The sequence below is a fragment of the Trematomus bernacchii genome, unplaced genomic scaffold, assembly GCF_902827165.1.
Source record: "Trematomus bernacchii unplaced genomic scaffold, fTreBer1.1, whole genome shotgun sequence".
Taxonomy (NCBI): domain Eukaryota; kingdom Metazoa; phylum Chordata; class Actinopteri; order Perciformes; family Nototheniidae; genus Trematomus; species Trematomus bernacchii.
The window spans coordinates 1,743,726-1,865,621 of NW_022988007.1; the positions used below are offsets into that span (position 1 = coordinate 1,743,726).

Below are 121,896 nucleotides of genomic sequence, written 5' to 3' on the forward strand. Positions count from 1 at the left end.
TTGTCCCGTTTGGATTGTAGCAGCACCAGGGTTCCTGTTTTCCATCAACAGCAACATTGGATAACAATACAAAACGTGATACCTCCCTGAGGGACGATGTCAGATGACGGCGGCAACACTCATTGTTACACTTAATGCGTTAAACCTCCCACTCCCCCCCACTCCCAAATATCACCATTATTCACTTCTCATGGTCCAACCTTGCGTGCAATCCTGTGATAGCTCTCATTCACCCAAACTTCAACCCAGCTGACTCCCCGTGAGTGATGGGCAGGGGGGCTTTTGTCTTGAGATCAGCCAGGGAGACATAACACTTGGCTAGGTCTGCCTGGGGAGTCAACGTCAGCGTGTATTGCTCGCTGCACGCTCTCCCTGGGGTCATGCCATGTCCCCGGTCAGGCTGGAGATATCATAAATAAAGAGAGACAGTGGAGTGAGAAAGAGAACAATGAATCCCCCCTTCCCCTCTTCTTCAGCCCTGTCTCTCTTCCCCCGCCAGCCACCAGGGATGTTGTAAATCAGAGGGCAGGGGCGGGGAGAAACCTGAGCCGAGAGCAAGGCAGTAAGGCAAGGAGACATTAAAGTGGGAACCTGGCTCTCTGAGCTGGCCATTCCTGTCATCATTAGAGAGCGTGGGAGACAAAGGCAGGAAGAGATGATGATGAGGCTGGGGATGGAGGGAGAGGGGGGGGGCTAGGATGCATACACTGAACCGTTGACTAATTAAATGTTTTATGTAAAAATAAATGTTAGTGTAGCGACCGTAGGAACACACAAAGTCTCTGAGAGGCTGGTTGCCTTTGTCAAATCAAAATATATGCTGAGATCCTATAAATGAGTTGAACAAAATCTTACTTGAATGAAAATGATCAACTTAATATGTATGCACAGACAAATGATCCAGCTGTCACAAAGCAACACAAAATACAGCGACCCTCTCACCCTCTCTTCTACACACACCTCACACAGGTGATTATATAACCATGTGACCCAACTGATCCAGCCCATAATTGATCCAGAAATATTAAGTAATAATATTATAAACAAAGACCAACGCCAAAATATAAACAATTCTTATTAAATCATACAACATTAATCCCCACTCTGGCTCCTACAATTAGGTTCAATTCATATTATACTTTTCAACTAACCTAATGTATAATACACATAATGCACTAAATTAAAGTCAACGTTTCCGTTGTTTCCAGTGTACTCTCTATGGACATATTGAAAACAGCAAACACAAATACACGTGTAGCCCCTCTCCACATTCACAAGGTCATAAATCCAGGTTGGCTTTGACTGTGACAGCACTGACGCAGGGGGACAAAGGTAATCCAGCAATCATTTTCAGCGAACAAGGGATTTTGATTTCTACCCTGCCAGGAGGGAGAGAGCAGAAATCATGTGCGAAAAGGCTTTCTTTCAGTCCAGTGCTGCCTAGCCTACTGCCAAGCAATGTCCTTGCATTCAGAGGGATAAAGCCATCTCTGACAATGGTGGAAAAACAGAATGGCTGATGGAGAGGGGAGAGGCTGGAGTGAGGTAGTGATGAAAGGGATAAAGACTTATGTGAGTGTGTGAGTGTTGGCTGAATGCTTGTACCTTTGGATCTGTGTGCCTCTGTGTGCCTACTGTACTCCCAATTTCATACCGTCAACCTTTACAACAGCAAATCACAAAAAAAGTCTTTATAGGAGTACAAGCATCCCACAAATGTAATGATCTTGGCCATATTAGCCCTTTCTAGTAAAGAAAGGGGGGGGTGCTAGTGTGGGGCCTCGCAGCGGCGAAACTGTGACGCGCTGGGGGGGGTGCTAGTGTGGGGCCTCGCAGCGGCGAAACTGTGGCGCGCTTACACTGTAGGTGCGCCACGTTTGGGGGTGCGTGGTGGGGGGGTGCGAGTGCTAGTGGAGCCTCGCAGATGGGGGTGCTGCAGCCCCATTAACGATTTTGGGGTTCTTATTTTGGGGTTATGTTATGCTACTTTATACTTCTACAGTAGATAAGTACTACTTCACTAGAACTTGTAATCCACTACAATTTGGAAGCCAGTATTGTAGTTTTTACTCTACATTTATTTGACACATTTAGTTACTAATTAGTAACTGAGCTTATCAGCTTATTAGTCAAAACTAAATAAACTTTGATAAATAATTATAGGTTAAGATACCCAGCAGCAGTATATAAAGTAATTACAAATAGCTCCACCTTTACCAGCTGTGATGAACACATTAATGCATTAAAAAAAATCCACTCATTTTATATAATATTCTAAAATTGGACATTACGCACAATAACTACTTTTACTTTTAGTACATTAAGTATATTTTGATGCCAATACTTTTGTACTTTTACATAATAAAATGTTAATGCCGGTCTTAAAGGGCCCATGTCATGGCCATTTCCACTGATCATAATTACATTGTTGAGGTATACTAAAATAGATTTATACTGTGCAATTTTCCAAACTCACATTGGTTTCGCATACAGCATCTCTGTCAAGCATGTGTATTCAGCAGTATTCACTTTCTCCACTAAACGACTCGTTGGAGCTCTTGCCCCCCCCTCCCTGTGAGCCTAGTGTGCTCCGATTGGTCAGCTCGGCCACTCGTTCTGATTAGTCAACCACCAGAGAGGCTGCGCCCATGTCAGTGCTTTTCCCGGCTGCTCTCAGCGTAACATCAGTCTTATCATGGCGTCGGTACAGCGGTATATTTTATATACATATATATTTTTAACTGTTGTTATAGAAGAGTGTGACGGCCTCAGGGCCTTTGTCTTACGGTGGGGTGGAGCTGAAGAGGGTAATCAGCGCGATCACGGACACCTCCGTAGCCGGTGCTATTAATCCCAGCGGCCCGGAGTCTCTCTCCAAAGCGGCTGCAGAAGGACGAACTGAGCGACCCTCTCCCCTCGACCACCTGTCTCTGCATTTACCACAATAAATGTGCCGTGGTTTTGTAAACTCGTGTATGTCTCCTTGTCTTTCCGTTGTGGCCTACGAGCTACTCTCATAACAAAGAGTAAGTTATTTTTACCCGTTATAAACTACTACTGTTTGATGAGAAATCAAATCATGGTTTGCTATATATGAATTCAGGGAAGAAAGGATAGGCCTACTAAGTATTTCCATTAAACTTTATTTTTAGAAATGTACAAAATGAACATAAATATACATATATACACGGTATATCATCCATTCCTCCTCCTCGCATCTTGCCTGCGCACAGTCGGTGCGGTGCCTTTTAGCACCCTCAGTAGTAGTAGAATCCCTTCCCCGTCATGGATTGTCCGCCAGGATCTGGCTGGACGAAATCAAATGCAAATCACAAAATATTAGAGAAACTTAGTTGTTTTAGATTCGTTAGTAGTAGTTGTGTAATGAACAGCTTGCCTGCTAATATGCTAACCTAGCTTTGTTTACCTTGGTAGCTAACACGATATGAACGTTAGCTTGGAGGAAAGGCAACTATAATGCAGTGTAATAAAACTACTATGAACAAAAGCTAGTGGTTCATATTAGGCTAGCAATAACGTGTTTATAATTGCAATCGTATACGGGTATTCTGCTACGTTCGGTCATACAATGTAACTTGCATGAATACATTGTTTTGCGCTAGCATACAGCTAGCCTCGTTAGCTACATGCAGTATATGTACGGTCACAATGTACGGTAAATCACAGTACAGTATACTGTATGAGTATTCCGTGTGTGTGACTGCAGACATTCTCCTGCCATGACAAACATGTAAGGCCATCTGCTGACATTGTAGTTGATATATTTAAACGCTAGCAACGTAGCATCACAAAAATGTTTTTCTGACCAAAACTAGCTCTAGCTCCGTGTGTTAGATCGCTACGCCAGCTATAATGTAATTACGTTTCGCGACTGACCGGCAAATCACCCGGAGTATACTGTCAATAGGTATTTTGTGTGTGAATGCAGACATTCTCCTGCTATGAGATACATGTATGCAAGGCCATCTGCTGATATTAGAGTTGATATATGGAAACTCTAGCAACTTAGTTAGCACAGTTAGCACTGTGTCAATGGCTTAGCAGTCCAACACAGTTTACACATTTAAACAGTCTTGTTTGATAAATACACAAATAACAATGCAAACTTACAGGTTGTATACCCAGATCTTCCCCTGCTCCAAACGGTCCAAACAAGCTGTGCATATCCGGCCTCAAACTGGGCAATGTTTTGGAAGCTTTCGTCTGTGAAATGCCGGTTCTTCAAACCTCTGGAGGAGGAACACGCCGCTGCCGGTGTGGCCATAGCTCTTCGGGATTGGTCCATTTCGTTCCGGGTACCGCATGACATCAGGCGGTACCCGGAACTAAATGGAAGACTCAAATGGGCAGTGACGTATCTCCAACGAGGCGTTTTGGGGAGGTATTTTCTGTGTTAGAGTTTTACTCGCTACAGGGTGTACTTTGAGGGTTTTGACTCTGCACACCGTTTACATGCATAAAAACCTTCATAACACACAAGGGGACGGGTAATAACCGGAAAAGCATGACATGGGAGCTTTAACAGAGTATTTCTTTCACATTAACCTCCCTGATACAGCCACATTTCTACTGTTTACCGAGCCTCTTCAGGTAGGCTGACACAGATCGTGGATCACAGATCGTGGATCACTGTCCCTCTGGCCCCAGGTATCCCTCTCTCTCTCTGTCAGAGGTAACTAAGCCTTGTGGAATGTTCCGCGCCCCTCTACTCGACCTCTGCCAATGTATGGACTTGGCTCTCACCTATCATCTCACGTTTTCCCCTCGAGGTAGCGAGGCTTAACCCTGGAAACCTACAAAGAGGGCTGAGGAGGAAATCTAGTGCCACTGTTCACTGTGTTCAGATCCTTCAGGGACTTTTAGGGCGTATTCACAGTAGAGCTATAGGAGCTTCTACAGGACTGGTGTGAAACCTCATTTTATGGATGTGTTGTTTAAGAATGCACAAAGCACCAGGTTTCACAGGCTTGATTTCAGCTAACATTGTAATGTTCTCTCCTCATTACAGTGTAGATTCCTCCTGTTTTACGGTGGGAAAAGATTGTAATGCAATTGGCAAACAAATAGCTAGCTTATCTACCCCTCATTGAGAGCTTTAGATTTTTTGGTGCACAGTTTCCATGCCAGAGCTTGAGAAACATAATGTTTTTCTGAAGGCACAGAAAAACACAAGACATATCTTTCAAATCTTTGCCAAGACCAAAAGGAGCGATTGTTCACCAAGAAGATGAGAGTTAGTGTTACGCACTGTGAGGAGCTGTTTAACTACTGAGAGTAATTCTACAAAAAGCTCAGTGGGAAACACACTAGCATTGAGCTCAACAACACCAAATGTATAAGAACCTTTTCCAGGGTTGACTGCCATGCTTGAAAGAACATTTAAAGATTTTGACCAGTAGGGCTCAACAAAACTATGACTTTACTACTTAAATGTACTGCCACATTAACTCGATTTTAAAGCAGAATGAAATGTTTTGGGTGGTACTATCCCTTGTGAACAGGTTAGCGAACATGCTAGATTCTAACCGCTAGCTTTGCCTCTTCACCCTAAGAGCTGCATGGAGGCAATCCACAATTACAGATTTGCTCTAATTTCATATTAAGCTACTGTTACTACAGGAGCACAGTGTCCAAATAAATTACAGTTTAGTAAAAACAAGAGTAGGCTTAAGATCGGATATATATGCATTTCTGAATTCCCCTCCTTTTAATTCCACGATGGTCATTGTCTAGCCTGTGTTGCTGGTTTTATGTGAAGGTCAGCTTTATGATATTGCATGTGGCGTCAGTATCTCATTTTGCATTACTTTGGATCCCTTTTCAGTTCTACAAATGAGCTGGCTGTGTATATTCATAGTGTAATTACATTTCCTTTCCAATTTGCCGGAGACAACAGCTCTGTCCTGAATATAATGGGCTGTTTCTCATCCAACACAGCTAAAGTAATAACAGAATATTAGCTTACCTCTCAGCAGGAGTCAGATGGGATGGGGTCAAACTCAAGGCAGGAGACAAAAGCTGCTGGCACTTTCAGTTGGCAATCAATGTGGAAAACATAGCTTTGTCCGACTGTGTGTGTGTGTGTGTGTGTGTGTGTGTGTGTGTGTGTGTGTGTGTGTGTGTGTGTGTGTGTGTGTGTGTGTGTGTGTGTGTGTGTGTGTGTGTGTGTGTGTGTGTGTGTGTGTGCAGATCTGTTGATGGGGAAATACATTTTTCATGCTACTCTTTGAAAAATCCTAGATGATTAGACTCTAGTGAAGTTTGCAAACTGCATTTGCAATGAAATAATCACAATGCATGCTTTTTAAAATATATGCATGTTTCCCTTCCCTCTTGCCAGTGGCATTCCATATATTCTGACTGAAAGTAAAGCATCTCGGGCAGGGCAACTAAGTGCTAGGCTTGAATGGCTCCTGTCACACACCATAATAGCCTGTGTGAAAGGCCAGGGCTGCCTGTTAATGCCAGGTGAGAGCAGGAGCGGAGCCGCAGGAGCTTGTCTGTGGAGCAGAGACAATTTTGTTCTGGCTCTCCGAAGCTTTGTCACAGTGTGTGTGTGTGTGTGTGTGTGTGCGTGTGTGTGTTGGAGAGAAGGCAGTAATTGGTGCTCCCCAGAGCGCATTGGAAGAATTGGAAGAGTCATTTCATCTCTGAGGAAACGAAGGGATAGAGGCTCTGTGGGGTGTGAAAGCAAAGGAAGCTAAATGACAGAGCAGCGTGGTGTGGCAGCTGGTTGTGTTCTGACCCTCCGTCCTGACTACCTGCAGCCTGAGAGGAAGGCAGTTTAGAGAAGAAGATGCACGTCTTTTGTTAAAAAACAAATTGGGTTGACACAATAAAATGACATCTTTGAGTCCAAAACAAGAGCCATGAAATATATATTACCTTTGTGAAGACTGTATAGAAGGGTGCAGGAATGACTCCTTAAACCCGGAAATGAGTTAGGGTTTTACCACCTCCGGTTCCCACTTTTTGTAGTCAAGTTCTTTCAATCCTACGACATAAAACACATCAGTAAATACCCCACTGGTGAATGTCCGAAGCATCTATGTGTCATATAACAGCGGTTGCTAACAAAAATAGACTGAATCATCATTACGCAGAACATTAGCCTTTAGCTTAGCGATGGTGATGCACAGACATGCAACCGTATACAAAAAACCTAACGTTAGCTTTTTACTTCTGCTGGTTGCATTATGCTTCAACTCTGTCCTCACTGCACCACCCTATTGTCCATCAATGCCACAGTAACAATGGTGGTGAAACTACAACCTGTAGCTTTAAAAAAACATCTGTCACAGTCTCAACCAAAACTGCACGTTTTACAAAGAGTTATTTGTTGCATGGCAGTTGTATTAGGAATTGGATTGTACTATCATTGCACACACCTGAACTGTGTTGAGTTGATGGTGGCATTCAAATTAAGATGATCAGCGATGGTCACTGAATTGGAAATATTCAATAATCTCCCTTACACTTACCATCAGGAGACATTGCTTGTGAGGTAAACGTGAGGGTTGTTTTAATTGTAACAAACAATGCTGCTATTTTTGTTCAATATTTAGTAAGTAGTAGAGCCTTTTTCTTCTGTAGGTCGAGTAAAGATATTATAATGCAAACAAGTGTGTTTACAGATTTTTAAAGGAAGGATTTATCTTCTGATGAGAGCTGTTAGGTCTGTGATGGCATATTGACAAATCACAAAGCACCACGGGTCAACAAATTAGTAGTTTAAAAAGAAACCATTAAATCGCATGCCATCTGTGTAAAAGAAACCCAGGTGAACAATTAAGGGAGATTGTTGAGTGAAAATATTGTTGAAAGGTTTTCCAAGGTGCACAAAGTCTCCTCTGGCTTATAACCAATGAGAACTCATCCAGGGTTCCTTTGTGTCCTCATCTTGCAAACTGCAGCCAAGGCATAACATGCTAAATTGTAGTTAAACATTCAGAACAGCCATTTTCATCACTCAAATCAGGTCCCTTACATTTCCATTTCTGGCAACCCACTCCACTGCTGTCTTCAGAGAGAGACCCATGTTTAAGGCGTGCATGCTAAATGTAACCCCCACTCATTACAGATATGAAACCAGTTGAATGGTTGAAGCCGGCGCAGAGACAAGAGGTTGATGTTGCCCCTTAATAGCCCTGCTTCTCCCTTTTCTCCCCCTCTTGTTCTCTTCCTCTCTTTCCCTCTCCACCCCTCAGGGAGGCTGGGTAGCAGCCAATCTCATTGAGAGGCAGATCAATAAAAAGATATATTGTCAACTCAGAGCGCTACCCTCTTAATCAATGAATCTATAATAGAATCCATTCAGTGGAACCTCTTAAAGGGCCCGTCCTCCCATTATCAGCTATGGGTCAAAAAAGGTGGAGGCATATAGGGGTCTCATTACTAGCAATGATGGGGGGAGGTGGAGGGGGGGTTCAAATTCCCAGCATAGATACAGGTGATACACATTTAATGGCATTTCTAAGGAACAATGCTTATGTATGTTCAAGAACAGATTCAAGATTCAAGGCTTTATTGTAACGTGCACAGCAGCTACAGTGTAGCATGGCAATGAAGATCTTAAGTCCCAGGCTCCTCCAACAATGCAACATAAATATATATAAGACATAAAACAATAAAACAAAACAAAAAAACAATAAAAATAGTGCAAAAAGAAATTGAGTAGAAATGAAATAGAGCAAGACTGTGTTGCAAGACCAATGTGTAGAAGTGAACTATATACATGTCAAATCAAATACAATAAGCTAAATGTTGCAGCCAATGTTGTGACTGACAAAGTAAATGCAGGAGTCTATATACATGTCAATAAAATAAGATAGACAAGAACCGAATGTAAAATAAAATCAGAAAGTTAGAAAGTCAGAGGACATTTGTTATCATCACACTGTTGCTCATAAAGTTGGAATACAATATGTTGTACCTCTTCTCATGAAATGATTGTGACAATGTGATTGATTCTTGATGAATAAAGTGTATATCTTCTCAAAGCAAAACAACAGTGTACATTTCATTAAATTCAATGTTTCAGTTTTTTCAGTGTAATAAATACATTTGTGTGCAAACAGATGCATGCTATGGATCAGCGCACCAAAATGATAAGCAATAGTCTTTAATGAGTTATCAAGGATACATGCATCAGACTTCATGACTCCTCTAGGGGGCTCCCTGCACAGCATGTGGTTGATGCTATCTCAACACACTGTTATGTTCAGCTTTAAGCGTCGGTGGCAGCGGCTGGAACCACATCATAAAGGATGCATCATGCTCAGCCATGGAGGGATTGTAAAAGGACTTAAAAGATGAACGTGTTGAAACAGCGCTGTTTGAGGGGTACATCCGAGACATATCCCCTTCTACTTGATCAGTTCTAATAAGCATGCAAAACTACCTCTCAACAGAGCTGCCATTACTGTTTTTCATACATGTAAAAGGGCATACCCAGGAAAGAAGTGTTTCTGGTACAGGATGTTGGCCTTTTATTTTTGGGAAGGACATACAGTATATCATTTCTCATGAGGACGTACGGACAAATGATGCTTGTTCGCCTTCCTGCAGTGGACAGATAACCATTGTGTTTGAAGATTTGAGGTTCATTTATAACCACAATTCCTCTTTATACAATGAATTAGTATAATGTTGCTTTGCTGATTCATTTGAAGGGTTCTTTTCTCTCTTTACGCTATCTCTGTCACACTCAAGTGCTCATTTCATACTTTCCTATTCTATAAGGTAAATATACTTGATTTGTTATTCTATTGTGCTTTATAATGTGTACAAATGTGTTTTACTACCATAGGCAAAACCTTGACACACAATATATAAAACGTGTTCAAAGTGCAATAAATGGAGCCTTTAAAGTTGTCCTGGATGTTCAGAACTGATCCTTCAGAGAGCTGATATCAATCATCATCTTTTCACCAAATGACAGACTTTATAAAACCCATAAAGAACCAAACCAAGCTATTTGTGCTTAAATCAACACCTCCAACATTTTGTTTATGTTTACGATCTGCAGGTATTTCCCTGGACAGGAAATGTTGCTGTGCTCCGAAGTGTATGAATCATGGAGCTACAGGTTTGACATGCATAGCCCTAAAAGAAAAAGGGTAGAGAAAATATAAATATAGTTTATTTCAAAGTGAGCACATCTTTCCAGTGAATACAGCTGGAGATACACGGGAAAGGGGGCGTGGGGGTCGACATGAAGAACATGCTAGAACTCAATCTTAGCACATGGAGCACTTTGATCTCCTTGGAAATGGAATTGGATTTCTGAGAATAAAGTTCACTCTTGATATTGTTCTTTATTTTTATGAAAGCATTTCATCAACTCTAAACGATGAAGAATAATGAAATGGCTTATAGTGGCGGCACGCTCAGCCAGAAACAAAAGGCATACATCATCGTCTCAATCCTCTTAAAGTCACTATTTATTTGTGAACAGAAGCCCAGTCGCCCATTGCATTAAGCACAGAACTAAAACAATGAAGCACACATGCCTTGGTTTTTTTCTTCATTCATATTCAATTTGAGCTCTCTTAATGGTCATTAGTTGTCTCAATGTAATGCATTGTTAAAGCATTCAGTGGATTCTTCATCAGATATAGAACAACCACACGCTGCATTTATCATTTAGTCCAGCATTTGACTTCAAACATTGTCGTATAAAATGGTTGCTGAGCTAAGGATATACAAACTTGCTGAACACTCAAACCTCTCAAATGAAAGAGACGCTACAGAACATAGTGCTGCCAGGAAGGGTTTTAACGCTGGCATTTCCCGAAAGCGGATTCTAAAGGCCTTTTCAATATGTTCAAATAAATGGCAAAAATCACCTCATAAATCCCAGCCTTTGTGTATGGAGAGGGCATAATTATATGATGTATGGCTCAGCTGCAAGTGTGCAGCACAGCACGAAACAGCACTGATGGGCTGTCCTTGTAATTCACTACCTAATATGGATAATTACTCTAAATTCATGGAGTGCTTGATTCCACTGACAGCTACGCCAAATGTTTGACGAAGACACAACAGTAGCAGCATCAGTCACAGGCGAGCGGAAATGCATTTAGTGGAGGGCCTCATCATGTTTTATTCAATCACAGAGCAATGCTCAATTAATCAGTTTCTGCAATTAAATTAAACATGTACATGCATAAAACATGAAATAAATATCAGGGGTGTTTAAGCACTGCTTGGTTCTCTGGGCTGCTGCAAACATAGAGGATGTCTTGTCAGTCTTACACACCAGCCTCTGTGACTTTAGTTACGGGGAATTATTTCTTTTTTACCTCATATCAGGAGCTGCGTGTAACAGAATGTGTTAAATCTCATCTTAGTATGCGCTCCCTGATGCATACCACCATCCAATGCATTTCTATAAATGTCAAGAGCTGTGTGTTTACTAGATCTGCCTGACCCCTAATATGTATTCAGCTCAGCAGCACCCTGCCCAATCTTTCCTTATTGCTTCATCGCAGGACGAGGCTCTGGTGTGTCAGCTCTCATTGGCTGCAGTTGGCCACATCTCCTGGCACATGTAATATTGCTTTTCGCTTTCCATCAAGTGCAGGCAATGCCAGTGCTCAGATAAATAGTGACATTTTGCAGTGGTGAGGTGGTTTGTTTGTGCCTCTAGTGCCTGACTCATTTCCATTACCTGATTTGTATACATAGCACCACGTTTGGCTTGATCAAAGGTCTTTCACATGTTAGACACAAATCCATTTGGATTCAAACTACTGCCAACATAATGTATACCTCTGTGTTTATATAACAGCTTTGAGATATATGTTGACATGAATAACATATTGAATAGTTTAACTTCATTTTTTTACAAACTGATTTTTCAAGTAGAATTATAAAAGGGCCTTCACACTTTCTGAAAACCTAAATAAGCGTATATGTTATATTATTTTATGTTATGAAAGGGTTAGTATGAACATTAATTCTCGCATTTCAAATAATTAAAAGATAAACAATGCTATATATGAACTTTGATGAAGGTGATAGGTTTGTCCTTTAATCCATGTTACTGTAATATGTCCCCTCCTGAAGATGGAAAGGTGATGCAGTATTAAAGGTCACCTAGTATGCAAAATCCACTTTTTCATTTTTTTTACATTGACATGTTTTTCTACATCAACATGTGTCCCCTCTGTGTAAAGACATTCTGAAAGTTTCAGGAAAAAAGATTCTCTCACTTTTTGTCCTGATCCATTTATATAAAAACCTGTCTGAAAATGAGCTGATCAGATTTTGGCCACTTTATGATGTCATAACGATTATTTGGCTTGTGTAACCATTAGCCAATCACCAACCAAGGTAACACCTGAATCTCCTCCTAGAGCACCATTGTGTTATTTTTAACCAAATATCTCTCAGAGGGGCGTGGGGAGGGGCTCCTTATTTTCATCTAAAGTAACAGACAGAGAATCAGCACTTTTGAAACAGGGCTGAAACAGAGGGGATTGTGGGATGCTGTTTGGTGTTTCAGCCAAACACTTCAGAGACATGTTTTGTATATATCTGAGAGACCTATAATATATTGATGAAAAACTGTATAATAGGGGACCTTTAAAAAGAACATTTAATGCAATATAACAGAATCGAACTTCAATTAAACCTAAGAGGGCAGTATGTGGCCCATTTAAATTAAAGATGTCAATAAAATAATAATCTTACAAAGTGCTGAAAACGCAATAAAATACAAACCAGCAACATATTATACGACACATTTTATAACACAGTAAAACAAACAGGAAGTTGACAAACATGAATTAAATCTCTTTAAGCAATTCTAAAAAACTGTGTTTTTAAAACTGATTTAAAGGACCAGACAGAGCTAGCAGACAATACATCATTTGACTAGAAAGCGTCTTTGGCATTAAGTACTTCACATGATTTAAATGAAATTGTTGTTACCATGTTCCTGTTTATTTTAGAAAATAAAGAATACTCATTAAAAAGCCCGATCAGTTTAGGTCGGGTGCGCTGGCCCTTTAAGAAGGTAGTGATGGTAAAGTTGCACATAATCAACCACAAGCGAAGCGGAAGCCGGGTAAGAGTGCCTTCAAAATAATATTACACAATGGAAAAATCAAATGAGCATTTTAGTGTACATAAGACTACTTTTCAACAATATGTATAATCACCATATTACTTTAATTGAGTAATATAAAGCATTGCTGCCTGTGTGAAGGAAAGGCCACATTAATGATGAGGGTCTTGATATGTAAATGATAGACCTTCTAAACATTATTTACTGAACAATAAGTGGGAAAAAAAATTAAAAAAAATAAAATTGTAACCTGGGCCTGTTGGGAATTTAGAGACAACACATAATTGTAAGCTTCATACTGTGAGAATAATATGTATCTAGCAGTAGGCCTATCCATTGTTACACACCACACATGAACCCCATAAACTGACTGTTATGTGTATGAAAAGGTTGTGATAGTGACTAAATGGGGAATTACATAACAGTGTTTCAATTTACCAAATGTAGTTGATGAACTGTATTTACATCGTACAAACAGAGCGTTGCAAACACGTAGCAGCTACGTCGTAGCTAAACCCTCGTTTTATTTTGAAAGCGCAACCGGAACTTCACTATCTTACTATAGCTTGTTTCATCGCAGTGTTGTGGCTGCGGGGCCGTGCTGGTTGTGATGAGGCTGTAGTAATTCATTCCTAGCGGAGCAGAGGAGCGGACACAGCGGCTACACAGGACACATAGAGCCCTGTGTCTAACACATTGGACTGTTCCTCCCACTGCGAGGACTTCCTGCGCTTTGGGACTAACTCTCTGTCAGGTGAAGCCTTTCTGAGTGTTTCTCCTCTCTGTAACGGGAGAGAACGGGACTGAGTGACCGGGTGCTGCTGCCGCTCTCTGCCGCCTCTCCTCCCATCACCTGCGGCTCGCTTTGTAAGGACTGTCCGCTGTTTCCGTCGGAGACTTTTGGAGTGTTATCAAAAGTTACTATGTTTGAACTTCTAATTTAATTCCATCCGGCTGAGATGCTGCCTGTGGAGTGTGAAGCTGTTTGCATCCCATATACCTGACATCCTTAGCAGTGGCACGCCTGTTTGGATTTATCTCAGCTGCTGGACAGCCTGTCTGACTAACTGCTTTTCCTGGAGACTGTGACCCACCTTTTCCACCTATGAAACATCTGAGAGGATAATGGAGTACCACCACACTTTGGTTCACCTACTGGCCTTATTTGCATTTATAACTTTGGCACATGGTAAGTTTAAATTGGCCTGGCTGGCTGGTTGTTTGTGGGTTATGTTTGCACAGATGGAGTTTATATGATCCAAATCAGTGGCTCCAAACTAGGTCTGTCTCTCCAGGGCAGAAGACATTAATTCACTTGTGCATTCACTCATCCACCCCTTTCCTTACACCAATATGTGGATCCAAAATGTACTAAACCCTGTGTCTGATTTTGTGGGAAAAATGAGTAATCCTCCTGCATGATGTCATTAAAAGGCCACTTAGACCAGCAGACACAAGAGTAGCCCATGTGCAGCTTTACTGTGTGTCTTGCCCAAGGGACCTTGGATTCACACCAGCATCTGCTCCTCACAGCAATCTGACTTTACTGTGATCTAGCCTGCTCATTTATCTCTATTATCAGGCCTATTAGGGGGAGACATATCCTGGGCACAGGGCACTTGGGGAAACACAAGCAGTGTGATGCAGTTCCTGTTTACTGATGCAGTGTGCTTTAAGTGAGCATGTTAGAGTTAGGGGTGTATTTCCCCCTGTGGGAAGCAGTGCTTAAACATTTATGATTAGTTTTTTTCCTTTGACTTTAACGTGTATTGGATAAAAGCCTTCTCCAGATGCTGCATTTCCTTCTATTTCCATCCCATTGTGCTCCTGTGTTGTATTGTGTAGATGTGTGCTTCTGTAGTGACAGTGAATGCAGAGCAGATGGATACAAATGAAGTACACAGCTTAGTTTCCACTTTCCACTGAATCCATATTTGCATGTGTGCATAGCAGCATATTGGCCTTGTTGTTACATTTCTTTTTTAAATAACTCTATATTCAAAGACATGCATACAGTGCTGCTAATTGTGGTCCCCCTCACAATAAACGATGTCTAGAGAAAGCTGCAGCATCACTGACTGCACACCATGAGCCAGATCATCAGCCAGATCATGACTCTCACTGCTAGACTGAGTCATCTCCAGGTGATGTATAACCTGTAAATCACTATCACTGCCAGTGGGCTACATGCTCTTTGTCAGCATACCTCTGTCTTTGTGTTCATCACAGAAACACCACCCAATGTGATGTACAAAAGCATTTTTTCCCGTCGCTTGTAGGATGTTATGGTTTGTGACAGCGTGGTGTCTCTGGGCCGACCCACTGCTGAGGCTCCCTTTACAAGGCTGTAAACATTGGCTATGAACCTCAGAGCATACGAAGTCAGCATCTGTGAAAGTGCTCCTTCAGTGACTCCAGATGCTCCTAAGGGACTACAAAGAGCTTCTTATTTCACTTCAACAAAACTCACTGAACAAAAAGCTTAGACTGTTTTTAGCCTTGACTCTTTTTTTATTCATTGAAATGTACATTTGAAGAAGCATTCACCTCACATCCTGACTCTGAGCTTCAAGGTACACTGAACAATCTGAAACATTGACTTTAATTAAATGTATCATGTCAGCAGATTTCACACAACTGTACTAGGTGAGTTGATAGCAATACTATTACGTTTAAATAAACACATATTAGGTTGAACTATTGCTTTCAACTAACCTAATACAGTTATGTGACATGTGTTGAGATAATACACTTCATTAAAGTCCACTTATTCGTTTTTTCAGTGTGATTAGGAAAACTGTTTTTCTTGTGATATCTGAAGGGCCCCTTCACGAGGGGCCAGAGTCACATTACAGGGTTAGTCTTCTGCCTGTTTGGCCAGTAAGGAGACACAGCAGTGCACTGTGACTGTCAGTCATCTCCGTCACCATCAGTCAACACAGCATCTCCGTCAGCTCTCCCCAAAGACCATGTGTTTGCCATGCTCCGATTTAAGTCATTGGGTGTGGGGGGGGGGGGAAGACAGCTACCTTGTTGTCTCATGACTGTCCCCAAACAGACCAGTTACAGAGCAAATGGCCCGTGCCAAACCTTGATACTCACACTGTAATAACCACTTCCTTTAAGGAGGGGAGTGGTGGGGAGATTTGTCTCAAACTGCAGAGTTAACACGACGTCTCATTGTTCAAAGCGCTGTCTCCTGAAGTTGTGTGTTTTCACTTGAGACACGCTGTCGTCCTCGGAGTAGAGGGCTTGAATGGATTGGCCAAGGACAGTTTGACAGGAGTCAAAGCGTTTGTGATTAAATACTCCTACAAATAATTCCCAGCAAAGTCAGATCTGTAGTTTTTGCCCAGGTTTGGAGGAACCTGCTTCAAACTCCATTTAGTGGAGATGAATGGAATTTGGTTACAAATCTGCAGAATTGATTTCAAAGAATCAAATGGTGTGTTCCAATGCCAACAATACCCTTATATTTAGTATGCCAGATTAAGTTTATTCTAGTTTGTTTTGTGTTCGCACCTTTTATGTGATTTTATACTTATTTGTATGTTTTGTGAGCTGAGCTGTGTGATTTGATATGTTATGTCCAGCACTTTGGTCTGGAGGTTTTAAAGTGCTTTATAAATAAAGGTGGATTGGTTTAAAGGTGTGGACAGCCAGTTCTGCAAACTAAGGATTATTATTATTATTATTATTATTATTATTATTATTATTATTATTATTATTATTATTATTATTATTATTATTATTATTATTATTATTATTATTATTATTATTATTATGGGTTAATCATTCTGTTGTTATCCTTTGTATACAAAGACAGGAGGTCAAGAATCAAAAGTCTGTGGTCGTAATTCTAGATTAAGAGGCTTGAACATGGACATGTTTTGGCACTTTCAATTATGAATCAAAACCAGGACATAGAAAGAAATATATAAATCCAAACTATCTGCATAGATATCCCTATGGGTGAGAAAAGTGTCAGTCACCAATCATACTTCAGAACCCATTCCTTACACCAGTGTTTAAATACATCTTGTGATTTTTCTGCTCATCATTTAAAAGCCTTCACTGAAAAGACAGAACCAGTTTATCAGATATTAATAATGACAAAGATATTATTAATTACAAATTCAATTAGTTACGATCTGGTTTATGTTACATTCACAGTTTGCACCTGAATGCCTCAGTGAGGGGCACTAACAGTCTCAGTCTTGTAGGCATTACCATGTAGTTGATGTCGGTGACTTGCAGCAGTGTAGTGGATGAGTCATTACAGCGCAGAGAGGCGACATATGCCCCTTTCACACCAACGCAACTCCGGTTCAAGCTCCGTGCTAGAGCTTTTCTGGTTCAGAACCGGTTCTTCGGTTTAGCGCCGGCTCTTTTCACACCGCTCAGAGCCCGACTGGTGCTGCCGCTGCTGCGTCATGACGTCACAGTTTACGTCGCTGAGTTTCTCCCCAACGCCGGAGCTCACCTCACAATAACAACGGGCCGGGGACTGCGTTGCTTTTAATCATACGAAGCCAGATTAAATTAAATAACGACTTCTCCAACCTTATACTTTTCTCCAGAGTGCCGTGGTTCATTGTTTATTAATGTGTTTCAGCGGCATTTACCGACCGCTGCAGTGCTGGCCGGCTGCTCTTCCACGAGTGTATTCTCCCGTTAGCTCCGGGTTAGCTCACACGGCTCTAAAGTATTCACTGTCTGACTGTCACACAAGCAGCTGATACATATCCCCAGTTCCCCTTAAGTGAATGTGTGTCAGTCTGAATTGACGCTGTTTGGTGTCAGTCTGAATTGACGCTGTTTGGCATCACAACGCTGTTATGAAAGTTTCTCTGGTATAACATGGGTGATGTTAGCATAGCAACCGAAGCTAAACTGACTACTTGCTAAGCAGTTTTCTACAGGCACTTTTTACCGACGTATTTTTCATTATGATTCTACTTGTGATAGTCGGACATGACAACCTGTGCAGCCCATGTATTGATTCCATCCGATAGCTGCTATAATAACAAACAAAACGTCTGCCTGCTCTCCACAATGATCAATAACAGCGAACGGATGGTCAAAGTAAGGTACAAATAAACAGAATCACACGAAGCCTGGTTAGTGTTGCCTGACTTTATAAAGTGTGTTTTTTTTAACAAGTGTGTGGTTGCGTTCTAGTCACTTTGCTCAGCACTACTGCTTGTTACAACTTTTATTTGCCGTACTCGCCTTAAGTGTTAGCTCAGGTTAATCTCGCCCCCCTCCGATGTAAGCGTGACGTATGCGGTTCTTGCTTCTAGACGGACAACTTTTTGGTGCTCGAAACGAACCGGATTCCGGAGCTATGACGCTGCTCCGCTGCGGTGTGAACAGGAAAACCCGGTGCTTTTCAAGCACCAGCACCGAACCGGCCCTGAAACACCGTTGGTGTGAAAGGGGTAACACAGTCACTCTATGTTTGCTATTGGCACTTTGACAACATGTTTGTTTTTATCTGGAGAGAGAAGGAGACAGTCAGAGCCTTGTAGTCATTTTAAAAAGCTAACACACTCTCTGTACCTTCCTCCTCCCCCACCTGCCTCCCATCTGTTCCCCACATATCAATTAGCCCTTCAATAGCCCAGCAAGCACCGGTATGATGCATGACAATTGAGCCATATCTCCTGAAAATCGTTGAAGTACAATTGAATCCTAATTCACGCTCACTGAGTAATGACAGTCCAAACGCCGGCCTGGAACCAAACATCCTCTTCCTGTCATCACTGACTCCACTGCGTTAATCAAGCTCTCAAACTGCTGTTTGAAGCTTGGTTGCCTATTTCCGGCTTTTTACAAAGCTCTTTGCTTGCTAAATTTAGAAATAAGAAATAAATAATAATAAAAATAAGCAATCAAAAAGCTCGGGTTCAGCTGTATTTTTGTAAGCTCATTATGTTTACCTTTGATAATAGAATTTCATAATCCCAAATATTCATTACACAACAGTTTATTGACGTCTCAGGATGCATTGTTAACAAGTTATTTGTGCATTTGACTAGTATGTGATAACAAATGCATAATCTATTTGCAGCTATAACCGCAGGGTTAGATCACCTCTCCTAATAGTTCATATCTATCCTTCTTCAAAACGCCAAAAATAAACACACGATGGGGCAGAAGAGAAATGCAATAAACCGGGTGGAGCTCTTTAACAGTGCTGCTGACAGGATAAGTCAGCTATTCCCTCTCCCTAAAGTCTCAAGTGCCGCCGTCTATGGCCCCTGACACAAGACTGCCTGAACGGCCCACCTCGGGCTGCAGACAGATGGATGGCCCCCAGCATTAGTTCCACTGGTTTTAGGAGGGCTGCCCTCTATATTGAGGGGGTAACACTGAATCAGACATGGAGTGAGCTGCCGTCCCACTGTAATGACGTGTGGTCAGACTGAGGGCGGGGCTATTGTTGCTCTGCGTTACAGTGTCAGATAATACTGTTACTAATTTGACAATAGAGGTGTTGTTTTGTGTTGTATGCACTGAATCAAACCTGATTAGAGTGATTGAACCAAAAGTGACACGCATGAATTCATATACTGTGGCAACATGTCCTCATCAAACACAGACTGCATCAATCTGCTTACTTTATCTGCAGTCTTCAGAGCTTCTAAAGTGTCCTTTGTTTGTTTATGTACATGTGTAAGACAGAGTGTACATGTAAAATGTGTGTAATGATATGATGTCACACAAGGAGTATGACCTACACACACTATTGACATTCTACCACATAATATGAGCACTTCATGTTGGAATTCTGGTTGCATTGGCGGACAATTAAGTCAGAGGTTAACAAGAAACAAATGAAACTGTATAAAATAAATATAGCTTATAACATGAAGAAGGGCAGCATATATGTTGGCTTAGATGCGGAATCCAGGGTAAAGAAAGTCTTAAAATCGCATGTTGAATGGCATGCAAAGCCTAAATGCTGTGAGTGCACAGTTAAAACTGAAGGCAATGCATATCTTCTGGATGTTGGCAGTTAGAGGACATTATTAAAAGGCATCTTAGTGAATGAAACTGTAAAAGTGAGGAGGACAAAGACATAGGCATTCCTATCCCCAGTGGAAATGATAGCTTTGCCTGTGGTTGTTCACTTTGCAGAGTGATTTAATAAGTCTAGCTGGCACAAATGACATAATCCAATCAGCAGTCTCTTTACACAGCATCAGTAACATCCCACCCTTTGTGACTGTAGTGTCTGACCACCCGTCTAACATGAGCTCATGGTTCTCATTAAGTGTGACTGGCAGACAGCCGGTCAGACCATCGTGTCTACAACTTTGTATTGTCCTCAGACTTTTCCGGCTTCAGTTTGAAGGCGCTGAGTCAAAGGAAAGCCCACGGGTGTATCTGCAGCTGTCACCGCCACGACTTTGTCTGCGGGTCGGATATATTTGTGAGAGTCTGGCGCGTTAAAGCTCAGCGAAGGAAAGAGCCAACTCATAACAGATCATTTTCAGCATTGGAGTATCAAGGTGGTGCGGGGGGAGGGATTTTGACAGCCGCTATCATATTTAAATGACTGGCTTTACGAGTGACAGGGACAGCTCTTTTTGAAAAGTGACAGTTGCTGCCGCTGTGAGATGGGACTGTTTACACACAGAAAGTGACTCAGGGATATGAGGCAGCTAAAGGGACTCTTTCTTTCTGCAGCAGCCGTTTGATTCACGGTGTTGCATGATGTCCTGAATGGAAATTCTTATTAAAGAAATGTGACTTTGGTGATAAGGCATTTAAAGTCCTCCACTTTTTATCTTTTATGTACAACTCACCACAGAAATGGAAAGTATTTTTGCAGCATTTAGAGAAGTGAGGAAGCTGGGTGTGAATCGTTATATAAATGCGTGCAAAACGCATCAATGACAGCGACCCTCTACCCCACAAAACAACACCATTTATATAGACACCTATCATAACAGGGCACCCACAGCCAAGTAACAATTACAAATGAATTGCGTCGGCACGGCGGCCCACATTGAAAATGACTTAGGCCTACCTTTGATGATCAAATCACTGAAACACAAAGTCCATCCTCCTGTCCTTTTGGATGAAGCACTTGATGGCGGGGTCATGCAGCTGATCCTTTGCCACTCCAGTTTATCATTGTAACTCAATCTTGAAAATGACTTGGTTAATAATTTGGCAACGATGTCATCACTATCACTGACATGAGCCATCATGAACAAACTTATGCTAATCATAAATCTATCGATCATAAATCTATCGATTAGATTTATGATTCCAAAATAATAAAAGTAGGGTAGACATGTGGATATTATCCGGCTGAACAAAACGTGCATTTATCTAACAGGTTCGTTTTCCACAGACATTATTTCGAGCTATTACATCCATGGGATATCCCATTGCTTTTTTGTCCAGGGAACCCGCGCGCAGCTTACTTCCGGGTTTTAGGACGCGTCACTGCACCACTTGCATAAACCTCACAGCGGGCGGAACTTGTCATAAAGTCCGCGAAAATAAAGCCCACCCATTTAGAGGGAAGATATGATTGGTCAATTGTACTGTCACTTGACATTACTCTCTCATTGAGTTACTATAGCGGGCCCTCTGTGAATGTACAGAGGGACCAACAAGCTCTCCCGTCTTCACAGTAACTCGCAGAGACGGCATTTAACCCTTCACATTCCAACAGAAACTGAACAGGCAGATTCGAAGGATTTATTTCTTTGGAAATGTTATTTTAAATACAATTAAATCAAGTTATTTTGGTAAAACTAATGAAAAATGTAACAAAAGAAAATGTGTTTTTTTTTATGTTTTCAAATATTATTTTTTAGAATATCTTAGGCCCTCACAGAGGGCCTAGAGGGCCCTGACGGCTCGCCACTGGATGCTGCGGTAACGCCTGCCAGACCGCAGAACAGTTTGTGGCTGGGGTGATGGGGGTCTTTGATAATCCTGAGGGCCTTCTTCCTGAGCCGCTGGGTGTAGAGGTCCTCCATGGAGGGCAGCTCCATCCTGGTGATGTGCTGTGCAGTTTTCACCACCCTCTGTAGAGTCTTACGATTGACCTGTGGTGCACCTGTAGAAGGTCAGGATCCTCTCTATGGTGCACCTGTAGAAGGTCAGGATCCTCTCTATGGTGCACCTGTAGAAGGTCAGGATCCTCTCTATGGTGCACCTGTAGAAGGTCAGGATGCTCTCTATGGAGCACCTATAGAAGGTCAGGATCCTCTCTATGGAGCACCTGTAGAAGGTCAGGATCCTCTCTATGGTGCACCTGTAGAAGGTCAGGATCCTCTCTATGGTGCACCTATAGAAGGTCAGGATGCTCTCTATGGTGCACCTGTAGAAGGTCAGGATGCTCTCTATGGTGCACCTGTAGAAGGTCAGGATGCTCTCTATGGTGCACCTGTAGAAGGTCAGGATCCTCTCTATGGTGCACCTGTAGAAGGTCAGGATCCTCTCTATGGTGCACCTGTAGAAGGTCAGGATGCTCTCTATGGTGTACCTGTAGAAGGTCAGGATCCTCTCTATGGTGCACCTGTAAAAGGTCAGGATGCTCTCTATGGTGCACCTGTAGAAGGTCAGGATGCTCTCTATGGTGCACCTGTAGAAGGTCAGGATGCTCTCTATGGTGCACCTGTAGAAGGTCAGGATGCTCTCTATGGTGCACCTGTAGAAGTCAGGATGCTCTCTATGGTGCACCTGTAGAAGTCAGGATGCTCTCTATGGTGCACCTGTAGAAGGTCAGGATGCTCTCTATGGTGCACCTGTAGAATGTCAGGATGATCTCTATGGTGCACCTGTAGAATGTCAGGATGATCTCTATGGTGCACCTGTAGGTCAGGATGCTCTCTATGGTGCACCTGTAGAATGTCAGGATGATCTCTATGGTGCACCTGTAGAAGGTCAGGATGCTCTCTATGGTGCACCTGTAGAAGGTCAGGATGCTCTCTATGGTGCACCTGTAGAAGGTCAGGATGCTCTCTATGGTGCACCTGTAGAATGTCAGGATGATCTCTATGGTGCACCTGTAGGTCAGGATCCTCTCTATGGTGCACCTGTAGAAGGTCAGGATGCTCTCTATGGTGCACCTGTAGAAGGTCAGGATCCTCTCTATGGTCACCTGTAGAAGGTCAGGATCCTCTCTATGGTGCACCTGTAGAAGTTGCAGAGTATCCTGGAGTCCATGTTGAACCTCCTCAGCCTGCGGAGGAAGAAGAGCCGCTGTCCAGCTGTTTTGGTGATAGTGTTAGTGTGAGTCCTTGTCAGGTCCTCAGTGATGTGGACACCGAGGAACCTGAAGCTGCTGACTCTCTCCACGTAGTCCCATTGATGGCGATGGGGGCGTGTCCCTCTCCCTGCTGCTTCCTGTAATCCACAATCAGCTCCTTGGTTTTGCTGACGTTGAGATGGAGGTTGTTATCCTGGCACCAAGATGTCAGGGTTCTGCCCTCCTCTCTGTACGCCGTCTCGTCGCCGTCGGTGATCAGGCTGATAACGGTCGTGTCGTCACCAAACTTGATACTTCAAAACCAATGTTCCTTAAAAATCTCTTTAACAATGTGAATACACATCTATCCACTTTTCCCTTCCTCTGTAATGTTATCACATGCATAAATAAGGGATCCTCCACTACTATACACATCCTGAGTGTTCATTTATTATCACGGCTCATTCACATTATGGCATCATAATCTAGTCTCCTTAAAGTGCCAGCAGTATCATCATTAAAAATGATCCACGGATCCATCCAACTAGAAAGAGAAGGAGAGAGCAGCATGTCAGTGAGTCATTTCAGAACTGCCCATCATCATTCTCTGCTGAAGCCTAATATATACATTTCATGGAGATCATTTCAAGTTTGGCTTGGAATAAAAATGAGCTTAAACTTTAAATCACTCCCATCTTTACTCTACTTTTGTAAACTCTGACATAGGTTATCAAATATTATTGCTCAGAGTTAATGCGTCATTTAAAAACAACCGCCTGAGTTCATTTATTTTAATAGTACGTTAATTGTTTTTCTTTTGAGGTATGGACTCAGGAAGTCCCCGTCTCGACCCCTCCCTCCCTCTGAGGGACTTGTGGTCCATGTGGTCAGACGGGTAGATAGCAGACATGCTGTGTGTGTATGTGTTTGTGTGTGTGTGTGACACACATCCATTAGTAGCTAATCTTGAAATATGCTACCGTGGGACAGGAAACCTTCGAATTTCCCCTCAGCTGTAAGAGCTGCCTGTGGTGTCCAGCAGACCCTGGGGGATTCCCCCCCAACCAGCCCATTCTGTTCATTGCTTTGCCTTTACTGGGTTAACCTAAATGGAGATGGGAATGGATGATGTATTTTTGTAGGCCGACCTCAAAGTTAGCATCAACATGGCTACACCAACAACAAGGCATGGGATTTTTCCATTGCATTTACGTTTTGTACAGCTTCAGTCTTAACGTGTTAACACCACTTGTGTAATAGTTGAAGTGTAAATGCAATCTACAGAGGTAAAGGCTTCAGTGTTATGACATTTGAATAGTCTCATTTAGCCACTTAATCAACTGATGTACAAAGACATTCACCATAGGGTATTAACTGACTTATTTTATGCCGTAAAACAAAAGGTGGAAATCTCTTCAGCTTGTGTTAACAACAGACCTTATTTAGGGCATCTGACCAAAAACACCTTTACAAAAACCGTTGCCTTTGAGACGGAAGGACCAGAAGTGGTAATGGAGTCATTTGGTCCAGGGACCACTATGTTGATCGATAACTGGTGATAATTGTTTTTCTCCATTTTGAAGATGTACTCTTAAATCCCTTGCTGCAGTATTCTCCTCTACTCCCTCCAATCAGAGCAAACTCTAATGAATAGTGGAAATGTGGTTCCCACATACAAAAAGAAACCTTGCTGGAGTCAGTGAAGAAGGTGTTGCTTGTTACTGGCGGGCTACTGGAACTCATTCTGACAACTTTTGGCTGGATTTGTGAAAGCTTGAAGGCTGCTGGACTGTTTGAGTCCTCAGGACTGACTCTTGCCAATGCTATTCTAAGTAGCATTCACAGTGTTCTGGATGAGAATAGTTGAGCCAAACCAACCTCCGCCGTATGGATATAGATATTGGACGTTTCTCAGAGTCCAGTACTTCGTATTGTTAGTATTTATTATAATAATATTTTGTGTTATTCGTATTAGAATGTGCTGCAAGGAATGTACTCCACACATTCAAAGAAGACTGTTAAATGTTTCTGGAGATGCTTTTCTTCTTTTAGTATTTGGAAATAAATCTAAATGAATCCCAAGCCTCTCAGCCATGTTTTAGCATGAGTAAAGCGTCTGTCAGACCCAACTGTCTGTCCCTGTTGGACCAGAAAGCTGCTTCACCAGTGCAAAAGTCATTGGTGATTGTTTGGAGTTGTTATGGAGTTTCAAGCTTTTTCCTCCAAATGTCCACAATCCCCTCTTGAGCAAAAAGAAATGGCTTCAGCCCCTTCTCATGAATGTGTTCACAGCCCCAAGAGAGACATGATGAAAACACCCAATGTCCTTTTGCAAAGTTGACCCTTCCCATTTAGATGCTTAGCATCAACACAGGCTCAATTAAGAGGCTTGTCTCAGTGTGGCTTCACTTTGTATTCTCATGCAAGAGCCTCATGTTGTTGTCCCCACAGGGTCAGAGAGGAGGGGGCTGCAGAGAAAGCACTTCAGCCTGCCTCCCTCACGGCCGCCAATTTAACTTTGAATGCACATTTGCAAATCAATTCCTGTGGCTTCAGTGGAAATCGAGGGAAGGAGGAGGAGGAGGCAACAAAGCCGTAAAACAACAAATTCTTTAAGAGGGAGGCCGGCAAGATAAAAATAATTGCAGATGAGGGGGAGATGGGAGTAGGGGAGTTGTTCTACTGTCCTCTCCTCTCCTACCTTTAGAGATTAACATTCTGTTCAGCAGAAGGAACCTTTTTAGTCTTGAAGTTCAGTTTCGACTTGTTTTTGTCACATTGAGTGAGAGGCTGGTTATCTTGACTGCAGTGTGAGGGTTAGCTCAGCTTAGCCTGATTTGAGTTGCTAAGCTAGAGCATGGTTTAATATTCCTTTTTTACCACAACTCCAGAGTGATAAGGAGTGCAGGCTTTTGATTGACTCTTAAGTCCTTCCTGCAGAATGAAAAGCATTTCTCACCCTGTCTGGGAGGGAGACACGATGGGGCTGAAGTGCCTTCCATGCTTTATGTCCTCTCCCCTGCAGGGTGGGAGTGAACATACACCGCCTTGGTTTGAGAATGAGTCCTGCTGGACCTTCAGCAGGAGCAGCACTGAGAGTTTTCTATATATTTCATATCAGGCCAACATCTAAAATGATGCCACCTGTGTTTGACAAAGGTGTGCAACTTCTGTACCAAATCAATGTGAACATTCAGAAAACTGTCAAGGCAACACTGACGATAGAAAATATTTTTGGGAATCAGTAAAACTCACAACACATCACGGAGACATCCCCTATTTCTTCCCTAATCATGCTATATAGTGAACACAACAAATCTGTGTTGAAATGAGAAGAGCAGAGCTCGTGAATTCTAGCTGTATAGCATTCGGTGAACATAGGTTCGTTGTTGATCTGTACTTTTTTAGGGCCCAAACTTTGAAAGGAGATATTTCACAGAACTATATAACATTGATATTTAAGAGGGAATTAGGACCCATTTAACAAAGATCCGTATGCAAATGGTAATGTGTTAGTGAACGGATTGTAATTACTTTAGATTTTATGTTCTTGTTTTTTTTTTTTTTTAATAGTATCAAATTGGAATCAAGGATCATGGATTTTCCCTGGTATTGGTATTGATTACTAAATTCCTGGTGTCGCAACATACCTGGAAAATAGTGTCAGAGAAATGCAGTCGAGGAAAGTTTGAAGTGGATATTCATATTTCATATGATGCTGTTGAGATGCAGAGAACAACCGGTCACCTTAAACTGATATCTTGTTGAAATGAACTTTTCATAGCGCTCCATACTCTGATTTAGACCTTCCCCACAAACTTTCTTTTGTTTGGCATCATAGTTTATTTGTTAAAAATGTATGCCGAAGTTGTCAAGAACCTAACCCCCCCCATACAAATAATAATTATGTCCCCATTCAAACTGCCTTTCAATGCAAGTCAACAGTCCTGGAGCTCTGTGTGTGAGTTACTGGCTGTTGTTCTGATGCTGCTGCTGTCAGAGGAAGTCAATCTGCTTAAGGATGAAAGCCCACTTGTGTTTGTGGTGAAATAAAGCTAGGGGAGTTGGCAGGGTTAATGGGGGGGGGGGGGGTCTGCTGTAGATCTTTGGCAGTGGTGCTCTGTTTTTGATTTATATCAGCAGGAATCACCAAGCCACTTGTTCTCGTACGAGAAGAGGTTGTGACTCAGCACTTGTCCACCCCCCCCCCCCCCCCCCCCTCCCTTATAGAGAGGACATTGCAGCAGAGTGTGAGCTCCCTTTGGCTTCTTCAAACTGGTCTCATTTAGTTTTGTGCACTATTTCTCCGTCACCCTCTGGCTTAACACTCTTCCCATTTTCCCGCTCAAAATGTCTTTGAAGTTGTTTGACAGTAATTCCTACTCTGTGTATGCATTTGTCTTAGTATTTGAATATATGATCTATTCACATAGTGCTAGTATGAGCCTTTTTGATTTTGGCTTTGTCAGTTCGGACATATCAGAGTCAGAGTGGAGGCGATTAAGGGAAAGTGCTTTGTTTTCATCTGCTGTATTGACACATCAATAACTTTGTATAAAGACAAGCTAATGGAATGTTAGCTAACTGAGGCAAGTGCCCATGGTTTGACATTGGTGTGAATGGTGGGTCTCCCATAGGTGTTTCCTAGGGCTGAGAAAGTATTAATCAAACTATCCAGAGCCCTTGTACCCTGTAGCGAGGATTCCTCATGTTTTCCAAACCATGTATGCACGTTTTTATTTTGAATGGTCACTTGTCAGTTTTGTCCGCTAAAGTCAAGATATTAAAACTGACAGGAGGGCTGACAGCTACCAGATTTATAAAGGAAATCACACACACATCCTTCAAGTGTACTACACCATTCTTTTCGCATGGGAATTAAGTGGACATTTAATCTTTTCTCCATAATGTCAAACACACTCTGGCTCTCACTGTCTGGAATCTCATCCCTGTGGTTTCGTTAGTTCATATGTAGCTTTGAGAGGTTTTGCCACCCTGCTGCAGAGCTCCACAGACAGGAGAGAGAGCTAATAGGCCCTTAGAGGGTCCAGACTTTCCTATCGGACAACCATTCACACTCTCCAGACTCCAGCTGTCCATTTGATCTGATTTGAGTCGATCTTTCCCAGCCTTATCCGTTATCACATCTACACTCACTGTGAGCTATAGCCGGGGAATACTTGAACTTCAGAAATGTAAATGTCCCTGAGTGCAGTCAGTCTCTATCAACTGGCAGATCTGCTCCTCCACTGTCACACTAATGTACAGCCTGCAGCACGATCACTATCATTACAGCGAGGATTCGAAAGACTCTCAAAATCATCTCGATTCAGTCACAGTTATTATTTTTCTGTTTCCCCAGGCTGAGCTGTGTATGACGTCTCAGAGCAGGAACAGTGTAGAGGGTAGCGGAGAGATGCTTTCAGCCGGTCCTCAGATGAGGCGTATCATCTGTAGCTCAGTGTGACACTTTCTCTTCATGACGTTTGGCTCAGTAAACGCTGTGGTCTCTAACTCTTTAAAAACCTTCACTTTACATTTCCACATGGCTTGTTCCCACCAGCTTGTACTGTAACATTTATGAGATAGCTCTTAAATACTCTGACCTGCTGACTCCCCTTTTGTACGCATATTCTAATAGTCAGCAGACTCAATTATTAGAAAGAATCAAAACTATTGTTGATGAATCCGCAGCCCACGCAAAATCAATGTCAGACAGTATAGAAGATGTTCAGTTGAATTGTTAAGTTTTTAAACAATTCAGCTGTTTGACCTCATGATGCCTCCCATTCAACACATACAAGCTAATATACTGTTAATGTCTAGTTAATAAAAAAAGATGAGACAAAGAAAGGAATGTGTTGTAATGTTTTTTCCCCTATAATGTCAGTGGAATATAACCTAAATGGTATATTTAAACATTCTGCTGCTGGAAGTAGATTTCAGACATTAACCAGCTGCAATTTGATTCTTGCTAAGAGCAACATCAAAGCCTCAAAACCATTTCCCCCGTTTTTCAAAACTTCCTATTTCTCTATCTGGGTGAAAGTAATTGCAGTGAGAGCAGGGCAATCAGACGGCACTCTATATTCCATCAGCCACAGAAACTAGCTCCATCTTAATTCCCTAAACCTCATGCAGGATGTGTCAGTTTGAGGGCAAATATTCAGACTCATTTATTCCTATGGATTCATCTTCTTTTTCGTCCTCTGTGTTTTTTGTTTCAAAATGTAACCTTAACCCAAAGTGATGTTATAGAATAGATAACCAAACATGTCAGTGGACCCCTGACCATCACAACCTTATAGATAAATAGATCTATACTTTCTTTATCCAAAGTTTGGAAATTGTTTTGTCACAGCAGCATTTTGACAGTCAATGTACAAGAATAACAACAAGTAATTTTGTTACTTTTGTTAACTATTTCACAGTTTTTCTGGCCCCATAAAATCGAGGTTCTTAGCGGGCCAACAACCAGGCTGAGTCGGGCTGAGTATGCTAAACTAGAGAGAGAGAATCGCTGGCAAGGGGGCTACAACCGCTTCAACACGTGTATTTCGGTTTTATTCACGGCATTCATTTTGTTATTCTACAGTATTGTTGTTTTATAGTTATTTGTTAATGTAACCCAATTTGTGTTCTTTGAAATTGAAAAGGATATTGTGTTTGTTACTTTCGTTGCAGTTGTATTATGTCTTAAGTGTAATTTGGCTTGGCTTCCTATTTTTTATGGACATGCTTTTATTTTGAAGGAGGGTTAGCGCTGTTGACAGGAAGTTGTTGTTGCTATGGAAACAACGTGACGGAGATTAACGGAGAAAAGTAATATCTACATATAAAGACGGAGAAAGTAAACGATAACGTTTATGGTTAAGTGTTAGCACCCCCCGAAGAGGCACAAGCTCTTATGTTGATATTGGAGATTTCAATAAATTCAATTTGGCAGCGCGGCTGCCAAAAAATACGAAAAAAATACGATAATCCGAATAACGAAATTGAAACCCGAATAGTACTCCAACGAACGAATATTCGGATATTCGAATATTCGGGTACATTCCTAAAAAATATACATATTTCAGTAGAAAAGACATATTTTGACCAAATTATCTACACACTCAATATACAAAATACATTTGAATACAGTGTGTTATGAGCTTGTTGGACATCCCATTCTAAAACCATAGAAACAACAGTGGCCCTCTTCTGGGAAGGTTTTTCACAAGCTGTAGGATTTGGTCGGTGGTCATTTGTACCATTTAGCATTAGCTTTTGGAAGGTTAGTCACTGATTTTTGCAAGAAGGCATGGCACACAAAGTACGTTTTAAAACCTCCCAAAGGTGGTTTCATTTAAAAACTGAATATAATGCCCCTGATGCAGTCATGAATGCTGCATCAATCATCACTGGATTCAAATCAAGCTTTTCTAAAAACCTGGCAGAACACACATCCTGTTGTCTGATCTTTCAGATGCTCTCACGGGAACATTTCACTTAAATTTGTGTACCTCCTTCAATTTGAATGACAGCATGGTGGCACAATTATGTATGAAAATGAAAGACAGAGGGCAAAAAAAAGCAATTTCAAAGCTTGCAAAAACCTGTGGGAATAACATCGCCTGCATCTATATCTGCATCTGTCTAGTTCTTCATTGAATTACTAATAAAAAGCGAGAGAGTCTGCAAACTGCATACACACTGAAAGGAAACAGCATTTACTTTGATTATTATAAATAAGAAACCTCACAGAGCTTTGCAAATGACTCCCTTACATACAAAAAAACACTTTGAATGTTTTAAGCGTTTTCAAAAAAAGTTTGTATTGGGGTTGGTTGTATATTTTTGACATTTTAATATTTCAGTATTTCAGTCAACCTACCTTCCCATGAGCGTATGAATAGCACAGTTCCTCCATGTTTATTCCCCTCCTGCTTCCCCTCTACTGCGGGAGAATTGGGTTTTGTTTTCAATAGATGCAGAATCTAGAGCATGTCATTTCACACGTCCTCTTGATTTATATTTTAATATAACTGTTGGGTAATTACATTACATGCTTGCTTCCCACTGCCATGTTTCTGCAATACAAGTGTGTGTTTTTCTGAGGCTGTTCACACACCAAGCACCAGAGGGTTGGAGTGTTGCGGCCTGTGTGCTCTTATGTGCTTTGGCTCAAATGTATACAAATACAGAAAATATGTTTACCTTATTCTTCCTACGCCAGTGCAACCACACCTTTTATATACAGCATAGCATCTGTGAACAATCTGAATGTATGTCCTTTTCAATCTGTTGTGGCTTTGGTTTGGAGATAAGTTGGTACAACCTCAACTGTCAGTCCTGTTGCTGACATATAAACAGCCATATTCTGTAACATGTTTGCCCCATAGACTCTATATAAGAAGTTTAAATAGTTACCGTGACATCACCCATTTGGTTTGTCAATTCATGTTTTGAAGACTAGAGTTTGGCTTTTTAGTTGCCACCTTTTATAAACCAGGAAAACATGTTTCCGATTATTCCGACACAACATTAATGCAGCTCAAAAGCCCTTTCTGCCAATGTTCATTCAAGTGAAACATCATTTGTCTTATGTGCTCCAAAAGGGTAATTATAAATACAAATCTGGCCAGTATTCTTTATGTTGCCATCTTGGTTTGCCAAACTTGGTTTGTTTTGACTGTCAGTAGAAACATTACCTGCTTGGCTGACACAAAGTACTGTCTAAAACAAACAACAAACAGCTTCAGGGTTCTTACGGTCATTAAAAACCTGGAAAAGTCATGGAAATTCAAAATGCTAATTCCAGGCCCTGGAAAAGTTATGGAAAACAATATTTTTCCCAAAGTTTTGGGAAAGTCATGGGAATGTAACTAAAGTTGCATCAAATATAATTTATATTTTATCAAATCGCCGAAATAGTAATACTATAATGATAATAAATACTGTATCGTATAGTAATGAAACGTAAAATGGCATTTAACTGTCGAGGTGTTTTGCTGGTGAGAGATTTTAGTTGCTTTAGCGTGTAGAAGCTAGTAAGCCTACTATTTGATTTGTTTTAGATAGGCACAACATGTTTCAGACCTTATTTTCCTGTTCCATGTTAAAATAACCCATTTTCAGTGGTACCGCTGAGAGAGTAATTTTATTGGTCATGGAAAATTAGGTAAAGGTCATGGAAAAGTCATTGAAAATCATTGGTGAAAAAGTGTATGAACCCTGCAGCTTGTTCTTAGTGTGTCTTTTAGTACAACTGAAAGCTGCACATTTAATGAGCAACGCTGTGGTGGCAACTCACACCACGCCCTTATATACACTGCTTTATCATGTTTTTTACTCAAAATCTGACCCTCATTTAAAAATGACAAGGCTAACATCATGCCACTTAAAGAATACTTTAACCTTTCAGAACATTCACTTCTTAAGAACATGTTTACTGAAGTAACAAATCAAGTGAGAAGTAAGGTAATTGTCTCATAAACCTCTATACACTCAGATTTCTTTATCACTGGAATCGCCCACTGCTGATCATTAGAGAGAGAGCTGGTTTCAGGGACTACTGCACTATATTCTCTCTTCAGACTCAGGGGGTTGCCACTTGATTTGCACCATTCAAAACAAAGAATGCTCACTTAGGTGCTGACATTTGGAGGAACTCAAGTTGAACCCTTTCTCTTTTCTCTTACCTCCAGGATCCCGCCCCAGGTTAGAAGATGCCGCTCCCCGGATCGTGGAACACCCGTCTGATCTCATCGTGTCTAAGGGCGAGCCGGCCACCCTCAACTGTAAGGCGGAGGGCCGGCCCACTCCAATGGTGGAATGGTACAAAGATGGCGAGCGCGTGGAGACGGATCGAGAGGACCCTCGATCCCACCGGATGCTCTTACCCAGCGGCTCCCTCTTCTTCCTGAGAATTGTTCACGGGAGGCGAAGCAAACCTGATGAAGGTCTCTACGTTTGTGTGGCCCGAAACTACCTGGGAGAGGCGGTCAGTCGCAACGCATCGCTGGAGGTGGCAAGTAAGTCAGAGAATCTCTCACACACGGAACAAAAAGGAACTGTGTGTAGGTGTCATGATATTCCACGCTCTGGTGGCACGTTGGTAGCACTTTCTTTCCCCTACAGTGCCTCAGGTACTGAAAGCTCATGAATAATGGCATCCTGTTGTCCCGGGGATAATAGATCATGTGTTTGGGATGAGCTAAATTCTCGCCAGGGGGATTTTTTACCCCCTAAAATGCTAGATTATGAACAACATATTCATATTGAAATTGGCAAAAGGAGCGCTGGTTACCTAGCCACTGGTGGCTTGGCTAAATAACTGAGCTCATAGCTAATGTTGCCGAACTGAGGTTCCATTGAGATACATTATGATGAGTTCAATCTCTACTCAGTGAAAATGAGTTTGGGTGAAGAAAAATGATAACATCATGAGCAAACAAACAATGAAATAGATAATATAGAGCCATTGTCTAATCTTATCAAAAACATGCAGACAGTTATTATGAAGTTCATGTGGGCTAGTGACATCCCTGTGTAGTGGAATACAGGCGTGTGGCGCAGTGGGCTAGTGTGTTGGTGTTCAGATCAGGGGAGCACAGGTTCAAACCCCACTGCAGTCAGCATGTCGTTGTGTCCCTGAGACACTTCACCCCAAAGTGCTCCTGTGGGGATTGTCCACAGTATTGAGTATGTAAGTCGCTTTGGATAAAAGCGTCTAACAAGTAACATGTCATGTAATGTAATACAAGTCTGTGTATAGGCAAGACATTTTACCTAGATTAGGTTAGTGTTAGTGTTAGTGTTAGTGTTAGATTAGGTTAGTGTTATGTAATTCCAGTAATATTAACCAAATAAAATCACAGATTGATTTCAAGAGTGCAGGAGCGGCTTCAAAGGACTCTCTCTTATAATGTTTACTCGGCTGAGTTAACTTCAGACACCAGCCCTGACCCTGGTGTCAGATCTCCTGGCAGCTTGCACTCGAGATCCACCCCCCACCCCCCCACTCTCCTCTCCGGCCTCCAACACTTCATCCTATCTCCTCCCCAGCCTCCTCCCCAGCCTCCTCCCCAGCCTCCTCCCCAGCCTCCTCCCCAGCTTCCTCCCCAGCCTCCTCCCCGGCCTCCTCCCCGGCCTCTGAACCGGCCTCTGAACCGGCCTCTGAACCGGCCTCTGAACCATGTCTGTTTCTATGGGAAGACGACAGCGAGCTCCTCTAAACAGATAAGAGTTGTCGCCACTGGACAGGAAGGCTAAAAAAAACCTTCTTCAGGGAGGGGAAGGAAAGGCCACAGTTAGCTGGCAGCTTCTCTGGAGCAGATGTTACTTACTTAAAATACAACAAGCTCCCGTCAGATGGCTGTCCAACGGACATTTTGTATTTTTTTCTCTGCATAACAAAGCTGCTTTTGATCAGCAGCACTTTAATGAAATGCAGATAGGGCCATCTCAAGCTTTAATGTTAGAAAAATAACCATAAAGTATCCTCTAGCTTTGTTTTGACAGCAGCAGGTCATTAATAAATGGAGACAGTTTGTATGAATTAAAATATAAAGATGAGTTTATTTATTGCTGTTAAAAATGAACTTCTGACTTCTTTCACAATAGAAAACGACTGAATGACACGTATCATTGACAGTGATTGAATGTACTGATCATTATGTGATATTGACAGCCTTCTCACAGAAAGAAAACTTGCCTTTGTTATCCTTATATAGCCTAAACAAAATAACTTTAAACGGCATGCTTTTAGTGGTTTTTGCAGAGACACCAGTGAAGTTTTAAATAATTCCTGTAACCCCTGAGTCTTGCCTCTCCCGATTTAATCTAATATTTAAAAATAGAGAATAACTCAAACCTGCTGAAAGCGGTAAAAGAAACTCCACTCCAAATAAAAATGTGTGAAATTCCAGAGTCAAACACCTTACAGCCGGCATCATATGTCCCTGAAAGGCTGCAGCCCTTCATTTAATAATCCATCTGAATCCCCCCTGGCTGCCACCCCCCCCCAATCACCTTTGCTGCATACCTTTCACCTTGCCATAGCTCTGTTTAGGTGCTGGCATCAGAAGCTGCTGGATATTAGTGATACAAGCCGTATAGCAGGTAGTATAGCAGAGGTCTTGTGAATCACTTTAAAAAGAAAGGAATAAAGTAGAAAACTCCCCATGAAGTATCCCTAATGTGTTTCTCCACTGCACTCCTTTTTGTGTTGTGCAGCAGTTTTCTTTGCGGTGGAAGTGTTTTCCCGTGTGTTCTGAGCCTGTTGGCGTAGTAGCAGTGTCATGCAGTCTGCACGGCCTCACAGCTGATCACTTCATCTGTTTCCTGTAGAGCAAGCTTTCTGTTGCTTTTCCTCTCTGCTCCTGCTCCTTCGGGAAGAGACACTCTGCAGCTGTCTGCAAACACACACTCGCAAAGGGACTATTTTGTGCACAGCAGTTGTTCTGAGAGATGGGAATCCCTTATCCTGTGGTGGAGAAGAAACTGCAAGTGTGTGTTTTACAGGAGTGTCTGTCTGCAAAGGAACACCATTCCACAAACAGACCTAACACTGAAAAACTGAAACGTTGAAAGTAATAATATTAAGTTTAAAAAAAAAAAAAAAATGAGGTTCAACTTAATATTATTGCTTTCAACTAACCTAATTTTCAGTGTGCCTCCGGAGAAAGAAAGAGGTTACATAGAACAAACACTGGCCAGTGCCAAAGCCAAGCAAGTCCCTGCTCCTGCCAACCCCCCCCTGCATGGTACCAATGGGGCCGGAGATAAGTCCACAGGCACAGGGGCCCGTCGGAGCACAGGGGCCCGCCCGGAGCAGAGGGGCCTCAGCTTGGCAGCAGGCTCTCTGTGGCACTCTTATCTGCCCAGTCTGTGCCTTGGAAGCACTGAGGGCACACTGGGAGGAGTGTGAGTGAGTGTGTATATTTGGTATCAGGGTGGGAGCCAACACAGTGGGAAGGGTGGAAGGTTCAGGAGGTTTAACCCCTTACAGTCCATCTGCTGCAGGCTGAGAGGCAGGCGGGGGGGCGGAGGCCACTGCGCTGCAATATGGAGGAACTGGCAGAGTTTTTGTGCTGACCAATGCACCTGACAGGAGTTTGTCTGGAAGTGGCTTATGTTGTTGTGTCATATTTTAATCTCTTCGTACATGGAATGAAGGGGCACAGATATCTTTTGCTGAAGACAGCTTGTCTAGCATGTAGGATTGAAGCAGGAGTTGATTAGCGAGACTTTAGAGGTCAAACTAATGCTTCACTACACACTCCATCATGTAGCTGTAGTTTAAAATTGCAGTTTTAACTTTGAAATCTATCTTTTGAAGATCAAACCCCCTTAGCTTTAAATGTGTCTGCAAAATGTTTGATTTCTCACTGACAAAAACATATGTAAAAAAACGTACACGGTCTCCACCCTGAACGCCGTCACAGTGTGTGTACCTTGCTAGCCTGTTCGCGATGGAAGGACTCTTCTCTGTGCAAACGTTCAGTAGCTGGTGAGTCTGTATGCGCACATCTGTAAGGCTTATCCAGAGAAACTTTAGCCAACTCTGTGACATGATCTCATTTATCCCAAAAGAATGTGTCCCTTTCGGAATATGCGCACGTATTAACTGTATTTGGAAACAATTTGATGGGTCAATGTTTTCTTAACAATCATACCATTATCACACACATCCAGAATGTGTGTTCAACATCCCAATCCTATCCTATTTCACGCATTAACAGAGGTTCTTTGATCCTGAAAATGCGCCCTACAAAGTTATGTGCCAGGAGCAGAGGCCAATTCATGTCGGTGGCATAAAAGTCAGTGAAGCACAATAGAGCTAACAGGCAGACACCCCTGGGTGGGGGTCTGACATCCAGAGCGACTCGCCCCAGCTCCCGGCGGATTCTCCTTTCAGTGTTTTATACCTCTGACGTTTTTATTATGCCTGCTACGTCTCTGCCGCCTGCTTTATGGCTCATGAATATGCACACTAACAGGGGAGGGGAAGAGGGGCTTTTTATAAGGTGCTGGGGGTGGAGTCAGATGCATTTCAAATAAAGCTGACTGGGGTAGTAACCTCTCAGGGTTTTAGGTCCAACCCCAACTCCTCTTTCAAAGGTTGCTTGGAGGTCACGCCTGCAAGGGTTAAGATGGCAGCTGTCTTGTGGAGTGTGGGGGATAGACAGGTGAAGATGTGATGAAACTCCTGTGTGTGTGTGTGTGTGTGTGTGTGTGTGTGTGTGTGTGTGTGTGTGTGTGTGTGTGTGTGTGTGTGTGTGTGTGTGTGTGTGTGTGTGTGTGTGTGTGTGTGTGTGTGTGTGTGTGTGTGTGTGTGTGTCCTAAGCATCCTTAGGTCTTTGTAACAGTACTCTGGGCAACTTTCTCACCCAGAGTAATCCTAGACACCAGTTTGGGAGAAACAGCTGAAACGTACTGTCACCACTTGGATCTTCCTTTCTCTTTTTTGTGTCCACACACACACACACACACACACACACACACACACACACACACACACACACACACACACACACACACACACACACACACACACACACAGTTTTTGGATCAGTGTGAACCCTGTGCAGAGAAATGAATTTCAGGGTTTTAAGGATTTGGAAACGGCAAAAGGATTTGGGGGTGCTGGTGAAGGAAAGAGTTATAGTAGGAGAGAGGTGTAGGGTGGATGGCTGTGATGAGAGAGATAATGCATACCGTCAACCCCCCCCCCCCCCCGCTGGTTCCCTCTGCTGTCCGTGCCCTCTGCTCCTGTTATTAACCCACAGCTCTGCAGACATATGGCAGTGATTGGAGCTCCGTGCTGCATGCTGTCCTGCTCAGTGCATGATCTCTACATGTCTGTACATTACCTGCTGACTGTCTGTACACACTTGACAGCAGTATCAGTCAGTGCTGCCTTATTCCCCATCTCAATGTTTTTAAACAAATGTACCTTATTGCCATATCATGGTTTAAATTGTATTTATTGTGGTTATGTGATATTGTTGAAACAGGGCTAACAAAGAAGCTGATGATAGCCTTCCCCCCAAGACGCAATGACTCCTAATTGCATAGACTATATAACAATGTTTTGTCTTTAAACTTATTCTGAATAAGCTTATTTGATCTGTTTCCCTACTTTAAATGTGCTGATATTATCTCTTCAGCTATTACAGAGTAGCTGATTGTATCTGTATGTCTTTTGAACATTTTAAGGACCAGCTTTTTAAGAGTCTAATGGGCAAATGTGTGGGCACATTTTAGAAGAATGAGAGGCTATTGACCTGTGATGTTGCCCGAAATTGAAATCTTCAGTTTTATGTTTATCAGCATATAAGTATATTTGTATTGTAATTGTTGTACAATCACTTTACCTATATTAGTTCTAGCAGGGAGGTAAGGCTGGTTATGTATTTGACTCAAGACTGTCATTGCTAAAACAATGACAAGACCATAACATCATGATATTTTTTGGATACGTCGTTATAGACACACATCCCTCTGTTATGAGTTTCACATTCAGCCCTCTCATAATCTCCCCTGCACCCAGAGGAGCAGGACAATGTTTCCCTACACACTTTGTCCTCTCAGACCCATTTGTCAGGACAGCACTGTCAAGACTTATGTTCCATTTACTCCTGCTCATCTGCTTTATAGCAGCCTGGACGTCAGGGTGTGAATCCTCTGCTGCATCATATCCATACTAACATGACTTAGGCCCCGGCTCCACGGGAACGCATACGGCAAAACGCATCGGAGTAACGCAAACGCAAATGCCAAAAAGCTCCCGTCCACACGCAATATACACCGGATTGTGTCAAGCTCCACGAGACGGCTCCGTTTAGATCCAACCGCTGGAAAAGCTGCAGTACATATGACGAGCCTGTACGTGGCGCTGTAACTTCCTCCACAAAAGCAGCAACTTCCTCCACAAAAGCAGCAACTTCCTCCACAAAAGCAGCAACTTCCTCCACAAAAGCAGCGAAGAAGAATGGTTGTCATGGCTGCACTTCTGTTTATTCTCCGCCGAGGGAACCGGGCAGAGTTTTTCGCCGGTCAACGTGTGTTAAAGTTTAAATCTTCCGGACAAAATTATAAAAGTGCCGGTCAAAGGTCTTCTTTGTTATTTATTGAGCTTTAAAACAAATGAATAACGACGATATAATGATATATAATAATAAAATACACGGAGCCTGTCTCTTTTTCCTCTCTTCTGACAGCGTCAGTGTCTGTCTCATGCAGCAGCTGATCCAGTAATGAGTGACCCGACAGTAAAAATGAACATATTTATAACTAGTTTAGGTAGTTTGAGAGGTAATTAAAATAGCTAAGGGTGATGATCTGACTTGAAGTGTGTGTTTTGCTCCCGCTGCATCACAGCGGGAGGAGCTGCGTGTCTCCGTCCTGTCAGATTAGACTTCACTCGCGTTTATGTCCATATCGAGATAAAGATAAATAATCTGAATTCAGTGTGCAGTGTACTTTTGCGGGGGTGAGCAGCAGAGGTGGGGAGAGGCGGGGCTATTGCGTCGTCATTATCAGAAACGGATGACCGTATAGGCTACCACACGGCCCCGTTGGACCCCCCAGAGCGCTCCATTCCCAGATCTATCCACCTTTGGACCCGTTGTCGTTTGCAGGGTCCGTTTCTACCGTTTCGTTACGGCCTCGTGTAGCTTAAAGGGCTATACGCAAGAGAAATATGCGGATACAACCCGTTTTCGTTCCCGTGGAGCCTAGGCCTCAGTGTGTGGATCTGTATTCAGCACAGTGAGACAGTAACACCATCACCTCTCACTCTGATGGTGCTGCTGATAACACACCGCCCTGTGTTTGTGACGATGAGCTGAGGTGTGTTCATGTTTCACTAAGGCCCCGGCTCCACGAGGACAAATACGGCAAAACGCATCGGAGTAACGCAAATGCAACCGCAAAAAACCTTCCGTCCCCACGCAATATACACCGGATTGTGTCAAGCTCCACGAGACGGCTCCGTTTACATCCAAACGCTGGAAAAGCTGCAGTACATATGCCGAACCTGTACGTGGCGCTGTAACTTCCTCCACAAAAGCAGCAACTTCCTCCACAAAAGCAGCGAAGAAGAATGGTTGTCATGGCTGCACTTCTGTGTATTCTCCGCGGTGGGGGCCGACAGAACCGGGCAGAGTTTTTCGCCGGTCAGCGTGTGTTAAAGTTTAAATCTTCCGGACAAAATTATAAAGATGCCGGTCAAAGGTCTTCATTGTTATTTATTGAGCTTTAAAACAAATGAATAACGACGATATAATGATATATAATAATAAAATACACAGAGCCTGTCTCTTTTTCCTCTCTTCTGACAGCGTCAGTGTCTGTCTCATGCAGCAGCTGATCCTGTAATGAGTGACCCTGTTAGGATGGCGTGGAAGGGTAGGACCCAAATGCAGACTATCAAAAAGGTAACAGGTCTCGTAACAAAAAGCGAGCTTTATTTTAAAAGCTGATCAAAACAAGGCATGAAACAAATGGGTTGTACAAAAAACTGACCGTGACCCACATGGAGGGAGACAGGAGAGACAACCGTGACTGACATGGAGGAAGACAGGAAAAACCAACAATGAACCGACAGGGGAACACAGGAAGAGACAAGACTAAATACAGGGAGGGGTAATCACAAGACAAGACACAGCTGGGGTAAGAGAGGCAGAAACACAAGGGCAACAGGTGAACACAATCAGACAATCAGACACACCAGGGGAACTAATGACAGGAAGGCAAACACAGGAAGAAGGAACAGAGAAGACACAAGGAGGAAAACATTTCAAAACAAAAGGTGGAAAATGAAAACATAAATACAAAACCGTAACAGACCCGACAGTAAAAATGAACATATTTATAACTAGTTTAGTTTGAGAGGTAATTAAAATAGCTAAGGGTGATGATCTGACTTGAAGTGTGTGTTTTGCTCCCACTGCATCACAGCGGCAGGAGCTGCGTGTCTCCGTCCTGTCAGATTAGACTTCATGTCCATATCGAGATAAAGATAAATAATCTGAATTCAAGGAGCAGCTCCTGTAGATGTTGCACAAAGAACTGTAGCATGGTCAGTAGCGACTGGAACACGATAGCAACCCCGCGGGGGAGAGGCAGGGAGAGGCGGGGCTATGAAAACGAATGACCGTATAGGCGACTCCACGGCCCCGTTGGACCCCCCAGAGCGCTCCGTTCCCAGATCTATCCACCTTTGGACCCGTTGTCGTTTGCGGGGTCTGTTTCTACGTTTCCCTTACGGCGTCGTGGAGCTTAGAGGGCTATACGCATGAGAAATATGCGGATTCAACCAGTTTCCGTCCTCGTGGAGCCTAGGCCTAATACGATTGCAGCTCTCATCCTTGTGGAGTCGGGAGCCGATGGCCGTCCTGTTCTTAAAGGAAGGGGATCAGATGGCCGGAGTGAGGCCAAGGGGCCCCTGCTTAACCCCCTCTGCACGGCCCTCCGTCTGCCCCTCATTGAGCCAGACTCACCAACCAAACCCTCCTCCAGAGGATAGCCATGAATTAATTAGACCTTAGTAAAGGGGAGGGGGGGGGTGTGTGTGTGTGTGTGTGTGTGTGTGTGTGTGTGTGTGTGTGTGTGTGTGTGTGTGTGTGTGTGTGTGTGTGTGTGTGTGTGTGTGTGTGTGTGTGTGTGTGTGTGTGTGTGTGTGTGTGTGTGTGTGTGTGTGTGTGTGTGTGTGTGTGTGTGTGTGTGTGTGTGGTGTGATAAAGGGTCAGGACAAAAGCAGAAGGATGAGGGGTTGGGCTGGAGGAGGGGGGGCGTTGACAACAGGTGGTGTAAGGAAGAGCTTTAACCTCCTCCCCCCCTTAACGACAGTGTAGCACAGGGGCCACAGGGGCCGCAGAGAACAATAAAGGCCCCTTGCTCCAACTGTTGTGTCCACTGACAGCCCATTATCTGTGTGAGCACCGGCCCCCCGCTAAATGACCTTTCTTATTGGTAGTTTCCTCGGCTGCATCCCATTTACTGTATGTGTGAACCTACTGTGGCTACCCTCATACAAGCGATACAGGGGGGGGGGGTATTGAAAAAACTCCACTGAATACATTCAGTGTGGATGCAATATGTATGATTTTTGCTCAAGTATCTTGATTAAGATTGTAATGAATTAAGAGTCATTAGTCATGATCTTACAGGATGCAAATGACCCCCCGCTGAGCTCATTGAGGCCAACAGCAGCCTCTGGCCAAACGACACAATGAGCTGTGTGGTGTCAGTGTGTTGCTTCAGGGGACGGATTAAGAGGCAGTTTGATTTATAAAGCATGTTTCACACACAGAGGTTCAAGGTGCTGAGAGAAATAGAAACAAACCAGGAAGTCCAGTCAGATGATTACAACAGAACTGTAAATATATCACATTCACTATTATTTGTTTTGTCTGATTGTTGATTCTTTTGGAGCGTCAGTGCTTGTGTTACAGGAAAACCACCAAGAAAAGGGTTAAACACAATATTTCATCCTTGAAGGGGTTTTATGGACTTCATTTGGGTCCAGTCATTATTATTCATCTTTAACTTGTATTATATTATATTAAAGCATTTTATGATATTAAAGTATTTTTGTTAGTTTTTGGTTTCCGTTCATTTACGGTGTTGAACATACAATCTGTGGGCTGTGAAAAGGAGATGAGGAAATGTTCTCTAACCTAAAAGAAGAAGAACAATTAGACATTTTGGCGAATCCCAGAAATAGATGGATGTTCAAAAAAACAAATGAAATAAATAACAGGAAAATGTTACCTATATTGTTTCCTTCATAATAGTCCAATGTTTGTCAGCTAAACATGCTACAAGGTAGTTCACATGATATGTGTACTTGCATGTGGTAGATTGCAGTTGATTGGTCAGCCAGGATATGCGGTGCACACTGACAGAATGTAAACTGATAGTGAGGCTGATAGTTTGGCAATGTGTTGATGTCTGAATCCGGCCGTAGGGGAATCATGATCACAGCCAGTCCGTTCTGAATCAGCAGAGTAAAACAATGAAACAAAAAGGCAACATTAATGTGATGAGATGCAACAAGTAAATAGACTAAATAACAAACGCAAATAACATACGCTTTGGGCATGAGTAGGACACATTAGCAGAGGGGGGAGTTTAAAAGAAATGCATCAATTCATCACAATTAAAGAGGAGTAGGACACATCTGGGGAGTTTCAGGCGTCATTAATGACAGACAACCGACACAATCAATACACGCTTCAGAGAAATCAGTGGAACCCACTCAGAGCATCTTCAAAGAGCGGATAAACAGGGAGGACATTAGGAAACACAAGGAGAAGTGTCGGTTCGCCTGTTATTAGGCAGCAACAAACTGAGTGATAATAAACCTTAAATCACCAAATTGAGCCTTCTAAGAATACAAATAATTGTGTTGGGCCTTTGGACAGCACATTGCAGTTGATGAACCAATCAGTGGAGATGTTGGGAAAATCATTGTGTTTATTGACCCACAGATTGTGGTTATTGATGAGTTTATCCTAAGGACAGCTGAGTTTCCAGCTGTAGGACATTTGTCTGCAGTAACTGGACATTTCAATGTTTTTCATGTAGTTGCAAGACCATTTAGTGTAATCATTATGTGTCAACTTCATTGAAAAAAAATGAAGTCATTAGACATATAATTCCAGTCGGTTGGCCACTCATTCTGATGCATTAATATGAGGTTCTGTCCATCGACTGGTACATGTTCAATTGTGCATTTTGTTCATTTCCATGGTTCCCCTTCTGAATATGAATAAGGGGTTATTCTCTTCACTTGTGTGTTGCTCACTGTCTGATGTCATATCATGAGCATGGTCTTGAGCAATGAGAGCTCGTTGATCAGTTCAGATTGCATGTCTGCATTGTTGGATGTGCTTTTAGTATGAGCATTGTTGTTCACTCAGTCACAGTTTCTCTAGGCTCACCTATCCAATTCCACAGCGTAGGCATGTCTAAAAGGCCGTCTCTCCATTCAAACTAACCTGAAGAAGGAAGCAGTTAGCTATGGTTCAAAATAATACTTGTCTTTGTGGTCAAAAAGGTATTTCAGGGAGATTTAAGTATATTTGACCTGTCTGCACTTGGTTAGTACAAGGGCAAACAGCTGTGGAAAATGCTTATTGATTTCTACTCCTGTGTATTTGTACGGGATTCATTTCTTCTTAAGACGGGCTCCCACCTACGAGTTATAAAAGGTCAGCGAACGAGGGCTTAAGTCATTCAATTGGAGCTAAATGGATTTCTTCTCAAAGATCCATCTGTTTTTGGAGTTTGTTGACAGGGTGGAAAATTGGAACTGTTGCTCTCTCCTCCCCCAGTTGCACGCCACCTCCTCCCCTCTCAGTGCAGGGGTATGAATTAGCATGGCACACTACTCGCTTTGTAAAAAGTGTGCTGGGCACGAGGCAGGATACAAGCCCCGGCCATCTGCCCACAGCTATGTGGACACAAACGTGGACATATGACGGGGAGAACTGTGGCCTGGATTGGGCTTCGGCCATAAGCTGTGTTAGCAGACAGGGACAGCTGATGGCCTGGGGGGGGGGTCATCTGCCACACAGACAGCTCTCTGGGAACAGGAAGACGCTAATGTCAGATACACACTTCACCTTCTTCACCTCTCGGGCACCGGCAGGAAGTGCACAGTGTCTGAGTCAGCGATATTACAATGGAACCGCACACATGCAGAACACGACAGGGCGGGGTGTCGTGTGTGTGGGCAAACACCAAAATACACTGCTGAGATAATTGACAGCACTTATACAAGATGGTGAAAAACTGCAGAGACTTACAAGCACCTGTCGGTTCTCCTGCTCTGTGTTTAGCTTTTAGCCGTCTACCTGGAAGAAAAAAGGCTGTTTTCCAACAGAATAACTGAATTAGGTTAGTTGAAAGCAATACTTTTTTTTAACTTAATATGATTGCTTTCAACTAACCTAATACAGTTATGTGAAATCTGTTGACATAATACATTTGATTAAAGTCAACGTTTTAGTAAGGTGATGCACTAGGTTACAGGATGTATTAATGCTACATCCAGCATTGACAGTTGCTAAAACTCGTGTTGGAGATTTAAAATACTATGCAGACTTCAGTAACGTCAGAGTTCTCCTGCCTCTAAATGATCGAAGGTTACTTTTCATATAATTTATTCTACTAGGAATTGGATAATACTTGTATTACGTACTTGCATTCGTCCCATTGAAATGAATGAGGAGGCGGGGCTTCATGACGCAATAAACACGGCCTTATTTCCTTACATTGTTGGAGTGGAATTCTTGAAGGTGTTCATTGCCCCCATCCTGCACTGGTCTATAATGAATGGCTTGTGTGTGAGTGTTGGGAGGGGTGGGGGGCACCTATTTTCTATAGGCGGCCCTGCACCCCCCCCCCCCCCCCCCCCCCCCCTCTCCTTGAGTTTTAGTTAAAGAGTACTTCTGGTTTTCCACATGGGTGAACTACAGTAGGCCTGATTGGGCTGGAGGGTCAGCTGAGGGCAGCTGGGGGCAGGCGGGTTGAGGGGTGAGGGGGGCTCGCCTTACAATGAGCTGCTCAGCCATTCTCTGTGACCCTCTTACCCCTCACTAAAGGCAGCACGACATCAGCCATTACTAGATTAAAGTAATCCTCTTTTCAGGGCCAGACAATTGGTTTATTAGCTGACCACACTCAGGAGCCCGGCCACCTCCCTGTAATGGTTTTGTTGTGGGGGGCCCTCGGGGTCCTGGGGTGGGTGATCTTGGGGGAGGGTGGGAAGAAGGGGGAGTCTTTTGCTGTTGTCTCCTTAGCAAGGCTGTGTGTGTGTGTGTGTGTGTGTGTGTGTGTGTGTGTGTGTGTGTGTGTGTGTGTGTGTGTGTGTGTGTGTGTGTGTGTGTGTGTGTGTGTGTGGTGTGTGTGTGTGTGTGTGTGTGTGTGTGTGTGTGTGTGTGTGTGTGTGTGTGTGTGTGTGTGTGTGTGTGTGTGTGTGTGTGTGTGTGTGTGTGTGTGTGTGTGTGTGTGTGTGTGTGGAAGGGGGGTTCTCTTTCATAGTGCAATGCACACTTGCAATTGAACGCAGCACCCTCTGCACCTACTATTCCTTATTGCATGTTGGACATATTGCCTGACTTACGCTCAGATGAAGTGCGAGTATGGATGTGCATGTTTGAACCCCCCTCCTCTCACTGCTCCCTTCTTAGTATGCAGTGCAGTTTTTTTCCTCTGAATCTCTCCACTGGCTTTTTTGGCTAAAAAAATCCCCTTCAAAATGCTGTTTCATCTCCTCTTTTCTCCCGTTTCTGAAGGCAACCAAAGCAAAAAGTGTCCTTTAAAATCAATTTCAAAATGTGAGTTTTTGCTGACGGATTGTTCTTTGTCAAAGGGCCTAAGCATAAAGAAGAATCAGTTTTTATGAGCCTGTCAATCAGGCACGAACGGTTCACCTGATCATTTATTCAGGGAGTGGGGAGCTACTCAAGCTGAATTAAGCATTGTCAAACAGTTTGAATATTTCATGAATACGGCTCGAGTAGAAAGATAGATAGAGATGTGGCATGTCTTGTATGATATAAGTGTCCATAAGAGAGGCATTCAATTGCTTTTGTAACAAAGAGATGCATGGCTGAGGGATGCCTCTCTGCATGTGCAATTAAGAATATTCAATATGCCGGTTCAGAACAGCAAAAGGGAATGCAAATCAGCCTACGTACCCCTTGTACGTAAACAGTTCAACTTAATATTATTGTTTTCAACTAACCTAATACAGTTATGTGAAATTGGTTGACATAATAGATTTAATTAAAGTCAACGTTTCAGTGAGATGCTTGAGGCTCTATGGTTGAATATGAGAGGCCGTCTAGCTCACAACTCATACTTGGTCTTACAAACAATATCAGAATCTCACACATACACCATTAAACTCTTTTATACATATAGCTAAACACTTTTACACGCACAATCATACTCTCTTTCACACACTTTTGTCTGGGCCATAAATCAAACTTACTTACATACCAAACTGTACTTTCTTAGAAACACTATTATTCCCACTTACAGACAACATCATACTACAATATAATACTCTAGTAGTGTATATAAGATAGAAAACCTTGTGTGTGAGAGAGAATGATAGTGTATGTGAGAGAGGAATTGTAGTATGTATGAGGGTATAGTAGTGTGTGTGAGAGAGAATGATAGTGTATGTGAGAGAGGAATTATAGTATGTATGAGGGTATAGTAGTGTGTGTGAGAGAGAATGATAGTGTATGTGAGAGGAATTGTAGTACGTATGAGGGTATAGTAGTGTGTGTGTGAGAGAGAATGATAGTGTATGTGAGAGAGGAATTGTAGTATGTATGAGGGTATAGTAGTGTGTGTGAGAGAGAATGATAGTGTATGTGAGAGAGGAATTGTAGTATGTATGAGGGTATAGTAGTGTGTGTGTGAGAGAATGATAGTGTATGTGAGAGAGGAATTGTAGTATGTATGAGTGTATAGTAGTGTGTGTGTGAGAGAATGATAGTGTATGTGAGAGAGGAATTGTAGTATGTATGTGGGTATAGTAGTGTGTGTGAGAGAGAATGATAGTGTATGTGAGAGAATAATTGTAGTATGTATGAGGGTATAGTAGTGTGTGTGAGAGAGAATGATAGTGTATGTGAGAGGAATTGTAGTATGTATGAGGGTATAGTAGTGTGTGTGTGTGTGTGTGTGTGTGTGTGTGTGTGTGTGTGTGTGTGTGTGTGTGTGAGAGAGAGAGAATGATAGTGTATGTGAGAGAGGGATTGTAGTATGTATGAGGGTATAGTAGTGTGTGTGTGAGAGAATGATAGTGTATGTGAGAGAGGAATTGTAGTATGTATGAGGGTATAGTAGTGTGTGTGTGTGTGTGTGTGTGTGTGTGTGTGTGTGTGTGTGTGTGTGTGTGTGTGTGTGTGTGTGTGTGTGTGTGTGTGTGTGTGTGTGTGTGTGTGTGTGTGTGTGTGTGTGTGTGTGTGTGTGTGTGTGTGTGTGTGTGTGTGTGTGTGTGTGTGTGTGTGTGTGTGTGTGTGAGAATGATAGTGTATGTGAGAGAGGAATTGTAGTATGTATGAGGGTATAGTAGTGTGTGTGTGAGAGAGAATGATAGTGTATGTGAAAGACAATGCTTGTGTTTTTGAGAGCTTATAACAGTTTGTGAGAGGACATTGTACTGGTTGTGAGAGAGTATACTTTAAAAGGAAGTCAGGTTGATCCAACAGGAAGCCAGTTTAAATATTCAGTCATTGACTGGTTTACAGCCTCGAAAACAAAGCCAGAAGCTGCTCAGAGCACTGCTAGCTAAATGTGAGCTGCAATAAGAACTTTTGTTAACACTTTATATTAAGGTGCACCAATTCACCATCAACTAGTTGTTCATTAACATGCTTATTAGCAGTATATTGGCTCTTTATTAGTCATTATAAAACACTTATTAATGCCTTATTCTACATGACCATATTCTACAAGTAATAGGCCATTAGTTGAGAGTTTTTCCTCATAACCCTCTAATTGGTGCTTATTGCAAGTAAGGAAGTTGTTTGGTCTTAATATGCTCAATATGGGCCTAATAAGGCAGTAGTACCACAAGAATAGTAATTCTCCCATAATAACACTTAACAAATATGATCTATTCTTATGTAACAAGTAGGGCTGTCAAGTTAACGCGTTAATAACGCGTTAACGCAAAAAAAAATTCACGCCACTAATTATTTTAACGCGATTAACGCATGTGTATTTTTTGTCCTCGCCGCCCCGTAGTTTCAGAGCGCATCGAGTTTAAAATACCATCTACAAGCTGATGCTGACAGCCCCGCTCCTGCCGCCCGCTTGTGGCAGACCACACTTCCACGCTCACCGGCAGGCCCGGACTGGCCATCGGGAGGACCGGGAGGGAGTGTGTATGTGTGGCGCGACTCGCGCGAGCGAGGCACACCTTACGTGTTGTTGTTGTTAGCATCTGGTGCTAGCTAGCTGCGCTAACGGATATAAGGAGCTGTTTCAATGACATTTCGCCGACAACTGCGCCGAGCACTTGACTTTATGCAGGTAGCCAGACAGTGGGACATTGTACGAAAAGTCAGCGCACTCAGCACGGATAGTACGCGCTATTGCAGCACACGTTCGAGCATATATGCCTTGAGCGGCACATAGCTCCAACGATCCATCACAGTGTCTCCACACACACACACACACACACACACACACACACACACACACACACACACACACACACACACACACACACACACACACACACACACACACACACACACACACACTATTGTATGAGAGAGGGTCTAGGTTGAATTGAGGCGAATATTTGTAATGTTCAGAGGTTGTTGTGTTTAATATTCATGAGAATATTTGTCATTGTTCAAATGATAATAAACAAACATATAAAGCATATGTGTCCACTCATATGTTGATAAGAGTATTTAAAACTTGAAAAATATCCCTCTAAGGTACATTTAGAACAGATAAAAAATGTGCGATTAATTTGCGATTAATCGCGATTAACTATGGACAATCATGCGATTAATCGCGATTAAATATTTTAATCGACTGACAGCCCTAGTAACAAGACATGAAACTATAAGTGTCAATTAAGTCTAAATAACTCAAAATGAGGTATTTCTATCTAAGAATATGTTCCCTATTTTAAAGTGAAGTCTTGTTTATAACCAATAAGCTAGTAGTTTGACTCTGATTGACCTGAACAGGTTCCCTATTCTAAAGTTGCCTCCTCTTCACACTTTGTAAATACATTATAGCACACAACTACTGAAATTAACCTCAACAGCACATGAACAAAGTAGGCACACGTTGAAATATCTGTTTTATTAAACCACTAAAGAGAGGTTCAGACACATACCAAAACATGTCAAGTTTCTCCAAGGCTGAGAACACATATGCAGCCTGTATACTTCTTAATAAAAACAGATTTTTAACAGATTGTATGTATTTGTGATCATACTGTGTGACCTGCTTGTATGTACTTACTTAATAGGTGTACTGTTCTCTCTATGTGTTGTACTGTCTCAGTGTGAACATAGATTAAACAGCCAGCCAAACTCTTTTGAGAGCCAGGGAATGAGCAGCCATGCTCCTTTATTTAATTATTTGCAGTCCACTGACATTCAAACGGAGTGAAACTATAAAAAAAGAAGATACAAGGCACTTAATGATCTCATACATGCAAGTGTAACATACACAGATTAACACTTACGGACCGTCCACACAGCAGCGTTAAAAAATCTTGAAACGCTTCTGCCCATTCACTTTGAATGGGGTGACGTCAATTTGCCTCACTTTTCGCCGTAAATATAGCTAATGCTAGCTGTAGCATATCCCTCCGAAATATGGTCGTAGACTTTACTGATGATTTAGAATTTATTGAAACTCCAGAGTAAACGTAAGAGCTATAAAGACACAAAAATAACAAATACATTTTGGCTCAATCCGTATTAGAATCACTTTAGCATACTACCAAAAGTTAACTGTAAACAGACAGCAAAGCTACAAAACAGTTTATAAACGAATTGGGACACAACCTACAATTTTATATTATAGTAAATACCAACCTTGTGCCTCTTCGGGGTCTGCTAAACTTAAACATACACTTTATTCTTTACTTTCTCCGTCTTTATAGAAGATATTTCTTTTCACAGTCATGTTGTTTCCATAGCAACAACAACTTCCTGTCAACAGCGTAAACTCGCCTTCAAAATAAAAGCATCTAAATAAAACAGGAAGTTAACCTAAATTACATTTAAGACGTATATAAAACTGCAACGAAAGCAACAAAAACAATGCAACATCCCCTTCAGTCTCACAGAACACAAATGGGGTTATTTACACTAGCTGTGCAATAAGCATGTGTACAGGCTAGTATGGCTAACGCTAGCGTGTATGCTAACGCTAGCGCGAATGCTAACGCATTTTCTCATTGAGTTTAAACATCTCCAAATGTCATCACATAAACACAATACATGTTACTAATCCTTACAGTGTAAGTGTAAGGCTTACACTTATGGCGCGTTTCCACTACACGGCCTCGCTCGGCCCCGCTCGGTATGGCTAGGCCTCGTTAGGACTGGCTCACTTTATGGCGCATTTCCATTACAGTTTAGGAACTGGGGTAGTATCTATAGTAACGCAGTGTAGGCGGAGCCGTGACGTCATCTTCAATGAGAACCCCAGAAAAACAACACAGCCGTTAGCTGTTAGCACTCAGAGCTCACAGCTCCTCATATATGTTCAGAAACTAGACAAAAGTGAAACAAGTACAAACCACAGACTGCCTGTGTCATGGTGAATACAGTCGCTGCTTTATTTATGTCTGTATAGGCCGTTGTTGTGAGTGTGGACGGTCGGAGCATATACTGCGTTAGCTTAGCCAATCTCCATTTAGAAAACACGCATTTTAAAAGGTTTTTCGCCTGCCGTCTGTCTGCAGACTTGACAAAGCATTAATTCATGGTTTTTACTAACCAGTATCAGTATGTTGTTACTTCGGCATCATTTTGAAACGTGTATTACAATTAAATCACGGTCAAATATGTCCATCTTGTTGTAGTTGTAGCCCCCTTGCCAGCGATGCTCTCTCTAGTTTAGCATACTCAGCCCGACTCAGCCTCGTTGTCTCTGGCCCTAGACCCACGATTTTATGAGGCCAGAAAAACTGTGAATTAGGACCCGCCGGCCGGTATTAGGCCTAGTGGAAACGCAACCAAAGACGGGCCGCTGACGTCACAGCCCTCTTAAACCGTGCTCCGCGCTGTAGTGGAAACGCGCCATTACAGTCATTGCTTTCTGACGGACTTGACCCTTTTACTCTTCAGGTTGCATAGGGAAAATTAGTAGCATTCTACTGCCTTTCTTAAAACACTAAAAACACACTTCTTCTCTCTGGCTTTCTAGTTAGAGCGGAGCACGACTCCTGACTGTTATTATTATTATTCGGCCTTTCATTCACTGCTAATCTGTTTTACATATATGACTATTGTTATTAACATGAAATACTATTCCCTCTTATATAGGTTATTATTCTGTCTTACATACTGTTGTGCACCGACAGAAATGCTAAGAGAGGTTCATTTTCATGTTGTTTTATGTTTGTTTTGTCACTCACCATTTACCTCTCATTCCAGGCTTCCTGATTGTCCACCCTTTGTGTGTCTCCTGTGCTCATCAGCACCAGCCCCGCCCCTGATTGTTTTCGCCTGTGTCTTGTTGTCGTGTGTTTAAATTCCCCAGTCTCCCAGTGTTCATTGTCAGTTTGTCTTGTCTCATGCCAAAGTCAGGTCTATGCTCTCTTTGTTATCAAGAAAGTTTTGTTCCTCACAACGTGAGTGATTATCTTTTTTTCTCATTTTGTCATCTCATCCTGAGATTAGATAGTGATCATTTTTTGTTCATCTTTTGGAAAAATAAAGTATCTTACAAATACTTTACCTCTGTCTCCCGGGTCGTGCAATTGGGTCCTATATCCTGAGTGTCTGAGTTCATAACACATACATTGTGTACCGATTACACACATACTACTATCCTCTTTCACATACACTATTATAATGTTCTATTAGATTATAGTTGTTTGTGAAAGACGATAGTGGTGTGTGTACGAGAGTATGATGGTGCGTTTAATAGATTTTGTTTTTGTGTGTGAGAGAGAATAGTTATTTATGTATGATAGTATGATAGTAAATGAAGGAAGGAATGACAGTACGTTAAAGACGGTATGATACTGTGTGTGAAAGAATCTGGTGGTGTACATGTGAGATTCTGATATTGTTTGTAAGACCAAGTATGAGTTGTGAGCTAGACGGCCTCTCATAGTTGAAGGATGTCTCCGTCTCTTACCAGCAGACTTCCCTATCTGCCTCACTTGGAGGACAACTCAAGAGCCGGGGAGCTGCTGCACAGTTACTTTAATTCCCAGAAAATTACAGAGTCCATACTCTGCTGAGTTTAGTCTGCAAGTTGCAGGGGTCGGGGGAGTCATGTGTATCCCATCAGGAGTTGCAGAGATGGAACACATAGATGAAAAATTGGCAGAAAAAGCACTGGGACACACACACACTCACACACACACACACACTCACACACACACACTCACAGGGCCGACTTGGCATGCCAGGAAAGGTTTGCGATGGATTAACTCACAGTTGCTGGGTGGGTGAGCACAGCACCAGCTCAGAGTCGGGAGGAGAACTGCTGCTGGGACACACTGTTGAACAGTCCCCATGCCAGCAGAGAGGGAGGATTTGCACGCAAATAGGGAGGTGTGTGTGTGTGTGTGTGTGTGTGTGTGTGTGTGTGTGTGTGTGTGTGTGTGTGTGTGTGTGTGTGTGTGTGTGTGTGTGTGTGTGTGTGTGTGTGTGTGTGTGTGTGTGTGTGTGTGTGTGTGTGTGTGTGTGTGTGTGTGTGTGTGTGTGTGTGTGTGTGTGTGTGTGTGTGTGTGTGTGTGTGTGTGTGATACTGGTTATATCTCGGCTTGGCACATAGTTGAGCTATTTTCTGTGGTACCAGGTTAATGGGAGGGTTGGGTAAGGGCATCAATGTGAAAAGATTTAGCCTGCGAGTAGTACTTTAATACCGCCCCCCCTTGACCTGAAAAATGGCTATTACAATCAAATCTTCTTAGCATGCCTCAGGCCTGTTTGAGTGTGTGCATGTGTGTGTCAGTGTGCGTCCATGTGTAACAGGGGAAGGAAAAGGAGAGGGATAAAGATCAGGTCAAATAGATGGTGGGTTAGCCAAGGCCTTTAAAAGCTCTCTGTAAGCCATGAACTCCTCATTGATCCCTAATCATGCCTCAAGTTATATTTTAATATTTTACCTTCATTCGGTTTTAATAGAACCTCCTGGATGAAACAGATGAGCCACATTAATATACAAATAATATAATAGTGTGTAAAGAAAAACAAAAATGTTGACGGCAAATGTTCTTTCCAAATGTATTTGTACTGAGTGCCGCACAGTATTCACAGGGATTCTGTTTCAAAGACCCTGTCTTTCATCCAGCATTAGCACTCTGATAGGTTTGCTGAGTTTTTGGAGAAGCTAAAACATTTACACGCTTTTGTAGCTAGTGCATGACCAGATTACATTTAGAAACTAGTTCATTTAATTGACATCCCTTACCAAGGAATAACAGGTAAATAATTATTCCCAGTTCAGTGTTTCCCCTAGGATGGAGTCATAGCAGCGGTGCTGAGGCACGTGGGCCCAGCATAATGTGAGTGCGAAGTGCGCCCGCGCCAATTTGTTTCTATGTGTCTGCCAGCACAAGAAAGGCTCTTGAGGCCTAGTACCAGGGCCGGTTCTAGCCAATTTGCTGCCCTAGGCGAGATTTTATATATAAAGAATAAATGAAAAATCTCTACAAAAGACAAATACACTACAAAAACAGAAACGTATTGACATGGGTAATATACATCAAAATGGCTTCAAATGTATTCAGTATTGTATGAACATGTTTTAATTGGGGGGTGGACGTCACATCCTCTAGGGGGGTCCGGGGGTATGCCCCCCCCGGGACGATTGTTTTGAACATTTTAAAGTAAAATGCTTCAATCTGGTGCACTTTGAGCACACATTACTAGAGACCTGATCTAGGGGGTACAACTCTAAAACACCCATCTGAAAAAGATCGGTTTACATTTTAATAATTAAATAAGTATATGAACATAACCAATAACCTACCATAGCCAATAACAAATAAATGTAACTTTATATCTTATTTTACCAGTTAACATTTATTTATTGATGCATATTTTTGTATCTCCAACTTTAAACGATATTTTTGGTTTACTGTCCTATAGTATACATTGGAATGATTTCAAACCTGTTTTTATTTATCCTAATAATTATAAAGGAGTGCCTTGGAAATATGTGTTTACATAATTTGTAAACACATATTTGTTTGAGACCCACTGAGATAACTTAGACTAAAATAAACTATCTAAACCCTCAGAGAGTCCTTTACCTCACTGAGCCTCTCAGTCTGACAGGAGAGCTCTCCTCCACCCTGGTTGTAGAAACATCTACTCCTTATATCCGTTAGCGCAGCTAGCACCAGATTCTAATAACAACAGCGCTCCCACGCTCACACTTTGGCTGTGAGCTGCGGGTGCCTGATAAGCCAACACCCCCCACTTTCATCACTTACAGCGCCCATCGTACAGGGCAAATGAAAGTGTAACCGGGGTGAAAAGGGTGTTACATTTACATAATTATGAATGTTGTTACATCAAGGCCAAAAATTAGGATGAGCGCCAACGGTCAAACATTTTTTTTCCCCTCCCAGAGCTACCAGCGCAGCGCCCCCCAGATCTGGCGCCCTATGTCGCCTATGCCAAAAATCGGCCCTGCCAGTACATACAGTAGCAATGTCTCAAGATTTAGCAAAAATACACCTTTATTGAACATACAGTAACACAAATACTACAAATCCACATAACCAGAGTTGGGTGTTACTGTAATAATATTACTTTTGTCGGTAACGGAGTAGTGTAACGCGTTACTTTTATAATTCAGTAATCACACTACAGTTACTAACATTGCCCCGACACGCGTTACTTTGTTACTTTTATAAAATCAGTCATAATCACACTGACAGACAAGAGGGGTTTCCGCCGCAGGTTTATATGTACGTAATCTGCGCGACTTGCACGTCCACATCTCCACGTGCAGTGCTGCATAAACATGGCTAAGTCAGCGATAACTTTCGAGGGGTGGAGGTATGCCCATTATTTTGAGTTTGTCCGAAGAATAGACAGGAATGTGACGGTGAGGTGCAAACTGTGTCCAGGCCAGAAGCTGTTATCCACTGCTGCAAACACCACGTCAAACCTCAACAAACACCTGCAAAGAACACATGCTAAGGTGAAGCTAATAGCTAAGGACCCCCGAACCCAGAGTGAGGATGTTGTGAGTGCGCCGCCGCCGACTCCGAAGCAGCAAAAATTAGAATTTGGAGGACCGCTAACCAAAGCAGAGATGGACAGGCTTGTAGCATCCTTCATAGTAGAGGAAATGTTGCCCATTTGCACAGTGGAATCACCATCGCATCGTTCAGAGATATACTGCGCAAAATACAGATAGCAGGAGACAGAGGACAGCCATGGTCAGAGCTATCTGGATCAGTCTTATGCGACAATGGAAACTTTAGCAGTCTGCGTGATCTGCCTGTAGGGAGGGGCGGGCCGGCCCTGTGAGTAAAGTAACGAGTAAAGTAACAAGTTACTTTATGTAGAGAGTAACGAAGTAGTGTAATATATTACTTTTTTTTAAAAGTAATATGTAATATATTACTTTTTTTTAGTAACGACCCCATCTCTGCACATAACAAACAATCAAAAATGAAAAAGGGTCGCCACTTATTTATTTTGTTGGGTTCCTGGCTGCGCCGCCGCTATTTGTATATAGGGGAAACACTGCAGTTTCCTTCCTTGGGTTGAAAGGAGCACTGTGGCATTCCTGTGAGACCTCCGAGCACACAGTTATTTTTATAGGACTTACAGAATATTTACCACATGTACTGTGAAGCATGCAGTCCAAGGGAAAGCATGAGACAGCTTAAATATAATCTTTTGGTCACATGATCCGTGCTAACAGGGTGCCCTCAAGTTGGCCTGATCATCCTCAACCTCTGTCCTTCAGCATATTATGGGCCACACACACACACCCCTATTGAGTGTGTGGTTGATAATGATTGCCTCCCACGGCTGCCTCACGGTCATGTTGGCTGCTTCAGGCTACACCAGTGCCAAGTACTAGCCCCCTAACTTACCCACCCCTCCCCTACCCCACCCTCTTTCAACACGTCTTGGTGTGACATGACACTGTGGAAATGCCAGGCCAGGCCATTTATGAGCGCTTAAAAAGCCATGAAACGTGGCACCTTGACTGATAACCTCATCTATTTTTTCCCCGCAGCACTGCAGGCCGAGCTGGAGATTGTGCTTTCTCATTTTTATCACTTAATTCAATTTACGCCTGTATTTTACATAACGTAGCTATGGTGATAACACACAAAGCATCATAAACAGTATCAGAACATGACAGGAATATTAAACTGAATGTCATTTTCTGTGGAATGCCTGCCGATAGTGCTGTAAGGAGAGCTTTATCTATGCAAATAACAAGATTATAATCTGCCTATAATATGCGTGATATGTGGGTTTCATTTTGTTATCTGAGCGCTGTGTTCAATTATAAGTTTTCCTGAGGTTAACCAGGCCTTCATGTGATGTTCATTTGTACTTCGGAGAGTTTCTGACAACTTCTAGTCAGGATACATTTGTAAAAACATTTGTTCTCTTTGTTCTCAATTTAAACTTCTGATCTCTACAGTAATAACATAAAGAAGAACATCTTCTACATCAGGGGTGTCAAACTCATTTTAGTTCAGCCAAATTTGATGTTAAGTGGGCCGGACTAGTAAAATTGTAGTATATATATATATATATATATATACTCTATATACATAACGTGTGTGTGTGTGTGTGTGTGTGTGTGTGTGTGTGTGTGTGTGTGTGCGTGCGTGCGTGCGTGCGTGCGTGCGTGCGTGCGTGCGTGCGTGCGTGCGTGCGTGTGTGTGTAGAGAAGGTGACCCTTCTGGACTCATGGACTTGGTAATTGAAATGCCCTGCCGCTGTGATTCCCATTCATTTAGCTTTAGTGCCGGCTCTATTTCGCTGTTGGCTATATGAGCTTTTCCAGAGAGTGAACCATGTGGTGTCATTTACTCAAGGCCATCAAATACTGTGAGCAGCACCAAGAGTCAGGTGGAATCACACTTTAAAGCAAGTTGTTGTTTTAGAATAGGGGGCATTTAGGACAGCTGTCAGAAAATGTTGCAAGGGTTTTCTTGACTGTGTGTGTGTGTGTGTGTGTGTGTGTGTGTGTGTGTGTGTGTGTGTGTGTGTGTGTGTGTGTGTGTGTGTGTGTGTGTGTGTGTGTGTGTGTGTGTGTGTGTGTGTGTGTGTGTGTGTGTGTGTGTGTGTGTGTGTGTTGTTACACTTCATGGTTACATTCTCCAGTCAGCCTATGGAGAGGCCTAGCTGCTAGTCTTGCATGCAGACAGTTTTTCCCTGCATGTGTCTGTGTTTGCATCGGTGGGCGGGGGGGTTGGGGGTGCTTAAATGAAGTACGGACATCTGTCTCCAACTGTGAGACCCCTGCATCCCCTCCATCCTTTTCCAGACCCTCCCAACACCACAACACACACACAATATCCTGGGCAGGGCATTTCATCATGGTACAATGGTTGATATGGATCGGAGGGGGTTCACTGGGTAATGAGAGTGGCTGATAGAAGGGGGCTTCTGATGGGGGCCCCTGTTGGGCTGGGGGACCCGGCTACACCTACAGGGAGAACAGAGAAGATGCATGCGTCTAGTCCTGTGAAAAAGAAAGGAATGATGTATTCCGAAGAGCAAAAACGTTGGAGTGTTTGTGCGTGTGTTCACACCACAGTAGATTGCTTGGTGTCAGGACGAGGTGCAGGCTGACGGATGGGGGGGGGGGGGGGCAGCTCGATACCCCACAACAGAGCCTGACCTCCAGGAAGCTTCTCTTGATTCCCCTCCCACCACCATCACTCACAAGCTCTGCCTGCCAAGGGAATATCCGTCTTTCTCCCTGCCATCTGAATATTTATTCTTGAGGGGGTGCTGTCTCTCTCTCTCACACACACACACACACACACACACACACACACACACACACACACACACACACACACACACACACACACCAGACAAACGCTATTCCTGGAACATTAACAACAGCGATAAAGCCATTTAATTAAAAGTGAGCCTGAGCTCGCCCCAAAGGTGTTTTTATGTCCAATTAAATGCTCAAATGAAGCCCTGATATATGGCATGGTCGTGATTATTTGCACATGTTGTAAATCACACCAGTCTAGCGGTCACAGATAAATGTTGCTGCTATACAATGACGCACTGTGTTTGGCACAGATTAGATTATCTACTCGGGTAGTTTTTAATTTTTGTAATGACTCAGTGTAATTTGCATCTTGCACATCCATCAACGCAGCCTACATAATAATCTGATAAATGCTCCATGCATCTGGGTGTCGTTTGTTTTGATGTGACTAATGTGTTTGTCGTTGTGTAAAGATGACAGCAGTCTGTCCCAGACGATGAACTTAAACCCCTCACAGATTGATGTTGGTTAGAACTTATTGTTGACACTTGTGTGCTTGTGTTTAGGAGCAGGTGATTAAGATCTCATGATGTACATTACTTTATGTCATACCATTAAACTATACAGTATGTTTTGTGGAATAGTGAGTTTTCAAGAAATGTTATGAAGAAACAGCAACAATTGTTTTCATGATGTATTGTTTAGTGTATTGGGAAAGTGCCTGCTAAGATTTGCCACAGCCCAAGCTATTTCTATAGTTTATTTGAACAAAACACAAATTATAATATAATATTATTTTTTATATCGTATAACGCACAAAAAATGCTGGAACATGAGACATTTCTTGAAAATGGAAATAAAAACAACATCCCTCCTGAGACAGATATTGTCTTACGGTATATATTGTCTCTCTCTGGTTGTGCATATGTATCTTAGGACAACATTTTCAGGGTTTCGATTCCAAACAGAGGTCTACATTTCAAATATATGCACTTGTGGTCTTATTTATTTCCCGGTCTGTGTCACTGTGTGTCTGTGCTCTTATTAAAGCAGGCCCAGTGCTGGGGATTACTGAGGCTTTGTTGGAGGGGTTTAAAGGAAGGGTCAAAGTGCACCCACTTAATATGGGCCCCAAAGGGCCTCCTGGGTAATTGCCAGTGCCTAATAAACTTCTAGACATCCTCTTCTCTCTCAGATCTGTAGAGTGCGCAGGGCATGATGGGAAAGATCGCGGCCCCTGGAGCCCCTGTCTCAGAACGGTGTGTGACAGGTCACGGCGGCGGGCCTTTAACCCTCGCCATGGTAATTCAGACCTGGGGTGCATCACACCCCATATTTCCCTCCCCACTATGCGTGATAGAACAGCTTACTGAACAATTTAGCCAGCTTTTGTAATCTCCTTTGAATAGTCATGGGGGGGGGGAAATGTCAGCAGCAGGTAGATAAGGTCAGGGGTGTGGTCTGGAATATCATTCCAGGATTGGAAGGGCCAATGGGATTTGGAGTGCCCCAAATGCGCTGTGGCTAAGTAATTGGCCATAAGAAAGGAGGTCTGACTGAAGCCATCAGTGGCTATTTGATCCCTCTCAGGGCACAGAGAAGCACAGAGTCCGTTAGCTAATGAGGAAATTAGAAATATGCTTCCTTAAACATTGATATGACCTTGATTAGGAACAAACAGCCTGATTTATCTTCTCATTTACACACCCACAATCACCCTAATTCAAAGAGGAAGCTTCATTATCTCCACAAGAAGAGGAAATGCAGTTTAAAGCCTGACATTGAGATACAACACATTTCCCACCGAAACCTTGGTTTTACAGATAAAGAAATGTGTGTGTGTAAGGTCGTATGGATGGATGGACACATAGATATATGGATGGTAATGATAATGTCCTGTGCTGTCATTAGAGGAGCTGTGGCATTAATCAGAGGACAATGTGACATTACAGAAACATCAGTGTTTTTCCACACAGATGTTCAAACATGCATGCATACTATGGTTTCTACCCGCTGTGCATACAGATATATGTGCATAAATGAAATATACATGCAAATGCATGCTGTACACATTCCATGATCCATGCTGTGGAGGACAAATCGCCTGGAGGAGAGATTTAAAGGGCCCATGTCATGGCCATTTCCACTGATCATAATTCCATTGTTGAGGTCTACTAGAATAGATTTATATTGTGCAATTTTCCAAACTCACATTGGTTTCTCATACAGCATCTCTGTAAACTACGTGTATTCACTGAGTTTCACTCTCTGCCTTTAACGGCTCGTTGTAGCTCCAATAGCTCCAGCCCCCACCCTCCCTGTGAGCACAGTGTGCTCTGATTGGTCGGGACGTTGTGAATCGCGCTGAGCTCCGTGGAGGTGTTGTTTCCTTGTTAGCGATACATAGCGAAACACAGCCAAACTCATCCTGAGCACACACAAAGTCACAGCCGAAGTAAAAACAATAAGTGTGGCTTGATAAGAAAAAGGTTGATAAACGCTGTGAGAATGGGTCTGCAGAGAGAATTTCGCCACGATCCCAACTGTCTGTTATCAGCCTGCAGCCAGGGAGGAGAAATCAGCTGAGCTGCTGCCTGCACATAGTGTGTGTGAGGAAGTCCGTGGATTGGTCAATTTGGACCAATCAGCGGGGGCTTAACGTAACGGCTCCGCGGACGTAACGTAACGGCTCCACGGATTGGTCCATTTCGTTCCGGGTACGGCTTGACATCATGCCGTACCCGGAAGAATCAAATGGACAATGACGTATCTCCAACGAGGCGTTTTGGGGAGGTATTTTCTGTGTTAGAGTTTTACTCGCTACAGGGTGTACTTTGAGGGTTTTGACTCTGCAGACCGTTTACAAACATAAAAACCTTCATAACACACAAGGGGACGGGTAATAACCGGAAAAGCATGACATGGGACCTTTAATAAGATGCCACTTTACGTGAACATCAAATCATGTGACTTGGTCAATATGAGCTTTGAAGACAAATGTAACTTGAAAATACTGCTTTAAGACACATTGCAAAATGATCACTATTCAAATATGTGGGGATAAAATCCAGTTTCAGTGTGAATATTAGCCTTTCTCCTGTTGGAAGGGTTTGGAAAGAGTTTTAAAACAGTCACATCGAGAAGAAGCACTTTCCTCTGACATACAGAACATCTATTTCAGTAGTTGTCCTGAAAAGTCTGTGAAGTGCAATTGTGAGGGTAAACTAGGACACCGCTTTCTGACATGACTTTTTTAGGTGGAGTAACTGAATTCTCTGTGATCTCTCTGACAGTCTCACCAGCGCTGCAGATTTCTGCACAGTGAGGCATGAGCGGAATGTCTTTACATTGATATCACTTATTGATATTGGTACTGAGATATCTATGGCAAGCCATTTGAGTATTTATTCCATATCCTTGATATCACACGGCAGCTGCCTACACTAGTTGGCTCTTTGATTTCACTTGTTAGATATATGGTCAAACTAGTTTGGCACTCTGCTTTACTAGTTAAATAAAACATTATACTAGTCACTCTTTTTCAGCAACTAGTGGCTTTTGTTGTCCGACTAGTTAGCACATAAGCCTTACTAGTGACGCCAGGAGCAGCACTTGTAGCACCAAAGTCCCAACTTGTAAGCTTTTTGATGAACTAGTACTTTTACTTTTGGTACTTTAAGTATATTTAGATGCTGATATTTTGAATACAGGACTTTAATTTGTAACAGAGTACTTTAAGAATTTAGTATTGTTGGGGTGACTGTGGCTGCGAGGGAGTGCGGTCGTCTTTTAACCAGAAGGATGTGGGTTCGATCCCAGCCCGTACAGCCAACATGTCGATGTATCCTTGGGCAAGATACTTAACCCTGAGTTGCTCCCGATGGCATGGCCAACGGTGTGTGAATGTGTGTGGATGTTAGTTCCTAGAGTAAGGTACAATGCTCTGTATGAATGGGTGTGAATGGGTGAATGACATGTCGTATGTAAAGCGCTTTGAGGGGTCGTAAAGACTGGATAAAGCGCTATATAAGTACAGTCGATTTACCATTTTACCATGTGATGCTTGCCCTTGGACTTTTTTGAATAATTGCCTTGGAAAGATTGTGATGTGATTTATTTGTGTTGCTGGCGGTGCTTTTCAGATCAGTTATGACATCTTTTTGAGGCCCTATAGGATTCCATAGAAACCATGGTTGGGTGTGGTGGTCTTTCCCCTTTGTGCGTCTGAGGGGGGGCTTAGGCCACACTGAGCCTGGGGGCTGTGGCCTCTTCCTGGTACACTGTCAGATCATCATTAGGGAACACAATAGCATCATCCATACCAGTAATATGAGAAGTCACACAGCTTTGGTGACTGGAATGAGAGAAAGAGAAATCCTGGAAGAAAATGCCTTCAGGTACACAGCCACACAATGTAGACTGCAGAAAGAAGACAAGCCTCAAGGAAAACAGAGGAGAGTTTTTGTGGATTACATATTTCCTCCTGTGGTTCATATCATTGATTATTCTGTGCTATTGAATACTGACTTGTAGCCTCCACCACCTTTCTGTGTGTATTGCAGTGTGTGTGTGTGTATGTGTGTTGTTTGTGTGTGGGTTGAGGGGGTCAGATTGAATAATGTCATCTTCTTTGTGTGTGTGTCAGCTACAGGAGCCTTCTTTATTGATGTGCTTTGCTGCCTATAGGGACATGATGTTAAATTCACATCATGCACTATCAATAGCACTGTCCTGTCCTGCTTTGTGTAAATCAGCTCTGTGTCACACTGAGGAATTATCATAATTTATAATCTGCACCTGCTTGGCCTTCATGATTTTGGAAGGCTAGATTTTAGTATATAAAAAAAAACAGGATCCATGTATGCAAAGTCAGATTAAAGACTGCATTATCAACAGAGAGGTTTATTCATATTTTAACTATGTATTTTCCCTTCTGGTTTCCCCAGTCCTGAGAGATGACTTCCGTCAGACGCCCAGTGATGTGGTGGTGGCAGCAGGTGAGCCGGCTGTTATGGAGTGTATCCCTCCCCGAGGCCACCCCGAGCCCACCATCTCCTGGAAGAGAAACAACATCCGGGTCAACGACAGAGATGAGAGGATCACTGTATGTATTGATTTATTCATTTTTACTTAGCCCAAATGCATCATTAAAGGTCACTTATTATGCAAAATCCACTTCTTCATGTCTCTTCTACATCAACATGTGTCCCCTCTGTGGAAAGAGACTCTGAAAGTTTCAGGAACAAAGATTCTCTCTCTTTTTGTCCTGATCCATTTATATAAAAACCTGTCTGAAAATGAGCTCATCAGATTTTGGCCACTTTATGATGTCATAACGATTTTTTGGCTTGTGTAACCATTAGCCAATCACCAACCAAGGTAACCCCCCCCCCCCCCACACACCTTATCACCTGAATCTCCTCCTAGAGCACCGTTGTGTTCTTTTAACCAAATCTCTCTCAGAGGGGCGTGGGGAGGGGCTCCTTATTTTCATCTAAAGTAACAGACAGAGAATCAGCACTTTGGAAACAGGGCTGAAACAGAGGGGATTATGGGTAATGCTGCAATGATCTGTTATTTGGAGCCAAACACTTCAGAGACATGTTTTGTATATATCTGAGACCTATTATATATTGATGAAAAACAGTATAATAGGGGACCTTTAAGTTACTGAGCTGCTGTTTTATTCCGCTGTTATTAAAATAATAATAATTGAATTGATTTTTAAACGTTTTCTTGTAAAAAATAAACGAGGATGAAGAGTCAATCCATTACCATCCTTTTTGAAAATGAGATTTAGAAATAACCAGCCGTGTACCCTTCAGAATACATCCCAGTGCTCTGTGGCAGCGTGCATGTGTGTGCACTAAATGAATCACTCATTGCATGTTAGCATCACTGACTGTTCATTGTCGGAGCTAGACCCATTTTCACAATAACTAGCCGAAGAGCCATCTGTCACTGACATTCTTTAATATCTGTTTCCAACCTCTTTCCATTTGTCTTCCTTTATCCCCCTCCTCCACCACCATCTCCTCCCCCCCCTTGTGGTCTTCCTCCTTCTTCTCTTTGTACCTCCATCCTCTCTATCCCTACCTATGCTCCTCATCTTCAGATGCGAGGAGGAAAGTTGATGATTTCCAACAGCAGGAAAAGTGACGCTGGCATGTATGTGTGTGTTGGAACCAACATGGTGGGGGAGAGAGACAGTGACCCTGCTGAGCTGGTGGTGTTCGGTGAGTCTTGTTTCCTGCATCTCATTCATAATGGTCCACTTGTAAATGGGAAACTAAACAAATAGAAATGATGCTAATCTTATTTGTTATTGCATTACAAATTCTGAAATGTGGGCGGTAAAAAGGATGGTTTTTTTTAAGTACAAGGAACCTCATTTAATATGCAAAGATCTGCCATATTTTTACAGTTGAGATTATACAGTAAAGTTATAACATATATTTAAATAACAGTGTAATTAGTCTAAAGTAGAGTAATTGTATTGTAATTGTATGTAAAGTATTGGACCTTGAAATGAATGAAGGACGTTTAATGTTACTCTGATGAGAAATGTGGAGTGGTTCTCACAGAAAGCCTCACAGTTTCCTGTCTCCTGAGGGGCTTCACTCCTCAGCTGATGTTGGAGCAGCAGATGGATATTTCCCCCCCACTGCCCTTTGACCTCTCTGATCTTTCCTTCCCTCTTATTCCCTGCTTTGCCCTCAGCAGAGCCGCAGCATAATCGTTTTCAAAGTGTGTATTGATCCGAGGAAACAGATAGAAGATTGATATTTTCTTTTCGGTCTCACCAAACCCCCTCCGCCGCACCCCCACCCAGATGCTGCTCCTTACACACAACAGTACATGTTAACCCAGTGTGTTAAACTTAATTTATCAGTGTATGGTTCCTGAAAATGTATGACCTGACACTGCCCTTATATTTAATATTACTGCCATCTGTGAAATGTGCATGACTATAGCCAGTGCTCATCTGCACTCCTTTCTGGAGGCTATGCCAGTTTATAACTGATTATGATCATGATAAGAGCTGACGTGCACGTTAGTCTCTCTGGTCTCTGGCGGATTGATTGTCCCATGTGTGTAACTAAATCTTGTTCTGGACCGGCATCAGACCTGTAACTGTGATGCAAATCCTCCTTCTTCTTTGATCATGTTAACATGCACTGAAAAACATGCAATTAAATGTATGTTGTCAACAGATTTCACATAACTGAATTAGGTTAGTTGAAAGCAATAGTATCAAGTTTAAATACAAATATTAGGTTCAACTTAATATTATTGCTTTCCACTAACCTAATACAGTTATATAAAATGTGTTGACATAATATATTTAACCGTATATAAGTCAACCGTACAGTTTTTTCAGTGCGTTTCGTTGTGCTGCTCAAAGTTTGACTTTCCTCCATCCCCTGTGGTCACTTTGTGTTTTGTGTTCATCATACAGCATCACGCTGCTGTGACATCTCATTACCCTGGAGGGTCAGTCACAGTAAAGTTCAGTGCCACAATGTTTCATCACTCCTCCATCCTCTGTCTCATTTCAGAGAGGCCAGTGTTCACTAAGCAGCCAGTGAACCAGGTGGTGTTGGCGGAGGACACGGTGGACTTCTTCTGCGAGGTGCACGGAGACCCCAACCCCACTGTCCGCTGGCGGAGGGAGGAGGGGGAGTTGCCCCGGGGCAGGTACACTGTCAGAACCACACTGGCATCACTACACCAACACAACATGCGGGTCATAGTTTATTAATCATTTCACTGATGATATAACAGCTTCTGATTATGGAATCAGTCTGCATGTACAGTATGTTCTGTGCTAAGCAGAGAAAAGTTGAACAATTGATTTATAATATGACTTTCAGAGAGTGGATGCATTTTTTGGTCTTGCAAACAAAATAACAAAAACAATAGAATATTTTTTTTCCCGTTATTGGAGGTGTAATGGACAACACATTGAAACAAATCCCAGCTTTCATGGAGCAAAAATGATAGTCTTTTATATTTACACTGAACAAGTACAGACACAATCAACCAAATTTTAAGCAACATATTTAGGCAGCTGTGGAACCTGCCATCACTAATAATGAAAGTAATGTCACGAGACTACTGCAAGGTGACACAGTGTCTGTGGTTCTGAGAGTGTGAATCAGACTGTATTAAACTCTAATGATCCCTCAGGGGAAACAGGGTATAATGTTGTTGTCAGCTGGAGTTAGATCTGCCTAAAGCTATACTGTGAGATTTAACAAACAAAATCTTATTTGTCCTGCACTGCATCAACTTTTCTCTCAGTGGACCAAAAATGTTGTTTTCAGAAAAGTGTTTTCTTTCCAGGTTTCAGATCCGCAGCGACAACAGTCTGCATCTGACCCAGGTGCGAGGCGAGGACGAGGGCACGTACACCTGCGTGTCTGAGAACAGCGTGGGCAAGGCCGAGGCGTCCGGCAGCCTGCAAGTGCACGGTGAGACAAGTGGTGGTGTATTCATCCCTCAAATCTTCAATTCACTTTGTTGGTGAAGCATCTGATATTCCAGCCACAGGGACTGACAGGGGCAGCACAGCATGATGCAGCTAAGATAAGTTAAAGGGGACCTATCATGCAAAATGCACTTTTGTACGTCTTGTATACATGAATATGTGTCCCCGGTGTTCCAGGGAACTCACCAAGTGTCAGAAAACACAACCCTCTCTATTTTCCTCCATACCCAAATCTCTAAAAAAGGGGCTGCAACGGATCTGATAAAAACTGATCCAGATTTGAACACTGTCCTGACGTCAGGACAGTGGCGCTACGGCTATTGGGCCAACTCCACCAATCAGGAGGAGACAGCCACGGCCATTGCCGTTCAAAAGCGCTGGAGACGCTGTAGTACATATGCCAGGCCTGTAGATGGTGCTGTTCTCACAGAATCTGCCCAGAGCTAAAAAAGTGCAAATTGAGCAAAATGAGGCATGGCTAAAATGCATGATCTGTTTGGTATTTTGAAAAAAAAAAGTATAAATATGCCTTATATAGGTATGGTCCTACACTATATTATTATAATATAGCATGATAGGTCCACTTTAAAATAAGATAAGATAAGATGGGCGGGGGGGTTGGGGGGGGGGGGGGGGGGGGTTGTGTGTGTCTACAGAAGGTCCAGTTGTGATATTCACGGTTCACCACTGTACAGTAGCAACAGAAATAAGATTGAAACACAGTAAAGGACAGGCAAGAGTTCACACAATGATAATAGGAATACAATATACAGAATGTAAAGTAACAGTAAATATTAAAATCCCAATATTGGAATTGGGTGAAACTGTTAAGATATATAGAGATGAATACACATTGTAAATATAAGATAAGATAAGATAAGATAGTACTTTATTGATCCCAATTTGGGACATTTTTGAAATATATATATATATATGTGCATGTTCAGATAAATACATTACAGAATACATATATTACATTACATGACATGTTACTTGTTAGACGCTTTTATCCAAAGCGACTTACATACTCAATACTGTGGACAATCCCCACAGGAGCACTTTGGGGTGAAGTGTCTCAGGGACACAACGACATGCTGACTGCAGTGGGGTTTGAACCTGTGCTCCCCTGATCCGAACACCAACGCACAACCCACTGCACCACACGCCTCCCTGTACATACGAGTGGATTAGCAGAATATAAATCCAAAACGTTTCTTCTTCTCATTGAGTTTAATACAAAGGAACAAGTGCCTTATGTTTAATTTCCATTACCTTGGTAATGTATTACATAAAGTGTATCTTTCCCAATAATAGAAAGTAAGAAAAGTCTTACTTGGTGTTATTTTATCAAAAAGCATTAAACCTAAGTAAGTAAACCTTCACTAGGGCCCATTCTGCACTGGCAGAACATGAGATTCTAACACCGAGTACAGTAGTACATTATTTTCACAGATGGACGGTGATGCAATGATGTTTCACAAAACATCTCACCTACCAGCAGGCTTTATTTAACTGTCTTCCCTTTATTCATTACCATTGTCCAAGATACAAATATTACCCATAGGAAGACAGAGACATCTTTGACAAGACATGAAGACAGACATTGTGGCTGGCTATAACTCACCTTATTATGCCACTGGACACATGCTGAAACTGTGAGAGAGAGAAAGTGAAGATTAGACTTTAAGTGTATATCTGTCTCAAATACTCTTCCCTCTGAGAGAGCTAAGATCAAAAAGCATTCAAATATCATGAGAATAAAGTCTGTTCATGAAGAGAGGCATTCTGAAGAGAATCTGTCACTTGTGATGATAAAAGAGCATTTTAGAGTCTCATTTTGTATCAGTTAATTCTTTGAGCAAGCCCTCCACTGTGTACCCACTCTCTGTCAACGTGTATGCCCACATACTGTATCCACAGCAGACACACATTACTGGTAGGAACAAGTGATCCCAGCAGCATCTGTTAGACAAACAGAGATTGATTGTGGGTTCCTGCATGCATCTGCAGGATTAGGGATAATAGAAATACCCAGCCTCCCCCCCCCCCGATCAATCAGACCACCAGCTCGTATCTTCACCTGTGTGCACATTCAGCTCATCACCCCTCCTGCAGCTCCACTGCTTCTTTCTTTTGGGAGCACTTCATTAAATATCAGACAGTTTCCCTGCAGTCCACTCTCACTGAGAGACTTTACATTCTGTCAGTGATCCCATCATACTCATACTCACTCGTCTTCCTCTGCCTCTTTTCTTTTCCAACCCTTTCTGCATCACTCCATCTCAGTCGGCCCATCCTGTGAGTATTCCATTTCATCCCAACTAACTATTTAATGCAATAAAAAGTACTGCATAAAACCTTAATATCCTTCACATTGTAAAATGTATTCAAAGTGTATCAACATGCTGCAGTAATGTACTCATGAATCACACATGGTGCCTCTGCACGTTGGATGGAGCACCAGGCTGTGTGGCCATGATATCCTCACTCAGTGTTGTCTCAAAAGCTCTGGATGAAAAGCTTCCTTTGTGAAATACCAGAGCCACACATGTTGATATGTTTACCATTGATGCTAAATATAAAGTGTAGAAGCTTTTCATTGGCATTCCTTGAGGAGAAAGGTGTTTTTGAAGAAAAGTGTCAGATGAATAAAGAGCTTAGGGAGGGTATTGTACACAAACCAAGAGGAGTGTGTGTGTTTGGACAAAGTGTTTCTCTGTGGGTTTCAACTCTTAACTGTACATTTATACCTCTAATAATTCATATTTTCTTTATAACCTTTTTAAGATTGAACACACAGTGGCAGAGGGCCTCACCAGAGAAATATCTTTCAGACAAACACAAGTTGTGAATACCCACAATGGTCCTCACTACATGACATCAACTTATGTTGACTAGTATGGATTCTTACCTCTGATAATGAGTTAGAGATTGTCCTTGATACTTGGTGACCCAGTTGTTGGTATCTTTCCATATGCTGTCCTCTGCTAGAGTCAAGGAAAGGCCATTTCAGGACGTACCATTAAACACAATGACTGGACTTTAAATTCACCATACCTAAATAATAGAATGTCTTTATTCAGCCAAGAGAAAGGGGAATTGTTCTAATACAAATCAGTGAAAATAATTCCCAAAAAGCTTTTCCTTTTCTTCTGTCACACCTTTTTCCTAAAGCCCATATCCCTCATAAAGCTATATGTGTGTGAAGACATCTCACATGAGTTCCATGTTGCCTTTAGTCAGAATAAGAAATGTGCTTGTTCGATCACTCCCACAGCAAATCTTTGGGATTGCTTATTCAAATACAATTCCTGAACATGACTTAATATGTATTCTGATTCATGAAGAAGCAAGGATACAGAAAGGGGAAAACAATATGGTAAAAAAACAACTGCAGGTTGTACCAATCTGATACATGAATGCTTAACATATTGACATTAGGCATGATGTCCTTACTTCAGAATGTCATGTGATTGCATTGCAGATAACTGTACTGCTTCTATACTCTTAATGCTGCACCAGCCCTTTAATCCAGACATTGATGCTCGATAAATAGAGAGAAATTCTTGGCACTAAGGTCCCCCTCAAAATTAAATAAAAACATATATGAATTATGGTCCAGCTAAAGGACATACTAAAACAAGTGTGTGTGTGTGTATGTATCTCAGAATCAGAGAGAGTTCTATCAAAGTATCAAGCTGAAGACTCATTTATCAGCAGGTGTGTGTGTGTGTGTGTGTGTGTGTGTGTGTGTGTGTGTGTGTGTGTGTGTGTGTGTGTGTGTGTGTGTGTGTGTGTGTGTGTGTGTGTGTGTGTGTGTGTGTGTGTGTGTGTGTGTGTGTGTGTGTGTGTGTGTGTGTGTGTCAGCGTGGGACTGTGACAGCTGCCTGTCACATCCAGGCCCCAGAGGAACTCCTGCTGGGAGTGTGTGTATTTGTGTTCCCCTGTGTGTGATGGCCTCAGTATGTTGGTGCAAATCACACGTCGAGTGTGTGTTTAGGGGGGGTGGGGGGGGTGGGGGGTGTAAGATGCTTTGCTTGTAAGCACTTTGTCTGCCTTTGCTGAACAACACACAACAGCGTGTTCATACAACAGTAGTGGAACAAACCACACTGTGATCCGTCTTACTGCAGCTCAGTGTGTGTGCTGAGCCGTCCAAACATGTGTCTGCTGTGTTTACTTTGAGGCTATCTAACATTAATTATCTCTTAAAGCTGGGATCAGCCAAGGCAATAACTTCAAAATCAAGCAACTCTGCGAAACCTTCAATCACTTTCAATGTTTGTAGCAACTGTGGTGGGGATAGGAATCCAGACTCTAACTTTGTTGCTACATAAAAAACCTAAAGAACACAAAACCTATTTGTGTAGGGCACCAGTACAGTATGTACGGAACAGTAACACTCAGAGGATCTGGTGTAACTTGTTGTTAAAGAGGCCTTATTCTGCTTTAGGGGTTCTCCCTCTCCTGTGTGTCCTATAGGTTTCAGTGCATGTGAATGGTCTGCAAAGGCTAAAATCCCTGTGTTCCCTGAGTTTCTCTCCCACACAGTCCCCCCCCCCCCCCCCCTGCCAGAAACACCTCCATTGGACTCAGTCCGGTGCCTTGCTCATGATAGGTCGTCTGAATTGAAAAGTCCAGAAACATGATTTCTGGGTCTTCTAGCGTTTCACATGTCAGTTTCTGGCTGTTTGCTGAGCTTGATAACATCTACAGGCTTCTCCATAGATGTTATTACACCTCATCATAACAAGAACTGCTCTGTCTTCCTTCTCATGTTGGATGTCAGAAAACACCGTGGAGTCTGACAGGTCTTTTCGTCAAGTTGCAAATACCACACTCACATCATCTGTTTCCTGAAGAGACATTGTACATCCCATGTTAAAAAGTTATTCCAACCCTCACCACCTTTTATAACCTTTTCCTCAAACACGAATCATAAATGGCATATTAAAAAAGTAAGGACCAGCCCTATGTCTTAATCTTTCAGGATTTAAGAGACCACTCCTCCTCATCACACAGAAACACTCACACACTTCACAGAGAGAACACTTCACCCTCAGACCAGACTCTCCTCCTTCAGTCTGTTCTTATCGTAAGGTCGTGTACATTTAACTTGCACTCCTTGTTTATTTTTGCTTCCTCTTGGCATGTTAGCCTAGTTATGTGTTCTCAGCTCCGGCAATACCCACCACATGAAATACATCTCCAGGCTCCTCTAAACTCATATCTCAAGTTTCATTCTTAATTTAGACATTTCCCATTTTACCTCCCTGAAACTGCCTCCCGCTGTTATCAGTTGATGTGCCATTATTTCCACAGACCCGGTTATATATTTCATAGAACTGGAAAATGAAGGTGTTAGATGAGCAGTGACAGTCTTTCTCTCTTTTCTAAGGGCAGAGCTAGCAGCCTAGAATATGAAATGACTACATGATGAGCAAATAGCATCAATGACATGCAGCCATTGTTGTCATGCTCTGCTACGATCCATCTCCCTGTCCCCCTCCCATGTGAGGATGCTAATGTTCCTCCCTGCCCTAAATCTAAAGCTCAGTGTCGCGCCGAGTGCACCCATTATTGCTAATTATTTATTACAGCCTCGGGCGGTGTGCCAGCCTGCCTCCTCAAATCAAACAGTGTTATTCTCCAGACAGGGCTGCGCAGCAGAAACTGCATTTTAATATCCTGAATATTCCGGGCTGTATTTGGGTCAAAGTGTGGCGTTGTGTCTGTTGAGGGAACATGTTCAGGTGTTGACATGTTTGTCAAACAGCTTGGCACAGTGTCGGTTCTCCTGTGTTCATCACATTTGAGTCGCATTACATAAGAAGTGTGTATACACTGCAGTTCCTTAATATTTCAGGACTTGCATCACACAGGAAGAACCTTGAGGTAGCCAGGAAATCAAGGGTTTCAGTGACGCTGTCCCATAATGCGGGTGGGGGGGCATGTTTGACCTTTAGGGTTACTTGGGGGCTGCCTCTTTGATCCCAGAACATGACCCTGCCCATCTCGGCCCAGGAACCCTTAGCTGAGAATTATCCTGAGGCTGACACATGGAGGCCCCCCCCCCCCCACCCCCCGCTGTGTAGAGGGGGCCAGTGGAAGTAGTCTCAAGCGGCGTACTTCCCAATACAGGGAATAAAATGTGTATGCAGGTCATGAAATGAAGCTGGTTCCTGATCTTTTGTGAGTTACTACAGGAAGCAGGGTGATATTGGGCAGTCAGGGATTCTCAAACAAAACAAAAGTGGCATAGCAAGTCAAAAAGGCATGCAATCATAAAGAAAAACACACGTTGGTAATAAAATTAAAATAAAGACAAATAGGTACACAACCATGCCAAAGAAATGAGTGTCAGCAATTTAAAGGTGGGGTAGGTAAGTTTGAGAATCCGGCTCGAGATACACTTTGTGTTATATTCCATGGAATGCTCTTAACATCCCGATAGCAATGAATATCTTAAGTGCTTTGACAAAAAATCCATAAAAAATATCATCTGTGGAAGCAGTAGTGCTGTAAAAAGTACGACCAATCATTTTAGCCGGCCTGGCTAAAATAACTGGATGGCCTACCTGCCTGTCAGCCTTCCATCTGTGCACAAACTTATCTCGTGCCCTCATTGGTCATGTGCACGTTCATGTGTGTTGGAGGAGGGGCTCTGTAAGGAAGTGGCAGATTTTCTCCGGTTGTGTATTTTCAAATTCTAGCACACTCGAGCTGGTTTCTCAAACTTACCTACCCTACCTTTAAGTAAAAGTGACATAAATAGCATATTAAAGTATTTCAACCTTAAAAAGTGTTTACATTTATAAAAATATGTATTTTTTACATAAAGGTGATTATAGCATTTCACATCTTAGAAAAACCCTTCTCACTCATCTGCTTTTGGCCTTTTTGTATTGAACACTTTACTTCTATCTGTTCATCCTGATTCCCCTGCTGCGTTTCCCCTTTAAGAATCGATTCATCTCACAGCCTATCAGACAATTGGTCTCTTTTGAGCTAATCAAGCTTTCTTAACTATAATTGCTTCTGGTGGATCCATTGAACCAGAGTTATGTTTCGTTTGATCCCAACACAACATAATACCTGACCTTTCTTACTGTTCATTTGTTATAGTTTGGGAGGGTCTTCCACCTCTCTGACTCTCTCTTTCTCTGGTTTCTCTGAATGCTAATTGAGACAGAGAATGAAAGAGCAGCCGGAGATCAGGTGGGTAGATGAGAAATCAATTAGGACTGGTGGAGGGCATGCATCCCCGACCCCCCCCTGTGGATGAAGGCCTGTCACTTGCAACACAATCAATCAAAATCAAAGGAGCGTGTGTGTGTGTGTGTGTGTGTGTGTGTGTGTGTGTGGTGTGTGTGTGTGTGTGTGTGTGGTGTGTGTGTGTGTGTGTGTTGTGTGTGTGTGTGTGTGTGTGTGTGTGTGTGTGTGTGTGTGTGTGTGTGTGTGTGTGTGTGTGTTGTGTGTGTTGTGTGTGTGTGTGGTGTGTGTGTGTGTGTGTGTGTGTGTGTGTGTGTGTGTGTGTGTGTGTGTGTGTGTGTGTGTGCGTGTGCATATCCATGATGTAACAATTTCCAAATGCAACTGGGTTCCTCTTACCAGTTGTGTTCCCTCGTCAGTGCTCCGTCTGTCTCTTGTTATCTTGTGCAGTTAGCAGCTCATCTTCACACGTGTCTTTAACTTGCTATATGTTTTCAAATATTTTAAACTAGTTCGGAGAGATAGACATTTTTTTAAACTTAGAGCATTACAGTCAATGTTTCAGAAATGACATTCAGCCCTGCAAGCGTCCCATACTTCCTGAACCGCGTGTGACCTCTTCTTTGCACCTCGAGGGACTTCTTGTAGTCCCTGGTTTCTCTGAGTCCTGAGTCTCTCCCACTCTTAAGTGGGAACAACACCGCTCCAACGGTACTCATTTTATAGTAAAGGAGAAACTTCAAATGTAGTTAGTGCTTTATTGCAGTATATTTGTTTCTGTTCGGAGGGTAGTTTGATGTAATTCAAAAAGAATGTACCTGTTTGTATCCGTGTTGATTATTTTTTACAATCAAGCACATTTTTTTAAACAAACCGTTCACAGCCATAACACACTTTATGCAACTGTGTGATGACAGTGTTTTAATAATAATGCTGTATCCTCGTTTATGAAGTGTACTATGCCCTAATAGTCATCTCTGTCTGTTCTCTGTGTTGCAGTGCCCCCTCAGATTGTGGTTAGGCCCCGGGACCAGATCACAGCTCCAGGTCGCACCGTAACCTTCCTCTGCGGCACCAAAGGAAACCCTCCGCCAGCCGTGTTCTGGCAGAAAGAAGGCAGCCAGGTGAGACCCCTCCTCATCACAGAACTCACGACACAAACAGTCCACAACACAGGAATATACTAGGTCTATATTATATGTTTTACTTTAATGGATTCGATTCAGGTTTTCCATTTGTGTTTTCACAGTGTAGAAAATAATAACCCTTGTGGGGGTTTTAACCTAACTTCACCAACGTGATCAAGAGAAGACAGTCACCCTCGTATGAAGCTTCAGAAAACACATTATTATAAACATTCCAGCCTTACATCTGGTGTCACACACATCCAACGTTAGACACAAGCCTACGCTCACCGCTAGTACGGGATGTGATTTGTCTAAACTGCAGCGTGTATCATGGTGAATATATTATTATTTTATGTTTCCGTCACACTCATCCTTATGACTTCTAAATGACTTTATATTAATCAAAAGTCAAAAAGTAAAAAAAAAAGATTAACTTATTTCATAAGATTTGTGAAGGTATTTCCAATCAGATAAGCCTGAATGAGATCATTGTGAAACTAACACAGAACATATTAATACACATGAATAAAAACAGTAGCCAGTACAGATATGACACTAGTTTAGTCTAGTTTTCAGCACATCCCGCTCTTTACAGAGGACTGCATCTCTCTCACTTTTATATTCTTCTCTATTATCCTTTTTTATATCAGTGCCAGGGTGACTCACACACACACACACACACACACTCATACACACCTCATTTTCCCATCATCCACACAGGGTATTACTCATCAAACAGTGAGAGTGTGTGTGTGTGTGTGTGTGTGTGTGTGTGTGTGTGTGTGTGTGTGTGTGTGTGTGTGTGTGTGTGTGTGTGTGTGTGTGTGTGTGTGTGTGTGTGTGTGTGTGTGTGTGTGTGTGTGTGTGTGTGTTTGTTCATGCGTATGATATAAGTATGAGTGTGAGAAAGGCGAGTGTGTGATAAGCAGTGCAGCCTGTTGGAATGCACTGAAAGGTCTGATGGGAGTGCGGGGGTGCCTGTAGCATGGCTCCCAGGTACAGATTAGAGGGGGGGGGGGGTGCGATTGGAAGCCTGCAGAATGTGTGTGGGAGAACAAGAGTGGAGGAGAGAGATAAAGAGGAGGAAGCATGGAGGAAGAGGAGGAGAGGAAGTACGTGGGCCGCATGTATGGAATGTTAGCTGCATGCCTTTTAGTGAAAAACCCAGAAAAGACATGTTTTTTTGACACATGCAAAAGCAAAGAAGAGAAGATCAGGGCTAAAGATGGAACAACAACACTATTGGTGACTGCACTGAATACAGCTTGATGTACAGTAGATGTACAAATATAACACATCATTTGCTTTCTTGATTTTTCTTATTTTTACACTCTTGGTAACTGTTCCCCGTCTTGATCTGATTTATTTTGGGTGCATATTCTAGTGATTTCTGAGTTTTAGGACACACATAGTATTTTGCACACAGAGATAACGTTTCAAGGTCTGCCATTTGAGTGACAGTTCACCTTCTCGACACTGCAGTCAAACAGTGCTAACAGCTATCCTCCATGTATTCACATCTTTATTTTCAAATGTCTTCTAACCAAACACAAGCTAACACAAGTATCCTTAAACATTAAAGAGAGCCACGCTCAATTAAGATTGTGTGCGTTGGTATTCAAATGGCATGTCCTGTATTTGCCTCTGTTGAGTGATTTCATCATTTTATTGTCTTGTTCATTTTTTTAATATTATAATTATTATTTAGGGTGACTTTGAAACATGTGTCCAAGGACTATAGATAAAATAAATAGCCTTTTAGCTTACCAGGGTGCATTGATGGCACTATTCCAGTTAAATAGACCAATAAACAAAGATAGAAATATATTATTACTAAAGCTCTTGACTGAAATGTACATTTGTGTGTAGCATTTTTGTCAATTCCAGCTTACTGGACAAAAGCACTAAAAGTAATATACGTTAATGTTATTCTGAAGAAAAGAATGCCACAAGTCAAGGGTCAATACTTTAATATACATCACATTTATATCAATTTGCAAAGTCAATTTTCCAAAAAATGAAGACTAATCTTGTTAATGTTCTCTTGCAGATCTTGCTGTTCCCCATCCAGGAGCCGTCTCAGTCCGGGCGTTTCTCCGTGTCTCTGAGCGGAGAGCTCACCCTCAGCAACGTGCAGGTGGAAGACTCCGGATATTACATCTGCCAGGCCATCAGCGTGGCCGGCAGCATCCTGACCAAAGCCCTGCTGGAGGTGGAGAGTGGTGAGTGGAGGCTGGGGGGGGGGTGGTGTTAGGGTACAGCCTCTGTTTGCATTGATTTCACACAGACAGTACTGAGCTAAATGACACATCAAGATGGACATTATTGACAATTGCGTTCAAAACTTGAATCAATAGGAAAATATACATAATTAGCATATGCTACTGCAGCTCATTTGACTAGTTACATAATGTATGATTGATTATTGAGCCAAAGGAAGACGTTTGGAAACATCCCCTGATGAACAAAGTTTTTTGTGTGAAGCAAAATAAATTGAAAAACCCTTCCTTCAAATCCATCTCAAATGACAATCTTATACCCTAAATGAGCAAAGAGCAGAAGTCCTTACTGTATGTGATGTGATCAAAAGGGACAACTGATATGCAAATAACCCCTCAACATATGTTGCCCCCCCTGCATGCCCCCCTCTCAGGGAGTGAAGGGGTTTTGTTCGGCTCTATCTGCACTAACTGTATTAACGTTTCACACTCTCAGTTAGCTTCAGTTAGCCGCACAGAATACAGATGAGGGTCTGCTCCATGTCTCAAATGTCAAACAGTGGTGAAAGTAAAGTGTATTTCTGCTCAGTCATGGCCTGGAGAGGGCTTCTGTTGTTAGGAGGAGAGGAAACAAAACCTGTAGTTACAAACATCCTCATCTCCATGCACATTCTGAATGAGCATGGTTCTAAATGAAGCATAACTCATTCATATCACACTGTATACACTTACAATTGGACTTCCAGTCGAACAGACATGGAACGCAGCCTTATATGTCCATGAGTCTCTTTGTGATGTCTGGGAAGGCTGCAGGCACATAAGTGAAAGCAGGCCTTTATGAATAGGCCATTTGTTAGTGGCTGTACCAGCAGTAATGCTATCTGCACATCAATAGAGTTGTGCTTCAGTGTTCATTACACATCCTGTTCCAGTGGTGCAGCTGTACTAGCATTAATATGTCTTAATTGTGCATATGGCTTTAAGAAAATGTAATTAAGGGAAAGTAATTGAAAAATGTTGTTGTGGATTTTGTTTAGGCCAACATCTCAGTCAACAGTTTGCAGCTTCCTAATATTAGCTAAAGTAACGTCTGCAAAGTCTTCTCTCTGAGTGCCCTGCCTGTTTTGGACATTCCTTTTATATAAGCGGGACGTATTTAATTGACAAAAACTAAGTATCAACATACATTTAAAGGGAAAGTCCTTAATGATCATCAAATGATTGGCTTTTTTATAATTGTGTAATGAACTGTGTATCTTAGTGTATATACAGTAAATATATATATATATATATTCTTTTTAGTCCAGACAGCACTCCCATCACACAGTGTGGAACATGCATGATGCAGTTTTATTTTGACCACCATTATTCTGTGAGAGTGGTTTCTCTGATGACACCAGAGGAGTTCAGTTATGGCTTTGTGTGTCAAACTAACAGACTTGGTTCTCGCCCCTGCAGCCCCTTCAGACCGGGTCCCCCCCATCATCCGCCAGGGACCGGCTAACCACACCTTAGCTCCCGGCTCCTCCGCCCAGCTGCACTGCCACATCATGGGCAACCCCATGCCCAGCATCCAATGGGAGAAAGACGGCCAGAGGATCCTGGGTAACGACGGGCGTATCAGCCTGATGGAGAACGGCACCTTCCAAATCACAAACCTGCAGGTACATGAACAGAAACTACAACCATTCAAATCATACATGGTTTATTTATGAATGTAACCCCAGACTAATGAAAAACTGACCACATTGTCATTTTGTCATTTCTGTGGTGACCTTCAACTCATTTGAATTCAGTGTATATTTATCACGTGTCATTCCATCACATCACCATTACTCATTCAAATGAATTCTTGATTTTCATCTCTTAGTATTTGCATATCAAACATGATGCAGTTCCTGTGAGATCAACATGTTCCACGTGATCAAAGACACATTTTAATTACAGGGAAAGTACGGAGCACTTAAATGGAGGACATTTTTACCGTTGGCTCAGATGATGAGTTTTTATGAGAGGAGGAGAATGTAGCGAAAACACATCTGCGAGGCGTGATCACCATGATAATGAGAGCGCGAGGCCATTAGCAGTCGTTAGCATCGTCTTACTCCATGCTAATGAAATCCATTCTGCACAGAATTCCCTCCTGGGTATGAAGCAGCACCTGAGGTCACCGCTGCCTCTGCCAGACGAGAGGAGGCGCACACATTCATTGATTGTGGGTTCTTAATGATTAACGATCGCTGAGACTTGTAATTAAATCCTCGATACATCAGTGATAGTGAGGACTGACTGAATGAGGGAGAGGGAGGAGCGGGAGGCTGAGAGAGAGAGGGGAGGACGGGGGGAGACAGACGCCTGGAGAACTCTTTTAGGAATAAAAGGGAGTGAGCTGACAGTAAATGCACCATCTTGGAAGTGTTTGCTTTGGAACTCATTTGAAGTTGTCCAACTTTCTCCTGAAGGTCTCTGCAGACTTTGGCTCTGTTTGATCAGATGCTTCACAGTGAACATGGCCTCAGTGATGGTGCAGTGTTTGATCTTATTGTTTTACAGCACACATAACAACATTAGTATTTATGGCTTTGGATTTCAGAGATTAGATCACAACATGAAGAAGAAATCATTTGTTTGTTTTATTTGAGATGTTGTTCTGTGCTATTCAGTTTCTGGCTTGTCGGCGGTTCGAGGTTACACCTTTAAAAAAGGAATGGAGTCCCACAGCTACACCATCTCTCTGCATCTACCATGAGCTGTAGTGAGTATATCCAAAAGGCTCATGGGACTCATTTAGGCCGTATTATAGGCACATCCATGCTTTGATCTAAATGCTAACATGCTAAGAATGGCCGTGTATAATAGGTGTAATGCTTACCATGTTTCATATTTTAACTTAGCATGTAAGCATGAAACAGAAAGTCCCTCTGGAGGGAACTCAGGGATTGTAGCCTTTGCAGTCCATGTACTAAAACCTATAGAACACCACAGGAGGGGGAGAACCCACACAAGCATAATAAGCCTCTTTAATATTGTACATAACGAGTTAACTGCTGAGATCTTCCAACGTGGCGACATCGATAAGAATACATCTGCGAGAGAGAAAAACAAAGGCGGACGGTCTAAACTTCTAGGAGTGTGTGCTCTCCGCGGTTTGAGATGCCAGCTCTTAACTTGTGTACAACTGATGCCAGAAATACAAAATACAAAAAGTAATACACTGGAAACTTCCTTGAAAAGCAGGACTTCATGTTCTGTAATATGACCGTCATTATCTTATCATAGTGGATGCAGGCTTTTCGCAACGTAAAATACCTTTCATTAATTGACCAATATGTTTGATTTAGACGCATTTAAATCCCCTAACAGCCATAATGTTTGCTCTGCTCTGAACAAATGAATGCACAAACCAGTGTGGAACACAAACACTAATTTTGAGCACAGTCTTAGGAAAAAACTGAAAACAGCATTCATAAAACACATTTAACCCTGATGTCATCAATATAAATAAGTAGATTTCATCAGGGCGTCTGGAGGGGGACAGATGGTGCGTTTGTTCCTTGTACCCTGGCACCGAAGAGATGCCATTACCCTGGGATCTCTGCCAGACACACACACACACACACACACACACACACACACACACACACACACACACACACACACACACACACACACACACACACACACACACACACACACATACTGCATCCCTCACTGCCAAGACGCCCTGGACAGACGGGAAGTGTGTGAGGTTTGTGCTGCCGTTCTGCTAACTTCTTCATGTGGGTCTAGAGTGTGGGGGTATGGCAAGTACAACAATGAACTCTTAGGGGGGCAGGGGGACACAGAGGACCCCCAACCACAGCCTGAGCGGTGTGAGGAGGACTATGTGGACAAAAGAATCATGGTGGTAATCAGGTTGGAGTAGGAAATCGAGTTCATGTGTTGACTTTAAATCCCATTGTACACGTGTTATAGTCTGTAATCACATTTCCTTCTGCATCCTCCTGAAAAGAGATCTGACATCATTATCCACCTTCTGTGCGCCATCGTGCAGAAGGCTGATGTCCACGCTCAGCAGGTAGTTAGCAGGTGGTGCACATAGAAGAGAGAAAAGACTCCAAAGCTCAGCTGTCTGACTGGCACGGGACGTGCAGAACTGTCCCTGATGTCAGAGATAGAATCACACTATGATAAATAAGTCATATTCCAGATTTGAATGTGGAGCCCCCTCCCTCCTGCTCTCCTCTCTCCCCCCCTCCCTCCTGCTCTCCTCTCTCCCTCCCTCCTGCTCTCCTCTAGTCCCTCCCTCCCTCCTCTCTCCTCTCTCCTCCCTCCTCCTGCTCTCCTCTCTCCCTCCCTCCCTCCTGCTCTCTCCTCTCTCCCTCCTGCTCCTCCTTCTCCTCTCTCCCTCCCTCCCTCCTGCTCTCCTCTCTCCCCCCCTCCTCCTCCTCCTGTCTCTCCCTCCCTCCTCTCTCCCTCCCTCCTGCTCTCCTCTCTCCCTCCCTCCTGCTCTCCTCTCTCCCTCCCTCCTGCTCTCCTCTCTCCTCCCTCCCCTGCTCTCCTCTCTCCCTCCCTCCTGCTCTCCTCTCTCCCTCCCTCCCTCCTGCTCTCCTCTCTCCCTCCCTCCTGCTCTCCTCTCTCCCTCCCTCCTGCTCTCCTCTCTCCCTCCCTCCTGCTCTCCTCTCTCCCTCCCTCCTCCTCTCTCCCTCCCTCCTGATCCATTTTTCAGCAATATGTTGTGCCGGCCTTGATTAATAGTCAGGTGTCCCGGCTGTTTACCCCACCCGCCCTCTGAGCTGATTCCCCATCTACCGATCAAACGCCACCATCTGGGGACCCGCTTTTTACCCCCTCAGACATACGAAGCATCAGCCAGCCCCCACAGGTCAACCCAAGGTCAGAGCCTATAGAATGAGAGGAGGGGCCGGAGAGAGTCACCTGTCCCCGCCTGCAGGACGCTCTGACAAGCCACTTAGGCTTGAGTAATTCCTCTGTCAGCGTTACTGATGAGGGCCCAGACGTGCACGTGAACTCGCTCAGCGCTCAGCGAGGCATTAGTCAGGATCGCACATCCTCTGCATAATGTATCAGGTTTTCACTGGGAGTCAAATGGGCAGTGTTGGCAGAATAAGTGAATAAGGGAAGGCTGATTGTGTTTTGGGTGGATCGGTCTGCATGTGAATTAATACTCTACAGAGAGCTGAAGCTTTGCAGCAGAACAGATGAAAAACGAATTGAGATTCTACACTTAGTCCACACACTCCCACACACACCTATACTGTCACAGAACAACTATTTAGAGAGCCAGCTGTCCTCGCAGGTGCAGTTAACATTAAATACTGCCAGTCTCTTTGCCTTCACAATGTACTGGAAATGGAGCTCCATTTATCATTCAACTAGTTTTACAATCTTTTTACAGTTTATATTGTAAACAAATATGCTTCAGTTTCACACCCAGTCGCAGTGAATGAGACCTTAGGACATCTGAATGCATTCCAAGCCTCATAAAGCCTTAATATGTGAATGTTGGAAACCCCCTGGCGTGTTTTTCTTCTTCACTGCTATCTGTTTTGGTGCATAAGGGCAATCAGTAGTTGGCATGCATGGCTGCCCTTGGTACTCTGATGAATGCCCATCAAAACACTGCTTTAAAACACGTAAACAAATGTAGCAGGTCACATTTAAAGTAGACCCAGTATACAGAGTTATAAGTGTTTTTAAAAGAGGCCCTATTATGCTTCCCTGTAGTGTGTTGTATAGCTTTGTGTGCTTGTCACACTCCCTGTGTTTACTTCCTGATCATAGTGACATCGCTTTGTACCACTCGCACTTCTATTGGCTAGCGCTCCAACACATTGTACGTGATAAGCTGAGGGGTGGGACATCGTTAAAGCGGTTGACCAATCACAACAGAGCCAGCCAGCTAACCAATCAGAGCAGACTGGGCTCTGGTTTCAGACAGAGGGTGAAAAGAGGTGCTGCAGGCAGGAGACACTACATACTGATATGAACCTGAAAATAAGCAGAATAGGACCCCTTTAAGTGAATGAACACTGTAATGTTTACATAAGAGTTCTCAGCCAACCCATTGTATCTCTGAAGCCAACCCAACATGTTCTATTGATTTATCTTGCTGGTGCATTGCTACGTTTGTTTCCGCTACTCTTGGCAACAGACTGAAATCAGCGCTGTGGTGACATAAATGCTTTGGCGATGGTGAATAATAATAATACAGTAACAGATGAAGGTTTATCAAGACACAAAACCATTGCACAGCTGTTTTGATCATTTGATTGTATTTGTTGTTGCGATGTTCACCAGGTATTAACATTAGCATGTCCCTGGTAGCATCTGCACCCACTTTGCTCGCATGGTGTTGTAGTGTTTTTGAACCCGCTCAATCAAAACATTCCCATCCCAAGAAAAAAGCAGACAACCCATATTAAGCATTGAGTCATTTCTTTAGTGCTACAGTTTCTTTTCACACCTGTAGTAATTAGACTGCAAATCACTTTGTCTTCTAATGCCCTTTCAAATGTACGGACCATTCCACATCTTAAATTAGCGATGAAAGAAAAGTAAGAAAGAACAAAAGGGTAAGTAAGGAAATAAGGACAGGAAATAGAGAGATGCGTCAGTGAAGCAAAGTTGTTCCCCCCTCAGTGTCACATTCCCCCGTGTAGAGACCCCCAACAGCTCCCTCTGTTGTAGGCAATTTCACAGCCCGTCTAGCTTTTGGCTTGCCTCCCCAAACATTTGATAGCCAGCATTCACATGTGCACACACACAGGCACATCTATCACACACCTCTTAATTACATCTGCTCATAGCCTGTCCAGAATGCTAAGTAGCCGCGCAGCAGAAAGAGTAGCGCCTCAGACGCTCCTAGACCTCGAGCCGCTCATTAAAATTCTGTCCTTTGATCCTTCCTTCAACTCTCCTCCTGTGCCGTGTAGGAATTAGACGGGGAACATAAAAGCCACCAGCTTGACTTTAGCTTTCACTTCAAATTGGTCCGTTGAGAGTTTATCATTCATGATAAAAAACGAAATAACTGCAATTGACAAAATGTCCAATGTAAAAGCTGTTAATTCAAACAGATGATAAGGTATACTTAATGAGAGTGTGAATATTCATGTGCAATGAACTGTTGGATTCCTGAGAGAAGCTGTTTCTACTACCACAAATGAACCATGAACAGATTCAGATACATATATCCAATGTATTGGCTGAATGCTGCATTTTATTTAGAAATATTGGCAGAAATAAGATATTATACCTGTCCATACATTAGTAATCCTGTCCGTACTGTAAGCAACACGCAGGGATTCAATCTGTGATTTCCATGCCTGCAAGGTTGGGACGTTTCTTGTAACACCTCATCAAACCATGCATCTTTCTGACTTACTTTTTATCATAATGAAACATTCAGAAAGACTGAAGGTGATTACTGTTATTTTATAGATGCATTTCTACAGATATTGGCATAAATCAGAGCTACGATCTGCTCTAAACTGATACTAAAGAGCCAATTTGACTTTGATGTGAAAGTGTGAGAAGTCACCTGGTGGCTTCAGATGAATAACCGCTCTCTGCTCTGCCAACTTCCCTCACAGTACAAACATTCTGCTCTGAGAGATATGACATTCAGTCTCAATCACTGCTAATGGGCACATTAACATAGTATCAAGGGCACACACACACACACACACACACACACACACACACACACACACACACACACACACACACACACACACCACACACACACACACCACACACACACACACACACACACACACACACTAAACTAATGATACACGTTTTACTGTTGCCAGGAAACGGACTCTGGGGTGTACACCTGCCTGGCTTCCAGCTCCAGTGGAGAGACGAGTTGGAGTGGAGTGCTCACTGTCAAAGGTAAATTGTCTCTGCGTGATTTAAGTACATGCAAATGACAGCTGCATGAGGTGGAGGAACACAGAGACGGAACATTTCCTAGTTTAACTCTTTCTACTGCTGAAAGCTAGGGCAACATTTTCATCATAGATTATGCTGCAGATATTTCGTTTTAATGTTTGCATAAAACAGAGAAAAGCATGACATCCCAATATTTGAGAGGCTAAGACATCATTTTGCCCATAGGACATTACTTTAACGAATGATTGTCTTTATTTTTATATTCCAAAAGAATCGCTCTTCTAGTATTGCACTATCATTATTTTGGCTAATTTCGGAAAATGTTCTGTAACACTTTGCTGTTTTTATTAAGAGCAATGGAATCATGAGTTAGTAGTTGTAGTTGTAATGTGACAGCAGATAGGAACATGTTCACACAGAGAAGTCATTTGACATGTTTTACAAAACATAACAAGGTTCCTTTTGACTCTTAATAATCCATTATGTGAAATAAACAGGTTTATTATAATAATGACCGTCTCTCAGTAAACGTTATCCCGCTCACTAAATAATTCATCATTTGGCACAAAATATTGATTAAAATGGATTTTATTGATTAAAACATTTATTTGTTGTCTCTTCTGCTAAAAATCAATCGTCTGTTCCCTGTGTGTGAATATGAGAACTGCATCCAAATCAGCGGTCTGTAACAATCTGTTATAAAGTCATAACAGAACGCAGATGCAGAATCAGAATCAAGTAAAGAGCAAGGTCGTTAAAAAAAACATTATTTAGAAACATGAAATCAAAAAATGGTGCCCTCATTCAGGACCTTATTGTGAGATATTGTCGGCCACTTGAAAATATTTTAAGACGTAATTAGTGGCTTGAAATACAGACTTTATTAACAAGCTGCTCTTGTGACTCTGAACTTTGTTTGGACTTTTATCTGCCTTAATTAAGATCCAAAAGTTGTTGTAAAAATCGCTGATGCAAATGTTCAGCCCACATGAGCGCAAGACGTTCTAACAGGCCTGGTTAAGGCGGGTGTTGCAGTTATAATCAGATGTGATTCCACCCTCATCGCTCTTCTTCTCTTTCTTCTCCACCTCCCTCCCTCCGTCCTGCCTCCATCTTCATCCCCGCTCCTCCCCATCAGAGAGTGCAGACCCCTCAGTGGCTCAGGCCTCAGAACCCTTCCAGCTGCCGGGCCCCCCCCACAAACCCATAGTCACAGACGTGTCCAAGAACAGCGTGTCTCTGACCTGGCAACCCAACGCCCACGAGGGAGGGGCCGCCATCACCTCCTACATCATCGAGGCCTTCAGGTGAGTTTACCCCGATCTAAGTTACATAAAAGGCAGGTGTCAACACACACATGGACACACACTTTCCCTTACATCTGTTTGTCTCAACAATCATCCAGACTTTTGAGTCAGAGACCCTTGACTGCCTTACAAGAAGGCTAATCCTGCAAATCATTCAATAAACATTCTTTTAAAGCAGTCAAGGCTGTATTCTCCTTGTATTAAATATCTTAAAATGTGATCATTTTACTGGTGAAAATGTTGGTCTAGTCAGTTGCCACCATAGAAAATGTTTTCAATGTATTAATATTAGACCTTGAAAAGAAGACTCCAAACTCTAAATTAAACGGATAAAATGAACAAGCAGTGTAACAACTCGTGAGGTTGACAATAGATGGCACCACTACACGTCAAGGCAAAGCCACAGCTCACAGTGATGAGTAATTTCCACTCCAGGCCTGAGAGCGCCTCAGCAGGGACTTCAGGGACAGGAAGTGCACCTTGGATTGATTAAGATGTGTGTTATGTCAACACAGTCTCACTCCCTGATAGTCCAATAGCGACGCTTGGTCAGGGTCCCGTGGCGTGCAGTTGTGACCCACCGAGTCTCCTTCAGCTTCATAAACGGACGCAAAGAGCTTTCAACTGATTCCAATGTATTCCCATCGGCGGCGGTATTTGACGCTCAGGGAAGCACCGCATCCGTCCATGTCGGCGGCAGTTAAAGGCAATGTGAGCGTCCATTCCCATTGGATAACGGAGGATTTTACACCCGGAAGTAAGTATTTTTCTTACTGTCGATTGATTTTACAGTGATATCTGCACTACTCATCAACTCAAAAACACCAGATTATCCTTGTTAATTACACAACATGGATTGGTTTAAATTGTGTACAATGCTTTTGTGTTTTCCCCCTTCGATTCGGAGAAACAAATATTTTTTCTGAGTTTAGGATGTCAGAAGACACTATATTGGCAAGAAAATCTACAATAGATTGTACAGTGCAATCAGAGAGATACAGTATGTCCACGTTTTTGAGCAAGTCCACGAATCCAGTCTTTGTCAAGTCTGTCACCACCTTCGCGCAGCTGCTGGCGCCACTTCGTCCGGTCCTCCGCCAGCCTCTCCCAGTTGTCCGTCGCAATGTCCAGGGCCTTCATGTCACGCTTTACGACATTCTTGAAGCGCAGCAGTGGTCGTCCTCTGCCTCTGGAACCAGCGCTCAGCTCGCTGTATAAGATGTCCTTTGGCAGGCGGCCATCTGGCATTCTGCGAAGGTGACCGAGCCACCGCACCCTCCTGACCTTCAGTGTTTGGAACATTGACTTGCTGCCCGTACGCGCCAGCACCGCCTCGTTTGTGACCTTGTCCCGCCATGTGATCCCGAGGATGTTGCGCAGGCACCGCATGTGAAAAGCATTTAGCTCTCTTTCGTGCCGCGCATAAGTTGACCACGCCTCGGAACCATACAGCAGGACGCTGACCACGCAACATTGGTAGATACGTGTCTTAGTGCGCTCTGTGAGGTATTTGTTGCTCCAGGCTCGCAAACGACTGATCCAGATAGCTCTGACTATGGCTGTCCTCTGTCTCCTGATATCTGTATTTTGCGCAGTATATCTCTGAACGATGCGATGGTGATTCCACTGTGCAAATGGGCAACATTACCTCTACTATGAAGGATGCTACAAGCCTGTCCATCTCTGCTTTGGTTACCGGTCCTCCAAATTCTTATTTACTTCGGAGTCGGTGGCGGCGCACTCACAACATCCTCACTCTGGGTTCGGGGGTCCTTAGCTATTAGCTTCACCTTAGCATGTGTTCTTTGCAGGTGTTTGTTGAGGTTTGACGTGGTGTTTGCAGCAGTGGATAACAGCTTCTGGCCTGGACACAGTTTGCACCTCACCGTCACATTCCTGTCTATTCTTCGGACGAACTCAAAATAATGGGCATACCTCCACCCCTCGAAAGTTATCGCTGACTCAGCCATGTTTATGCAGCACTGTTGGGTGTAACGCGTTACACCGCCGACGTTGCTTCTGCCGGAACCAAGTGTTTGCGATGCAGAGCCCATGTTGACTGCACAGCTCGAGAACTCGCTGTCCGTTTTCGTTGATTTTCCCAACACCAAAGTGACCGATTGCATCCGGCCATGCCAGATAATCGGCGCCGACACGAGCATTGAAATCGCCGAGCAGCATCACGCAGTCCTCAGGGGGAATCTTGTTCAAGACGCCTGCCAGGCTGTCGTAGAACTGGTCCTTGACCGCAGCTTCACTCAGCAGTGTGGGGGCGTAGGCACATATCAGATGTATTGGGCTGGCAGATTGCTTGAGCATCAGGGAAATGATCCTTTCTGACACACCGACAGGGGGGTGTCAAACTCTTTCACCAGCTTGTTGGACAGTGCAAAGCCTACGCCGTGTGTGCGGTGTTCATCTTTGGCTTTTCCCATCCAGAAGAAAGTGTAGTTTTGCTCTTTGATAGAACCAGACTCGGCTAGTCTGGTTTCCTGTAGCGCGGCGACGTCGACTGCAAGCTTGAATCTTGTTCAAGACGCCTGCCAGGCTGTCGTAGAACTGGTCCTTGACCGCAGCTTCACTCAGCAGTGTGGGGGCGTAGGCACATATCAGATGTATTGGGCTGGCAGATTGCTTGAGCATCAGGGAAATGATCCTTTCTGACACACCGACAGGGGGGTGTCAAACTCTTTCACCAGCTTGTTGGACAGTGCAAAGCCTACGCCGTGTGTGCGGTGTTCATCTTTGGCTTTTCCCATCCAGAAGAAAGTGTAGTTTTGCTCTTTGATAGAACCAGACTCGGCTAGTCTGGTTTCCTGTAGCGCGGCGACGTCGACTGCAAGCTTGGTCAGCTCCCGGTCGATCAGTGCTGTTTTGCGTGTTGCACCTTGTCTTTGTACGTTGCAGTCTGGATCCGGAGTGAATCCCGGACACATGGTACGAACATTCCAGCTTCCCAGCCGGAGATGTACATTTAATTTGAATTCCGCTCTTTATTACGGTTTAGAGTTTTTCTTTGATTGGTAGGTGAGATTTTAACGTCCATGGTTGCTGCGACCACCCCATCGAAGCAATAGACGTGGCGGGTCAGAACCTAACTGGCCAGGGGCTGCCCGGCTTGAGGCAGGCGGTAGATGACCATTGGGGCACGATGACCCCTCCCACCGACGCAGAGGACCCGTGGCGCTCCGTCTTACGCCAATCTGACTGGAGCTTATAACCCGTAGACTGTCGCTCTGCCGTGTTGTTTCCCCGGCGCCTTTACGACGCCGCGATGAAGTGTCCTATCCATTGCACTTGCCCGGGCGGGAATGAGGGCTCCAGTGTTGCCCAAGCTGCAGGAACCACACTTGGCCTCCGCTTGGACAGGACTCCAAGGAAAGACAGAGGTCAATACGTTGGCGCCAACATTGGCTGCAGGAGATGGCCGCTGGCTCACGAGGAGCTCATCCGCCCTTTGACAGGTTTTGTATTTAGTCCTGCTGGGTGTCTCCATCACCCTCCACACAAGACCGAGGCCAGGTGGGGGAGCCGGTTTAGTCGCCGATGACCCGACCATGGAACAGCTAGCACTGGTTTACATGGTACCAGTGGAAGTCAAGGACTTAGCTGACTTCGAGCTACTACACTACCCATAATCCTCAGCTATCGTTTGGGACTACACCAGCCGCTTTGCTTGACAAACCCTGTGATTAGTCCTCAAGCTCTGTGATTGGATGTTGGAGTGGCAGTGCGCCAAGGTTACGCCGAGCGTCAAACAGCACTTTGAAACGGAATGAAGCCCATCGACGGCACACTATCCAAAACAGGACTCGAACGTGTCCACCACCCCCCACCCCCAGAACTACACATTGTGGCTATATGTGTGTTTCGCAACATGTTCTATGGCGCGGCTCTACTGGGAATTGTAGTTTTAAAAGACGTTTTCGTATTTCCCATAATTAGATTTTGCCAGTATTAAACTGTGTACTCCCCTGGAGGTTTAGGGGATGGGAAACACATTGGTACATTTTGCAAATATGGCAGTAGCCATCGATCATCTTAAGATAAGATAAGATATACTTTATTGATCCCAAGTTGGGAAATGTTTTTGTTACAGCAGCATGTAAAACATGCAATTTATTGTTACTTTGTAATTCTACTCAAGGTTCAAGGTTCAAGGCTTTTATTGGTCATGCGTACATAGCTACAGTGTAGTTATGACAATGAAAATCTCAGGTCACAGGCTCCTCCAACAGTGCAACACAATAAAACACATAAACAGAAAAAATAGTGTAAGTAAATACAAAAAGAAAAATAGTAAAATAGTGCAATAAGAGTCTATATACAAGTGATTGGAATATGATATATTAGATAAATAATTTCTAAGTAGCAGCCAGATGAATGTTATGGATGTTGTTTCAAAGTTCAGGTATCTAATAGTCTTATGGCCTGTGGGATGAAGCTGTCCCTGAGTCTGGTGGTTTTAGTCCGGATGCTGCGGTACCGCCTGCCAGACGGCAGCAGACAGAACAGTTTGTGGCTGGGGTGATGGGGGTCTTTTATAATCCTGAGGGCTTTCTTTAAGGTTAACCTGGTATTTTTACTCCACTACATTTATTTTAGTTACTTTACAGATTTGGATTAATGATGTGAAATATAAACAACCCTTAAATCAGACTTTAGTTACACCTGAGTAAAATTCAGTGAAGGTGATTGTCAAGTGCCAACAATCAGGAGAGATATTTGATAGTTGGTGCTTGAGAAGACTAAATATTTATCTGCAGATCCCTATAAAGCATATTCATTACTCGTTATTCTCTAATCGTTCATTAAAGACTGTATATAATGGCTATTTTGCATATCCCTTTCAAGATTTCAGGACTTTCAAAGGTTTATTGACATAATCATATACATAACTACGGTGTAGTTATGCAATGAATGAAAAACTTGGGTCATAGGTTCCTCAACAAGAGATCTATCAATATGTGTGTACCTCCACCATTAAACTGTCATATTCTGCACATTTCTTATTCTATCTACATACATCTTATATCAGTTAAAATAAGTGCTTCAACATAGTTAACATTGCAGGAAAGTTGATTGTCAAGTCCCAAAACAAACCATGCAATATATTAAACATTAAAGGTGGGGTAGGTAAGTTTGAGAAACCGGCTCGAGATACACTTTTTGTTATATTCCATGGAATGCTCTTAACATCCCGATAGCAATGAATATCTTAAGTGCTTTGACAATCAATGTTGTGTAATTAACAAGGATAATCTGGTGTTTTTGAGTTGGTGTAAAATTCTCCGTTATCCAATGGGAATGGACGCTCACATTGCCTTTAACTGCCGCCGACATCATGGATGTATAATAAGAACTGGATACAGCGTGGGAGGCGGGGCCTCGTTCATTCCTATGAGAGTTGCTCATTGGCGCATGAAGACAAAATGACCCAACTTTTGAGAGAGCGAAACGTCACGAAAGTATTCATATAATCCATTCTTATTGTGCATCCATGGGTAAAGGTAAAACTCATGTACTGAACACGTCACATGAACGTGCCGGGCGGCGCGGTCCCGTGGGTTAGATCCGCGTTCATAATGCCGAGGAAAATAACATTATTAGCACATTTTACAACTTGAGGACCGAATGTTTTTAATAAGGGCTATACAAATGTTACAAAAGTCTTTCCGGGCCCAGCGACTGATACGGAAGTGTAGTACCGCCGTTTGGCCACAACGAATATTTTCCTCAGAGTCTGGCGCACTTCCTGGGGGCTTGGCCGACATGAAAGGCTTCTCAGGTGGGGGGTGTTTCACAATCGCGAGTACGCTTGCTTGGTAGCACATGTCTGCCGAGCATCTTGCTTCAGAAGCGAGGCAAGAATACTTCCTGGCATTCGGAAAACAAAGAGTGGAACAGGCTAGCAAGTGTGCAGGTGTGCGTCATATGAGAGGCCCCGCCTTACATTTTCCGCCACAGATTTGGGGAAATTGGTCCGTGCGCAAAGCATTGTGGGGATTTTAAGACCGCGGACTCTACACATGTGCAGCCTCGAAATTTCTCGCTACGAAGTACGCCAGGCTCGGTAGATTTCCAAGTATGCTGGAGATTGGAACAGTACTTCGGCGGCACTCGATGACGTAGTATGCTTGAAATAGTGGCTCTGAAGCAGCTTTACTCGCGATTGAGAAACACCCAGTGTCTCAATTCAGGGGCTGCACCCTTCGGAGGCTGCATTTGTAGACCGCACACGTCACTTCCGCCGAAAGAAGGCTGTCCCAATTTAAAAAAAAGACGAGACTTCTCCGAATGCGGCCCACGAATGCGGCCTTATTTTCCCGGATTTGGAGCATACATCTGATGTATCCTTCGCGGTCTACCATATCCCAGGGTGCAATGCGAGTTTTTTTAAATGAAATGGCGGTCCGGTCTCCCCAGCAGAGTGGATTTAAAAGCAGCAGCAAGCGGAGGAAGCACTAATAAATGTGAGTATTGGGTTTTAACTTACTTTAAAATAACTAATGTCACACACGTCAAACCCAAGTGGCATTAAAACGTACATTTTCGCTAAATAATACGGATAAATATGTGACGTTAGTGACGCTAACTAGCTAGCTGGACGTGCTGCACTGTTGTTTACACTTATTTGTAATTCAATTCAGAAGTTTATAATAATAATAAGTTATAATGTATATTACATAAATAGACCAAAGTGAAAACATTTAGACCGGTATAGCCTACAGTACGGTGGGATTTATAAAATGCTACTCTGATGTGTAGCTGCTGTTTGCTTTATTTATTTCTCTGACATGTTGCAATGTTTTACTGTTTATTAAACTTTGGGACAACATTACAACCTTTGTGTTCAGCTCATGCTGCTTTGAGGTAAGGCTAAAGAAAAGCCTATTTTCAATATTTCCACCAGATTTGATCATCTTTTATTTAGGTTAAAGTGTATTTAATGTATCCTAATCCCATAATAATAACACAATCACAAATAGACAGCAGCCTTTAGCTTGATGTTAGTTTGTGCCGTGCTGTCAAAGGGATGCAGGTGTGACTGTCTTCATCTCTTTAGTTTTAAAAAAAACAAAACAGTACATCATTTTAAATGATCCTTTAAGGATTGTTTGTCTGAAATGCTTAGAGTTACATTTTGCAATAATACTTTTGCAACCCTGTGTTTAATATGATTAATTCACTTTTTTCTTTTTCTCTTGTTTTTCTCTGTAATTAGGACAATTCTGGAGAAATGGATCTGCTGGGGAAGGACCCCTAATCTGAAAAGTGCACAGCGGATCATCAGGACAGAGCTGCCATCCACCTGGACCCCCCGTGGTGCTGGAGAAATGGATCTGCTGGAGAAGGACCCCTAACCCCAGCGGATCATCATAGCTGCCATCCACCTGGACACCCCGAGGTGCTGGAGAAAGCAAAACGGCGATCAGGAACATCCTCCACCCAGACCTCTGCTTACTGCACTCCTACAGACTTGTGTCTTAGTTTCTGAATTTGATTTGTGTCCTTTCTTTTAATAGATATGTAACGATTATAGCTTGAGTCTGTCTGATCCCCCAAAAAGCTGCTTCTATATACTTGCTGTACATATAATACAAATAAACAACTCCATAAACACACTTTTGCTGATATTTGTGTTACTGCTGGTGATGTTAAATAACATGATTGATTTCCTCTGTCTCAATGATGAAAGTTATAATAATAGAAGACGCTGCAGAGAGAGGATGGATATATTCTTACCTCTACTTTGTGATCAGATGAAAATACACAATTAAAATAGTAATTGTTAAACACATTGTTTATTTCATTTACTGAGGTTTTAACCATAAAATTAAGACTTGTTTTAAATATGAAATAATATGATTAAATTACATCAGCTATATATAATTTACTTGTTAACTTACTAATGTAACATTACTGGGGGCTAAAGGAACAGCTTGATCTTATTTACCTGGCCATGGTCCTCTTTATTTCATCGCCGACGGTGATCTCCAAAAAATTGTTAAAGTAAAAAAGTAAAAGTAAAGTTTCTGGATCCTTTTCAGCTGAGTTAGCTTGTAAGCTCATTTGCTAGCAGGCTGCTGAAGCAGCGAAACCGAACAGCGCGTATCACGTGACGTAAATACGAAGCACTCCGTAGGCTAGACGTCTCATTTCGTAGGCCGCTACGTGGGCTGGGTCCTCCGTGGACCGCGTAGGCTGCGTACTCCGAAGGGTGCAGCCCCTGAATTGAGACACGGCCTCAATTCTCTAATTTCCCCTCCTCGACTCCTATCCTCGAGACTTAGTGCCGCCCACAGGAGATGCGAGCGGAGGAGCCGAGGAGGGGAGCCGAGGAGAGAGGAGGGGAAGCAGCAGGCGGTTAGAGAAATGAGAACTCCTCTCCTCTGAGCGGTCATTTTAAAGAGACGTCCATTAATGATGACAGGAGGCACAGCAGCCCTCTGTCTGATGGACAGATGTGTTCATGACCACTTATATATTTACTTTTAATTCATTCACAGTGCGGTATAATGAGACAATAACAGGCTACAGATGCGGACATATATATAAATATATACCATTTCAGAATCAAACAAGTATGAGAGCACTCTCATAGTAACGTAACACAATCAGAGACTGGATGTCCTTCAACATGGCACACTGAAATCCATTTCCGGGTCACTACCGGAGGACCGAGGACTCGAGGAGTCGAGGAGTCGAGGAGGGGAAATTAGAGAATTGAGAAGCCTTTATGGACGGATGCGGTGCTTCCCTGAGCGTCAAATACCTCCGCCGATGGGAATACATTGCAATCAGTTGAAAGCTCTTTGCGTCCGTTTATGAAGCTGAAGGAGACTCGGTGCGTCACAACTGCACGCCAAAGGACCGTCGCTATTGGACTATCAGGGAGTGAGACTGTGTTGGTTATGTTATTAGATTTATCTGAGCGGGTAGGAGGCCTCCAGATAAAGAAAGGAAGCGGTTTGGGGAAATGTGTCCTTTTTGATCATTTGATAAAGAGGAACACCGGCAGAGCTTAATCAGATCGTCCTGTCCACCGGCCGAGCGTTTCCAGGTAACACAGACTGATTCTGTGTCAAGCAGCTGAGGGCTCCGCTGGGATGGCAGCAATAACATCTCCTATCCTGAGGTGCTCTGTGTGTGTGTGTGTGTGTGTGTGTGTGTGTGTGTGTGTGTGTGTGTGTGTGTGTGTGTGGTGTGTGTGTGTGTGTGTGTGTGTGTGTGTGTGTGTGTGTGTGTGTGTGTGTGTGTGTGTGTGTGTGTGTGTGTGTGTGTGTGTGTGTGTGCATGTGCTTATTTGAAGTACCAAGACAGACTTCTATTCTCCCAGTAAGCCACAGCCTTGTTTGTGAACTCCCTATGAGCATCTCCTCCACAGAGTAACCTTGAATCTAGCCTACAAACACACACACACACACACACACACACACACACACACACACACACACACACACACACACACACACACACACACACAGACACTTAGATGAGTATTATTCATTCTAGTGGTTTCCTTCTTTGGTCTAATTGTGCAGTTTAGCACAGAGCTAGTTCAGCAGGAACCTGCACAGTACCCTTGGGGAAAATCTAAATGTGTCAAACAACTGGTTGAAGAGGCATCTGTGACTGCCGCTCTGCCAAGGTGACAATAAATTCACAGAGAAAAAGGAAGGGACTGGGGAAGGGGGTTGAAGGGTGTGGGGGGGTAAAGCACCTGGGGAGTGCCACAAGGCTGAGAACATGCCCTTATTTCTACTGGCAGCTGTTCCTTCTAACAAGCCTCATTACATTATTCAACAGGACTGCACATTGTATTATTGGCAGATCGTCTAGTGAGCACAAACGTGTTGGTTCTGAGTGACTTTGCCCACATCATATTAGAGGAAGTCAAAAGAAAGATCCTGCTATGCCGGGAGATCTGCTCATGCAGTGGTTGAATTGTGAAGCTTCACGTCAAATAAGCACCACAAAGCACTGCTGAGGCATGAGCACACACTGGCAGTGTTTCAGTGGTGGAATGTAACTAAGTACATTAACATGTACAAGTTAAGTACAGGGGGAGTCAACGACAGTAATCCAGGAAACCTTTTTTTTCCAAATATTTCATACGGTCCACTAGCTCTCTGTTCTGTGGGCCCTGCAAAGAAGCCAGTGCTCACACACAGTTCTGTCTCTGTAAATGGGGAAAGATGTCTCAGATCGATCCACACAAACCTCTCCCAGCTAGGACAGGAGGAGAGTGCTGGGAGGGAACGAGATGTAGATCCAACACATGCTTACGATCTGAAGTGAAAGGAGGCATGGATTAGTTTGGGTTTTGAGTTCAAATATCAACATGTTTCTCCAGAATAGCAGACTCAGACTTTAGGTACACATTTAATGTAAATGTATCTTACTTGAGTATTTGTAATTCTTTACATTTAAGGCAAATATTGCACTTCACCTCAACCAGCTTTTGCCGTTTGTTATATTAAGTATAATAGTCACACGTCTGCATTCATTACTTTTCCTGTTATACTTTAGAAATCAGTTGATAACTTCAGCTTGCTTGATGGAAAACTACCAATCACAGCAGAGAAAAAACGTTCTGATTGTTGGTCCTGGAATATTGCTAATACCATTAGGAGTAGATGATCTGTTCCATGCACTACTGTCAGGATATAGTCACAGTTTGAGCAAAATTGACAAAAAGTTATTTCCATTAAAAATGTACCTTTTACAGTAAGTATATTTTCCTGATTATTCTGTAAAGAAGGTAAAATAAGTAATTATGTTGGGTGCTTCAACTCTCCAGTGAATTGTTGCTGTTGTAAAAATTGTGAATACAGAGACATGAGTTTTGCATCCGCTCAGGAAACACTTTGATGTGCAGGAGACTTTATTGTAACGGCGAGCAGCTGGTCGGTAAAGATCCCAAACTGATCCTCAGTTGTTTCTTCTCTCCCTCCTCAGCCAATCAGCAGGCAGCACCTGGCAGACTGTAGCCGACATGGTGAAGATTGAAACACACACCATCACCGGCCTCCTCCCCAACACCATCTACCTGTTCATCGTGCGAGCGGTGAACGCCTACGGCCTGAGCGACCCCAGCCCCATCTCTGAGCCCGTCAGGACCCAAGGTCAGTCTGCACTCTCAGGTAGAACATGACTCACACAGAGAACTGTAGCAGAGGAGTGAACATGAGTGTTTCCACAGATGTGAGTCCCACGGGGCAGGGCGTGGACCACAGGCAGGTGCAGAGGGAGCTGGGGGAGGTGGCCGTCCAGCTGCAGGAGCCCGTGACCCTGACAACGTCCTCCATCAGAGTGTCCTGGACCGTGAGTGGCTCTTTGTTTTATTTTAAGGAAGGACGCTTTGGAGGTTCAGAATGGACACATTTTACCCATTTCTCCTGTTGAGGATTATATTTGACATATGCCCAGACCTTTCACCTAGTTTATCACTTTCTACTCTCCTCGACTCTCCGTGCAGAGCAAAAGCATGGGAGTGCCACTTTGTCTCCTTATTATTGCTTGTTATACGCTGAAAGAGGTTTTAGGTTAGTTGAACAAAGGATTAATAATTAAGTTGAATCTAATATTTTGTAACTTAATATTATTGCTTTCAACTAACCTAATAGAGTTATGTGAAATCTGACATAATACATTTAATTAAAGTCAGTGTTTCCGTCCTTTCATTGTGGGTCAGTTATAGCTTGATACAGGATATTTGCTGGCTCTAGGGACATCTAAGATAAGATATACTTTATTGATCCCAAATTGGATTTTTTTTTTAAGTAGTCCATCTTATCGGGGAATTGTCTACACTTTGGAAAATATTCTCTTAGCAAGGAGCCACAGTGCTTTGCTTGTTATGTCTATTCCTGCTGACATTTATTTTGAACTAGCTAAATACATGAGGCTGGGTGAGAGATCTTCAGAGCTGGTTGGGCATGAGCGTTTTCACTTCGTTGCTGCAAATGTTTTTGTCGTCTCTCCGGCCATAACTTCCAATAAACCTTCAGTGTCTGCCATCAGGTAGAGCTCTCCTTTTGTTTCCAGTCCATGCTCCAGATGTTTCCTAAACGTCTCCTTCCTCTTATCTTTCTCTTATGTCCCCCTCTGTCCACTCCTCAGGTGGACCGTCAGTCTCAGTACGTGCAGGGCTACCGGCTCTTCTACCGGCCCAGCGGGGGGTCCTGGCTCCTGCAGGATATCAACTCCCCCTCTGAACGCAGCACCACTCTCACCAACCTGCTCAAAGGAACCGAGCACGAGATAAAGATCCGTCCATATTTCGATGAATTCCAGGGAAAGGACAGTCGGACGTTACTGGTTCGAACCACAGAAGAAGGTGATACATCTTGTGACTTCTGAAAGAGATGCACAGAAAGCGTCTTTCAATAAACTAAGGTTGACTTCTTTGACATTGCGGGGCCTTGGAATCGGACGTTTATTAGCCTGTCTGACACCACATTAATCTCAGTAATGTTATCTCACTTGGCGGTTAATTTGATATCCTCCGCACTTCTGGGTTCATTTATATTGATTCTTTTGTCATTAAATTCACCCTCCACACACGGCTATTTCTGCAGCCTGAGGTTTTTTATCAGGTTTATATGAGCTGATACAAACTCAAGATTAAAAACAAGGGAGCACATATTTTACGCCATCAGCACTTTGGATCGACCCGAGAAGCTTAGTCTGGGAAAAATAAACTATTATTAACTTTCTAAAGAAATAATTAATTTCCCTATCTGATACAGCTCTCTTTCATGTTTCTTGTCTTGTGTTTTACATGTCCTCCCTTTATCCACTGTCATTTTAAATGTGTGTGCTCACTCAAAATTCTGCCTCTCACAGTCCCCAGTGCCCCACCGAGATCTGTTACCGTGGTGACGGTGAAGCTAAGCAACAGCTCCAACATCAGCGTCTCCTGGGAGCCCCCCCCCAGCGAGATGCAGAATGGTATCATCCAGGAGTACAGGGTAAATACCTCTGCCCGGTCCACTGTCACTTTGTCTTATCTGCAGGAAACAAGCACCACCACCTAAGAATACATATACAGCACAAAGCTGCGAGAAAGCATTGAACACGCAGAGAAAACACTGCTTTAGGACAGGGAATGTCACCATACTCGCATAGGGCTCAACATGTTGGAAAGTTCCATTTTAACCACAAAACTCAATCAGCACATTACTTACATTAAAGGGGACCTATCATGCAAAATGCACTTTTGTACGTCTTTTAAACATGAATATGTGTCCCCGGTGTTCCAGGGAACTCACCAAGTGTCAGAAAACACAACCCTCTCTATTTTCCTCCATACCCAAATCTCTAAAAAAGGGGCTGCAACGGATCTGATAAAAACTGATCCAGATTTGAACACTGTCCTGACGTGAGGACAGTGGCGCTACGGCTATTGGGCCAACTCCACCAATCAGGAGGAGACCGCCACGGCCATTGTCGTTCGAAAGCGCTGGAGACGCTGTAGTACATATGCCAGGCCTGTAGATGGTGCTGTTCTCACTGAATCTGCCCTTGCAGAGCAGAGCTAAAAAAAAATGCAAATTGAGCAAAATGAGGCATGGCTAAAATGCATGATCTGTTTGGTATTTTGAAAAGAAAAAAGTATAAATATGCCTTATATAGGTATGGTCCTACATTATATTATTCAAATATAGCATGATAGGTCCACTTTAAGGCAATGTTTTGTAATACATTTAGTCTTAAATGTTATGGTTTTATATGCAAATGATGTATAATCTTATTAAATGTAACTATGAAATATATGATAAATATATGAAAAATGCCCTCTCTTAAAACCTTCAGAATATTGTTAGTTGTTTTGAGAAATCAGCCTTTACAGATGTGTATTGTAAAATTCCATACAAGTTAAAAGGATGCCAGATGAATAGTTTAACATTAACTAATAGACATTACTATGAAAGTTCAGTGAAAGACAATAATCGTTTTAAGTCTTCTGAAGTTGTATTTGAAAATGTGCAAATAACACATTTTATAATGCTCACTTAAAATAAACACCTAAATGTGTTCTGTGTGTTGGGGGGTGCGTAGTAATCAGCAGCAAACCGCTACAACACGTGTATTTCGGTTTATTCACGGCATTCATTTAGTTATTATACAGTATTGTTGTTTTATAGTTATTTGTTAATGTATATAACCCAATTTGTGTTCTTTGAAATTGAAAAGGATATTGCATTGTGTTTGTTACTTTCGTTGCAGTTGTATTATGTCTTAAGTGTAATTTGGCTTGGCTTCCTATTTTGTATGGACATGCTTTTATTTTTAAGGAGAGTTAGCGCTGTTGAAAGGAAGTTGTTGTTGCTATGGAAACAACGTGACGGAGATTAAAGGTAGGGTAGGTAAGTTTGAGAAACCGGCTCGAGATACACTTTTTGTTATATTCCATGGAATGCTCTTAACATCCCGATAGCAATGAATATCTTAAGTGCTTTGACTAAAAATCCATAAAAGAATTTCATCTGTGGAAGCTGTAGTACTGTAAAAAGCACGACCAATCATTTTAGCCGGCCCGGCTAAAATAACTGGATGGCCTACCTGCCTGTCAGCCTTCCATCTGTGCACAAACTTATCTCGTGCCCTCATTGGTCATGTGCGCGTTCGTGTGTGTTGGAGGAGGGGCTCTATAAGGAAGTGGCAGATTTTCTCCGGTTGTGTATTTTCAAATTCTAGCGCACTCGAGCTGGTTTCTCAAACTTACCTACCCCACCTTTAACGGAGAAAAAGTCATATCTACATTATGAAGACGGAGAAAGTAAACGATAACGTTTATTGTTAAGTGTTAGCACCCCCCGAAGAGGCACAAGCTCTTACGTTGATATTGGAGTTTTCAATAAATTCAATTTGGAAGCCGCAGTGCAGCGCGGCTTCCAAAAAAACCGAATATCCGAATAACGAAATTGAAACCTGAATAGTACTCCAACAAACGGATATTCGGGTACAGCCCTAGAGCACACTGATGAAATATTGCAGCATTGTTAGTGATTTCATCAGGAAATAAATGCAAATACACTTTCAGCTTGAGTTCATACACTAATACATTTAAAAGAGAATTGAGCAGAAGAAATAAATCCCGGCCATCTCCCTGTGTCCCTCAGGTTTGGTGTGTGGGCAGCGGCGGAGACAACCAGACGCGGTACTACATCAACCGGACGGTGGACGGGGACACTCTGTCCACGGCGCTGAGGGGCCTGGTGCCCGGCGTGCTCTACCAGCTGGAGGTGGCGGCGGTGACCAGCGCCGGGGTGGGGGCCCGCAGCCAGCCACTGTCCGTGCTCATCAGTGAGTCCACCACACCAACAGCTGCAGGAATAACAGTTTCATATCTCAACAACTATCGGAGGGATTGTCATGACATTCTGTACACACAATCAATCTCCCCAGAGGATGAATCCTGAGGGTTTCGGAAGCAGAAATCATTTCATTTTCCCCACAGCGGGGAATGTACATTGTTACAGCAAAGGGACAGAGCAGATAAAAGACAAAAATAAAAACAGTAGTCTAACATTTTAATTAAAGAGGCAATTATACTTTAATAAAATCAGATAAAGACATAGCCATGGTATAAATACAAAAAATAGCAATATTTTATTTTATTTTAGGTGTGTTGTTTTATTATGTATGAATTTTGATATGTATCTGTCAAGTGTCTTTGCATACATTTTAAAGGCACTATATCAATAAAATGTATTATTATTATTATTAGAAAAAAATAAGCAGAAATATAAAAGTATTGAAGGAGCAGCCTGTAATATCATTTTTGATTGTAAAAAATATGAGTCTATGTTATAGTCATGAACAATGCTAAACCTTCTTGTTTATTATCCTATCCTTTATTAGCACATCTATGCAGAATAAAAGAGATTCACATCTGTTCGAAAAATATCACTCGTCACCGGCTTGATCTTCAATATCAGGATACATGTATTTATTATCCTTGCAAGAATGGAAGTAGTCATCACACACAGGGCTGCGTGGGACAAATAGTTCCCAGAATACCGGTTCAAAGCAGTATTCTGACATTAGTTCAGATTAGCTAAGGCCTGCGTAAGCAATACACATGACGTCATCTATCTCTCTAGGGGCTGTGTCATCATGCCAATCTGAGGAGCATAGCTATCATAACTTCAACACAGTGTCTCATGAGCGTCATCCATGTGGTCATACATCCGGCTACGTACACAGCTACGTAGGGCCTCTGTTATCATGTGCTACTCTGATATAGAAGGAACATTCAGTATTTTCCCAACAACATCATATTTTAACATGCTAACACTCTACATAAAGATCATCAATAAAGTAAATCGTAAAGCTGCTAAATGTTATTAATGTTGAAGTTTGCATTTAGTTTCTGTGCCCAAGTACCTTAGACTCTCTTGTTCGTATCATATTAAATCATGTCTCTACGGCTCTAGGCTCAATCATATACAATAGGGTTTGATTGATGTTTAACTTTATGCACTAGGTTTTTATTGGTTTGGTTAAAAGACATTAAAGCACTACAGATCAACAAAGAAAATGATGTAATGATCTGTAGTTCCCCTTAGTTTAGTTGATCTGATTTGTCGTCTCGTTTCTTCCCCCAGAGCTGCCAGCTGAAGCGCCCTCTGCTCCAGGCGGGGGGGGCCCAAGCGACGGCAGCGAGGAGAGCAGCGTGAGTCTGGCGGAGCAGATCACCGACGTGGTGAAGCAGCCGGCCTTCATCGCGGGCATCGGGGGGGCCTGCTGGGTCATCCTCATGGGCTTCAGCGTCTGGATCTACTGCCGCCGCAAGAAGAGGAAGGAGCTGAGCCACTACACCGCCTCCTTCAACTACACCCCCGCAGGTCAGGGCCCACATGGTGGAGGACACAGTGGTGTCTTATTGTGGAAGCATTCAGATCGCAGCCCAAAGCTTTTCATACACTGAAAACACTGTCATGTGGACTCTAATTAAATGTATTATGTCAACAGATTGAACTGTATTAGGTTAATTGAACCCAATAATATTAACTTTGAAAAAGATATATAAGGTTCAACTTATTTATATTGCTTTCAACTAACATAATACATTTAATTAAAGTAATCTTTTCAGTTTTTTCAGTGTTTTTATTCTTTTAAGGCGAAGTCATTATATTTCTTTTTTTTAAAAGGGAAAATAAACATTTAAATTGGAATGCATGTTTGCACATTTCTGTGATAGTGGGAACAGCTGATCTTGAGAATAAGCATTGTGTTGCGTAACAATAACACACACTGTAAGCAAAGGAGGCCACCAAGCTGCTTCTCATCACTCTCTTCCTCTCTGTCTCCTGCAGTGGGTTTTCCTCATGTAGAGGGAGCAGGACTCAATGGAAGGTAATTGAATAACATCCTACAGTCCATTTATATCCTGCTATCTCTCTGTATTCTCTTTGAATTCACAGTAGTAACTAGACTGGACTGATATTGTAGATGTTTCTCACTGTCAGTGACTGTTGTACTGTGACCCCCACACTAACAGAAGTCTCCTCTGCAGGCCGGGGGTTCTGGGGGGGAGCATGGGAAACTACCCGTGGCTGGCCGACTCCTGGCCCACCACCAACCTGGTGCACAGCGGGAAGGAACCTGTCACCTGCTGCACCGCCAACCACGACACCGCCGAGAGATACTACAACGGTAGGAACAAACTATTTAGTACATGCCTGTGTTCAATTCAATTCATGTATTAACAGAACATTTAAAAATACAACTAGAGTCATGAGACATAATGGATATGTGAACTGGGACACACTTATAAGCTGTCCAGAGCTGTAGCATAGGGACTCAGACACTAAGCAAAACCTATTCAAAATATATATTACTAACATATCTAGAAAAAAACATCTAACACTAATACAATATTCTAAGACGAATCCAACCCTAGATACTAAATGGTCCCAAAACAATAATAACATCAGTCTAAATAATTAAAATAGTTAAGATATATGAAAAAACAGACACATTCCAAGGACAATAGAGCTACAAAATGCATTTCAGAATAAAATAACCTTTTTTGTTTTCAAGCTTTGACATATTTTGAACTTTTTGGCACTTGACTCTTTATCTTTTATTGGACATTTTACTTTAATTATTTTGTTTATATATCTTATATGATATTATATTGCACATTATTGCTACTTATATTATATAATACATTATATTTGATGTATATTTTCAGTAGAGGGAACTACTGTCACAAAAAAACGTTTCCCCCTGTATTATTATACTTTATTAATAATAATTCTGATTCTGATGAATAACAACTGCTGCCTTGACCTCTTTATAAAGAAATACAAATATCATATAATTGTATATTGTTATAAATTGAGTAGCTGTTGCGGCAGCTTTTCATAAGTTAAAGTAGTTTTGAGTATGGTGATAAGTAGAGTTATTAAAGAACTCTGTGCCTAATGTACCCCCCCCCCCCCCCCCCCCCCCCCCTGCAGAAGCGGGTATCTCCAACTACCTGAACCAGACGGAGAAGTACAGCATGGGGGGCTCCACTGAGGGCCCGATCTACAGCACCATCGACGCCACCAACGAGGAGATGCACGGCTTCACCTACGCCCAGCACACCTCCCCCACCCCCTACGCCTCCACCTCCATCACGCCTTGCCCCACCCACACCCAGGGGTCCCACAGCAGCGAGCAGCAGGAGGAGGGACACTGGATCCCCCAGCCCGGGCCCTCTGGGGCCCAGTATGCCCAGCCGGACCGCTGCACTGGTGAGGACCACATCCTGCCAACGCACCCCTGCTTTATTAAGACGGACTAGCTTCGCCTCCTTGCTTAATATTATCTATGTGGGATACTATATATTTTTTGACACACCATGAATGTTGGGGAAATATTCTCCTAGGCCCATAACTTTGACCCATTTGATCAGTTTGTTCTGCCCTCACTGAGCACAGGCACCTGCAACCTTGGGTGCTGTGCTCTCTGGGTTTTGTCTCCCTGTTCCTGCCTGTTGGCGTCAGCTGATAGACGTGTTACGGTTGTATCTTGTTATGCACAATGTTGATTCTTCTCTCAGAACTAGCTAAATACATGGGTCTGGAGAAAGATCTTCAGAATTGGTTTGGCATCCGCTGTGTCAACTCGTGGCACAGCGGATGTCTTTGTCAATCCTCCGGACGTAACTCCATAATAAACCATCAGTGTTTGCCATCAAAGTTCCTGCTCTCCCCGAGTCTCTCTGAGTCCTGTCTTCATTGCACAAAGACTCTTGCTCTCACTCTTTGTCTGAATGAGCTTAGACATATTTCTACAGTGACGTCACCATGACAACGTTTCCTCTTCATATGACTCACTGTGTGTCTCTGTGTTATAGGTAAGCCCAAACAGAAGGCGATGGGTAAGGCTGTGAAGACCCCGTCTCTGACCTGGATGGAGGCGTTGCCCCCGCCCCCCCCCATCGGAGAGCTGGAACAGTGTGAGCCGGACGATCAGCCCCCGGAGCACGAGGACATGGACATAGGGTGAGTCAGCTTCCCTTCACACATCTTTATAAATTAGTATTACACTGCTGCACCATCTTTTACACTCACTGTCACCTATAACAGGCACATTAGGTATCGACCCCCCCCCCCCCGCTGCCTCTGGCTGTAACAACTCAATTACCTGGGCCTGGGTCAATAGCGTTAGTGATTAAACTGTTTTCCCCACCTCTGAAACACAATTTGCTGTGTTCCTCTTTCCATTCCCTCTCTGCAGCCTCAGAGCACACATATTGTCCTGTAGCTCAGAGCAGAATCCCCCCCCGAGTAAGAGCTGAGCCCCCTGAGGTTTAGCCAACGGCAAGACCCCCTAACTGAGCGGAGGCTGAGAGAACAGAGTTAATGTTTGATCGCCTCAGAGCGGGTTAGGATTGTCAAATGAGACTTTGTTTTTCTGAGAACACTGTCTGACTATCATCCAGCAGTAACACTCCTCTCTGTGGCTGTAGGTCGGATGAAGAGTGGTGCCCCCCCCTCCCAGAGAGGACCTATCTGATGGAGGGCTGCGAGGACGGACCCTCCCCCCTACACAGGAACACCGCCTCCTCTCCAGCCACCTCCTACAGTCACCAGTCCACCGCCACGCTCACCCCTTCGCCTCACGAGGAGCCCCGGGGCCCCCATGACCCCCCACGCCTCAGCCAAGCAGACCAGCAGCTGTCACGGTATGTGAGGAGGCTCGCCAACCATGTGTTGACGTAGAAATCCAAAGTCACTCATGACCCTGAACTCTTCAAAACTCATTGGCTATACAGTACCGTGGTGTTCAGTGTAATGGTCATTGAGATGCAACACATGAATATAGTTCTTGTGAGGTTCAGATCAACCTGTAGACATGGAGAAATAATTCCATTACAGTAGATTATCCATGAATTTACAGCTCGCCCTGTCCTATTTTGTTCTATTTTTACATATATTAAACATTTAAAGTAAGTGTATTCCCCTTAAAATTAAAATTAAAAACCCAATATTACTGTTATAAATGAATAATTAAACTCACAAACCATACAATTCTTAATTTTATGGCTTAATTTAACTCGCCAATACACCCTTGATCGGTTTGAGCAGTAGGGTTATGTTTCAAAGTGGCTGCTGTTTTATTAACACTGCTATTTATTATTTTCAAATGCTAGGTTCCATATTCTCATTTCAATAATGCATGTGTACACTGTAGCTGCACTGTAGCTGCACTGTGGCTACGCTGTAGCTGCGCTGTAGCTGCGCTGTAGCTGCGCTGTAGCTGCACTGTAGCTGTGCTGTAGCTGCGCTGTAGCTACACTGTAGCTGCGCTGTAGCTGCACTGTAGCTACGCTGTAGCTGCGCTGTAGCTGCACTGTAGCTGTGCTGTAGCTGCACTGTAGCTACAGCGTAGCTACAGTGCAGCTACAGTGTAGCTACACTGTAGCTGCACTGTCGCTACACTGTGGCTGCGCTGTGGCTGCGCTGTGGCTGCGCTGTGGCTGCGCTGTGGCTGCGCTGTAGCTGCACTGTAGCTGCACAATCATGTTCTCATATTCAGGAAAAACTAGTGTAATTTATTTATTTGTTTTATGTTTAACCATAGTGGTCATTTTCCATTGTAAGCCAAATATTAAATCCTTTGGCCAAATGTTAACAATACATATACAAAAAACACTTGACACTAACCTATAAACGACTAACTAATGAATCCCTAACTACGACGTGCTGAGTAAAACCATAACAGAAACAGGGAACCAAACGGGATGAAAAGCACACAGTGTCTATACCCCTGCTCTGTCTGACCCAGAGATGGTTCTGGTTCTGGGTCTCCTCTCCTCTCACGCTGCCTCTCCTCCACAGCAGAAGGTTGGCCTGCGGTCCGGTGCCAGTTCCTCAGGCCCCCAGCCCTCTGCCCCCCCCCTCCATCCCCAGCCTCTCCGACCAGCAGCATCACGGCTCATCGGAGGCTGGCACGCTGCAGTGCCAGAGCCCTGCCCCCCTCGGCCCCCACAGCCAGGGGCCCACGCTCAACCCAGACCCAGACAGCGGCAGCACTACACCGGGTAAGGAGACAAGCCTGGAAAAACACACACATCAGAAAACAAGATAATAAAAGCTGAACATGCATGTACTCTTTCACCCTGTGAATCAAAAACCTGTATTCGTCTCACAGAGCGTACATTTACATTGTTACAGCAAAAATAAAGAGCCAAAAATGGTTTAATATTAATTAAGAAGCATGCATAAAGATAAAAATTGAAATAACATAAATAACAATTAAAAAAAAAACACATCCAGTACCAGTGACAGTATTTCAAAATATAGTTTAGCATGTATTAAATAGTGTGATGGCAGCAAAGTGATAGTATTAAACGTGGAAGTATATATTGCACAATTATTTACAGATTTATTGCAGAAGTTGAATTGTTTGACTAAGGGACAGCAGCCAGTAATACTAATAACAATTCCGAAGCAGTATATATATATACTGCACATAATAATATTGCACAACAGGGTTGTTATAGAATATGGAGTATGCAGTGAATACATCAATCCCTCATGTCTGTATATGTATAATAAACTCTAATTGATCTCCCCTCTCCTCATACAGTGCACAGTCGCTCCTCCCCAGCAGAAACGTGCACTCCCCCCAACCAAAAATCCAGAGTGAAGAAAAAGGTGTCCAAGAGTTCAGCTTACAGAAGAGATGCGCAAGGAGGTGAGTGGGCTTGGGTCTGGGTTTAAATGTCTTCTCTCCAGTGAGAGGAACAATACCAGCTACATCTCTGTTGTCTCTAATATAGTAAGAGTTACATTACATTACATTACATTGCATTTAGCTGACGCTTTTATCCAAAGCAACTTACAATAAGTGCATTTGACCAAGAAGATATAAACTTGAAGAAAACAGAATCATATAAGTACATCAGGTTTGATAGAGCCAAAACATTTCAAGTGCTACTCAACTAGCTTTAGATAAACCAGTCCTTTATTAGTCTATAAGTGCTTTGTTAGTAATTGTATTGCTCGAAGTAGAGTCGAAAGAGATGAGTTTTCAGTCTGCACCAGAAGATGTGTAAGCTTTCTGCTGTCCTGATGTCAATGGGGAGCTCATTCCACCATGTTGGAGCCAGGATAGCAAACCCACGTGTTTTTGCTGATGGGAACTTGGGTCCCCCTCGCAGTGCGGGTGCAGCGAGCCGTTTGGCTGATGCAGAGCGGAGTGCACGTGCTGGGGTGTACAGTTTAACCATGTCCTGGATGTAGGAAGGGCCAGATCCATTCACAGCATGGTACGCTAGTACCAGTGTCTTGAAGTGGATTCTAGCAGTTACTGGAAGCCAGTGAGGGAGCGGAGGAGCGGTGTGGTGTGGGAACATTTAGGAAGGTTGAAGACCAGACGAGCTGCTGCATTCTGATTCCTTGCAGTCTGAGTCGGGGAAACAACAGAGGGGCCGATGTTGATTGTTAGGTCAAGAGTGGGACAATCTTTTCCCGGAAGAAAAAGCAGTTCAGTCTTGTCAAGGTTGAGCTTGAGGTGGTGAGCAGACATCCACTGAGAGATGTCTGCTAGACAAGCAGAGATGCGTGCAACGACCTGGGTCTCTGAGCGGGGAAAGGACAGAATTAATTGAGTGTCGTCAGCGTAGCAGTGGTATGAAAAACCATGCGGGCTAATGACAGATCTGAGCGAGTTTGTGTACAGAGAGAAGAGGAGGGGACCGAGGACAGAGCCCTGAGGGACCCCTGTAGATAATTGACAAGGGTCGGACTCGGACCCTCTCCAAGTTACCCTGTAGGTACGGTCTTTGAGGTATGAGGTGAGGAGGGAAAGTGCAGAGCCTGAAACTCCAAGTTCTTGGAGAGTGCGAAGGAGGATCTGATGGTTCACCTTGTCCAATGCAGCAGACAGGTCCAAAAGGATGATGACAGAGGAGAGGGAGGCTGCTTTAGCCGTGTGCAGTTCCTCAGAGACAGCAAGGAGAGCAGTTTCTGTGGAGTGACCTGCCTTGAAACCAGACTGGAGCGGATCAAGTTTGTTCTGATGGAGATAACAGGAGAGTTATTTAAAGACAGCGCGTTCAAGTGTTTTAGACAGGAACGGGAGGAGAGAGACAGGCCTGTAGTTTATAACATCAGACGGGTTGAGAGTGGGTTTCTTTAAGGCCCGGACACACCAATCTGACAACAAAGAACTCACACAGACGGACCCCGACTGTTGCGTCGCCTCGCATCTCTGCGTCTTGGCCATGTGTCGCACTGGAACACACCGCAAAGACTTCAGCCGACGGCCAAGTAGCACGTACGAACTGCGCATGCGTGAGTGGCAATAACTCTCCTTACCAGCAGGCGGCGGTAGTGTGTATTCGTCATTCAAAAGAGGCAACAACCGGAAGACAGACTGCGTGATACACCGAGAGAAGAAGAACAGACTGCGTGATATAAACAAACAACAAATAGCGTGTGCGTTCCATTTTCACTCTGCAACGAAAACCTCATGGGGCTTTCCCGAACCTGTGTCGAGAGCTGGAGTTAAATGAAATCTCAGATTTGCCTTCTTAATAGTTTGTTTGGGTTCCTCACTTCCGTTTCGCTTCTCATGCACTGATTCGCTAGCTGAACAGCCAATCAGAGTGATTTATTTTGCCGACTGCCTTTGGCCGACTGCCAACATGTTGAATCGGTGGGTTTTTGGCCGAAAAGGCGTCGGTACGGCTGAAAAGACCCGACGGTGCGGGACACACCAATCTGAGTAGGGCGTGTCAACGCTCATCGTCGGCCTGACGCCCACCGACGCCGATAATCGGCCTGGTGTGTCCGTGCCTTTAGGAGAGGGTTTACTCTAGCCTCCTTGAGACTGTTTGGAAAGTGACCAGAAGATAGAGAAGTGTTGATGAGATGGGTGAGAAACGGAAGAATATCAGGAGCGATAGTCTGAGTTATTGAACAAACAGCGTTCAGGATAATACTGACGTAACACATCAGAAGTCCTCACAATATGCAGATGTACTGCAAGAGAGAACATCCGGTAACCATTAAACTAATTAAACAGCACATGCCACATCAGAAGCCAGCAGAAAGTCTGTGTTCATTTAAATATACCTCGTACTGCAAACATCACTGCTACTCTCTGCTTCGTACTCAATTATACAGAGAGAAACAGAAATCAAAAACAAAGTGCTTTTATTTCTTATGAATAAAAAGTAATTATGCCACAGGAAGCTGACTCTAAATTAAGCATGTTTTTCCTTTTGTTTAGACCTTCCCCCACCTCCAGAGCCACCCCCAGGGGGGGAGAGGTTGCAGGGTCTGCAGGGGAGCATGGAGGCCAGCAACGCAGTGAACGTGGCCTTGTCCTCCCTGGAGAGGAGCGAGTACAGCAGCCAGAGGAAGGGCTCGGCTCACAGACACATCCAAAGTAAGACAAAGGGTTCCACTCAGTTCAGGCTGGCAGAGGCTAACCCAGCACACAGAGCTCATGATCCTCCTGGAATATTACACTCCTTGTTTAAATCAGAAATGGGATAAAAAGATAACACTTGAAAATAAGCTGTGTACACGCTCTCATGCCCTACTGCTGAAGTACTCTTCAAGTGTCCCACAGTAATGAAAATGGGACACATGGACGTGTGTACATGACTTATTGTCAGATCATACATTTCAGGGTCCGAATCAGAGTCACGTTAATTGACAATAGGTTTACACATGGAACTTACTTTGGTGTACAATAGTGGGTATACTTTACAAACACAGTAAACTAATTAGGTTTTCGGAAAGAGGCATATATAAGAGGACCTTATGAAAACAGACAAAAAACAAAAAAAATGTTGCTTCTTTTTCCGTTGTTTAATTCTGTGCATATTCCAAAAGGTCTGGATAGCTGAGGCCAAAATATAAAATGCCATTAAACGTTACTTGCCAGGGCTGCATTTAACAATGCATAAAATAAACAAGTTCAAACAAATGTTTACAAAAACATTATAAATATACAAAAAAATACCACAAAGGAAGTACAACAAAACATTTTCTTAAGGATTTGTCAAGTGTATAAAATGCAGCTATACAATGACATGACAACACAAGCCTTTCTAAACCATCCTGCAACATGATGCTTCTGTACTGACTGTTTTAAAATGATACATTATACAAAGACCTATACTCAAGACAACAAACTCAAAACCACAGAACAAAAAAAGACATAGAGAAATAAAGAATGCCTTCACAGTTAACCACATGTCCTCTCTGTCCTGCCCCCCCCCCCAGATGAGGACCTGCTGCCCTACAGCAGTAAGGCTCTCCACCTCTCCAGGAGCCAGATGTCCAGTAACTGCTCGACCACAGGAAGCTCCTCGTCCAGAGGCTCCACGGGCTCCAGAGGGCCCCCCTCAGCCAGGAAATACACCGAGGTAACATACAGCACTACTAAGCATTCTATAATTCCACTGCGGACTCATGCGGGGAAAAATGTTCTCTTTTCATCTCAAGTTGTTTTAATAATTGATGCTTTAAGATATTCATGAGGACGGAACAAAGACTGTTCCTGCCATGGAGAGGTGCATGTGGTTTAGTTTTATCTACATACCATTACTTGTGCTCCATAAAACACACATAGTATTATTGTGCAGGCGTATGAAAGAGCTTTTACATTCCCTTGTTGCCCACACACACTCACACACACTCACACACTCACACACACTCACACACCAACATGCTCCCAGGCTCATAAGTCTACTCAGAGTATGCTTAACAGTCAGAAACAATGTTCAGCGTGCACGCCCACCTCCTCCCTCTGGAGTGCACTTCTGAGGCCGCGCTGCGCGGGGGGAGCGCTCCATAAATGCCCCCCCGCAGGCTCCCTGGCGACGCGCTGGTGTTTTCACTGCAGAACAAGCTGTGCCAGCCGAATGGAACGCTCCCCGGGGGTTTCATGCTGCTGAGGCAACGCTTACACACAGTGACTCAACATTACTGTGGGGAGACGCAGGTAGCTGAGAGAGAGTTAAAGATGTGTTAACCACTTTAAACCAAATGTTATGGATTTATAACCATAGAGTTAGGAACTTGCCACAAATACAGCAAGGTCAGCAAGGTAGACCAGGAAGTCAACTGGAGCTACAATTTTGTTTACCACCAGCCAAACACACTCTCCTTTTTAAGCTGCAAAATGTGCCATTACTAGGCATATGCTGTACACTGGGAAGAACAAGTGAGTGAACCCTTTGGAACAACCTGCATTTATGTATAAATGTGTTCTACAATATGGTCTGATCTTAACCTATGTTGCAATAATCAACAAACACAATCAGGTTTAATTTATAGCACACAAATGATTGTTTTGTTCTTGTCCATATTGAAACATTGTTCAAACATTCACAGTGTAGCTTTGAAAAAGTATGTGAACCCCTAGACTTTCACAAAAACGTGTTGAGTTAGCAAGCGTTGTTTTAATCAGTGAAACAAGGTTAGAAGTGTTGTTCCAGCTATTTTTACCTATAATAATCACTCAGATATTTTGAGTTTGCTATACACAAGAAGCATCTGCTGATGTGAACCTTGCCAAGGGTTCACATACATTTCCTTGCCACTGATGTTGTTGGTAGAGCTGGCGCTCAGGTTAGAATCCAACCTGCGACCATTTGCCCAAGTTATCCCCTCTGTGTCCCCCTTTCAACACTATTACTTTAATAAAGGATTCACAATCCATCCCTCTGCTTTACCTGCATCCACCTGTAGGATCCGGGAAACATTTATTTCATCATCTCTCCTGAATGTTCTATGCAAAACATCTGATGAAGCCGGAGCCTAAGCACCAAACTCAAGCTATCATATGGTAAATGGACTGTATTAGTATAGTGCTTTATCCAGTCTGTCCATGCCATGGAGAGCAACTCTGGAATAAATGTCTTGCCCCAGGATACATCGACTGCAGGGGCTGGTAGTATACTACATCTCATGCCCTATGCTGCTGTTAAGAAACAGTTCAAACGTTAATTGTCCGACTGGACTGCTTTTTAGATAAGGTAAAATCATTTTAGATAAGATAAGATAAGTTCAATCAAACAAGTAGTAAGTGATCCATTATCATTTAATTTGAGAGATAATGTCATTCAGTGTTCATGAGGAGCGGACTTTGCAGCTTTCATGCTGTCTGTCAGGGCTGTAACCTGAGGGGTCAAGGGTCAGCGCCCCCTCACCTCAACACACATCTGACACAGGAATGTAGCGAAGCAACTCATAAAAGTGACACACACACACACACACACACACACACACACACACACACACACACACACACACACACACACACACACACACACACACACACACACACACACACAAGTGCTCATTCACTTTCTCTCAACACATACACTGAGCCCCCTTGTATCTCGTGCCTCTCAGGTCCCCCCCCCCTGTGGGGCGGTAAGGAACACCTCACGCCCCTCTCTGACCCTCACTGACCCCCGCCGGCCTTTTCACGCCTTGCCGGGGACATGAAAGCTTTCCAATAAAGTTTGGGGTGTTTCTACAGGAAGTCTGTGTCAGGTTACCCCCCCCCCCCCATCCTGTGGGGCTGCTGACTGCTATCTCTGACCTTTGACCCTAAGAGGATAGGCAGGCAGTTGTTGCTGTTCTCGTGTTTTACATCAGCTCCACACAAGGACTCAACATGTGAACAAAGAGCGTGTCACATCTGGACTCTGTGGCTTCAGATGAGACTGATCCTGGGCAACTCAAGAGGACAATGTCCCCAAACTCTGTCGTTCAGAAGTCTTTATCATGAGCACTGATCCTCTCTGATAATTCAAGTGTTTAAATGAGAAGACTAGAATAGGACTTAAAGAGCTCAGGACATGGTGCGTTCACAGACTCTCGCGGTGGGAAGTTGTTCTTGAAACTTTGGTGTGTTCCTGTCGTTCATCTTGTTTTTTCAGGGAGACAAACACCCGAGAAGAGAACATTACCTCTCAACTAAATCAAACTAAACTAGCACACACAGCACTTCCTGTTTCTGTCCTCCTCTCCCTCTTCTCAGAGGATATATTCCTCTCTTCTGGCTGAAATGACACTTTCCCGTTATCTGTCTCCATAATCTTCTTTTGACTTTTTATTGATGTTGTTTGGCATATGCTTACATAAGGAAAGGATGACAGTCACCAAAGATGGAAGCATATGCATGAAACGTGCAGTCTCTGCTAGATTTGTAAGTTCTGTGTGTAGCAGCTAGATCACTCAAAGTGTCTCTCCTGAAAGTGACTCTGCTACATTAATGATGAGGCAGGAGCTGCAGGCTGTTAACTGCACAACTGTATGTTCACAGCGAATGATTCAAAGTATAAAACATTTCATTGTGTGCTTTGCAGTATTCACATTTATTGAGTCATGTATATTTAATATACAGCACTATATTACATGGTTCAGCATCCTCAGGAAGAAAGCCAAAGTTAAAAAGTGCTTAACAGCATTGACATGCTCTTAAGTGCTGCTCTGAGAAACATGTAAAAATCATTATTAGGAACAGGCCCCAGACAGAGAATAGATTGATGTCTTTACCCCTGACTACACAGCCATCTGACTCATTCTTACAAAACTGACTTGCAATATAAAACCAAGGTCAAGATGACTCTTCTGAATTCATACAAAGAGAAAGCAGCAGTGCAATAAACATTCCGTACACGGTATCCAACCAAATTCATAATTTTAACATGATTCAATACTACAGTAGCTCCAATCTGTAGACTTTTTTTCTTAAAAAGGACATATTGTGCTGATGTTCAGGTGTATATCAGTATGTAGTGTCTCTACTTTAAAGAGTCCTCTCCTGCTGATGTTCAGGTGTATATCAGTATGTAGTGTCTCTACTTTAAAGAGTCCTCTCCTGCTGATGTTCAGGTGTATATCAGTATGTAGTGTCTCTACTTTAAAGAGTCCTCTCCTGCTGATGTTCAGGTGTATATTAGTATGTAGTGTCTCTACTTTAAAGAGTCCTCTCCTGCTGATGTTCAGGTGTATATCAGTATGTAGTGTCTCTACTTTAAAGAGTCCTCTCCTGCTGATGTTCAGGTGTATATTAGTATGTAGTGTCTCTACTTTAAAGAGTCCTCTCCTGCTGATGTTCAGGTGTATATCAGTATGTAGTGTCTCTACTTTAAAGAGTCCTCTCCTGCTGATGTTCAGGTGTATATCAGTATGTAGTGTCTCTACTTTAAAGAGTCCTCTCCTGCTGATGTTCAGGTGTATATCAGTATGTAGTGTCTCTACTTTAAAGAGTCCTCTCCTGCTGATGTTCAGGTGTACATCAGTATGTAGTGTCTCTACTTTAAAGAGTCCTCTCCTGCTGATGTTCAGGTGTATATCAGCATGTAGTGTCTCTACTTTAAAGAGTCCTCTCCTGCTGATGTTCAGGTGTATATCAGTATGTAGTGTCTCTACTTTAAAGAGTCCTCTCCTGCTGATGTGCAGGTGTATATCAGTATGTAGTGTCTCTACTTTAAAGAGTCCTCTCCTGCTGATGTTCAGGTGTATATCAGCATGTAGTGTCTCTACTTTAAAGAGTCCTCTCCTGCTGATGTTCAGGTGTATATCAGCATGTAGTGTCTCTACTTTAAAGAGTCCTCTCCTGCTGATGTTCAGGTGTATATCAGTATGTAGTGTCTCTACTTTAAAGAGTCCTCTCCTGCTGATGTTCAGGTGTATATCAGTATGTAGTGTCTCTACTTTAAAGAGTCCTCTCCTGCTGATGTTCAGGTGTATATCAGTATGTAGTGTCTGTACTTTAAAGAGTCCTCTCCTGCTGATGTTCAGGTGTATATCAGTATGTAGTGTCTGTACTTTAAAGAGTCCTCTCCTGCTGATGTTCAGGTGTATATCAGTATGTAGTGTCTGTACTTTAAAGAGTCCTCTCCTGCTGATGTTCAGGTGTATATCAGTATGTAGTGTCTGTACTTTAAAGAGTCCTCTCCTGCTGATGTTCAGGTGTATATCAGTATGTAGTGTCTCTACTTTAAAGAGTCCTCTCCTGCTGATGTTCAGGTGTATATCAGTATGTAGTGTCTGTACTTTAAAGAGTCCTCTCCTGCTGATGTTCAGGTGTATATCAGTATGTAGTGTCTGTACTTTAAAGAGTCCTCTCCTGCTGATGTTCAGGTGTATATCAGTATGTAGTGTCTCTACTTTAAAGAGTCCTCTCCTGCTGATGTTCAGGTGTATATCAGTATGTAGTGTCTGTACTTTAAAGAGTCCTCTCCTGCTGATGTTCAGGTGTATATCAGTATGTAGTGTCTCTACTTTAAAGAGTCCTCTCCTGCTGATGTTCAGGTGTATATCAGTATGTAGTGTCTCTACTTTAAAGAGTCCTCTCCTGCTGATGTTCAGGTGTATATCAGTATGTAGTGTCTCTACTTTAAAGAGTCCTCTCCTGCTGATGTTCAGGTGTATATCAGCATGTAGTGTCTCTACTTTAAAGAGTCCTCTCCTGCTGATGTTCAGGTGTATATCAGCATGTAGTGTCTCTACTTTAAAGAGTCCTCTCCTGCTGATGTTCAGGTGTATATCAGTATGTAGTGTCTCTACTTTAAAGAGTCCTCTCCTGCTGATGTGCAGGTGTATATCAGTATGTAGTGTCTCTACTTTAAAGAGTCCTCTCCTGCTGATGTTCAGGTGTATATCAGCATGTAGTGTCTCTACTTTAAAGAGTCCTCTCCTGCTGATGTTCAGGTGTATATCAGCATGTAGTGTCTCTACTTTAAAGAGTCCTCTCCTGCTGATGTTCAGGTGTATATCAGTATGTAGTGTCTCTACTTTAAAGAGTCCTCTCCTGCTGATGTTCAGGTGTATATCAGCATGTAGTGTCTCTACTTTAAAGAGTCCTCTCCTGCTGATGTTCAGGTGTATATCAGTATGTAGTGTCTCTACTTTAAAGAGTCATCTCCTGCTGATGTTCAGGTGTATATCAGTATGTAGTGTCTCTACTTTAAAGAGTCCTCTCCTGCTGATGTTCAGGTGTATATCAGTATGTAGTGTCTCTACTTTAAAGAGTCCTCTCCTGTTGATGTGCAGGTGTATATCAGTATGTAGTGTCTCTACTTTAAAGAGTCCTCTCCTGCTGATGTTCAGGTGTATATCAGTATGTAGTGTCTGTACTTTAAAGAGTCCTCTCCTGCTGATGTTCAGGTGTATATCAGTATGTAGTGTCTCTACTTTAAAGAGTCCTCTCCTGCTGATGTTCAGGTGTATATCAGTATGTAGTGTATCTACTTTAAAGAGTCCTCTCCTGCTGATGTTCAGGTGTATATCAGTATGTAGTGTCTCTACTTTAAAGAGTCCTCTCCTGCTGATGTTCAGGTGTACATCAGTATGTAGTGTCTCTACTTTAAAGAGTCCTCTCCTGCTGATGTTCAGGTGTATATCAGCATGTAGTGTCTCTACTTTAAAGAGTCCTCTCCTGCTGATGTTCAGGTGTATATCAGTATGTAGTGTCTCTACTTTAAAGTGTCCTCTCCTGCTGATGTTCAGGTGTATATCAGTATGTAGTGTCTCTACTTTAAAGAGTCCTCTCCTGCTGATGTTCAGGTGTATATCAGTATGTAGTGTCTCTACTTTAAAGAGTCCTCTCCTGCTGATGTTCAGGTGTATATTAGTATGTAGTGTCTCTACTTTAAAGAGTCCTCTCCTGCTGATGTTCAGGTGTATATCAGTATGTAGTGTCTCTACTTTAAAGAGTCCTCTTCTGCTGATGTTCAGGTGTATATTAGTATGTAGTGTCTCTACTTTAAAGAGTCCTCTCCTGCTGATGTTCAGGTGTATATCAGTATGTAGTGTCTCTACTTTAAAGAGTCCTCTCCTGCTGATGTTCAGGTGTATATCAGTATGTAGTGTCTCTACTTTAAAGAGTCCTCTCCTGCTGATGTTCAGGTGTATATCAGTATGTAGTGTCTCTACTTTAAAGAGTCCTCTCCTGCTGATGTTCAGGTGTACATCAGTATGTAGTGTCTCTCCTGGGACATGTCTCCATGCTTTAATGTTTACAAAGCTCTTTATTCTTCTCATACTGCCTGTGCTGCAGCACCTCTTTTCACCCTCTGTCTGAAACCAGAGCCCAGTCTGCTCTGATTTGTTAGCTGGCCGACTCTGTTGTGATTGGTCAACCACTGATGTCCCACCCTATCACGTATCTTGTAGCCTATCACGTAAAATGTGTTTGCTAGCCAATAGAAGTGCAAGTGTTACATAGTGATGTCATTATGTTACAGAAGTAAACCAAGGAGTCCAATGGAGGCGTTTCAGGCGGGGGGGGGGGAGTATCTGGTAGAAACTCCCTCTGGAGGGAACAGGGATTTTAGTCTTTGCAGACCATTACAGTACATGCACTGAAACCTATAGAACACTACAGGGAAGGGAAAACCACAAAAAGCAGAACAGGGCCTTTTTTTCAATCCATTACACAATTAGATAAACTGAAATATGTGAAATAATGTTGATATATTCCTTTTTTCTCCCCAGGAGATGAGATAAGGACCCAGGGAGTGTCAGTGTACCTTCGATGCCTCCCCACCTCTCCCTGAAGACAGCGAGGACAGCTTAGTGTTGCAGGATCCAGACTCTGAGTCCCCGTGTGAAAGAAAGCTCAAATGTTTGGCATTACAAGTACAACGAATATTTATGAGCAATTGAGTTCTTTCCTCTCCCTTCATTTGTAAATACCTGTCTGTACCTGTCTGTACTGTTTTCTGGGCTCTGGATACAGGGAAAGAGACGTATATTGTATTTATGAGGATGAAAAAACATGTAAAAAGTCTGTTATTATAAATAAGCTCATGTCTTCTTGAATGTGCCAACCTTTTTGTCAAAATGTATACCTTTGGGAAAAGCATAAACTACTGTTGCACTCTCTTGTTGTGATGGCAAAACAACAGAACATATGAAGCACAAAGTGTGTTTGCTGTAGAGAGGGGCGAATGGAAAAACCAAAACGAGCGGGGCCAGCTTCCGGAGGCCGGGACCCCCGCACCCATGTGTCCGCTAAGAATGTCAAACTTTTCTATGTTTCCTTTGGTTTCTTCTGCTGCAGAGCGACCGGCAGACACAAGCTTTATAAAAGTTTGATTGTACCCCCCCCGCTCCTCTCTCGCCCCTCACCTTGTGCGTCTGAGGGACTGTTTGCTGCAGTTGTGAGAAAACATTTGCATATAATCCGTCGAAAACAAACAGAAAAATGTCTGTGGACTGACTTTTTGTACTATTGTTGTTTTGTAAATGTACAATAAAAAAGAATACTGATCTCATTCCTGAAGCAGCTCTCGGAGATGATGCTTTTTAAGACGAGGTGTCTGTGTTTATCTGTCATCTGTTCCCGCCATTACTTTCTTTTATCTGGCATGGTTGCCATGACAACATTAGATCAAGCACAACACTAGAGACACATGAGCGGTTTGGCATTTCATACTAGAAGTCATTTTGACTTCCTCCACACCTCATGCTACATCAAATAGAGTACCAGGAGGGAAATGGATGAAAAAACATTAGTGGTGAAACATTCAATCGGCTCACATTTGAACACCTTATTATTTAAATCAGCACCCTCATACCATTGTTGGTTGCTGGTGCTCTTCTGTCTATAAACATGAGAAGCAGCTAATGAAATTCAAATGCACACGATTTCAAGGCTGCAGTTATTCTGCAATAAAATACATTCAAAGTTCAGTTAAAGATGAAGTGAATATTCCCTTGTAATAAAATGAAATGAACTTTTTTAAAACGTGTTTTTTATCCAATAGAAAGCAAGAGGGGGCTATCCTCGTGGGTGTAGCGGGCGGAGGGCGATTCCCAGAGATTATTGTGACATTTGTCAGAGGTTTTTCCTATCGTGCATACAATTTGAATCAACACTACTGCACATGTGAGACTCACAGGAAATGCCTGGCAAGACAAAAGTTGAGCTATATATAAATGATCCTGAACCAAAAGAGATAGCAAACAGATCATACATGTTAGCAGTCTGTGGTAAACTAGCTCAAGTCCTTTCTTCAGACTCAGAGATTACATAAAATATCATTTGGATGATTGTTTGTTGGATAACAAATATATAAAAAAATATACCTTTTATAGTCCTTTACTTGCATAGTTTGAGCGAACAGAT

At 43.0% G+C, this 121,896-nt stretch overlaps 1 protein-coding gene and 1 long non-coding RNA gene across 6 annotated transcripts; one reads left to right on the top strand and one right to left on the bottom strand.

Annotated features, from left to right (window-relative positions):
- Positions 1 to 13,747: 13,747 nt before the first annotated feature.
- On the top strand, positions 13,748 to 121,042 carry robo3 (roundabout, axon guidance receptor, homolog 3 (Drosophila)). 5 transcript variants are annotated; one of them, XM_034117347.1, is made up of 28 exons: positions 13,748 to 14,282; positions 33,002 to 33,328; positions 63,941 to 64,098; positions 65,110 to 65,230; positions 66,554 to 66,692; positions 67,341 to 67,468; positions 69,772 to 69,783; positions 75,697 to 75,821; positions 77,875 to 78,046; positions 79,502 to 79,707; positions 85,882 to 85,963; positions 87,102 to 87,270; positions 98,233 to 98,399; positions 98,477 to 98,598; positions 99,397 to 99,613; positions 100,123 to 100,247; positions 102,402 to 102,585; positions 103,890 to 104,129; positions 104,601 to 104,640; positions 104,786 to 104,940; positions 105,750 to 106,028; positions 106,634 to 106,781; positions 107,249 to 107,464; positions 108,621 to 108,823; positions 109,372 to 109,479; positions 112,021 to 112,179; positions 113,025 to 113,167; positions 120,261 to 121,042. In XM_034117347.1, the coding sequence occupies exons 1-28, from the start codon at positions 14,219 to 14,221 to the stop codon at positions 120,270 to 120,272; spliced, it is 4,221 nt and encodes a 1,406-aa protein (XP_033973238.1). In that variant the 5' UTR covers positions 13,748 to 14,218; the 3' UTR covers positions 120,273 to 121,042. The 5 variants fall into 5 exon arrangements, with proteins under 5 accessions (XP_033973238.1, XP_033973239.1, XP_033973241.1 ...); XM_034117348.1 differs by having other exon boundaries at positions 108,624 to 108,823; XM_034117350.1 differs by having other exon boundaries at positions 104,801 to 104,940.
- On the bottom strand, positions 52,343 to 53,149 carry LOC117472187. The gene is made up of 3 exons (XR_004554887.1): positions 52,835 to 53,149; positions 52,771 to 52,775; positions 52,343 to 52,373 (listed from the first exon to the last, which is right to left on the bottom strand). It is a non-coding gene; the product is annotated as an uncharacterized LOC117472187 (long non-coding RNA).
- Positions 121,043 to 121,896: the final 854 nt, after the last annotated feature.

Bases quoted from the DNA above. Each gene is read 5' to 3' on its own strand.
- robo3 (XM_034117347.1), top strand. From the start codon at position 14,219: ATGGAGTACCACCACACTTTGGTTCACCTACTGGCCTTATTTGCATTT. The intron at 65,231-66,553 runs GTGAGTCTTGTT...GTCTCATTTCAG, and splicing joins TGCTGAGCTGGTGGTGTTCG to AGAGGCCAGTGTTCACTAAG. The intron at 98,400-98,476 runs GTCAGTCTGCAC...GTGTTTCCACAG, and splicing joins TGAGCCCGTCAGGACCCAAG to ATGTGAGTCCCACGGGGCAG.